This window comes from Mauremys reevesii, linkage group 12 (assembly GCF_016161935.1).
Source record: "Mauremys reevesii isolate NIE-2019 linkage group 12, ASM1616193v1, whole genome shotgun sequence".
Lineage (NCBI taxonomy): Eukaryota > Metazoa > Chordata > Testudines > Geoemydidae > Mauremys > Mauremys reevesii.
The window spans coordinates 51,654,831-51,793,329 of record NC_052634.1 but is presented as its reverse complement, the minus strand read 5'-3'; the positions used below and the strand labels follow the sequence as shown (position 1 = coordinate 51,793,329).

Here is a 138,499-nt window from a genome sequence, read left to right as displayed (position 1 = left end):
ATGTAATGAGATAACTAGCAATGCAATGGATAATACAGAGTCTGTCTGGGCAATGGTCACATTGGGGAAAAAACTACCAGAGCCTCACCGGGATAGTGATTGGGGTGTGCTATAGATCGCCGGGATCTAGCTTGGAGACAGATAGAGAGCTCTTTAATGTTTTTAAGGAGGTAAATACTAATAGGAACTGCTTGATCATGGGGGACTTTAACTTCCCGGATATAGATTGGGAAACAAATGCTAGTAATAATAATAGGGCTCAGCTTTTCCTAGACGTGATAGCTAATGAATTCCTTCATCAAGTGGTTGCTGAACCGACGAGGGGGGATGCCATTTTAGATTTGATTTTGGTGAGTAACGAGGACCTTGTTGAGGAAATTGTTGTAGGGGACAACCTTGGCTCAGTGATCATGAGCTAATTCGTTTCAAAATAAATGGGTGGATAATCAATAGTGCATCTGAGACTAGGGTTTACGATTTCAAAAGGGCTAACTTTACTAAATTAAGGCGACTAGTTAGGGAAGTGGACTGGACTAACATATTTAGGGATCTAAAGGCAGATGACGCCTGGGGTTACTTCAGGTTGAAGTTGCAAGAGTTGTCAGAGGCATGTATCCCGAGAAGGGGAAAAACGGCTCGTAGGTAGCAGTTTTAGACCGAGCTGGATGAGCAAGCGTCTTAGAGGGGTCATTAAGAAAAAACAGAAAGCGTACCAGGAGTGGAAAATGGGAGGGATCAGCAAAGAAACCTACCTTATTGAGGTCAGAGGGTGTAGGGAAGCAGTGAGAAAGGCAAAGCGACGGGTGGAGATGGACCTAGCGAAGGGATTAAAACCAATAGCAAACGGTTTTTTAGCCATATAAATAGGAAGAAAACCAAGAAAGAAGAAGTGGGACCGCTTAAAACTTTAAACGGAGTGGAGATTAGGGATAATCTTGGAATGGTACAATATCTAAACGAATATTTTGCCTCGGTCTTTAATGAGGCTAATGAAGGGCTAAGGAATAGTGATAGAGGGACCAATGGGAATGAAGATATGGGGGTAGACATTACGGTATCTGAGGTAGAAGCCAAACTTGAACAACTTAACGGAAGTAAATCGGGGGGCCCGGATAATCTTCATCCTAGAATATTAAGGGAATTGGCGAGTGATATTGCTAGCCCGTTAGCGATAATTTTTAATAAGTCTCTAAATTCGGGGGTTGTACCGTTTGACTGGAGATTAGCTAATGTAGTTCCTATATTCAAGAAGGGGAAAAAAAGTGACCCGGGTAACTACAGGCCTGTTAGTTTAACATCTGTAGTATGCAAAGTCATGGAAAAAATCTTAAAAGAGAGAGTGGTTCCGGAGCATGAGGCCGATGGCAACTGGGATAGATTACAGCATGGATTTATGAAAGGTAGATCATGCCAAACCAACCTGATCTCCTTCTTTGAGAAAGTAACAGATTTTTTAGACAAGGGAAATGTGGTGGATCTAATATATCTGGATTTCAGTAAGGCGTTTGATACGGTACCGCATGAAGAATTACTGGTTAAATTGGAAAAGATGGGGATTGAAATGAAAATCCAGAGGTGGATAAGGAGCTGGTTAAAGGGGAGACTTCAGAGGGTAGTATTGAAGGGGGAACTGTCAGGTTGGAGGGGGGTTACCAGTGGAGTTCCTCAAGGTTCGGTTTTGGGTCCGATTTTATTTAATCTATTTATTGCTGACCTGGGAACCAAGAGTAGGAGTGGGCTGATAAAGTTTGCGGATGACACCAAGTTGGGAGGTATTGCCAATTCGGAAAAGGATCGGGATATACTCCAGGGAGATTTGGATGACCTTGTAAACTGGAGTATTAGTAACAGGATGAAATTCAATAGTGAGAAGTGTAAGGTTATGCATTTAGGGATGACTAACAAGAATTTTAGTTATAAGCTGGGGACGCACCAGTTGGAAGTAACGGAGGAGGAGAAGGACCTAGGAGTCCTGGTTGATCGTAGGATGACTATGAGTAGGCAATGTGATGTGGCCGTTAAAAAGCTAATGCGGTCTTGGGATGCATTAGGCGAGGTATTTCTAGTAGGGATAAGGAGGTGCTAGTCCCGTTATATAAGGCGTTGGTGAGACCTCATTTGGAGTATTGTGTGCAGTTTTGGTCTCCCATGTTTAAGAAGGATGAATTCAAACTGGAACGGGTACAAAGAAGGGCCACTAGAATGATCCGAGGAATGGAAGGCCTGTCGTATGAAAGGAGACTTGAGGAGCTCAGTTTGTTTTCCTTAACCAAAAGAAGGATAAGAGGAGATATGATTGCACTCTTTAAATATATCAGAGGGATAAATACCAGGGAAGGAGAGGAATTATTTCAGCTCAGTGCTAATGTGGACACGAGGACAAACGGATATAAATTGTCAGTCAGGAAATTCAGGCTTGAAATTAGACGAAGGTTTCTAACCATCAGGGAGTGCAATACTGGAACAGCCTACCGAGGGAAACAGTGGGGCGAAGGACCTCCATGACTTTAAGATTAAGCTAGATAAGTTTATGGAGGAGATGGTATGATAGGATAACGGGCTTAGTCAATAGGTCAATTAAGTGCCACACTGGTAAATAGTACAATGGGTCAATGATATGATATAACCTTTTCCAGAGGGTATGGCTGGAGAGTCTGGCCCGCATGCTCGGGTTCAGCTGACCGCCATATTTGGGGTCGGGAAGGAATTTTCCTCCAGGGAAGATTGGCAGTGGCCCTGGAGGTTTTTCGCCTTCCTCCGAAGCATGGGGCAGGGGTCACTTGCTAAAGGAGTGGGTGGATCGGCTTATGTGGCCTGCATCTAGCAGGAGGTCAGACTAGATGATCATAATGGTCCCTTCTGATCTTGAATTTTATGATTCTATGATTCTATGATGCTGAAAATGTTCCCTTCTCCTCCAGAACTGCCTTGGAATCACCTTCCCTTTGTAGATTAATCTGCCCCTGAGTCTCTACGAGGGAAATATAGTTTCTATGAAAAAAACCACAATTTTTTAATTAAAGGGACTGAGACAGAATAGCCACATGATGGTGACACATCAGGACTGCAAAGCAACAGATTTGTTGCCGGCTCAAAGGGCCCGAGGCGGAGCAACAGCAGGGTTCGTTGCCCGGTGTGCGTCACACTAATTAACACACCAGGGTGGAGAAGCAAACCACGTTTATTTGAGCTCAAAAAAAGGTGCCAGGGAGAAAAAGCATTCTCAAATCCTGCACACCCGCGCGCAGGCGGGGTCCCAGCATTTATACCCCCCTTGTTTGTGTAAGCCTTTTGTTAGGTTTTCCCCCTCACCCCTCCCTTCCCAACAGCAGTTACTTTAAACATTACATCTCAGCGTGTTAGAAAAGTTCCCATTTGCATATTTATCTATGGCCTTCACAGCACAGACGCATGCAGATTTTCCTCCCCCCTCCCCCTCCTCCCCGCCGCTTTTTGCTGTTTCAAACTGTCCTGCAGCTGCAAGCTGAGACAGCTGACAGTTACACATTTTGCTTGCTGTTTTGTTAGCATCTTAGGCTTTGGCTACACTTGCACTTCAAAGCGCTGCCCTGGCAGCACTGCCGGCAGCGCTTTGAAGCGCTAAGTGTAGTCAAAGCACCAGCGCTGGGAGCGCTGTCCGTACTCCACCTCCCTGTGGGGAATAACGGACAGAGCTGGGAGCCGCGCTCCCAGCGCTGGGGCTTTGACCACACTGGCGCTTTGCAGCGCCGCGATTTGCAGCGCTGGAGAGGGTGTGTTTTCACACCCTGCTGCAGCGCTGCACATTTGTAAGTGTAGCCAAGCCTTTAGGCTGGTTAAAGTTCACAGCATGGAAGAACTTGGGTTCACTCAGGCCCAAATTCACAACTTTGGTTTACTTAGGCCTAGTGACACCAACAGGTTCCTGGTTTGCACATTGATGGTGACAGGGGATTGAACTCGACTCCCCTCTTTCTACAGACACATTTGTTTTATTCTCTGAGGTCAAACATAAGTTTAAATGTTGTACTTAGTCCTCTGCCTTGTAGCTTCAACAGCCGCAGATGCAAGATGAGTTACTGCAGAGCAAAGAAAGGTTGGGTCGGTCACTAGGTCTCTGTTTCTATTGCTCGTTTGCTCTCTCCCCTTCCCTGATAAGGAGCAACAGTAAGAGAGGAAGAGGTTAAAACATGTGCTAGGTGGTGGCTGGGTTTGGATGACAAATTTAAAACCATCTCAGCGCCCTCTAGTGTGACACTGACACCATCAGATTCTCACCTTTCACTCACACTTCATTAATAACAGTTTCCCTGAACTACTTTGCTGTGATTATTTCAATGGCTCCTACACCGATACCTGCTGCCCCTTCTGGCTGGTTAATTGCACTATTTGGAACCTGCTCCTAAAATTACACCCTTCCTGGGAGCAAGATTCAGAACTGCCCAAGGAAACCCCATTGGGTTTCAAGTGCAGCCCAGGCAGGGTGGCAAGGGGACAGCCCAGGGGTCTCAGAGCTTCTTCTTCCTCCTCACAGAGAGAAGGTTAAGGGGGGCCACTAGTTATGACTCCTGGGTTTTAGTCCTGGCTGTGGGAGGAAAGGGGTGTTTAGTGGATTAGAGTTGGGGGCTTAGGAATCAAAGAGGAAACATCTCCCTTTTCAGCTTCAATGCACATTGAACAAGAACATGGCTTCTCATCTCTTCGGTTTCAGAGGAGCAGCTGTGTTAGTCTGTATCCTCAAAAAGAACAGGAGTACGTGTGACACCTTAGAGACTAACAAATTTCTTAGGTTCTGTTGCCATCATGTGGCCATTTCATTTCACTTCTTATTGTTAAAAGGTTTGGGTACTTCAATGAGGCTAATCATCTAGTGGAACAAGCTCCGCAAGGGACGTGGTTAATTCCCCATCACTGCCCTGTGTAAATGAAGACCGCAGCTCTTGCTGCAAGACACCTGGTGTGTGGGTGTCCCTGTTCCCCCTTCAGAACCTCTGGGACATGGTGCTTTCCTCCTCCCACTTCAAGATCCCCAGCGTGTGGGTGCTCCCATCCAGGATCTCTGGTGGGTGTCTCTGTCTCCCACCCCATGAACTAGCTCCCGTGTGTGGTTTCCCCTGCCTACCCCCATCCGGGATCTGTGGGTGTCGCTGTTCCCCTTTTTAAGATTCGTGTTGCTTGGGTGCGTCCCTCCCCCCAAGTCAGAATCCCCAGTGTGTGGGTGCTCCCATCTCCCCCTCCAAGCTCTGCGGGGGGTGTCTGTATAAAACCGTGTCTCACTGTCTTGCCCAGGTTATGCTGCGGGGGCTATTCACAGGTGCGATCCCACTACTGATCAGCACAGGAGTTTTGACCTGCTCCGTTTCCGACCAGGGCCAGTTCACCCCTCCTGAGGCAACCTGGGGACCCCAAGCTTCCCCGGGATCACCATATTGATGCCGAACTTAGTGCAGACACCCGATCGGCACAGCCCCTTGCAGCCCAGAACTCCTGAGCTCAAGCGATCTGCCGGCCTCAGCCTCCCCAGGAGCTGGGATCACAGGCACCAGCCACGGGGCCTGGCTGGTAACAGGGTCTCCCGCTTCCAACTTCAGGCTCAGCCTGGGAGCTCTGTGCAGGCTGAGCCTGAGCGGGTGGAAGTGGAGCCTGAAACTGAGCTGATGCGCTGAGGGTTATTTGCACTGTGCGCTTCACATGGAGGTGAAAACACGGGGCACAGATCTTTGAGCACAACCCTCGTCCTGAGGAATGGCAGGGGGGGGCTGCATAAAGAGAGACCGGCTCTCCCTGGTGGTGCTACAGCGTCTCTTCACAGGGGCAGTCCCACTGCCCAATGGGTACCAGAGTTTTGAAAGCCTCCTTTTCTGGGCTGGCTCCCCTCTCCCTAGGGGGAACTGGTGGCCCCAAACTTCCCAGAAACCATCATAGCGAGGCCAACCTGAGCACAGACACCTGCTCAGCACCCCGGGGTGCAGCCCTGAACTCCGGCAATCAGCTACGCTCAGCTGCCCTCCCAACAAGTGTTACACGCAGGAGCCTTTGTGCCCCGCGTGTTCAGGTCCCACCCAGCGCCAGCTTTAAACTCCGCTGCTCAGTTCTAAGCTTTGGCCACACGGGGGCAGCCCGGAGCTCAGCCAACGCCTCCCGTTGCTGGTTGCGTTTCCCACTCCTCATGGCAGGTTCACACCCCGCAGGCAGATCTCTGAATTGGAGCCGAACCGTTCCCCAAATCCAGCGCTTTAGCAGCAGCTTTGCTAGGAAAGCGCTGACGTCCCCAAGTAACGTAAGAGCCAGAGCGCTGTGTGCGGGATCTTCTATTGGGCCCCTCACCGTGGTGTCTGACAGGCGCAAGGAGAAACCAGGGAAATGTTTTCATGGCGTTTAAGGGCAGAAGGGGCCATTAGCTCAGCTAGTCTGACCCCCGAATAACACAGAATTACACCATGACACGTATTGATCCCACAGACCTTAGATAGATCAAAGCGTTTCAGCCCTCAGGAAGGAGGCTAAACTGGGTGCCAGAGGCAGCGAACAAGGGGCCCCCAAGGCAATGGCAGGGAGCTGACGAGGTGAAATATGCCCAGATGAGCCCAGCAGGCGACCCACCCCCATGCTACAGAGGTGGGAGTCCCTGTTCCTCCTGCCCTTAAGAATCTCTGGTGGTAAGTGGGTCCCCCCAGTTCCCCAGATAAGAATCCTCCATGGGATTTCCCTGGCTTCACCTCCAAATAAGAACATTGTGTGGAAGGAGTGGGAGGAAGGTGTCTGGCAGATATGTAAAGGGGGACTGTGTCTCCCTGTCTGGCCCAGGCTCCTGGGAGGAAGTGATCTCAGTGTCTCTGGCTGTCTCCATTCCTCACACCCATAAGAATCCCTGGTGTGTGGGTGCACCCTAGACCATTAAGGATCTCTGGTGGGTGGGTGTCTCTCTCCCCCTAGTCAGGATCTCTGGGGCGTGGCTGTATAAAAAGAGACTTTGACACACCCAGGCTGGGCTGCCATCATGGAACAGACCAGGTCCTTCTGTGGAGGGTTTGCGTTCCTCCAAGGACGTGATCTCAGTGTGTGTGGGTGTCCCTGTCCCTTTAACCCTTAATAATCCCTGGTGCGTGGGTGTGCTGGGCCCCATTACAATCCCCTCTGTCTTACCCCCCATGAGGGATCCGGTGGATGAGGGTGTTCTCCACGCTACTGGGGGCGTCTGGTGCCCCTGTCCCCCCTGGTTAATAGTGGAGTGTGTGTGGGGGGTATAACTGGCTCTCCCTGTCCTGCCCAGGCGGTGCTACAGCAGCTGTTCACAGGGGCAGCAACCCCACTGTCACCCTGCAGCTTTACCCTGCTCCAGGGGTGACCTGCTTCACCCTCCTTTGGGAGCCCGGGGACCCCGAACTGCCCAGAATCACCTGATTGATGCCGAGCTTAGCACAGACACCGGCTCAGCCTGGCAGGGAGCTGCCCTGAGCCCTGACAATCAGCTTCCCTCCGCCTCCTGCTGCACAGCGAGGATCCCACGTGAGAGGCTTTGTGCCCAGTTTGTTCAGGAGCGTCCCAGGCTCCAGCTGTAAACTCTGCTGGTCAGTTCTAACCTTTGGCCACACGGGGGCGGCACTAACGGTCCCATCTAAACGCTGTTTGCGTTCGACCCTTCGGATCGCAGATTGTAACCCGCGGGCTGATCTCTGAGTGCAGCCAGATCCCTCCCCAAACTAAACATTGAAGCAGCAGCTCCCGTTGGAAAGATCAGGATTTTTGCCTTTAAAAACAAGGGAAATGTCTGCAGCGAGAGACTGAAGAAGCTCAATTGATTTCATTGACTGGAGGTTAAGAGGCGATTTAATCACTGGTTTAAATACATTTTACAAATTCCCAGAGGGGGGCATATGTGATTTAAAGGGTTCTTTAATTCACCAGACAAAATTTGCACAAGACCCCATTGGCTTGCAGTCGATGTCAGAAAATCCCAACTGGAAATGACCATTTTTTAACCGTGAGGCTAATTATCTAGTGGAACAAGCTCCGCAAGGAAGGTGGTAAATTCCCCATCACTTGCAGTTTGTAAATCAAGACTGCAGCTCTTGCTGGAAGACACCTGGTGTGTGGGTGTCCCTGTTCTGCATTTCGGGATCCCTGGTACATGGTGCCTCCCTCCCACCAGTTCAGGATCCCCACAATGGGTGCTCCCATCCCCCCATACAGTCTCTGTGGGGGAGGGGGGGTGTATAAAAAGAGACCGTGTCTCACTGTCTTGCCCAGGCTTCGCTGCAGGGGCTACTCACAGGCGCGACCCCACTACTGATCAGCAAGGGAGTTTTGACCTGCTCCGTTTCCGACCTGGGCCGGTGCACCCCTCCTTAGGCAACCTGGGGACCCCAAGCTTCCCCGGGATCACCATATTGATGCTGAGCTTAGTGCGGACACCCGATCGGCACAGCCCCCTGACCAGGCCAGAGAGAGCAGCAGGTTTCCCCTATTGTTTCCCGCGCTTGTTTTCTTGACTAGTTTCTCCTCTGCACCAACTGCTATTTTGCTTTGTGAGCCTGGCTAGCTCAGTTGGCAGCAAATCAGACATTTAATCTGAGGGTCCAGGGTTCAAGTCCCTGGTCAGGTGATAAACTACTCACCAAGATGTTAAGGTGTCTTGCTGGAGTCCTCTTTGATGTTACTTTTTCTTTGCAGGATTTTCCCTTTCCTCAGAAGGGCCTTTTTGTGTTGGGTTTGAAGGGGCAACTTCCTGACAGCCCCTCTGTCCTTGCAGCCTGGAGGAATAAAGGCCTCTGGGCATAGAGCATGTTCCTCCCCTGCACACACAAACACACAGAATATCCCTAAGGAATTAAAATCACCTGTTGCCTTCCCCTGTCCTGCTGGATCCCCAAACGAGGATGCTCTTCAGCCTAAACCCATGTCCCCTCTTTTCCCAGTGCCCCTCAATCCCAACCCTCAGTCCCTCCTATGCTCACTGCTCCTCACTCCCAACCAGAGCCTGCTCCTCTTCACCCTTCTCCTCTGTCCCAACCCACAGCCCCCTCCTATTCCCGGTGCCCCTCAATCCCAACCCACAGCCCCTTCTCCTCACGCTGCTCCTCAATCCCAACCCATAGCTCCCTCCTTCCCTCCAGCAGCAGGTGCTTCAGATCCCCTCAGGAAGATTTTCTTGCAAGGTTTCTTATATGAGTCTGCATGTGGATTTTACAGTATGTTGGAAATATGTTGGGTTGCTTGCCGAAATAATCATTTTTGTCTGGTGTTGGATTCCCAGTCTCCATGTTATAGGGGCAGGAGAAATAAAGGGTTGTTATCCTTGTTGTGTGAATTGAGGGCAGCACAACTGTGCTTGGCAGACCCCGATAGAGGGACTCACCTTCAATTCAATAGCACTTGCTAGGCAGGGGACATAGTGAGTACGGGGCCTTCTTATTTCCCCCTTTTCCACCCAGGATGGCAGGTGAACTCTACAGAGGCACCTCTGGGCTTGCACTGACTAAGGACAACAGCTGTGAGTGAGGTGCAGAGAGGGGATGGCTCATGTTAAAGGACTTTTGGTTGCTGGACTAACGAACCGTAGGGAGAAGGACACTGCCCAGCTTATTTGGGGGGTGGGTCTTTCCCTCGTGGTTTATGTTTATGTGTTGGGGCTGCTGACATGACTTCTGCTAACCCTGGACTTACATTGCAGTGTAGACATATCCTGAGAGGGCATCTATACTGTGACAAAATCTCGCTGGCCTGGCTGACCTGGATGGTCTGATTTGGGCTCCTGGGGCTCAGGTTGTGGAGCTAAAAACTGCAGCGTAGACATCTGGGCTCAGACTGGAGCCCAGGCTTGGAGACCCTCACCCCTCGTGGGGTCTCGGAGGCTGGGCTGAAGCCCAAGTGTCTACGCTGTTATTTTATAACCCTGCAGCACAAGCCTCACAAGCCTGAATCAACTGACCCAGGGTTTGAGAATAGTGACTTGGGTGTGTTAATGGCAGTGTAGACATAATGCTAGGCTGTGTCCACACTGCAATGAAACACCCACGGCTGTCCCGTGCCAGTGCAGGCTCCCAGGCTAGGGCCGTGGGGTGGTAAATTTGCAGCGTAGACATCTCGGCTCAGGCTCAATACCGGGCTCTGGGAGCCCTCAAGGTTGGGAGGGAGTTTAGCAAGCAAACAAGGTAAAATGGCAGGGGAGTATTACCCTGGACTCAATGGCATTTCTCCATTGGTCTGTCTGCTTTGGGGCAGGGACAGTAACACATCCTGCTGCATTTGCTATTTCAAAGGGCAGTTTAGGATTTTCATTCTCACACACAGTGCACAAAGCAGGACTCAACCCTCTGTGTAAACTAAACAAGCTGCCCACAGGTTCTGGCAGCCACAACGAGCCATTCAGCATGAGAGCCCAGACATGACCCTGTCCCAAAGGAAGCAGGATCATCTGTGACAGGCTGGAACACTGACCTATCAGCTCTTAACTCCCAAACTTTTAGTAAGTCTGTTATCAGTGCCTGTGAGTATATTTTAAACAACTGTACTGGGCTGGACCAAAGAGCTCTGTGTTTTGTTCTCCCACACTAGCCAATACCATGTTGCCCAAGAGTTAGTCAACAAGGCACCACTGGGAGTTGAACCCAGAATTTTCTGTTTATAAGACAGGTGCTTTAACCAGCTAAGCCATGGTGCCTGCCTGTATCAACAATACACTGTCTGCCCACACCTGACTCCCTGCCATCTCCACTGGGGCCTGAAAAGCTTTGCTTCTGTTTGGATTCTGCAAAGCAGAGGAGCAGGTGAGGTTTTCCTTGCAAGGGGTGTGTGTGTGTGTGTGTGTGTGTGTGTGTGTGTGTGTGTGTGTGTGTGTGTGTGTGTGTGTGTGTGTGTGTGTGTGTGTGTGTGTGTGTGTGTGTGAGAGAGAGAGAGAATCTTTGGCCAGGTCTGCACTACAAGGTTACTTCAGCATCATTATATTGCTCAGATGTGTGAAAAACACACAACGCTCCCTCGGTCAGCAGCTTTTGGCTGGTGCACACACTGCAATGCCACGTCTGGCCACAAAATTGCCCTGTTTTGGTGACAAAATAAAACCACCTCGACGAGAGGCCTAGTGCTTTTTGCAGCAAACTTAAAGTGACAAATGTCAGTGTAAATGCTGCTGGTCATTATATCAACATAACTGGTCTCCACCAGTATCCCACAATGCCTGCCGTGAACTCACCTGCCCTGCATTCCTGCTACAGAGGCTGGGCCCCTCCCCTTTCATAGCTCCAGAAAGTTCTGACAGCTGAGCCGCTATCTACACCGGGATTAGCTTGATAGAACTGCATTGCCAGCCTAAGTCATGTAATTACACCAACCTAATTTTGTAGTGTAGACCTGTCCAAAGAATCACACACACACCTTGGGAGCAAAACTTCATCTGCTCCTCTGCTTTATAGAATACAAACACGAACAACACTTCTCAGGGCCCAGTGGGGATTGGCAGAGAGTCAGGTGTGGGCCATCTTTATCCCAGGAGAGATGGACTCTAAGGGTACGTCTCCATTGCAATGGAAGCCCAGGTGTGGCATGCTGTGCTCAGAGCAGCACCTGGAAGCCCCATATTCACCACTCTCATATAATGATGACATGGTTTGTACAAAGTCTGCCTTGTGACGTATCATTTCAAAAGTCTTGATCTGTTGAACATTAACATCGGGTTGGATTGTGTGTGCTCGCATTGGTTGGGAAGTTATGAACTTTTTCTCTGTGTGTGTTACTGAAATATGTTATGAGGTTGAGAAATGCCCTCCACCAGCCATTCAGGTGTGACAAGGGAGGAGCCAGACTCGCTGCTGGCCCACTGAAGGGATCCACACTCCCAAGGACTAGCCCAGGAACCGTGTACAATGCAGACTTCTCCAAGATAGCACAGCGACAGTGGACACTGCTTGACTCACATGGTAACAAAGGAGCTTCCTAGCAAATTGGAAGAAGCTATGAAAGAGGGGAAGAGACATCATGACCTGGCCTCTCTCTCCCACAACTCAGCAGCTGGAAACACACCTGGAGGACAAAGACTGAACTGAACTGACTCAGAAATCAGAAGAGAATAATAACAATAATACTTGCAAACCAAAGTCCCCAAACAGACTAGTATTGGTTTTTCAGCAGAAAATTTTCAGTTTGGGGAATTTTGTTTTCTCAGTCAGACTGTGCCAAGGGAAGCAGGGAGAAAATGTGTGAGTTGCCTCCTTCAGAACAGCTTGGCCTAGACACTAGCTCTGGTTCACTGCTCTGGCCTTGCTCGGGTTGAGGGTATTTTAATAATTTGGGCAGGTCCCAGGGTGTTTGGGGGAGAAGATGAGGATGTTCCCTTTTGAGATAAAAACTAGGAAATACAGGACTAGAGAATTTCTTTTTTTAAGAAATCTGGGATTTAGACATTTTATTTAAAGCAAGGGAGTTCTGAGTTTCTGAGAAGGTTTTTGTTTGCAAGAAGAAACATTGTTTGATCTGTCATTGTACCAAAGGGGGAGATGGTTTACTACAAAGGAGGGGTGAAAACTAAATGCATCTGATGAGGATGGGATTCGAACCCATGCGTGCAGAGAACAATAGATTAGCAGTCCATCACCATAACCACTCGGCCACCTCATCTGAGTTGTTAGAAAAGGGACAGGAGGAGAAATCTAAGGCCAGCAGAGCTAGGGACAATAAGGAGTTTTTAAATACTAAGCGGAAGCAGGGGCTGAATGAGATCCTCCCTCACATCTAGTGAGGAGCTGGGGGAAAGACTTCAGGAACAGACCGTGTTTGCACAGACACACCTACTCTGCCTAGCTATGCAGCATGATGGAGCCACTTTCCCAAAATGACCAGTTTTGGCTGCTGGTGGGTTACAAATCACTTTAGCATTGAGTGGAATGAAAAGTTATTATCCTTCCTGTATGAGTGAGGGGCAGCAGAACATACCTAGTCCGTCCTGATGGAGGGCTGGGTGGGGGAGGACTAGCTTTTATGGGACTGCATAGAAGCCAGTGAGCACATCATCCTAAACCAGGGTCCCCAAACATTTCACTCTGTGCCCTCTTATCCATGGCTGTGGACACTGGAAACCACAATCGGAAACCGAGGCTGGGAGTGGGGCTGTTGCTTGCTGGGGAGAGGGGTGCAGACAGGGGTAAGGGGTCGAGGCTGAGCTGGGAGCCAGAGCCCCAGGCTGAGGTGGGGTTGGAGAAGAGCTGGGGCAGAGTGGGGCTCAGTGCTGCTCCCTCCATGGGGGCTGGCTCAGACCCTGAGGTGCCCCTATGAATGTTCCTCTGTGTCCCCCTAGGAGTCATGCCCCACATTTTGGGAACCACTGAACCCTTCTCACTAAGCAGGGGCTAGTGATGCCAAAGCCCAGGGAAAGGGAGAACAAGTGCGGGGCCCCTAGCACTGGAGCCATGTGAGGGGCTGCAGGAGCGGGGCAATGGCTGGTGGCCCAGGGAGTTAAGGGCAAAGGGGGCACAGCAGGGGCAGGAGTTAGGGGTGAAGGAGGTGCAAGGGTTGGGAGTGCAGGAGCTAGCGGTAAAGGGGGAGTGGGGATCATCCAGGGGCAATGGGGAAGTGCCAAAGTACAAGCTTTGCCCAGGGCACCATTTTCCCTAATGCTGGTCTGAGCAAACAATTGGAACTGACCCTTCAGTGAGACCAGAATCATAGTGTAGAAAAGCCCTTTTGTTAAGTGGCTGTGGCTGAGGGCTTAGGGAGATGGGTTAAAAAACAACAAGCATCTCTCTGTGGAGGTTTGATTCTTGCCTGCTGGGCAAGGCTGGTGTGTGGTGTCTCCATGGCTGCACTTTCAGTGTCTGATCACCCACGGTGTCACAGGCAGCCAAGTCTAGACATATTCAGAGGCTCTATGCCAGGGTTTCTCAAACTTCCTTTCACTGCAAGCCCCTTCAGCTAAAAAAAAAAAAAACTTACTATATGGCCCTGGAAAGAGGGACCAAGCCCCTCCACACCAGGCAGGGGCAGGGGGGAGCCAAAGCCTGAGCCCTGCCCCAGTTAAGGGAGGGCAAAACCAAAGCTTGAGGGATTCAGCCCTGGGTGGTGGGGCTCAGACTTTTGGCTTCAGCCTCAGGCACCAACAAGTCTAATGCCAGCCCTGGCAACCCCCTTAAAACAGGGTTATGACCCACTTTGGGGTCCTGACCCACAGCTTGAGAACCACTGCTCTATGCTGAGGGGAGAGAGTTTTCCTGTAGGTGTAGTTAATCCACTTCCCCAAGAGGTGGCAGCTATGTCAGTGGGAGAAGCTATATCGGTGGGTGCGCAAGCTGTGGTGTTTACCACATTTAAGAAGTTTAATCAAACCCCATTTTTAAAACCACCTGTGGTCTGGGAATGGCAACGGAGCTCAATGAAGCAGGGTCTGTCCTTCAAAGTCCTGGAGATCACAATGCTATACCCCTGTTGTCATGGGGGTATAGCTTAGTGGTAGAGTGCTTAACTGCAGCTCAAGTGGTCCTTCGTTCAAACTCCTGTGTTCTCTTATAACCTTCTTTCTTTTTTTTAAAAAAAGGAAAACATTTATTTTTCCATTCTCCATTCTGTTCAGGAACTCCACTATACGGGGGTGCTTGATATGAATGTAAACACTCAACATTTCGCTGTCCAAATGCATAAAAACCTAGCGAAGCTGTCCATCAGCTGAAATCCGTTCCAATCCTCTAAGTGTCTAGTTTATGTTTTCATCAATTAAACAAAGGTATCATACGAATGTACATTTGCAGATCCTTCTTCTCCAGGAGCTGTGCTGTGCAGAAGAACAAGAGCCACATCCAGCTGCAGTTCAGGAATCTGATGACCAAAGAGCCAATAAATGTTCTGAGTGCTGGAGAAAATTGCCTTCTAGTGAGCTATTGAACGAGATCAACCTGTTTAGCTTATCAAAAGAAGATTGAAAGGTGACTTCATTGAAGTGTTGAAGGGCCTTAATGGAGAGAAGAGATTGGGTATAAAAGGGCTCTTTAATCAAGCAGAGAAAGGCATAACAAGACCCAATCGCTGGAAGGTGAAAAGAGACAAATTCATATTACAAATAAGACACAAATATTCAACAGCGAGGATGATTCACCACAGGAACAAGCTACCAAGGAAAGTGGTGGATTTGCCATCTCCTGATGTCATTTAATGAAGACTAGATGGTTTTCTGGAATGTGTTTGCCCCAAAAGTAGCTCTTGTGTCATTCAGGAGGCCTGTGATATGCAGGGGGTCAGATTAGATGCTCTAATGGTCTCTTCTGGTCATAAAGTCGACCAATTTCTGAAAAAACGAGTGTAGCATTGGGAGCAGCGTCTGATGTTTTCCTGTCTAGCCGGCTTGCTGCCTAGAACGAACGCTCCTTGAGTGGGGTGATCCACAGGGAGTAGCTCAAACCTCCAAAGTGCCTGGCCAGGGGCAGGACATTAGCACAGCAAGGGAGGGGTGTGGCAGTGACATCACAAAGGCCTTTTGCAGGACCTCAGACTATTGGTCAAAGGTGGTGGGGAGGTGGTGACCTCACAGAGAGATGCTGACATCAGCCAGGCAGGAGAGGGGCAAGGGGCCAGGGAAACCTCAGAGACCCCTGTGGCTTTGCTTCAGCAAGTCTCCTTCTCCAGGTCTCTCTTGGAGGACTGAGAGAGTATTCGGGTTCAGGTACGTGAGCGCCAGGAGGAACCTCTTTCGAGTTTTCTCCTTCCCTTTTAGTGATTTTACTAGAAAACAGCCGTCCCTGTTTAGAAGGTAAGAGCCTCCTCGAGGTTTGAAACCTGTTCAGTCTGATCCATCTGGTGACAGTTGAATTCTAGGCATGGAAAACACGACCTTAAGGAGGCAGAATTTTATTCCGTACCTGGGATTTTGTCCCTTAAAATCACTGGGGACATTAGGGTTTGTTCTTTTTGTTTCACCTTTTCCTCCATCCATCCCTCCCTCCTTTCTCTTCGTCTCTTGCTTATTTTGTCCTTTCTCCTGTTCCCCTCCCAAAACCAGGAGCAGTGTCGGGGTGTGTTTGGGGCGGGGGCTGAGAGGGGGATGGGCGGCACTGGGGAGGGGGAGCTCGGGGGTGTTGGAGCAGGGGCAGAAGAGGGGATGGGCAGCATTGGGGAGCTCGGGGGTGTTTGGGGCGGGGGCAGAGGGGATGGGCGGCACTGGGGGAGGGGCCTGGGGCGTGTTTGGGGCTGGGGCAGAAGAGGGGATGGGCTGCACTGGGGAGGGGTCCTCAGGGGATGATGGGGCGGGGGCAGAAGAGGGGATGGGCGGCACCGGGGAGGGGAGCTCGGGGGTGTTTGGGGGAAGAAGAGGGGATGGGCGGCACTGGGGAGGGGAGCTCAGGGGTGTTTGGGGTGGGGGCAGAAGAGGGGCATGGGCGGCACTGGGGAGGGGAGCCTGGGGGTGTTTGGGGGAAGAAGAGGGGTGGGCGGCACTGGGGAGGGGGAGCTCTGGGGTGTTTGGGGGTGGGGGCAGAAGAGGGGATGGGCGGCACTGGGGAGGGGAGCTCGGGGTGTTAGGGGATGGGGGCAGAGACGGGGATGGCGGCACTGGGGAGGGGAGCTCAGGGGTGTTTGAGTGCGGGAGCAGAAGAGGGGATGGGCGGCATCGGGGAGCTAGGGGGTGTTGGGGGCAGGGGCAGAGAGGGGATGGGCGGTGCTGGGGAGGGGAGCCTGGGGGTGTTTGGGGCAGGGGCAGAGAGGGGGGGCGGCACTGGGGAGGGGAGCTCGGGGGTTGGGGCGGGGTCAGAGAGGGAGGGGCGGCACTGGGGAGGGGCGCTCGGGGATGGGCGGCACTGGGGAGGGGAGCTCGGGGGTGTTTGGGGCAGGGGCAGAGAGGGGATGGGCGGCGCTGGGGAGGGGACCACGGGGTGGGGTTGGGGCGGGGACAGAGAGGGGATGGGCGGCACTGGGGAGGGGGAGCCTGGGGTGTTTGGGGGTGGGGGCAGAAGAGGCGGACGGGCGGCACTGGGGAGGGGGAGTTCGGGGGTTGGGGCGGGGGCAGAGAGGGGATGGGCGGCACGGGGAGGGGGAGCTCGGGGTTTGGGGCGGGGGCAGATAGTGGGATGGGCGGCATTGGGGAGGGAGCTCGGGGGTGTTGGGGCGGGTTCAGAGAGTGTGATGGGCGGCACTGGGGAGGGGGAGCCTGGGGGTTGGGGGCGGGGCAGAGAGGGGATGGGCGGCACTGGGGAGGGGGAGCCTGGGGTTGGGGGTGGGGGCAGAGAGGGGATGGGTGGCATTGGGGAGGAGGAGCTCGGGGGTGTTGGGGCGGGGTCAGAGAGGGGATGGGCGGCATTGGGGAGGTGGAGCTCAGGGGTTGGGGGCGGGGCAGAGAGGGGATGGGCGGCATTGTGGGAGGGGAGCCTGGGGTTGGGGACGGGGCAGAGAGGGGATGGGCGGCACTGGGGAGGGGAGCCTGGGGTTGGGGCGGGGCAGAGAGGGGATGGGCGGCAGTGGGGAGGGGAGCTCGGGGTGGTTGGGGTGGGGCAGAGAGGGGAGGGGCGCCACTGGGGAGGGGAGCTCGGCGGGGTTGGGGCGGGGCAGAGAGGGGATGGGCGGCCCTGGGGAGGGGGAGCCTGGGGGTTGGGGGCGGGGAGGAGGGGATGGGCGGCAGTGGGGCGCTCCGGGGGTTGGGGCGGGGCAGAGAGGGGATGCGCGGCAGTGGGGGAGGGGAGCTCAGGGGTGTTGGGGCGGGGTCAGAGAGGAGGGGCGGCACTGGGGGTGGGGATCTCGGGGTTGGGGCGGGGCAGAGAGGGGATGGGCGGCAGTGGGGAGGGGAGCCTGGGGTGTTGGGGCGGGGCAGGGAGGGGATGGGCGGCACTGGGGAGGGGAGCCTGGGGTGGTTGGGGCAGGGCAGAGAGGGGATGGGCGGCAGTGGGGAGGGGAGCCTGGGGGTTGGGGCGGGGCAGAGGGGATGGGCGGCAGTGGGGAGGGGCGCTCGGGGCGGGTTGGGGGCGGGGAGGAGGGGATGGGCGGCACTGGGGAGGGAGCTCTGGGGTGTTGGGGGCGGGGTCAGAGAGGAGGGGGCGGCAGTGGGGAGGGGAGCCTGGGGGTGTTGGGGCGGGGTCAGGGAGGAGGGGGCGGCAGTGGGGGAGGGGGAGCTCGGGGGGGGGTTTGGGCTGCTCAGGAGCCGCCTCGCGAACGCTTCAAGGCCACGTGACGCCCTATCGGAAACTCCGCCTCTCCCGAGACAGCCAATAGGAAGAGGAGGCAGAGCCCTGACCAATGGGGGCGCGAGAAGAAACCTTCCCCCCCCCCCGGCCAGTTCCAGTGTGAGGTTGGGGGCTGCCGTGACCAGAGCCCCCAGCCGGGTGCAGCGTGGGGGGGGCTGCAGTGACCAGAGCCCCCAGCAGGGTACATCGGGGGGGGGGGGGCTGCAGTGACCAGACCCCCCAGCAGGGGGGCTGCGGGCCATGGGGTTCCCTGCAGTCTGGTGCCATTCACAGGGAGACCCGCAATAGCCTGACCCCCCCACCCCTGTCCTAGCTCCCGCCCTGCCCCAGCCCACTGCCTCTTGAGCAGCCCCCTGCGGTGTCACCACTACCCCCGGCTGTGTCCCCTCAGCTTCCCAGCCCCCAGCTCCTCCGGTGGCCCCCACACTTCCTCCCTGCAGCCTGCCCCATTCCCCTGAGTCCCAGCTTCACCCCGACATCTCTCCAACCCACCTCCCCCCCTTGCAGCCTCTGCCCCCCAGTGCCCCATCCCTGCTCCCTGGGGGGGGCTTGAGAGGCCCCCACCCCCCGGCCGCTCCACTCCCCACAATGGGCAGCTGCTGGCGCTGAGGAAGGGGGGGCTGGGCCAGGCCAGGTGCAGGGCCCAACCTGGGGAAAGAGAGACCAGCCGGCAAGGCTGACAGGCCCCTCCCTTGTCTGGGGACAGGGGCTCCACAATTTGGCCAGTGTCACCCTCCCCCATCCAGAGGAGACGTCCGCTCCCAGCAGGCCGTGCTCCATCTCCACCCCGCAGGGGGGAGCCCCCAGTCCAGCAGTGCCCCCCACCCCGCCCCCATCAGCAGCCAAGCCGGGAACCTGCCCCTTCTCCCCTGCGAGGGCTGCAGGACTCCCTGCCCCGCAGCACCAGCCTCCCGCCATGTCCCCGGGGTGGGGTGGGGGAAGGGGGGATTCCTTCTTCCCATTGCCCAGATCCCACCCCCACCCCGGGCTGCCCAGACGGGAGCCAGGGGCTGCAGCAGTTGGCTGCTTCCCCAGGGCTACCAAGGAGCCGCCAGGAGAAGGGACGAGATTCTCCACGGTGCTGCAGCCGTTCACACTGGGACCCGTCGCACACGGGGGAAACTGAGGCACCAGGGAGGGCGCGATGGGCTGCACCAGCTCAGATTGGGAGTCTGTGGGAGAGCCAGGAATAGAACCCAGGAGTCCTGGCTCCATGGGCAGCTTGGGACTCCTCCACTTGGGGAGGCTGGGCGGGCCCGGACTGTGGCCCTGCCCCAAGGCCTGCTGCCACTCAGCCTCCTCCTGCCAAAGCCCCGCCCACACGCCCCCTCCACCCCGCCCACACGCCCCTTCAGCCCCGCCCACACGCCCCCCTCAGGACCCCTTTGTTCCACTCCCTGACCCCTGCCCACCTCTCACGTCTCTTCCCCGACGCCCCGCCACTTGTGCCTCTTCGCCCCCACCCCAAGGCCCCCCCCGCCTGCCTCTCTGCCGTTTGCACCCCCGGCCTCTCCCCCCACGGCCCCATGTGGCCGGATGGAGCTTGGGAAAGGGCGGAGTGAGGATGGGGCCGTGGGGGGAGAGGACGCGCGGGAGCAGGGCCTCTGGGTGGAGCACAGGCCAGGTGCCTCCCCGGGCCCCTTATACCCACTGCCCCTGCCTGGCTCCCGGCCTCCCCGGCTCTAACCACTAGACCCCGCGGCACTGGGACAATTTGTATAGTGGGAGGTGCTGAGAGCCAGTGAACAAAACTGTAAACCCTGCACAGGATGGAAACCACTTCAAGCCGGGGAGGGGCACCACGACTCGCCCCCACTGCCTTCCCAGAGCCAGCGGTGGGACCCGGATACCCTGGCTCCCAACCCCCCACTCTAACCACTAGCCTGCACTGCCCTCCCACAGCTGGGGAGAAGAACCAGGAGTCCTGGATCCCAGCCCGGTCGTGGGTGGAGCAGGACGTACTGGCCATGGGCTCAGCTGGGCATCGCTTACCATCAGGCTGGATGGTATCCCAGTGCTGACCTCCAGCCCCACAGCTCTGCTGGTGCCCCTCACTCCCGACCCGCAGCCCCTTGGTTCCCCCCAGCACTGACGGTGCCCCTCACTCCCGACCCGCAGCCCCTGCTATCCTAGTCCTGACCTCCAGACCCACAGCTCTGCCGGTGCCCCTCACTCCCGACCCGCAGCCCTGCTATCCCAGTCCTGACCTGCAGACTCACAGCTCTGCCGGTGCCCCTCACTCCCGACCCGCAGCCCCTGCTATCCCAGTCCTGACCTCCAGACCCACAGCTCTGCCGGTGCCCCTCACTCCCGACCCGCAGCCCCTGCTATCCCAATCCTGATCTCCAGACCCACAGTTCTGCTGGTGCCCCTCACTCCCGACCCGCAGCCCCTGCTATCCCAATCCTGATCTCCACACCCACAGCTCTGCTGGTGCCCCTCACTCCCGACCCGCAGGCCCTTAGGCGTCCACCAGTTCTGACGGTGCCCCTCACTCCCGACATGCAGCCCCTCCTATCCCAATCCTGATCTCCACACCCACAGCTCTGCTGGTGCCCCTCACACCCGACCCGCAGCCCCCTGGATTCCTCGCTGAGCTGGAATCCAGTTACTGCGCTGCCGGTGCCCCTCACTCCCGACCCGCAGTGCCTTAGGCGTACACCAGCTCTGACGGTGCCCCTCACTCCCGACTCGCAGCCTCTGCTTTCCCAGTCCTGACCTCCAGACTCACAGCTCTGCTGGTGCCCCTCACTCCCGACCCGCAGCCCCTGCTATCCCAGTCCTGACCTCCAGACCCACAGCTCTGCCGGTGCCCCTCACTCCCGACCCGCAGCCCCTGCTATCCCAATCCTGATCTCCAGACCCACAGTTCTGCTGGTGCCCCTCACTCCCGACCCGCAGCCCCTGCTATCCCAATCCTGATCTCCACACCCACAGCTCTGCTGGTGCCCCTCACTCCCGACCCGCAGGCCCTTAGGCGTCCACCAGTTCTGACGGTGCCCCTCACTCCCGACATGCAGCCCCTCCTATCCCAATCCTGATCTCCACACCCACAGCTCTGCTGGTGCCCCTCACACCCGACCCGCAGCCCCCTGGATTCCTCGCTGAGCTGGAATCCAGTTACTGCGCTGCCGGTGCCCCTCACTCCCGACCCGCAGCGCCTTAGGCGTACACCAGCTCTGACGGTGCCCCTCACTCCCGACTCGCAGCCTCTGCTTTCCCAGTCCTGACCTCCAGACTCACAGCTCTGCTGGTGCCCCTCACTCCCGACCCGCAGCCCCTGCTATCCCAGTCCTGAGCTCCAGACTCACAGCTCTGCTGGTGCCCCTCACTCCTGACCCACAGACCCCTGGGTTCCCTTCAGCTCTACCGGTGCCCCTCACTCCCATCCCGCAGTCCCCTGGGTTCCCCCCAGCTCCAGTGGTGCCCCTCACTCCTGACCCGCAGCCCCTGCTATCCCAGTCCTGATCTCCACACCCACAGCTCTGCTGGTGCCCCTCACTCCCGACCCGCATCCCCCTGGATTCCCCGCTGAGCTACCCAGTTACTGCGCTGCCGGTGCCCCTCACTCCCGACCCGCAGCCCCTACTATCCCAGACCTGACCTCCAGACTCACAGCTCTGCTGGTGCCCCTCACTCCCGACCCGCAGCCCCTACTATCCCAGACCTGACCTCCAGCCTCACAGCTCTGCTGGTGACCCTCACTCCCGACCCGCAGCCCCCTAGTCTCCCTCCAGCTCTGCCGGTGCCCCTCATTCCCGACCCGCAGCCCCTGCTATCCCAGTCCTGACTCCAGACTCACAGTTCTGCTGCTGCCCCCTACTCCCGACCCGGAGCCCCTTAGGCGTCCACCAGCTCTGACGGTGCCCCTCACTCCCGACCCGCAGCCCCCTGGTCTCCCTCCTGCTCTGCTGCTGCCCCTCACTCCCGACCCGCAGCCCCTCCTATCCCAATCCTGATCTCCAGATCCACAGCTCTGCTGGTGCCCCTCACTCCCGACTTGCAGCGACTGGGCTTCCCGCAGAGCTCCCCAGTCACTGTGCTGCCGGTGCCCCTCACTCCTGACCCACAGACCCCTGGGCTTCCTTCAGCTCTACCGGTGCCCCTCACTCCCGACCCGCAGCCCCCTGGGTTCCCCCCAGCTCTAGTGGTGCCCCTCACTCCTGACCCGCAGCCCCTGCTATCCCAGTCCTGACCTCCAGACTCACAGTTCTGCTGCTGCCCCTCACTCCCGACCCGCAGCCCCTCCTATCCCAATCCTGATCTCCACACCAAGAGCTCTGCTGGTGCCCCTCACTCCCGACCTGCAGCCCCCTGGATTTCCCGCTGAGCTCCCCAGTTACTGCGCTGCCAGTGCCCTTCACTCCCGACCCGCAGCCCCTACTATCCCAGTCCTGACCTCCTGCCTCACAGCTCTGCTGGTGCGCCTCACTCCCGACCCGCAGCCCCCTCAATTCCTCGCTGAGCTCCCCAGTTACTGCGCTGCTGGTGCCCCTCACTCCCGACCCGCAGCCCCTTAGGCGTCAACCAGCTCTGACGGTGCCCCTCACTCCCGACCCGCAGCCCCTGCTATCCCAGTCCTGACCTCCAGACCCACAGTTCTGCTGGTGCCCCTCACTCCCGACCCGCAGCCCCTGCTATCCCAGTCCTGACCTCCAGACTCTCAGCTCTGCTGGTGCCCCTCACTCCCGACCCGCATGGGTCACCCCTGGAGCAGGTTAAAGCTGCAGGTTGACAGTGGGGTTGCTGCCCCTGTGAACAGCTGCTGTAGCACCGCCTGGGCAGGACAGGGAGACCCAGTTATACCCCTCCCCCGCCCCAGCCTGTATCGGGGGATGGGAGCGCTCACACCCTGGGGCCCCTGAGTTGGGACGGAGGGAGGCCCCCGTGCACCAGGGATGCTGTAAGGGCGAACAGGGGCACCCACCCACCCGAGATCTTCTAGGGGGGGAGAGTGACACCCACACACTCAGGATCTTGTAGGGGGGGACAAGGGCATCCACACTCCGGGATCCTCTGCAGAGTGACGGACACCCACACATCCAGGATTCTGTATGGGGGGGCAGAGGTACCCGGACACCTGGGCGGGGGAAGGGGGCACCGAAACATCCGGGATCTTACCTGGGAGGACAGCGGCGCCTGCAGCTCGACATGAGACGTGGGCGGGGGGAGCAGGAGCATTTCCCAGTTCCAGGCTGTCCCCGTCTGGCCAAGGCACAGAGCTCACAAGCAGAGTTTAAAGCTCGAGCTGCCAGACAGCAAAACAAGCCGGGCTCCCTGGCTGGTGCCTGTGATCCCAGCACCTCGGGAGGCTGAGGCAGGCGGATCGCTTGAGCTCAGGAGTTCTGGGCTGCAGGGGGCTGTGCCGATCAGGTGTCCGCACTAAGTTTGGCATCAATATGGTGATCCCGGGGAAGCTTGGGGTCCCCAGGTTGCCTAAGGAGGGGTGAACCAGCCCAGGTTGGAAACAGAGCAGGTCAAAACTCCTGTGCTGATCAGTAGTGGGATCACACCTGTGAATAGTCCCTGCAGCATAGCCTGGGCAAGACAGTGAGACACGGTCTCTTTGTATACAGACACCCCCCGCAGAGCCTGCGGGGGGGATGGGAGCACCCACACGCTGGGGATTCTGACTTGGGGTGAGGGACGCACCCAAGCAACACGGATCTTGAAAAGGGGAACAGAGACACCCACAGATCCTGGATGGGGGCAGGCAGGGGAGACCACACATGGGAGCTAGTTCATGGGGTGCGGGACAGAGACACCCACCGGAGATCCTGGATGGGAGCACCCACATGATGGGGATCTAGAACTGGGAGGCGGGAAGCACCATGTACCAGAGGTTCTGAAGGGGGAACAGGGACACTCACACACCAGGTGTCTTGCAGCAAGAGCTGCGGTCTTCATTTACACAGGGCAGTGATGGGGATTTAACCAATTCCTGCGCAGAACTTGTTCCACTAGATAATTAGCCTCACGGTTAAAAAATGGTAATTTCCAGTTGGCGTTTTGTGACATTGACTGCAAACCAAGGGGGTCGTGTTCAACCTTTGTCTGGTGAATTAAAGAACCCTTTCAAATCAGATATTCCCCCCTCTGGGAATTTTTAAAACTGTGTATTTAAAATCAGTGACTAAATCCCCTCTTAACCTCCAGTCAATGAAATCAATTGAGTTTCTTCAATCTCTCGCTGTAGACAGAAGAGACCAATGCACATTTTCCTTGTTTTTAAAGGCAAAAATCCTGATCTTTCCAAGGGGATCTTCTGCTTCAGCTGTCAGTTTGGGGAAGGATTTGGCTTCCTGGGCTATAATCTGCCCGCTGGGTTATAATCTGTGGTCTGAAGGGTCATATTTAGATGAGGCCGTTAGTGCTGCCCCCGTATGGCCGGAGATGGGAGCTCACAAGCAGAGTTGAAAGCTGGAGCTGGAACGGACCTGGCTGGACACGTGGGGCACAAAGGCTCTCACGTGGGATCCTCGCTGTGCAGCAGGAGGCGGAGGGAAGCTGGTTGTCAGGGGTCAGGGCCATGGGCGCCAACTTATATGGGCTCGTGGAGCTAAAGCCCCAGGAATATTCAAAATCAGGGGCTCTGCTCCACCAATATTTGGAGCTAGGTTTTGCCCCTTTAAATCCCAGCCGTGGCTGGGAATCAGAGGGCTCTGGGCTGCCCGCTGCTGCAGGGAGCCCAGAGCCTTTTAAATCCCAGCCGCGGCTGGGAATCAGAGGGCTCAGCGCGGCCTGGAACCGCGGGGAGCCCAGAGCCTTTTAAATTCCAGCCGCGGCCGGGAATCAGAGGGCTCTGGGCTGCCTGCAACCGCGAGGAGCCCAGAGCCCTTTAAATCTCAGCCGCGGCTGGGAATCAGAGGGCTCTGGGCTGCCCGCTGCTGCAGGGAGCCCAGAGCCTTTTAAATCCCAGCCGCGGCTGGGAATCAGAGGGCTCTGGGCTGCCCGCTGCGGTGGGGAACCCAGAGCCTTTTAAATCCCAGCCGCAGCCGGGAATCAGAGGGCTCTGGGCTGCCTGCAACCGCGGGGAGCCCAGAGCCCTTTAAATCTCAGCCGGGGCTGGGAATCAGAGGGCTCTGGGCTGCCCGCAGGGGCAGAGAGCCCAGAGCCCTTTGAATCCCAGCCGCGGCGGCTGGGATTTAAAGGGCTCAGGGCTCCCCGCGGCTGCCAGCAGCTCACAGCCCTTTGAATCCCAGCCCCTGGCCGCTGATTGCCCCCTCCCCAGACCCCTGCCCCAACTGCCCCCCAGGACCCCCACCCCCTATCTAAGCACCACTGGTCCTTGTCCCCCGTTACCCACTCCTGAGACAACTGCCCCTAACTGCCCCTTGGGACCCCAGCCCCGATCTAAGCCTCCCTTCTCCTTGTGCCCCACGGCCCCTCCTGAGACCCCACCCAACTTTCCCCAGGACCCCACCCCCTACCTGTCCCCTGATAAACCCCCTGAACTCCCATGCCTATCCAATTGCTGCCTGTCCCCTGACTGCCCCTCCAAACCTCTGCCCCATCCAACCCCCCCTGCTCCTTGTCCCTTGACTGGCCCCTGGAACCCCCTACCCCTTCTCCAACCTTGTAATCTTGTGGTACTGACGTGTTGTAGCTTCATTTTATATCGGCTTACAGGGCGGGAGTGGGGGGGGCACCACCATTTTGGGCCCCACCAAAAATTATACAAACCTGCCGCCTATGGTCAGGGCTGCACCCTGCCATGCTGAGCCGGTGTCTGTGCTAAGCTCGGCATCAATCAGGTGACTCTGGGAAGTTCGGGGTCTCCAGGCTCCCACAGGAGGGTGAAGCAGGTCACCCCTGGAGCAGGTTAAAGCTGCAGGGTGACAGTGGGGTTGCTGCCCCTGTGAACAGCTGCTGTAGCACCGCCTGGGCAGGACAGGGAGAGCCAGTTATACCCCCCCCTCCCCCAGCCTGTATCGGGGGCTGGGAGCTCTCACACCCTGGGGACCTACCCACCAGAGATCTTCTGGGGGGGGGGAGAGTGGCACCCACACACCCAGGATCTTGTAGGGGGGGACAAGGGCATCCACACTCCGGGATCCTCTGCAGAGGGACGGACACCCACACATCCAGGATTCTGTATGGGGGCAGAGGTACCCGGACACCTGGGCTCCTGGATGGGGGATGGGGGGCACCGAAACATCCGGGATCTTACCTGGGAGGACAGCGGCGCCTGCAGCTCGACATGAGATTGGGGCGGGGGAACCAGGAGCATTTCCCAGTTCCAGGCTGTCCCCGTCTGGCCAAGGCACAGAGCTCACAAGCAGAGTTTAAAGCTCCAGCTGCCAGGCAGCAAAATAAGAGGTACTTGTTAGAGGGTTTATCCCATCACCCTCCCATTCCCTGGTCCTTCTCACGTGACCAGAGAGCAGCAATGCACGACGCTCAAAGGTGCAAACAATTCAATGTTTATTGGGGTAAACTTCCAGCAGGCAATGATTCCAATTTCCTTCCTCAGGATCCCCCTTCCCAGCTCTGACACCACAAAGACTTGCGTGTGTCCCTGTTCCCATTCCCTGTTCCTATTCCCCGCCTTAGCAAAACAGAATTCCAGTTCCCCATCCCCATCCCCATCCCCATCCCCATTCCCCCCCTTACTTCCTGATTGACTGCAGACTATTTAGTAAAACTGGAGTTCTGCTTAGCTATACCCTAACCAATCATTTTACTGAAATGTACCTAACCAATCCTAACATACTGTAACATGATTATCTAACCAATTATACCCCACCACCTTAATTGGTTTACACCCAACAATTTAATTATACAGCAGACAGAAACAGTCACAGCACCAGACAGAGATTATACAGACAAGCAATAGGAAAGAGGGGACTACAGTGACAGAACAACAAAGAAATGGGGATTTCACACCCCAGCTGTTGGTAAGTGAGTTGTTCCCAGACAGGATGCTGTCATGGTAGAGGTTGTGGGTGCTGGTTGCTTAACTGTCTGGCCCCCAGGGCAGGATTTTGAGGTTCACCATTACTGTCTCAGAATGCCAGCACCCATCTTTTGTTCACTTAAAATGTGAGCAGGGAGATTACAATACCACAGAACTCATGGAGCTCCAGGAAATGTGTAACTTCAGATCTGGGTGAGTGTGTCTAAAATTCAGCTGTGCTGTAGAAGGTCTCTAGGAGTTGAAAGAGATGTGCCATCTCAACCTCCCTAAAGAGTTCATCAACTATTAATGAAAAGTAGGGTTGATAAGTCACATTCTTTGTAGTAGCAGGATGGTGGACTGGTCTAAAGTGCTAGTTATAAGACTCTTTTTGCCCAATCCCTTGGGTGTTCTGGTCTCTGCATAGAGACGTAGTTTCAAATCCCACTCCTGACATGACCATCTGGAAAAAATAACCTCACTTCAATCTCCTGTGCAACAATAGAACCCCATTTGCTTAACTTTGCTATTCCAGTAGTTGTGAGAGAAGCTCCAAACCAGGGGGAAACAGGACCTGTTCTCTCGACCCATCAATTTTTTGTCTTCCTTCATTCCAAGCCATTTTCTCAGATACATCCGTATTTCCCACACTTTCATGAAACTTTAGGGTCATCATTTAATTGCCACACAACTGTACTTATGAAGAGAAGTGAAACACAACATTTTTTGGATGTTCTTGCAGAAGAGTTTTGCTTTCTGACCTGGAATTGAACGGGGCTACCCGAGGGGGACAATGCTGCTCCCTTTTCTTGGCTCATCCAAAAAACATAAGTTCGTGGTGCCCTTTGTTTCCCTGTTCTTCAAACACCTGTCAGGGTGGCCTAGGGAGACGTGGTCCTGACTCTCGGGGTCCCTCCCTGCCCTACCTTTCTATAGGATTCCATTGTGTGGGTTTGTGCTGTGTCGTTGTCCCGCACTGAGCTGTTTTGCACAGTGTCACTTTGCACTCTGACACATTGCTTCATGTTGTATGGTTTTTGCACTGGCTTGTGTTGCGTTGGTTTGAGCTGAGCTCTTTTGCAGTGCGTCATTTTGCCCTATGGGGCGTTCATTTGTGTGGTGCTGAATTGTCGGGCTTTGCACTCCTACGTGTTGTCACTTTGTGCTGTGGAATGTCAGTTCCCGTTGAATTGTTAGATGTTAGATTGGGGTGTTTCCACTTTTGTTGTTGTTTATATTACATTGCGATGGCATCGAATTACAGAGCTGTACGGCTGCAAGGGCCCTGGAGAGGTCATGAAATCCAGCCCTCTCTGCTGAGGCAGGGCCTAGCAGAGACGATGTGTCAGGGCCATGTGGGGTCAAGTGCCCACAGCAGCCGGCCCAGGCAGGGAGCAGAAGGAGGGAACCAGAGCCAGAGCAGGTTGTCTATGGGACCAAGTATATGGAGAGTATCCTTGACAGAGGTTTGTTCAACCTGTTCTTAAAAACCTCCGAGGACAGAGACACCACAGACACCCTTGGGAGCCTATTCCAGAGCTTAACTACACTCAGAGTTAGAAAGCTGTTCCCAACATCTAACGTGAATCTCCCTGGCTGTAGATTAAGCCCATTACTTCTTGTCCTACTGTCAGTGGACATGGAGAACAATTGATCATTGTCCTATTTATAAAGACCAAACTTTTCTCTTTGCAGACATCCGTTAAATGGTTATTATCCCCTCTTCTTGCCTGGGGAAGAATGGAACAGGAGAAAATCCTCTCTTAACAGAGGATGCAAATGTCAGTTTGGTCTCTCTTTATGTTTTACTGAAGCTCAGAGAGAGGAAGAAACATGACCTGCCGAAGAGCATGGAGAGTTTGTTTCATTTTGGTCTGTGACTATTAGCAGAAGAGTGACACCTAAGGGCTGTCGCTACCACCCACCATGGGGCTTGAGTTTATGATGGTGGGATTAAGAGCATCATGCTCTACCAACTGAGCTAGCTAGATTTAAAGTCAGTCAACCGCCCAATCGCAGTGTAGGAGGAGCCTGAGGGTGTTTATTTGTGAGCTGAGGTTCACTGTCTGACATTTGCCTTCTTTCCTGGTTTGTTATATCTCCAGCGAGCAAACCGGAGCTGTCACAAGGCTGGTTAGATGCTGCGTTCTAGACCAGAGAGCTGGGGTTGATTTAGCATGCTGTCGCCATCAGCTGGTCAGAGTAACCAGGGTGGGAGGGTGGAATTTAGGAATCTCCCACCAAGGGGAGGTGCTGTTGGACTCATCTAGTGGGGGAGAGTCTGAGTCTGAGTTCCCCACACGCCACACACACATTTTCACAGGGAATCAGGTCCCCTGGGGAAAAACTCAAAAGAAGCCCAGGCCCAGGAGTGTCAGAGAACGGAATCACTGTTTGCCTTAAGAGGTGGGTGAGGGAAACCTGCAGGTCCTTAGATCCCTCCAGCGCCTGATAGAACCATTTGTGGGGAAGGGCTGGGGAATCTGAGGAAGACAAGGAAAGGGAAAAAGGGCTTGCAGCTGTTGTGCAATCCCCATGCTCTCAGGAGAAGGGTCTGGGGGGCTCAGCACTCAGAATTCACAAGATGGCAAAGCTCAGAGCCCTGTTACATGGAGTCAGAATGTGATCAGCTCACACCCAGGGGAGCAACACCCCTCCCTTGGTCTCTATGCCAGAGCTCCTATCAGCTCAGTGTGCTTCCCGCGAGAGTCGGCTGCTGAGAGGGTTGTGATGGGGTAAATGAAGGCAGAGGAGGATTGTTCCTCATGGGGGCTTTTTGTGTGGCTCTGTGATCCTGCTGGAGGAAGCATGATTTGAGTTTGTTTCAGTGACTTGGGTTGGGCTCAGGTTGTGACCCTGAGCACAGGGTTTCCTGCACTCTGCTCCTAGCCCCTCAGGGAGTGGACAATGGAGCAGTTTCAGAAAGTGGATAGAAAGTAGCCTAAGAAAGTGTAGCATAAGTGAGAAGAAAACCATTGCCATCACCTCCCTGGTGGTCTAGTGGTTAGGATTTAGCACTTTCACTGCCACAGCCTCGGTTCAATTCCCAGTCAGGGAAAAGTGACTTTAAACCAAAAAAGCTTCAGTTATTCTTCCTGTGCAATGTAAAGAAATCCATGTTACTTTCCTGGTTCCCCATCTTCCCAGTGTCTCCATTGCAGGACCTGCTCCAGGCACCAGAGCAGCAAGCCGGTGCCTGGGGTGGCAAATGGAAAGGGGAGGCACAAAGGCAGGTCTGGCCCTCTTGGAGGGAAGGACTTGCTGCTGAATTGCCCCCAAAAGCGGTAGTGGTAGAGCTGCTGCTGAAGTGCCGCAAATTGTGGCTTTTTTATTTTATTTTATTTTATTTTCACTTGGGGTGGCAAAAACGCTGGATCTGGCCCTGCTCCATGGAAGACAATTTGTTAAATCCCAGATGAGTGCAGTTCTATCAGTTCTCAGCCTGAGTCCTTAGGTCTTAATCCTGAGGCTATTGTCCCACCATGGGGCCATTTCCCGCCTCTCTTTCCTAGGGAAGCACAATTTTCTTTGCACAGACACAGGAACAGCAAGATCTTTCTCTGTCCCTTGTGCAAAGCAGGGGGCCAAATTCCATGGAAACAATGGACAAGCAGGGGGCCCTGGGCACATCCAGCCCTGGCCGTGAGATGTTCCCTCCCCTCTTTCTTTATGCCCCTGTTGTTATTTCATGGATTGTCTGGGATGGGGGAAAAGCAGAGTTCACTCCAGGTGGAGGGTAAAAAGGACCCTCAAAGTCTCAGGACCCAACCCCTGCTACCAGGATCACCGAGGTGCTGGGAATCTGCATGGGAAAGGGACTGTGTGAATTGTCAAGGTGGGGAATTAACAATCTTCAACAAGAGCCACCTCATTAATCACTGACACAGGCTAATCCTGCTGCAGATAGAAGGGAAACTGGGAGTGATTCTTTGCTGTGCAACCATGGAAACAGTGACCCAATTGCACCGCAGTGCATGTGCTGGGGAAAGCTGGACTTCACAGGCAGGTGGAAATAGTGGATCCCAGAAATACCTGGAGTCCCCCACACCATTTCTGCCACCAGGGTGAGATGTTGAGCTACTCACAGCGCCCCCCACCATCACCTAGCAGATCCTAGAAACACCTGGAGCTTCCCACAGCACTTCAGCCACCAGAGTCACAGCGCCCCTCCCCTCCCATTACATTCCAGGAGGGGGTGGCAGCACCCCGCACCCAATGCAGGGGAGAGGGCTGAGTGCATCTCTGCATCCTGAGTCCAGGGCACCCACTCTCTCTGCCCCACAGAGAGAGTATCTGGCCCTGCTGAAAAGTGACCCTAAGAACCAGCAGGCTCCAGGACCGCAGGTTTGGCCCTCAGAGCAGGGAATGTGTCCCCCATGCTGCTGTTAGGCCACTGCATGCTCTGAAAATAGGACAGCTCTGAGTGAAAGTTGCAGTCCACCTTGGGATATAGCTCTGTGGTAGAGCGTGTGCTTTGTATGTATGAGGCCTGGGGTTCAATCCCCAGCATCTCCAGGTTCTTCTTTTCACCCTGCTGCTTTGCTCCTGCCCAGCTGCGATGTGGCCCAGCAGTCTCCCTGCAGGAGTTTTAATCCTGCTGAGGGAGGGGCAAGTGCCAATTGAATGCAAGGTCTGGAGGGGTTTCTGCTCCTAAGTCTTCTTGGTACATTTAAGATTCCCACCTGCTGTGCTGCTTGGGACAAGGGTAGATGAGAAGGGCGAATCCTCCAGCACTGGAGGGAAAGGTCCCATCTGCACAGACTGAGAGGCAAGGAAACAGAGGGGCAGTCAGTGCTCAGAGAGGAGAGAGGTCAGTGATTTACACCCACCAGGGAACACTGTCTTTTTGAGTATCACAGGGGTAGCTGTGTTAGTCTGGATCTGTAAAAAGCGACAAAGAGTCCTGTGGCACCTTATACACTAACAGACGTACAGGAGCCTAAGCTTTTGTGGGTGAATCCCCACTTCGTCAGATGAATGGAGTGGGAATTCTGTGCCTGGCTAGCCAACTACAAAAGCAATTTCTCCTCCCTTGGTGTTTGCACCTCAGCTGCTAGAAGAGGGCCTCATGCTCCCTGATTGAACTAACCTCCTTATCTCTAGACTGATTTTTGCCTGCATATTTATACCTGTCCCTGGAAATTCCCACTACATTCATCTGACGAAGTGGGGATTCACCCACGAAAGCTCATGCTCCAATATGTCTGTTACTCTGTAAGGTGACACAGGACTCTCTCTCTTTTTGAGGCGAGTGCAGCTGGCTTGGGACGGTGCTGACGATGGATAGAAAAAAGCCTGGAGTCAATGACAGACGAGACCACAGAAGGGGAAGGGGAATGGCAGCCCCACAGAAGGTCCTGGGTGCTCAAATGCCCCAGTTATTGCACCCTGGCCTGTCACAGAGAGAGAAAAGACACCGAGGGACCCAGCCCCCCTACAGTGATCCCATGGACAAGGACCTGGTTGGGAATGGGGTGAAGGTTCCCTGTGGGTAAAGGGGAGCTGAAATCCCTCGGTGTCCTGAAATTTAAGCAAGGGAAGCTTCAAACCCTGCACGGGTGGGGGCTGAGGTGCATCAGCAGAAGGTTGGGCTGGACGGGGCGGCAGGTTTGTATAATTTTTGGTCATTCCCAGAATGGGACCAAGTCCTGCCCCACCCCACAGCTGTGTAAGGCTCTGGGGGGGGGAGTTTGGGTGTGGGAGGGAGAGGGATTGGGCTCTGGGAGAGAGTTTGGGTGCAGGCTCTGAGCTCAGTCAGGGGGTTGTGCTGCAGCAGGGTGTGTGGGGGGCAGGGTCTTGGAGAGAGTTTGGGTGCAGGTGTGGGGTCTGGGTTGGGGGTGCAGGAGAGGGTGAGGGGTGCAGCATTTACCTCGGGCATCTCCCGAAAGCAATCCGCACCCCCTTCTGGCAGCAGCCCCTAACCAGGAGGGCCGGGGGCATCTCTGAGCATGGCTGCCCACAGACTCCACCCCTGCAGCTCCCATTGCCACAGTTCTCCAAGTTGGCTCTCAGGGCGGGGGCAGCATGTGAAGATCCCCCCACCCCCACCCCAGGGGCCGCAGGGATGTGCCAGCCGCTTCCGGGAGTGGGGTGCCACATGGAGTGAGGGTGGGCAGGAAACCACCTTAGCCCCCTTGTGCTGGGGGTGGTGGTGGCAGGGGTCGTCGGGCTCTTTTAACTTGACCGGGGCAGCAGGCGGGACCAGGGGGACACTCCCAAGGGCCTAACGTTGCTTTGCACAACAATAAATCTTGGAACAGGACAGAAATGAAATGGCAGCAGAACCTAAGGAATTAAAAGCCTCCGGATTCTTGTGTGTGCACTGACTCCGAACGGAAACTGTCATTTGACTCGCTTTGTGTCTGCGGCTGGTTTAAAATATCAAAGCAAAATTATTTCAGTGATTGTGACCCTGGGTTTGAGGAGGCTTTGGTCTTCTTAAAATGTAACTAGCATGTTACACTTGTGTTTTTAAAGGTGGCTTCCCCATGCAATCCCAAGTTGTTCTTTCCACAGCTGACTGATGGTGGGCAGCAGGGGATCTCCCCAATCTGGGGGAATCTCTCTGGGTCCAACTGTTAATTCTCCATCCATTCTCCCCCTAATCACAGACACCCTTCCCCTCCCCATTATCAGTGTTTTGGAGCGACCCCTCCCTCCCTTTATGGGATACAGACTCTGTGACAGATACTGGCTGGGGCTCCTCTCTGCACAGCCCCAGTGGGGAAGGAAAGAGACGGGGTGGGGCAGGGCAGGGAGGCGAGGGGAGAAGATGGGCAGGAGTCAAATGGGACTAAACCAGAATCGAGGAGATTTTCTTCCTGTTAAAATGTCCTGGAGTCTCATCAATGAAAAGCCGCATCTTGAGTTAGGTTTGATGCATCAGCCTTTCAATTACCAGGCAAAGGTGTGAACCACAGAGACTGATAACTGCCTGCTTCCCAGCTTTCTTTGAAAAGCACCTGCAGTGGTGCAACTGGTTGGTATAAAGGGGGGCTACTGCTGGGGTTATGCGTTCAAGCCTTGTCTGAAGTACTGGTTTTTGTTACCCATGTAGCTTCCCCAACTTGCTTTGCCCAATGCACAGGGAAAGTGCCCTGCTAGGGAAAGGAGATTGAGTTCTAACATGTGGCAGTGGGTGCACAGCTTGGAAACATCCACCCTGTGCTGCCATTAGCTCCAGTACATTATTCACTGGCAGGGAGAATTGATTTATTTGCTCCTGTGAAAGCCACCAGGACAGGTCTGTGAGCACCAGATCTCCCTGCTTTTTCCAGCACACCCCTGGCTCCTTCCCTGCCCCAGTCACTGCTGTAGGAGGATCCTATATGTACTGAGCCTAAACATTTCACTGGGCCTTCTTAGCACAGTTGGCAGCATGTCAATCTCATAATTTGAAGGTCTCGGAGCTCAAGCCTCAGAGAAAGAAATGGTTCTGTTTCCTGCTTTGAATTTTCTAAAGGAATTCAGAGAAAATAAAGTAGAGGAGAGTGGTTTTTAGACACCCTCCCACCCATCTAACACACAGAGGCTTTTCCAAGGCATTAACTTTTCCTTCTCTGTGCAGTTTGTATTCTCCATAGAGCAAAATAAACCAAAAACATGCAAGTCTAAGCCTAATACAGTACAAAACTCAGTACAGATAAAATCTCACCCTCAGAGATCTTCCAATAAGCTTCTTTTGCAGACTAGACTTATTTCTTGTCTGGGCCCAATCTTTTCACCTCGTATAGTCCTTGTTCCAGCTCAAGTGGTAGCTAGGGGATGTCTCATGACTGCAGCCACCTTTCTTCTGTTTCACCCCCGTATACAGCTTTGGTACAAGGCAGGAATCTTTTGTCTCTCTCTCCTGGGGAAAAGCCCCAGGTTTAAGATGGATTCCTGTACCAGGTGACATGGTCACATGTCCTGTGAGACCCCAAGCCTTCATTCTTCCTGGCCTGACTCACAGATGGTGCAGGACAGAGCCATCTCCAGTCAATTGTCCTGGTTAATGGGAGCCATCAAGAGTCCAAACCACTATTAATGGCCCACACTTTGCATCATTACAACAGGACCTCAGAGTTATACCGGTAGTTCATATTTCTAGTTTCAGATACAAGAATGATTGAATCATACAAATAGGATGAACACACACAATAGATAATAAGCTTTGTAATGATACAGTACGAGACCTTTTGCATGAAGCATGTTCCAGTTACATTATATTCACAGGTTTCAGAGTAGCAGCTGTGTTGGTCTGTATCCACAAAAAGAACAGGAGTACTTGTGGCACCTTAGAGAATAACAAATTTATTTCAGCATAAGCTTTCATGGGCTACAGCTCACTTCTTCGGATGCATTCCTAGCCTCGGTTTGTCAGAGGGTGGAGATGGATGGCAGGAGAGAGATCACTTGATCATTACCTGTTAGGTTCAATCCCTTTGGGGCACCTGGCATTGGCAACTGTTGGCAGATAGGATGCGGGGTTGGATGGACCTTTAGTCTGACCCAGTATGGCCATTCTTATGTTTTTATGAAGGAAGGGGCAGAGCCCTGTGACAGAGTTTCTGTAGTGTAGTGGTTATCACGTTTGCCTCACATACAAAAGGTCCCTGGTTCAAAACCAGGCAGAAATATGCTGGCTTAATTTTCCCAGCTCCTGCTGTTGTAGGGGCAGCAGTGATTTCTATGCTCAAAAGGACTGTTATACTTCCCCTGCTCCTGCTTCTGTCTCCTCTCCCTCTCTGAATGCCTGTGAAGTGGCTTTTCCCCTCCCGCTCCCCCCTGGAATGCTCGTGGGATGAATGTTCTGGTTGAAGAGCAGAAGAGCTCCCAGGTAGACAAGGTGTCTGGGACGCTAATTAGGCAGCACTCACACACCCAGAGCATGGACACTGCCCAAGGTGGAGTGTGACCAACCAGATGCAGCCAAGTCATCTCTAGTCACAGGCCATGAGGTGCAGGTCCTTAAAAGGGGGAGAGGCCCTGTGCTCAGGAGAGCACTCACAAGCTTGTACCTCCAGTGAATGCCCTTCGCCCGGACCGCCTGGCCAGTGGTTCACAGCGTTGGATTTCACTGTGCCTCAGGGAGACTTACCTTCATCGCACCGTCCATAGCTGCGCTGTGGGACACTTACCTTGCAGAATCTTGACATCTCCAGTGCCGTGCCAGTCCTGGGAGCGTGAGTATGCAAGTGCGAGTGTGACTCCCCCACACCCCCTGCTTATTTTGAGCTTAGCTGTCAGTATTATAAATGTGCTACTTTCTGCCAAACTCTGGTGGGTCATTAGTCCTCCCTACGCTGACTAGCTGGCCCAATTTTGGGTAACACCTGCGATAAACTCAACCCCTGCAGGGCAGAGGGTGGTGAAATGAGCTGGGAAAAAGCCTTAGCATCAGCAGGGGAAAGCTCGAGGATCTGGGCCAGGCACCTTTTGAAGCCTTGTGGCTTGGTCTCCTCTGCCCTTGGAGATTGGCCTATGGAAGCCGGCTCTTCCTGCTGCCTCCTTTGTGTGACTTGCCAAAGGAGGGAATGAGGCAGGAATGGGGCAAAAGAGGAAAGTCGAGCTGAGGAAGGCAGGGCAGAAGCTAATCGCCTTAGTGCGGCTAAGTGGGGTTAGTAGAGCACCACCTTATGCTTGCCCAATGAGGCTAGACCAGCATTGAGGAGCTTTTCTGTCTGTTAAAATGTACTGGATTCTCATCACTAAAAAAAACCCTCATAACTAAAAAAAACCACCTCCATCTTCACTTGGGTTTGAACCATCAGCCTTTCAATTAGCCACCAAAGTTGTTAATCACAGGGTATGTCTACACTACGGGATTATTCTGATTTTACAGAAACTGGTTGTGGCCTCCCTCCCCCATAATTCAGCAGCTGGAAACACACCTGGAAGACAAAGACTGAACTGAACTGAACTGATTCAGAAACCAGAAGAGAATAATAACAATAATACTTTCAAACCAAAGTCCCCAAACAGACTAGTATTGGTTTGTCAGCAGAAAATTTTCAGTTTGGGGAATTTTGTTTTCTCAGTCAGACCTTGCCAAGGGAAGCAGGGAGAAAATGTTGGAGTTGCCTCCTTCAGAACAGCTTGGCCTAGACACTAGCTCTGGTTCACTGCTCTAGCCTTGCTCAGGATGGGAGCACTTTAATTATTTGGGAAAGTCCCATAGTGTTTAGGGGAGAAGATGAGGATGTTCCCTTTTGAGATAAAAACTAAGAAATACAGGACTAGAGAATTTTTTTTTTTTTTTTTAGAAATCTGGGATTTAGACATTTAATTTAAAACAAGGGAGGGGGTCTGTGTTTGCCCCAAAAGTAGCTATTGTGTCATACAGGAGGCCTGTGATATGCAGGGGGTCAGATTAGATGCTCTAGTGGTCTCTTCTGGCCATAAAGTTGACTAATTTCTGAAAACCTGAGTGTAGCATTGAGAGCAGCATCTGATGTTTTCCTGTCTAGCTGGCTTGTTTCCTAGAACGAACGCTCCTTGAGTGGGGTGATCCACAGGGAGTAGCTCAAACCTCCACAGTGCCTGGGCAGGGGCAGGACATTGGCACAGCAAGGGAGGGGTGTGGCAGTGACATCACAAAGGACTTTTTGCAGGACCTCAGACTATTGGTCAAAGGTGGTGGGGAGGTGGTGACCTCACAGAGAGATGCTGACATCAGGCAGTCATGAGAGGGGCGAGGGGCCAGGGAAACCTCAGAGACCCCTGTGGCTTTGCTTCAGCAAGTCTCCTCCTCCAGGTCTCTCTTTGAGGACTGAGAGTATTCGGGTTCAGGTACGTGAGCGCCAGGAGGAAGCTCTTTCGAGTTTTCTCCTTCCCTTTTAGCGATTTTACTAGAAAACAGCCGTCCCTGTTTAGAAGGTAAGAGCCTCCTCGAGATTTGAAACCTGTTCAGTCTGATCCATCTGGTGACAGTTGAATTCTAGGCATGGAAAACACGAGCTTAAGGAGGCAGAATTTTATTCCGAACCTGGGATTTTGTCCCTTAGAATCACTGGGGACATTAGGGTTTGTCCTTTTTGTTTCACCTTTTCCTCCCTCCCTCCCTCCCTCCTTTCTCTTTGTCTCTTGCTTCTTTTGTCCTTTCTCCTGTTCCCCTCCCAACACCAGGAGGTAGGTAGGGTGTGTGTGTGTTGCGGGGGAGTGCTCTGCAGCTCCCACTGTGGGAGGTCAACCCAAATATGTGGGGCTGAAATAGTGCTCGGGCAGTGATCCCCATCAGTGACCTGGGCCATCCTTTGGGCTCTCTGGTGAGAACCCTCAGCCCCCCGTCCTCAGTCTCTACCCTGATTGGCTGAGCAGGGGGTAATTGACAGGAAGGACAGTCAGGTCCTTGTTGTTCTCTCTTAAGACTAAGTAAATAAGTCATAACCACTCATATGTTTGACAAATTTTGCTGCTTCCCTGCATTAATGGTCTCTGAGCAGTTCATGATTCTCTCTAACATTGCAGTTCTCCTCAAATACTTGCTGAATAATTACTGTGCACTGTTGTTGGTCTGGAGCTCATCTGAGAGCACGTTATTCAGGTCATTCAGTGTCTGAAATTCAAGATCCGATGGTTAGTTTGAAAATCAGGGCTCTTGGGTCCTATTCCCAACTCTGCCACTGACTGGCTGTGTGACCTAAGACAAGTCAATTCTCCTTTCTCAGCCTTAGCTTCTCCCTCTTTCAAGTAGGGATAATAATGATCCGCTCCTACCTACCTCATGGTGGGTGGAGGATGGGATCCATTGGAGAGTGTCACTAGGATTAGTGCATAATATGAGGTGTCCTATCACGTTTACTCAGAGCAGATTATGACATAATAGAATAGCTGAAATAGTCTATTTTATTTGTATTTTTTATTTTGCAATTGTGAAGAGCAGCAACTACTTAGCTCAGACTGAAGCATCTTATCTAATGTTTGTGATCTAAGTGTCTCCCCTTTGTGTGCGAAGAGACAATTTAACACACTGTGACAAACAGGAGATGCTTTTGTTTTGCAACAAAATATTTTTGTAAATATTTCATCTCACTTGTTTTGATTTTGAGAAACAAACTGGTTTAGTCTGAAGGGGATTTTCTGACAGAAATGGTTTCAATGAAATTTCCCCACCATCTCGATTCCTGGGCTCTATCCCTGCCTCTGGGGGTTTGTTGTCAGAACAGGATTCAGGACTGGTGGCGTCTCTTTCTGGCTTTGGCACCGCCTTGCTGTGTAGGCCCTTGGGTAGGTCACTTCCCTTCTCTGTACCTCAGACTTCTCCCCATCTGTCCAATGGGAACAGGGACAATTCTCGAACTCTGGGCAGTCGCGAGCCTGAGTGAGATAAGGGGCATTAAAACCCTCTGTGAAGGAGAAAGGGGAGTTTCACGGTGTTTAGCACCAAGGAATTCTAAAGTTTGCTAAAATGTCTAGTCTGTGGAAACAAGAAATGGTCGGGACCAAACTTTTTAACCACTGCCTTTTTTAAAGCCCATTCAAGGATGTGAGTCCCTGTCTCTTAGGTACCTGGGGGTCTTTGCCAGCAGGAGAGAAGAGGTTCCTGCCTCTGTTTTTGTGGCCTTAACAAACCAGGTGTTGTGCCCCAGTTCTCGTCTGAGATCCCTGAAAAAGAACATCTTCCCATCCATGAACAAGACAGGACCTATCTTTAAAAGGGGAACAAAGAGACCCCTGGGAGTTACAGACTAGCCAGCCTCACTTCCACAGCTGGAGAGATACTGGAATACATTCTTAAACAATCAGTTTGTCAGCAGCACCTACAGGACACTTTGGTTCTTAGGACGAGTGAGCATGGATGTGTCAGGAACAAATCATTCCAAACCAAACCTCTTTCCTTCTTCGGCAGGGTTCCGGGCCTAGTGGAGGTGGGTAAACAGTAGATGGGATCGATCTCGGTGTTACTGAGGCTTTTGACACAGTCCCGTAGGACATTCTCACAAGCAAACGAGGGAAATGCGGTCTAGACGCAATCAGTGTCATGTGGGGGCAGAGCTGGTTGAAAGCCCAGACTCCAAGAGCCTGTCTCCATGTCTGGCTGTCCAATGGAGAGGGTGCACCTAGTGGGTCCGGCAGGGAACAGTCTGGGGTCCGGTACTAGTCAATATTTTCATGAATGATTTGGAAACTGGAGTGGAGAGCATGCTGCTAAAATGTGCAACTGACACCAAGCACTTTGGAGCACAGGACTGGAATTCAAAACGCCCTTAACAAATTGGAGAATTGGTCTTCTTGAGCCAAACTCCATGGCTGGGCCCCTCTCTCTAGACTGGGCTGAAGTGAAACCCCAGAGCCAAACCCTCCTCCTCCTGGGCCGTGCGCTCCGCCCTGGAATGGTCAGATGCTGCTTAGCTCTGTCAGAGCAGCTTTGGCTGGGGGATTCTCCCAGCACTTTCCACTAGCGGGAAAGTATTAAATCCCCAGCAATGGAACTCAGGAGTCCTGACTCCCAGTCCCCTGGCCCAGTCACTCCAGCGGAGCTCACTCCCTCTCAAAGGCAGGGGGAGCGGCCATGAGGGCTGCTTGTAATTGCCAGCTGTGGGAGGGAGTGTGCAGCAGTGGTTAGCGAAGGGGCCTGGAAAGAAGGACTGCTGGGTCCCATCCATCCTTCTGACACTTGGTGTGACCCTGAGCCAGTAGCTTCCCCTCCCAAGGCCTGTTTCTCATCAGTGGGGTTGGAGTCGCAGTCCCGACAGCCCAGGGGGGTTGGGAGGCTCCAGGAAGGTGTGTAAAGTGCTGGGATTTCAGGATCCTGGAGGCGCTGTCACCCCTGCCCTAGGGCGGTGTTCTACACCCCCTGCTGCTGGCCAAGTTTCTCCTTTCCCTGGCAATGAGACAGACTCTTGTTTTCCCAGCCAGCCGATCGCCCAGTGCCATCACCCTGGCTGCTGGCTGGGCAGGGTAACTCCTCAGGTCACCACCCCCCTCTCCAGCCTGCCTTGGGCTTGGAGAGTGAGGAGAAGGGCGAGGGACGACACTGAACATCCTCCATCCATCGCTCCGTCACCAGAGCAAGTGAGTGGCATTAGGGCTCCTCGGTGGCGCCCCCTGTCTGTCTGGGGAGAGGCAGAAAGAGGGGGAGAGAATCTCTCCCAAAGGAGATTGGATTTGTAAACAGCCCCCACAAGCTCCTCACTCTCAGACCGGGGAGGGGCTTCTCCAGAGCCGTCTCCAGTGTGTTTGGCAAGGTCCCAGCAATGGGGCTCCCAGCCCTTCCCTTGTGGGAGACTGTTCCCCAGGCTGAGAGTCTCTGAGCTGGGCCAGACCCGGGGAGCTGCTGAGCATGGAAATCAATGGGAACCGAGGGGGGCCTGGCCTTGCTATGCCGAGGGACTTAGAAGTGGGGAATGGTTTCCCAGGAGAAGTCAGGACACCTGGGTTCTGTTCCTTCTCTAGCCTGGGCGGGGTTGTGGCGGGGAGGTGTGAGTGTGTCCTGGGCTGGCAGGAGGGAGCTGCTTGTCCAAAGTGACCGATGGTCTTTGTGACTGACCCCAGTGCTCGAAAAGGATGAGACTCCCCGGTTCTTGCAGCCCCAGGGATGAGGAGGGGGAACGTTGAGGGGGAGCAGATCATGCAATGAACTCCTGCCAGTGTGTGTAGCTTGCACTCCCTGCACCCCTGTGGGGGGAGGAGGAGCTGCTCTGGCTGGGGCAGGGATGGGGAGAGACCAAACAGGCTGGTTAGTGAGAGGCTGCCCTGACCCCAGACTCCCAGGCTCCTTAGGATGTTCAGGAAGAAGGCTCTGCCAGTGGCCCCAGAGCCTGAGGGAAGCAGCTGCCATCTTCCCCAGGAGCGGAGCGGCCCCTCAGTCCCCACTGGCGGGGAAGGAGCTCCCGGCCGGACCAGGAGGTGGAAGTTCCCAGCCTTCTGGAAGAGGAAACCTGCTCCCGGCGCAGGCGCTGAGGTGGGAGAGGCACCGGCCAGGCCAAAATGGAGCTGGGCCAGGATGCGGCTGGGCAGGCAGGACCCAGCCCAGGAGCAGAACCGGGCAGGGTGGCTCCAGGGCTTGTTGTGTGGGCAGCAGCGGCCCCAGGAGCCCAGCCCCCATTTCCAGCAGGAGGCATCGCCCTGCCCGGTCAGTGGGACCTTCCAGCCTTCCCAGGGCAGGAGGTGGAGGATCCCTCTCCCAGCCCCAGCAGCTCGGCCTGCTCCCCTTGGGACAGCAGCAGCGCCTGCGACTCGGACAGCAGCGAGGCCGACGGACGCTTCTGCTTTGTTCCAGGTGAGGAGCCAGGCTGGGCTCAGGGAGGGGTGAGGAGGGGGCTGTGAACACCCCAGGCCCAGGCCCTCGAGCAGTGCTATGGGGGCAGGTCCCCAGCTCAGGTGTCTGGCCTGAGCCACTGAACCCCACTGTCACTAGATGCTGCCACTGTAATCCTTGGTGCTCCATTGGGTTGGGGGTGGGAGGCACCTCCCAGGGAGTCCAGGACAGTGGGCGGGGGGGTCTCTTTGCTATGGACTCCTGAAGGAGTTGGGGGCTGACGACACTGAGGCTACTTGGAATCAAATACATTTGAGATATGAGTACATAGCCCATGTTCATAACTTCAGCTACAAAAATGGTGCCCACATACAGCCAGCGTCATTATCACCAGCAAATCATAACCTTGTCCTAGACACCTCACACGCCAACCTTTGCACAATGTTTGCTGCACATATATAACAGTGGTGGCAACAATGATCTCTACGGTCCCAGTTCATATTAATAACGTCACAGCAGGCTATAGAGAAGTGGGAGGGAGGCGTCTTCCAGCCGGCGTGTCTCGTCCGTTTCTCCCTTGCCGCTTGGGCCGAGGTGGGAAGGGAGCGAAACGTGCCCGGCTGAAGGTTTTGTGCTCGGCCTTGAGGATTAAGCCCGACCCCCTGGCATGGCTAGGTCAGGGTTGTCCTGGGCTCTGTGGGGGCAGGGCTCAGCTGGGGAGAAGGGGCAGACGAGGGGATTTTGTCTCTGATAGATAAGGGCTTTGTCAGCAGGAAGCTGTAGGTCACATGCTGGGGGTGACAATGGGGTTTGAGCTGGGGCAGCAGCAGCAGGGAAGCAACGTGTGTGTGTGTGGGGGGGGGGATTCACTTGGTAAAAATGAACCTGCCAAGCTGCTCCCTCTGCTGGAGCAAAAGCCTCTCATTTATCTCCTCAACTCCCCTCCATGAAAATCTCCACCCTCCCACAGTGCTGAGAGACCCCCTCACTCCCATGGAGATTTGTAATTGTTCTAACTCTTCCTTGGCCTTGTCCAAATAGTTTTTCCAGAAAAATGATCAAGGACATTTCAAAAGAGAAAAACAAAACAAACCAGAGAAAGCCCCACCGCACCCAGTTTGGGGCTGAATTTTTCTACTGTAATTTTGAGACAATAAAACTCACCCCTCTATTGGCCAGAAACCAAAGCTAGACCTCCTCCGCCGTAGCTGTGACTTCTGCTACCGAACCACCAATGCGCTGACTCCTCTTGTGAGACATTTCTCTGCACTGCTGCTAATCCAGTTACTGACTCCAGGAAACATTTTCCTTAGCCTGGCTCCATGTGTCACTGGTTTCTATAGCAAAAGCCAGTCCCTGGCCCTGTGGTCCAGACATCCTCATTCACATCAAGCTTCAAGTTGAGAATCATTTCCCCTTCCCGCTCTGTGGGAGGGGAGACTTTTAAAAGCGCTCTCTGTGCGACTGCACATGGCTAAGCAAAGAGAATAAACCCCCAATCCCCCCTGTGCTTTGGGAGCCAGGTTTGCGGTGGGAATTCTGTACTTCAGATGACTTCACGCCTGGGCATTGTGATTCTTTACCAGTTTCTCTGGCATTGGGGTAGCTTTGTGCTCACAGCTGTGATGGCCGAGTGGTTAAGGCGTTGGAGTTGAAATCCAATAGGGTTCCCCTGCTCAGGTTCAAATCCTGCTCACAGCGAGGCTGGAGTTTTAGCCAGTCCCTCACCCGGGCAATACCTCTGTCCAACCCCCTGAGACACTCTCAATTCTCTCCCCACCCCGGAATAAATCCTGTTCTGCTCCTTTCATAGAGATCCCTGGGACACCCCCTCACACTGTGTCCCTTGCAGGTGCTGCTGATGTCCTTTCTGCTGTCCCTGGTGTGGAAAGACAGAGGCAGAGGCGGTTTTGAATCTCTTCAAATTGTTGTGAGTGCTGCAGTTGCTCACCCTAAGCTTATGCCGTTAGATCTTAGATCTCTTTCACGGTGTATTTTGGTCCTGAGAGCTAAAAGGTGTGTTGTTAGGGAGTGAGGTAGCAGACGTTAGTTGCAGAGGTGGTGCATGTGCCACAGAAGTCGTGTTGATCCCCCCCGCCCCTGCTCCTGTCCAAGAGTCCAGTATTTGCATAAACCCACCCACTCACCTGTGACTAACAATCTCGCTCTGCTAACTCTTCCAGCAAAACAGACCAAAGAAAGTGTATGCGAGCGCTGTACCACAGCCCCGGTGCTCTTTTCGGTTCCTTCCCACAGAACTTTCCTTCCATAGCAATCCAGTTCCTTGCTTTTGCTTGGCTAACCACTGTAGGCATGTGCTATACCGTACCCTGAGCTGATTCCCGGCTTTTGTGCTCAATACAGCCTTGCCCCCTCCATGTCTCTGTGGCGCAATGGGTCAGCGCGTTCGGCTGTTAACCGAAAGGATGGTGGTTCGAGCCCACCCAGGGACGGCGCTAAGCCCCTGCTACTGCCTTGCTTTCCCGAGGCCTGTATGGGGAGCCTCAAAGGTCCCATTTTGCTACCTCTTGGCCTCAGAGCTTTCAGCTGGTGGTCCAAAGAGCAGGCTGGATGCCATTCAGAAACCCATCTGCCAGCAGCCGTGCCGGAGGCTCAGGCTTAATCCTCAAAGCCGAGCACAAAAACTTTCAGCCGGGAACATTTCGCTCCCTTCCCGCCTCCGCCCAAGCGGCAAGGGAGAAGCGGAGGAGACAGGCCGGCTCAAAGACACCTCCCTCCCACTTCCCTGTACGCTGTGCAAAGCTCTTGGCCTGCCTCATGCCTCATCAGGAAAGCACGGCCATGCGGCCCAAGCCTGAGTCACGTCCGCGGCCTGGCCCACCCCGCCCCGGCTGACGGCGCGCAGAGCCACGCGAGTCAATGGCAGGTCGAGTCGGGAGCCTCGGCTCTTTCCCCTGACAGCCACACACACAGCGCTGCCTAGCGCCCCCAGAGCCTCCCTCGTGTTCTCCCGCAGCAGCCGCCTGCCGGTGTGGGTGGGAAAAGGGGACCAGGAAGCACTGCAGCCTCATTCCGGGACAGGAGGCCCTCGCCACGCCCAGGCCTGCCTCTTGCCTTCAGCCCAGGCAGCCAGAGGTGCCAGGGAGCTCCTGGCAGGCCGCCGCTTCGCCTCAGCCACCTCTTGCCTCATGGCCTAGGCTCTTGGGGCTCTGCTGGTCACCGGCTCGCTTGAAGGCCCAGAGGGAAAAGAAACAAGCGCACGCGTAGCAGAGGATGGTTTCGATCCATCGACCTCTGGGTTATGGGCCCAGCACGCTCCCGCTGCGCCACTCTGCTGCTTCTTCACACTCTCCCCCTGTCACCTAGCTGCCACTATCCGGATTAGTGCCTTACATGCCCTCGCTCTGGCAGGCAGATGCGCTGGCTGCTAGGCAGCTGCCCTGGTCACAGGATTTTACAGCTAGCTTCTACAGGGTAAAAAGGATCTATTTGGGGTTTGGACCCCATTGGGAGCTGGGTAGCTGAGTGCCAGAGACGGGAGCACTTCTTAAACTGTTTTCAGTTACGCTTGTGGGGGACGAGGGTCAGCCTTGGATCCGTGTCTGCAGCAGGCAAGCACCTCTGGCTCAATCGCCCCCCGCCGTATTAGCAGACTAAAACGCGGAGCGAACGCACACGCCTTGCAAAGGAAGAGGAGCCGGGATCTCGAACAAAAGTCAGCATTTTATTAAGATGAGGTTCAAAGAAAAAAAAAGTGTACGGTACAGAGTTTTGGCGTAGAAGTTTCTGGTGCTCAGGGAACAACGTACAGCTTACCCAAGGGGTGCAAAGTTCGGTTTAAAATGGGGTGGCGTAAGGAATACATAATCTGCAATAGCCCTGAGGGGGGGTAAAAGGTTAACGTACAGACACTGAGTTAGGAGGGCATGTTGTCCATATGAGGGCTACGTTCGGGTGTGGAGTATAACGAGCGGTTACGACGATGAGGATGGATTGACCCGCGTTAGGTGAGTTTTAACGTTCGGTGTTTTGGAATCTTTGCCACAATCTAGTTGAAGCAGGGTCAGTATGAAGTCTACCCTGCCATCTGTTGGTGATCTGTCGTCAAGGCCTTTTGGGGCTGATGTCATTTGCATGGTTACACCCACCCCGGATTGCATGATGGGAGTGCTTGTCCAAACGGTCATTTCAGCTGCTGCGGGATCCCCAGTGTCTTTGTTATTGGGGCAGGAGTAATCCAGTGTATTTTCCTGTTGGTTTTGGATCAAGGACAGAGTAACTGTACCTGGCCTTTGAGGCCTGAGAGCGTCACCCTCGCCTGAAAAGTATTCACCATTAAGGGGTATGGGTTCCTAACGGCAGCGCGTGGAGGGAGGTAGAAATGGATGTTTGTTGGTCTCTCGCAGGTGCTGCTGATGTCCTTTCTGCTGTCCCTGGTGTGGAAAGACAGAGGCAGAGGCGGTTTTGAATCTCTTCAAATTGTTGTGAGTGCTGCAGTTGCTCACCCTAAGCTTATGCCGTTAGATCTTAGATCTCTTTCACGGTGTATTTTGGTCCTGAGAGCTAAAAGGTGTGTTGTTAGGGAGTGAGGTAGCAGACGTTAGTTGCAGAGGTGGTGCATGTGCCACAGAAGTCGTGTTGATCCCCCCCCGCCCCTGCTCCTGTCCAAGTGTCCAGTATTTGCATAAACCCACCCACTCACCTGTGACTAACAATCTCGCTCTGCTAACTCTTCCAGCAAAACAGACCAAAGAAAGTGTATGCGAGCGCTGTACCACAGCCCCGGTGCTCTTTTCGGTTCCTTCCCACAGAACTTTCCTTCCATAGCAATCCAGTTCCTTGCTTTTGCTTGGCTAACCACTGTAGGCATGTGCTATACCGTACCCTGAGCTGATTCCCGGCTTTTGGGCTCAATACAGCCTTGCCCCCTTCATGTCTCTGTGGCGCAATGGGTCAGCGCGTTCGGCTGTTAACCGAAAGGATGGTGGTTCGAGCCCACCCAGGGACGGCGCTAAGCCCCTGCTGCTGCCTTGCTTTCCCGAGGCCTGTATGGGGAGCCTCAAAGGTCCCATTTTGCTACCTCTTGGCCTCAGAGCTTTCAGCTGGTGGTCCAAAGAGCAGGCTGGATGCCATTCAGAAACCCATCTGCCAGCAGCCGTGCCGGAGGCTCAGGCTTAATCCTCAAAGCCGAGCACAAAAACTTTCAGCCGGGAACATTTCGCTCCCTTCCCGCCTCCGCCCAAGCGGCAAGGGAGAAGCGGAGGAGACAGGCCGGCTCAAAGACACCTCCCTCCCACTTCCCTGTACGCTGTGCAAAGCTCTTGGCCTGCCTCATGCCTCATCAGGAAAGCACGGCCATGCGGCCCAAGCCTGAGTCACGTCCGCGGCCTGGCCCACCCCGCCCGGCTGACGGCGCGCGCAGAGCCACGCGAGTCAATGGCAGGTCGAGTCGGGAGCCTCGGCTCTTTCCCCTGACAGCCACACACACAGCGCTGCCTAGCGCCCCCAGAGCCTCCCTCGTGTTCTCCCGCAGCAGCCGCCTGCCGGTGTGGGTGGGAAAAGGGGACCAGGACGCACTGCAGCCTCATTCCGGGACAGGCGGCCCTCGCCATGCCCAGGCCTGCCTCTTGCCTTCAGCCCAGGCAGCCAGAGGTGCCAGGGAGCTCCTGGCAGGCCGCCGCTTGCCTCAGCCACCTCTTGCCTCATGGCCTAGGCTCTTGGGGCTCTGCTGGTCACCGGCTCGCTTGAAGGCCCAGAGGAAAAGAAACAAGCGCACGCGTAGCAGAGGATGGTTTCGATCCATCGACCTCTGGGTTATGGGCCCAGCACGCTCGCTGCGCCACTCTGCTGCTTCTTCACACTCTCCCCCTGTCACCTAGCTGCCACTATCCGGATTAGTGCCTTACATGCCCTCGCTCTGGCAGGCAGATGCGCTGGCTGCTAGGCAGCTGCCCTGGTCACAGGATTTTACAGCTAGCTTCTACAGGGTAAAAAGGATCTATTTGGGGTTTGGACCCCATTGGGAGCTGGGTAGCTGAGTGCCAGAGACGGGAGCACTTCTTAAACTGTTTTCAGTTACGCTTGTGGGGGACGAGGGTCAGCCTTGGATCCGTGTCTGCAGCAGGCAAGCACCTCTGGCTCAATCGCCCCCCGCCGTATTAGCAGACTAAAACGCGGAGCGAACGCACACGCCTTGCAAAGGAAGAGGAGCCGGGATCTCGAACAAAAGTCAGCATTTTATTAAGATGAGGTTCAAAGAAAAAAAAAGTGTACGGTACAGAGTTTTGGCGTAGAAGTTTCTGGTGCTCAGGGAACAACGTACAGCTTACCCAAGGGGTGCAAAGTTCGGTTTAAAATGGGGTGGCGTAAGGAATACATAATCTGCAATAGCCCTGAGGGGGGGTAAAAGGTTAACGTACAGACACTGAGTTAGGAGGGCATGTTGTCCATATGAGGGCTACGTTCGGGTGTGGAGTATAACGAGCGGTTACGACGATGAGGATGGATTGACCCGCGTTAGGTGAGTTTTAACGTTCGGTGTTTTGGAATCTTTGCCACAATCTAGTTGAAGCAGGGTCAGTATGAAGTCTACCCTGCCATCTGTTGGTGATCTGTCGTCAAGGCCTTTTGGGGCTGATGTCATTTGCATGGTTACACCCACCCCGGATTGCATGATGGGAGTGCTTGTCCAAACGGTCATTTCAGCTGCTGCGGGATCCCCAGTGTCTTTGTTATTGGGGCAGGAGTAATCCAGTGTATTTTCCTGTTGGTTTTGGATCAAGGACAGAGTAACTGTACCTGGCCTTTGAGGCCTGAGAGCGTCACCCTCGCCTGAAAAGTACTCACCATTAAGGGGTATGGGTTCCTAACAGCAGCGCGTGGAGGGAGGTAGAAATGGATGTTTGTTGGTCTCTTGCAGGTGCTGCTGATGTCCTTTCTGCTGTCCCTGGTGTGGAAAGACAGAGGCAGAGGCGGTTTTGAATCTCTTCAAATTGTTGTGAGTGCTGCAGTTGCTCACCCTAAGCTTATGCCGTTAGATCTTAGATCTCTTTCACGGTGTATTTTGGTCCTGAGAGCTAAAAGGTGTGTTGTTATGGAGTGAGGTAGCAGACGTTAGTTGCAGAGGTGGTGCATGTGCCACAGAAGTCGTGTTGATCCCCCCCGCCCCTGCTCCTGTCCAAGAGTCCAGTATTTGCATAAACCCACCCACTCACCTGTGACTAACAATCTCGCTCTGCTAACTCTTCCAGCAAAACAGACCAAAGAAAGTGTATGCGAGCGCTGTACCACAGCCCCGGTGCTCTTTTCGGTTCCTTCCCACAGAACTTTCCTTCCATAGCAATCCAGTTCCTTGCTTTTGCTTGGCTAACCACTGTAGGCATGTGCTATACCGTACCCTGAGCTGATTCCCGGCTTTTGTGCTCAATACAGCCTTGCCCCCTCCATGTCTCTGTGGCGCAATGGGTCAGCGCGTTCGGCTGTTAACCGAAAGGATGGTGGTTCGAGCCCACCCAGGGACGGCGCTAAGCCCCTGCTACTGCCTTGCTTTCCCGAGGCCTGTATGGGGAGCCTCAAAGGTCCCATTTTGCTACCTCTTGGCCTCAGAGCTTTCAGCTGGTGGTCCAAAGAGCAGGCTGGATGCCATTCAGAAACCCATCTGCCAGCAGCCGTGCCGAGGCTCAGGCTTAATCCTCAAAGCCGAGCACAAAAACTTTCAGCCGGGAACATTTCGCTCCTTCCCGCCTCCGCCCAAGCGGCAAGGGAGAAGCGGAGGAGACAGGCCGGCTCAAAGACACCTCCTCCCACTTCCCTGTACGCTGTGCAAAGCTCTTGGCCTGCCTCATGCCTCATCAGGAAAGCACGGCCATGCGGCCCAAGCCTGAGTCACGTCCGCGGCCTGGCCCACCCCGCCCCGGCTGACGGCGCGCAGAGCCACGCGAGTCAATGGCAGGTCGAGTCGGGAGCCTCGGCTCTTTCCCCTGACAGCCACACACACAGCGCTGCCTAGCGCCCCAGAGCCTCCTCGTGTTCTCCCGCAGCAGCCGCCTGCCGGTGTGGGTGGGAAAAGGGGACCAGGAAGCACTGCAGCCTCATTCCGGGACAGGAGGCCCTCGCCACGCCCAGGCCTGCCTCTTGCCTTCAGCCCAGGCAGCCAGAGGTGCCAGGGAGCTCCTGGCAGGCCGCCGCTTTGCCTCAGCCACCTCTTGCCTCATGGCCTAGGCTCTTGGGGCTCTGCTGGTCACCGGCTCGCTTGAAGGCCCAGAGGAAAAGAAACAAGCGCACAGAGCGGAGGATGGTTTCGATCCATCGACCTCTGGGTTATGGGCCCAGCACGCTCCCGCTGCGCCACTCTGCTGCTTCTTCACACTCTCCCCCTGTCACCTAGCTGCCACTATCCGGATTAGTGCCTTACATGCCCTCGCTCTGGCAGGCAGATGCGCTGGCTGCTAGGCAGCTGCCCTGGTCACAGGATTTTACAGCTAGCTTCTACAGGGTAAAAAGGATCTATTTGGGGTTTGGACCCCATTGGGAGCTGGGTAGCTGAGTGCCAGAGACGGGAGCACTTCTTAAACTGTTTTCAGTTACGCTTGTGGGGGACGAGGGTCAGCCTTGGATCCGTGTCTGCAGCAGGCAAGCACCTCTGGCTCAATCGCCCCCCGCCGTATTAGCAGACTAAAACGCGGAGCGAACGCACACGCCTTGCAAAGGAAGAGGAGCCGGGATCTCGAACAAAAGTCAGCATTTTATTAAGATGAGGTTCAAAGAAAAAAAAGTGTACGGTACAGAGTTTTGGCGTAGAAGTTTCTGGTGCTCAGGGAACAACGTACAGCTTACCCAAGGGTGCAAAGTTCGGTTTAAAATGGGGTGGCGTAAGGAATACATAATCTGCAATAGCCCTGAGGGGGGGTAAAAGGTTAACGTACAGACACTGAGTTAGGAGGGCATGTTGTCCATATGAGGGCTACGTTCGGGTGTGGAGTATAACGAGCGGTTACGACGATGAGGATGGATTGACCCGCGTTAGGTGAGTTTTAACGTTCGGTGTTTTGGAATCTTTGCCACAATCTAGTTGAAGCAGGGTCAGTATGAAGTCTACCCTGCCATCTGTTGGTGATCTGTCGTCAAGGCCTTTTGGGGCTGATGTCATTTGCATGGTTACACCCACCCCGGATTGCATGATGGGAGTGCTTGTCCAAACGGTCATTTCAGCTGCCGGGATCCCCAGTGTCTTTGTTATTGGGGCAGGAGTAATCCAGTGTATTTTCCTGTTGGTTTTGGATCAAGGACAGAGTAACTGTACCTGGCCTTTGAGGCCTGAGAGCGTCACCTCGCCTGAAAAGTACTCACCATTAAGGGGTATGGGTTCCTAACGGCAGCGCGTAGAGGGAGGTAGAAATGGATGTTTGTTGGTCTCTTGCAGGTGCTGCTGATGTCCTTTCTGCTGTCCCTGGTGTGGAAAGACAGAGGCAGAGGCGGTTTTGAATCTCTTCAAATTGTTGTGAGTGCTGCAGTTGCTCACCCTAAGCTTATGCCGTTAGATCTTAGATCTCTTTCACGGTGTATTTTGGTCCTGAGAGCTAAAAGGTGTGTTGTTAGGAGTGAGGTAGCAGACGTTAGTTGCAGAGGTGGTGCATGTGCCACAGAAGTCGTGTTGATCCCCCCCGCCCCTGCTCCTGTCCAAGAGTCCAGTATTTGCATAAACCCACCCACTCACCTGTGACTAACAATCTCGCTCTGCTAACTCTTCCAGCAAAACAGACCAAAGAAAGTGTATGCGAGCGCTGTACCACAGCCCCGGTGCTCTTTCGGTTCCTTCCCACAGAACTTTCCTTCCATAGCAATCCAGTTCCTTGCTTTTGCTTGGCTAACCACTGTAGGCATGTGCTATACCGTACCCTGAGCTGATTCCCGGCTTTGTGCTCAATACAGCCTTGCCCCTCCATGTCTCTGTGGTGCAATGGGTCAGCGCGTTCGGCTGTTAACCGAAAGGATGGTGGTTCGAGCCCACCCAGGACGGCGCTAAGCCCCTGCTACTGCCTTGCTTTCCCGAGGCCTGTATGGGGAGCCTCAAAGGTCCCATTTTGCTACCTCTTGGCCTCAGAGCTTTCAGCTGGTGGTCCAAAGAGCAGGCTGGATGCCATTCAGAAACCCATCTGCCAGCAGCCGTGCCGGAGGCTCAGGCTTAATCCTCAAAGCCGAGCACAAAAACTTTCAGCCGGGAACATTTCGCTCCCTTCCCGCCTCCGCCCAAGCGGCAAGGGAGAAGCGGAGGAGACAGGCCGGCTCAAAGACACCTCCCTCCCACTTCCCTGTACGCTGTGCAAAGCTCTTGGCCTGCCTCATGCCTCATCAGGAAAGCACGCCATGCGGCCCAAGCCTGAGTCACGTCCGCGGCCTGGCCCACCCCGCCCGGCTGACGGGCGCCGCAGAGCCACGCGAGTCAATGGCAGGTCGAGTCGGGAGCCTCGGCTCTTTCCCCTGACAGCCACACACACAGCGCTGCCTAGCGCCCCAGAGCCTCCTCGTGTTCTCCCGCAGCAACCGCCTGCCGGTGTGGGTGGGAAAAGGGGACCAGGAAGCACTGCAGCCTCAGTCCGGGACAGGAGGCCCTCGCCACGCCCAGGCCTGCCTCTTGCCTTCAGCCCAGGCAGCCAGAGGTGCCAGGAGCTCCTGGCAGGCCGCCGCTTTGCCTCAGCCACCTCTTGCCTCATGGCCTAGGCTCTTGGGGCTCTGCTGGTCACCGGCTCGCTTGAAGGCCCAGAGGAAAAGAAACAAGCGCACGCGTAGCAGAGGATGGTTTCGATCCATCGACCTCTGGGTTATGGGCCCAGCACGCCTCGCTGCGCCACTCTGCTGCTTCTTCACACTCTCCCCTGTCACCTAGCTGCCACTATCCGGATTAGTGCCTTACATGCCCTCGCTCTGGCAGGCAGATGCGCTGGCTGCCAGGCAGCTGCCCTGGTCACAGGATTTTACAGCTAGCTTCTACAGGGTAAAAGGATCTATTTGGGGTTTGGACCCCATTGGGAGCTGGGTAGCTGAGTGCCAGAGACGGAGCACTTCTTAAACTGTTTTCAGTTATGCTTGTGGGGACGAGGGTCAGCCTTGGATCCGTGTCTGCAGCAGGCAAGCACCTCTGGCTCAATCGCCCCCCGCCGTATTAGCAGACTAAAACGCGGAGCGAACGCACACGCCTTGCAAAGGAAGAGGAGCGGGATCTCGAACAAAAGTCAGCATTTTATTAAGATGAGGTTCAAAGAAAAAAATGTGTACGGTACAGAGTTTTGGCGTAGAAGTTTCTGGTGCTCAGGGAACAACGTACAGCTTACCCAAGGGGTGCAAAGTTCGGTTTAAAATGGGGTGGCGTAAGGAATACATAATCTGCAATAGCCCTGAAGGGGGGGTAAAAGGTTAACGTACAGACACTGAGTTAGGAGGGCATGTTGTCCATATGAGGGCTACGTTCGGGTGTGGAGTATAACGAGCGGTTACGACGATGAGGATGGATTGACCCGCGTTAGGTGAGTTTTAACGTTCGGTGTTTTGGAATCTTTGCCACAATCTAGTTGAAGCAGGGTCAGTATGAAGTCTACCCTGCCATCTGTTGGTGATCTGTCGTCAAGGCCTTTTGGGGCTGATGTCATTTGCATGGTTACACCCACCCCGGATTGCATGATGGGAGTGCTTGTCCAAACGGTCATTTCAGCTGCTGCGGGATCCCCAGTGTCTTTGTTATTGGGGCAGGAGTAATCCAGTGTATTTTCCTGTTGGTTTTGGATCAAGGACAGAGTAACTGTACCTGGCCTTTGAGGCCTGAGAGCGTCACCCTCGCCTGAAAAGTACTCACCATTAAGGGGTATGGGTTCCTAACGGCAGCGGGTGGAGGGAGGTAGAAATGGATGTTTGTTGGTCTCTTGCAGGTGCTGCTGATGTCCTTTCTGCTGTCCCTGGTGTGGAAAGACAGAGGCAGAGGCGGTTTTGAATCTCTTCAAATTGTTGTGAGTGCTGCAGTTGCTCACCCTAAGCTTATGCCGTTAGATCTTAGATCTCTTTCACGGTGTATTTTGGTCCTGAGAGCTAAAAGGTGTGTTGTTAGGGAGTGAGGTAGCAGACGTTAGTTGCAGAGGTGGTGCATGTGCCACAGAAGTCGTGTTGATCCCCCCCCGCCCCTGCTCCTGTCCAAGTGTCCAGTATTTGCATAAACCCACCCACTCACCTGTGACTAACAATCTCGCTCTGCTAACTCTTCCAGCAAAACAGACCAAAGAAAGTGTATGCGAGCGCTGTACCACAGCCCCGGTGCTCTTTTCGGTTCCTTCCCACAGAACTTTCCTTCCATAGCAATCCAGTTCCTTGCTTTTGCTTGGCTAACCACTGTAGGCATGTGCTATACCATACCCTGAGCTGATTCCCGGCTTTTGTGCTCAATACAGCCTTGCCCCCTCCATGTCTCTGTGGCGCAATGGGTCAGCACATTCGGCTGTTAACCGAAAGGGTGGTGGTTCGAGCCCACCCAGGGACGGCGCTAAGCCCCTGCTACTGCCTTGCTTTCCCGAGGCCTGTATGGGGAGCCTCAAAGGTCCCATTTTGCTACCTCTTGGCCTCAGAGCTTTCAGCTGGTGGTCCAAAGAGCAGGCTGGATGCCATTCAGAAACCCATCTGCCAGCAGCCGTGCCGGAGGCTCAGGCTTAATCCTCAAAGCCGAGCACAAAAACTTTCAGCCGGGAACATTTCGCTCCCTTCCCGCCTCCGCCCAAGCGGCAAGGGAGAAGCGGAGGAGACAGGCCGGCTCAAAGACACCTCCCTCCCACTTCCCTGTACGCTGTGCAAAGCTCTTGGCCTGCCTCATGCCTCATCAGGAAAGCACGGCCATGCGGCCCAAGCCTGAGTCACGTCCGCGGCCTGGCCCACCCCGCCCCGGCTGACGGCGCGCAGAGCCACGCGAGTCAATGGCAGGTCGAGTCGGGAGCCTCGGCTCTTTCCCCTGACAGCCACACACACAGCGCTGCCTAGCGCCCCCAGAGCCTCCCTCGTGTTCTCCCGCAGCAGCCGCCTGCCGGTGTGGGTGGGAAAAGGGGACCAGGAAGCACTGCAGCCTCATTCCGGGACAGGAGGCCCTCGCCACGCCCAGGCCTGCCTCTTGCCTTCAGCCCAGGCAGCCAGAGGTGCCAGGGAGCTCCCTGGCAGGCCGCCGCTTTGCCTCAGCCACCTCTTGCCTCATGGCCTAGGCTCTTGGGGCTCTGCTGGTCACCGGCTCGCTTGAAGGCCCAGAGGGAAAAGAAACAAGCTTACGCGTAGCAGAGGATGGTTTCGATCCATCGACCTCTGGGTTATGGGCCCAGCACGCTCCCGCTGCGCCACTCTGCTGCTTCTTCACACTCTCCCTGTCACCTAGCTGCCACTATCCGGATTAGTGCCTTACATGCCCTCGCTCTGGCAGGCAGATGCGCTGGCTGCCAGGCAGCTGCCCTGGTCACAGGATTTTACAGCTAGCTTCTACAGGGTAAAAAGGATCTATTTGGGGTTTGGACCCCATTGGGAGCTGGGTAGCTGAGTGCCAGAGACGGGAGCACTTCTTAAACTGTTTTCAGTTACGCTTGTGGGGGACGAGGGTCAGCCTTGGATCCGTGTCTGCAGCAGGCAAGCACCTCTGGCTCAATCGCCCGCCGTATTAGCAGACTAAAACGCGGAGCGAACGCACACGCCTTGCAAAGGAAGAGGAGCCGATCTCGAACAAAAGTCAGCATTTTATTAAGATGAGGTTCAAAGAAAAAAAGTGTACGGTACAGAGTTTTGGCGTAGAAGTTTCTGGTGCTCAGGGAACAACGTACAGCTTACCCAAGGGGTGCAAAGTTCGGTTTAAAATGGGGTGGCGTAAGGAATACATAATCTGCAATAGCCCTGAGGGGGGGTAAAGGTTAACGTACAGACACTGAGTTAGGAGGGCATGTTGTCCATATGAGGGCTACGTTCGGGTGTGGAGTATAACGAGCGGTTACGACGATGAGGATGGATTGACCCGCGTTAGGTGAGTTTTAACGTTCGGTGTTTTGGAATCTTTGCCACAATCTAGTTGAAGCAGGGTCAGTATGAAGTCTACCCTGCCATCTGTTGGTGATCTGTCGTCAAGGCCTTTTGGGGCTGATGTCATTTGCATGGTTACACCCACCCCGGATTGCATGATGGGAGTGCTTGTCCAAACGGTCATTTCAGCTGCTGCGGGATCCCCAGTGTCTTTGTTATTGGGGCAGGAGTAATCCAGTGTATTTTCCTGTTGGTTTTGGATCAAGGACAGAGTAACTGTACCTGGCCTTTGAGGCCTGAGAGCGTCACCCTCGCCTGAAAAGTACTCACCATTAAGGGGTATGGGTTCCTAACGGCAGTGCGTGGAGGGAGGTAGAAATGGATGTTTGTTGGTCTCTCGCAGGTGCTGCTGATGTCCTTTCTGCTGTCCCTGGTGTGGAAAGACAGAGGCAGAGGCGGTTTTGAATCTCTTCAAATTGTTGTGAGTGCTGCAGTTGCTCACCCTAAGCTTATGCCGTTAGATCTTAGATCTCTTTCACGGTGTATTTTGGTCCTGAGAGCTAAAAGGTGTGTTGTTAGGGAGTGAGGTAGCAGACGTTAGTTGCAGAGGTGGTGCATGTGCCACAGAAGTCGTGTTGATCCCCCCCGCCCCTGCTCCTGTCCAAGAGTCCAGTATTTGCATAAACCCACCCACTCACCTGTGACTAACAATCTCGCTCTGCTAACTCTTCCAGCAAAACAGACCAAAGAAAGTGTATGCGAGCGCTGTACCACAGCCCCGGTGCTCTTTTCGGTTCCTTCCCACAGAACTTTCCTTCCATAGCAATCCAGTTCCTTGCTTTTGCTTGGCTAACCACTGTAGGCATGTGCTATACCGTACCCTGAGCTGATTCCCGGCTTTTGTGCTCAATACAGCCTTGCCCCTCCATGTCTCTGTGGCGCAATGGGTCAGCGCTCGGCTGTTAACCGAAAGGATGGTGGTTCGAGCCCACCCAGGACGGCGCTAAGCCCCTGCTACTGCCTTGCTTTCCCGAGGCCTGTATGGGGAGCCTCAAAGGTCCCATTTTGCTACCTCTTGGCCTCAGAGCTTTCAGCTGGTGGTCCAAAGAGCAGGCTGGATGCCATTCAGAAACCCATCTGCCAGCAGCCGTGCCGGAGGCTCAGGCTTAATCCTCAAAGCCGAGCACAAAAACTTTCAGCCGGGAACATTTCGCTCCCTTCCCGCCTCCGCCCAAGCGGCAAGGGAGAAGCGGAGGAGACAGGCCGGCTCAAAGACACCTCCCTCCCACTTCCCTGTACGCTGTGCAAAGCTCTTGGCCTGCCTCATGCCTCATCAGGAAAGCACGGCCATGCGGCCCAAGCCTGAGTCACGTCCGCGCCTGGCCCACCCCGCCCGGCTGACGGCGCGCAGAGCCACGCGAGTCAATGGCAGGTCGAGTCGGGAGCCTCGGCTCTTTCCCTGACAGCCACACACACAGCGCTGCCTAGCGCCCCCAGAGCCTCCCTCGTGTTCTCCCGCAGCAGCCGCCTGCCGGTGTGGGTGGGAAAAGGGGACCAGGAAGCACTGCAGCCTCATTCCGGGACAGGAGGCCCTCGCCACGCCCAGGCCTGCCTCTTGCCTTCAGCCCAGGCAGCCAGAGGTGCCAGGGAGCTCCTGGCAGGCCGCCGCTTGCCTCAGCCACCTCTTGCCTCATGGCCTAGGCTCTTGGGGCTCTGCTGGTCACCGGCTCGCTTGAAGGCCCAGAGGGAAAAGAAACAAGCGCACGCGTAGCAGAGGATGGTTTCGATCCATCGACCTCTGGGTTATGGGCCCAGCACGCCCCGCTGCGCCACTCTGCTGCTTCTTCACACTCTCCCCTGTCACCTAGCTGCCACTATCCGGATTAGTGCCTTACATGCCCTCGCTCTGGCAGGCAGATGCGCTGGCTGCCAGGCAGCTGCCCTGGTCACAGGATTTTACAGCTAGCTTCTACAGGGTAAAAGGATCTATTTGGGGTTTGGACCCCATTGGGAGCTGGGTAGCTGAGTGCCAGAGACGGGAGCACTTCTTAAACTGTTTTCAGTTACGCTTGTGGGGACGAGGGTCAGCCTTGATCCGTGTCTGCAGCAGGCAAGCACCTCTGGCTCAATCGCCCGCCGTATTAGCAGACTAAAACGCTGGAGCGAACGCACACGCCTTGCAAAGGAAGAGGAGCCGATCTCGAACAAAAGTCAGCATTTTATTAAGATGAGGTTCAAAGAAAAAAAGTGTACGGTACAGAGTTTTGGCGTAGAAGTTTCTGGTGCTCAGGGAACAACGTACAGCTTACCCAAGGGGTGCAAAGTTCGGTTTAAAATGGGGTGGCGTAAGGAATACATAATCTGCAATAGCCCTGAGGGGGGGTAAAAGGTTAACGTACAGACACTGAGTTAGGAGGGCATGTTGTCCATATGAGGGCTACGTTCGGGTGTGGAGTATAACGAGCGGTTACGACGATGAGGATGGATTGACCCGCGTTAGGTGAGTTTTAACGTTCGTGTTTTGGAATCTTTGCCACAATCTAGTTGAAGCAGGGTCAGTATGAAGTCTACCCTGCCATCTGTTGGTGATCTGTCGTCAAGGCCTTTGGGGCTGATGTCATTTGCATGGTTACACCCACCCCGGATTGCATGATGGGAGTGCTTGTCCAAACGGTCATTTCAGCTGCTGCGGGATCCCCAGTGTCTTTGTTATTGGGGCAGGAGTAATCCAGTGTATTTTCCTGTTGGTTTTGGATCAAGGACAGAGTAACTGTACCTGGCCTTTGAGGCCTGAGAGCGTCACCTCGCCTGAAAAGTACTCACCATTAAGGGGTATGGGTTCCTAACGGCAGCGCGTGGAGGGAGGTAGAAATGGATGTTTGTTGGTCTCTCGCAGGTGCTGCTGATGTCCTTTCTGCTGTCCCTGGTGTGGAAAGACAGAGGCAGAGGCGGTTTTGAATCTCTTCAAATTGTTGTGAGTGCTGCAGTTGCTCACCCTAAGCTTATGCCGTTAGATCTTAGATCTCTTTCACGGTGTATTTTGGTCCTGAGAGCTAAAAGGTGTGTTGTTAGGAGTGAGGTAGCAGACGTTAGTTGCAGAGGTGGTGCATGTGCCACAGAAGTCGTGTTGATCCCCCCCGCCCCTGCTCCTGTCCAAGAGTCCAGTATTTGCATAAACCCACCCACTCACCTGTGACTAACAATCTCGCTCTGCTAACTCTTCCAGCAAAACAGACCAAAGAAAGTGTATGCGAGCGCTGTACCACAGCCCCGGTGCTCTTTCGGTTCCTTCCCACAGAACTTTCCTTCCAGAGCAATCCAGTTCCTTGCTTGTGCTTGGCTAACCACTGTAGGCATGTGCTATACCGTACCCTGAGCTGATTCCTGGCTTTTGTGCTCAATACAGCCTTGCCCCCTCCATGTCTCTGTGGCGCAATGGGTCAGCGCTGCTCGGCTGTTAACCGAAAGGATGGTGGTTCGAGCCCACCCAGGACGGCGCTAAGCCCCTGCTACTGCCTTGCTTTCCCGAGGCCTGTATGGGGAGCCTCAAAGGTCCCATTTTGCTACCTCTTGGCCTCAGAGCTTTCAGCTGGTGGTCCAAAGAGCAGGCTGGATGCCATTCAGAAACCCATCTGCCAGCAGCCGTGCCGGAGGCTCAGGCTTAATCCTCAAAGCCGAGCACAAAACTTTCAGCCGGGAACCTTTCGCTCCCTTCCCGCCTCCGCCCAAGCGGCAAGGGAGAAGCGGAGGAGACAGGCCGGCTCAAAGACACCTCCCTCCCACTTCCCTGTACGCTGTGCAAAGCTCTTGGCCTGCCTCATGCCTCAGCAGGAAAGCACGGCCATGCGCCCAAGCCTGAGTCACGCCCGCGGCCTGGCCCACCCCGCCCGGCTGACGGCGCGCAGAGCCACGCGAGTCAATGGCAGGTCGAGTCGGGAGCCTCGGCTCTTTCCCTGACAGCCACACACACAGCGCTGCCTAGCGCCCCCAGAGCCTCCCTCGTGTTCTCCCGCAGCAGCCGCCTGCCGGTGTGGGTGGGAAAAGGGGACCAGGAAGCACTGCAGCCTCATTCCGGGACAGGAGGCCCTCGCCACGCCCAGGCCTGCCTCTTGCCTTCAGCCCAGGCAGCCAGAGGTGCCAGGAGCTCCTGGCAGGCCGCCGCTTGCCTCAGCCACCTCGTGCCGCATGGCCTAGGCTCTTGGGGCTCTGCTGGTCTCCGGCTCGCGTGAAGGCCCAGAGGGAAAAGAAACAAGCGCACGCGTAGCAGAGGAGGGTTTCGATCCATCGACCTCTGGGTTATGGGCCCAGCACGCCCCGCTGCGCCACTCTGCTGCTTCTTCACACTCTCCCCTGTCACCTAGCTGCCACTATCCGGATTAGTGCCTTACATGCCCTCGCTCTGGCAGGCAGATGCGCTGGCTGCCAGGCAGCTGCCCTGGTCACAGGATTTTACAGCTAGCTTCTACAGGGTAAAAGGATCTATTTGGGGTTTGGACCCCATTGGGAGCTGGGTAGCTGAGTGCCAGAGACGGGAGCACTTCTTAAACTGTTTTCAGTTACGCTTGTGGGGACGAGGGTCAGCCTTGGATCCGTGTCTGCAGCAGGCAAGCACCTCTGGCTCAATCGCCCCGCCGTATTAGCAGACTAAAACGCGGAGCGAACGCACACGCCTTGCAAAGGAAGAGGAGCCGATCTCGAACAAAAGTCAGCATTTTATTAAGATGAGGTTCAAAGAAAAAAAGTGTACGGTACAGAGTTTTGGCGAAGTTTCTGGTGCTCAGGAACAACGTACAGCTTACCCAAGGGGTGCAAAGTTCGGTTTAAAATGGGGTGGCGTAAGGAATACATAATCTGCAATAGCCCTGAGGGGGGGTAAAAGGTTAACGTACAGACACTGAGTTAGGAGGGCATGTTGTCCATATGAGGGCTACGTTCGGGTGTGGAGTATAACGAGCGGTTACGACGATGAGGATGGATTGACCCGCGTTAGGTGAGTTTTAACGTTCGGTGTTTTGGAATCTTTGCCACAATCTAGTTGAAGCAGGGTCAGTATGAAGTCTACCCTGCCATCTGTTGGTGATCTGTCGTCAAGGCCTTTTGGGGCTGATGTCATTTGCATGGTTACACCCACCCCGGATTGCATGATGGGAGTGCTTGTCCAAACGGTCATTTCAGCTGCTGCGGATCCCCAGTGTCTTTGTTATTGGGGCAGGAGTAATCCAGTGTATTTTCCTGTTGGTTTTGGATCAAGGACAGAGTAACTGTACCTGGCCTTTGAGGCCTGAGAGCGTCACCCTCGCCTGAAAAGTACTCACCATTAAGGGGTATGGGTTCCTAACGGCAGCGCGTGGAGGGAGGTAGAAATGGATGTTTGTTGGTCTCTTGCAGGTGCTGCTGATGTCCTTTCTGCTGTCCCTGGTGTGGAAAGACAGAGGCAGAGGCGGTTTTGAATCTCTTCAAATTGTTGTGAGTGCTGCAGTTGCTCACCCTAAGCTTATGCCGTTAGATCTTAGATCTCTTTCACGGTGTATTTTGGTCCTGAGAGCTAAAAGGTGTGTTGTTAGGAGTGAGGTAGCAGACGTTAGTTGCAGAGGTGGTGCATGTGCCACAGAAGTCGTGTTGATCCCCCCCGCCCCTGCTCCTGTCCAAGAGTCCAGTATTTGCATAAACCCACCCACTCACCTGTGACTAACAATCTCGCTCTGCTAACTCTTCCAGCAAAACAGACCAAAGAAAGTGTATGCGAGCGCTGTACCACAGCCCCGGTGCTCTTTTCGGTTCCTTCCCACAGAACTTTCCTTCCATAGCAATCCAGTTCCTTGCTTTTGCTTGGCTAACCACTGTAGGCATGTGCTATACCGTACCCTGAGCTGATTCCCGGATTTTGTGCTCAATACAGCCTTGCCCCTCCATGTCTCTGTGGCGCAATGGGTCAGCGCTCGGCTGTTAACCGAAAGGATGGTGGTTCGAGCCCACCCAGGACGGCGCTAAGCCCCTGCTACTGCCTTGCTTTCCTGAGGCCTGTATGGGGAGCCTCAAAGGTCCCATTTTGCTACCTCTTGGCCTCAGAGCTTTCAGCTGGTGGTCCAAAGAGCAGGCTGGATGCCATTCAGAAACCCATCTGCCAGCAGCCGTGCCGGAGGCTCAGGCTTAATCCTCAAAGCCGAGCACAAAACTTTCAGCCGGGAACATTTCGCTCCTTCCCGCCTCCGCCCAAGCGGCAAGGGAGAAGCGGAGGAGACAGGCCGGCTCAAAGACACCTCCTCCCACTTCCTGTACGCTGTGCAAAGCTCTTGGCCTGCCTCATGCCTCATCAGGAAAGCACGCCATGCGGCCCAAGCCTGAGTCACGTCCGCTGCCTGGCCCACCCCGCCCGGCTGACGGGCGCGCAGAGCCACGCGAGTCAATGGCAGGTCGAGTCGGGAGCCTCGGCTCTTTCCCTGACAGCCACACACACAGCGCTGCCTAGCGCCCCAGAGCCTCCTCGTGTTCTCCCCGCAGCAGCCGCCTGCCGGTGTGGGTGGGAAAAGGGGACCAGGAAGCACTGCAGCCTCATTCCGGGACAGGAGGCCCTCGCCACGCCCAGGCCTGCCTCTTGCCTTCAGCCCAGGCAGCCAGAGGTGCCAGGAGCTCCCTGGCAGGCCGCCGCTTTGCCTCAGCCACCTCTTGCCTCATGGCCTAGGCTCTTGGGGCTCTGCTGGTCACCGGCTCGCTTGAAGGCCCAGAGGAAAAGAAACAAGCGCACGCGTAGCAGAGGATGGTTTCGATCCATCGACCTCTGGGTTATGGGCCCAGCACGCTCCCGCTGCGCCACTCTGCTGCTTCTTCACACTCTCCCTGTCACCTAGCTGCCACTATCCGGATTAGTGCCTTACATGCCCTCGCTCTGGCAGGCAGATGCGCTGGCTGCCAGGCAGCTGCCCTGGTCACAGGATTTTACAGCTAGCTTCTACAGGGTAAAAGGATCTATTTGGGGTTTGGACCCCATTGGGAGCTGGGTAGCTGAGTGCCAGAGACGGGAGCACTTCTTAAACTGTTTTCAGTTACGCTTGTGGGGACGAGGGTCAGCCTTGGATCCGTGTCTGCAGCAGGCAAGCACCTCTGGCTCAATCGCCCCGCCGTATTAGCAGACTAAAACGCGGAGCGAACGCACACGCCTTGCAAAGGAAGAGGAGCCGATCTCGAACAAAAGTCAGCATTTTATTAAGATGAGGTTCAAAGAAAAAAAAAAGTGTACGGTACAGAGTTTTGGCGTAGAAGTTTCTGGTGCTCAGGGAACAACGTACAGCTTACCCAAGGGGTGCAAAGTTCGGTTTAAAATGGGGTGGCGTAAGGAATACATAATCTGCAATAGCCCTGAGGGGGGGTAAAAGGTTAACGTACAGACACTGAGTTAGGAGGGCATGTTGTCCATATGAGGGCTACGTTCGGGTGTGGAGTATAACGAGCGGTTACGACGATGAGGATGGATTGACCCGCGTTAGGTGAGTTTTAACGTTCGGTGTTTTGGAATCTTTGCCACAATCTAGTTGAAGCAGGGTCAGTATGAAGTCTACCCTGCCATCTGTTGGTGATCTGTCGTCAAGGCCTTTTGGGGCTGATGTCATTTGCATGGTTACACCCACCCCGGATTGCATGATGGGAGTGCTTGTCCAAACGGTCATTTCAGCTGCTGCGGATCCCCAGTGTCTTTGTTATTGGGGCAGGAGTAATCCAGTGTATTTTCCTGTTGGTTTTGGATCAAGGACAGAGTAACTGTACCTGGCCTTTGAGGCCTGAGAGCGTCACCCTCGCCTGAAAAGTACTCACCATTAAGGGGTATGGGTTCCTAACGGCAGCGGGTGGAGGGAGGTAGAAATGGATGTTTGTTGGTCTCTGCAGGTGCTGCTGATGTCCTTTCTGCTGTCCCTGGTGTGGAAAGACAGAGGCAGAGGCGGTTTTGAATCTCTTCAAATTGTTGTGAGTGCTGCAGTTGCTCACCCTAAGCTTATGCCGTTAGATCTTAGATCTCTTTCACGGTGTATTTTGGTCCTGAGAGCTAAGAGGTGTGTTGTTAGGAGTGAGGTAGCAGACGTTAGTTGCAGAGGTGGTGCATGTGCCACAGAAGTCGTGTTGATCCCCGCCCCTGCTCCTGTCCAAGAGTCCAGTATTTGCATAAACCCACCCACTCACCTGTGACTAACAATCTCGCTCTGCTAACTCTTCCAGCAAAACAGACCAAAGAAAGTGTATGCGAGCGCTGTACCACAGCCCCGGTGCTCTTTTCGGTTCCTTCCCACAGAACTTTCCTTCCATAGCAATCCAGTTCCTTGCTTTTGCTTGGCTAACCACTGTAGGCATGTGCTATACCGTACCCTGAGCTGATTCCCGGCTTTTGTGCTCAATACAGCCTTGCCCTCCATGTCTCTGTGGCGCAATGGGTCAGCTGCTCGGCTGTTAACCGAAAGGATGGTGGTTCGAGCCCACCCAGGGACGGCGCTAAGCCCCTGCTACTGCCTTGCTTTCCTGAGGCCTGTATGGGGAGCCTCAAAGGTCCCATTTTGCTACCTCTTGGCCTCAGAGCTTTCAGCTGGTGGTCCAAAGAGCAGGCTGGATGCCATTCAGAAACCCATCTGCCAGCAGCCGTGCCGGAGGCTCAGGCTTAATCCTCAAAGCCGAGCACAAAAACTTTCAGCCGAACATTTCGCCCTTCCCGCCTCCGCCTGCGGCAAGGGAGAAGCGGAGGAGACAGGCCGGCTCAAAGACACCTCCTCCCACTTCCCTGTACGCTGTGCAAAGCTCTGGCCTGCCTCATGCCTCATCAGGAAAGCACGGCCATGCGGCCCAAGCCTGAGTCACGCCCGCTGCCTGGCCCACCCCGCCCGGCTGACGGGCGCGCAGAGCCACGCGAGTCAATGGCAGGTCGAGTCGGGAGCCTCGGCTCTTTCCTGACAGCCACACACACAGCGCTGCCTAGCGCCCCAGAGCCTCCTCGTGTTCTCCCGCAGCAGCCGCCTGCCGGTGTGGGTGGGAAAAGGGGACCAGGAAGCACTGCAGCCTCATTCCGGGACAGGAGGCCCTCGCCACGCCCAGGCCTGCCTCTTGCCTTCAGCCCAGGCAGCCAGAGGTGCCAGGAGCTCCTGGCAGGCCGCCGCTTGCCTCAGCCACCTCTTGCCTCATGGCCTAGGCTCTGGGGCTCTGCTGGTCACCGGCTCGCTTGAAGGCCCAGAGGGAAAAGAAACAAGCGCACGCGTAGCAGAGGATGGTTTCGATCCATCGACCTCTGGGTTATGGGCCCAGCACGCCCCGCTGCGCCACTCTGCTGCTTCTTCACACTCTCCCCTGTCACCTAGCTGCCACTATCCGGATTAGTGCCTTACATGCCCTCGCTCTGGCAGGCAGATGCGCTGGCTGCCAGGCAGCTGCCCTGGTCACAGGATTTTACAGCTAGCTTCTACAGGGTAAAAGGATCTATTTGGGGTTTGGACCCCATTGGGAGCTGGGTAGCTGAGTGCCAGAGACGGGAGCACTTCTTAAACTGTTTTCAGTTACGCTTGTGGGGACGAGGGTCAGCCTTGGATCCGTGTCTGCAGCAGGCAAGCACCTCTGGCTCAATCGCCCCGCCGTATTAGCAGACTAAAACGCGGAGCGAACGCACACGCCTTGCAAAGGAAGAGGAGCCGGATCTCGAACAAAAGTCAGCATTTTATTAAGATGAGGTTCAAAGAAAAAAAAAGTGTACGGTACAGAGTTTTGGCGTAGAAGTTTCTGGTGCTCAGGGAACAACGTACAGCTTACCCAAGGGGTGCAAAGTTCGGTTTAAAATGGGGTGGCGTAAGGAATACATAATCTGCAATAGCCCTGAGGGGGGGTAAAAGGTTAACGTACAGACACTGAGTTAGGAGGGCATGTTGTCCATATGAGGGCTACGTTCGGGTGTGGAGTATAACGAGCGGTTACGACGATGAGGATGGATTGACCCGCGTTAGGTGAGTTTTAACGCTCGTGTTTTGGAATCTTTGCCACAATCTAGTTGAAGCAGGGTCAGTATGAAGTCTACCCTGCCATCTGTTGGTGATCTGTCGTCAAGGCCTTTTGGGGCTGATGTCATTTGCATGGTTACACCCACCCCGGATTGCATGATGGGAGTGCTTGTCCAAACGGTCATTTCAGCTGCTGCGGATCCCCAGTGTCTTTGTTATTGGGGCAGGAGTAATCCAGTGTATTTTCCTGTTGGTTTTGGATCAAGGACAGAGTAACTGTACCTGGCCTTTGAGGCCTGAGAGCGTCACCCTCGCCTGAAAAGTACTCACCATTAAGGGGTAGGGGTTCCTAACGGCAGCGCGTGGAGGGAGGTAGAAATGGATGTTTGTTGGTCTCTTGCAGGTGCTGCTGATGTCCTTTCTGCTGTCCCTGGTGTGGAAAGACAGAGGCAGAGGCGGTTTTGAATCTCTTCAAATTGTTGTGAGTGCTGCAGTTGCTCACCCTAAGCTTATGCCGTTAGATCTTAGATCTCTTTCACGGTGTATTTTGGTCCTGAGAGCTAAAAGGTGTGTTGTTAGGGAGTGAGGTAGCAGACGTTAGTTGCAGAGGTGGTGCATGTGCCACAGAAGTCGTGTTGATCCCCCCCGCCCCTGCTCCTGTCCAAGAGTCCAGTATTTGCATAAACCCACCCACTCACCTGTGACTAACAATCTCGCTCTGCTAACTCTTCCAGCAAAACAGACCAAAGAAAGTGTATGCGAGCGCTGTACCACAGCCCCGGTGCTCTTTTCGGTTCCTTCCCACAGAACTTTCCTTCCATAGCAATCCAGTTCCTTGCTTTTGCTTGGCTAACCACTGTAGGCATGTGCTATACCGTACCCTGAGCTGATTCCCGGCTTTGTGCTCAATACAGCCTTGCCCTCCATGTCTCTGTGGCGCAATGGGTCAGCGCTCGGCTGTTAACCGAAAGGATGGTGGTTCGAGCCCACCCAGGACGGCGCTAAGCCCCTGCTACTGCCTTGCTTTCCCGAGGCCTGTATGGGGAGCCTCAAAGGTCCCATTTTGCTACCTCTTGGCCTCAGAGCTTTCAGCTGGTGGTCCAAAGAGCAGGCTGGATGCCATTCAGAAACCCATCTGCCAGCAGCCGTGCCGGAGGCTCAGGCTTAATCCTCAAAGCCGAGCACAAAAACTTTCAGCCGGGAACATTTCGCCTCTTCCCGCCTCCGCCCAAGCGGCAAGGGAGAAGCGGAGGAGACAGGCCGGCTCAAAGACACCTCCTCCCACTTCCCTGTACGCTGTGCAAAGCTCTTGGCCTGCCTCATGCCTCATCAGGAAAGCACGGCCATGCGGCCCAAGCCTGAGTCACGCCCGCTGCCTGGCCCACCCCGCCCGGCTGACGGGCGCCGCAGAGCCACGCGAGTCAATGGCAGGTCGAGTCGGGAGCCTCGGCTCTTTCCCCTGACAGCCACACACACAGCGCTGCCTAGCGCCCCCAGAGCCTCCCTCGTGTTCTCCCGCAGCAGCCGCCTGCCGGTGTGGGTGGGAAAAGGGGACCAGGAAGCACTGCAGCCTCATTCCGGGACAGGAGGCCCTCGCCACGCCCAGGCCTGCCTCTTGCCTTCAGCCCAGGCAGCCAGAGGTGCCAGGGAGCTCCTGGCAGGCCGCCGCTTGCCTCAGCCACCTCTTGCCTCATGGCCTAGGCTCTTGGGGCTCTGCTGGTCACCGGCTCGCTTGAAGGCCCAGAGGAAAAGAAACAAGCGCACGCGTAGCAGAGGATGGTTTCGATCCATCGACCTCTGGGTTATGGGCCCAGCACGCCCCGCTGCGCCACTCTGCTGCTTCTTCACACTCTCCCTGTCACCTAGCTGCCACTATCCGGATTAGTGCCTTACATGCCCTCGCTCTGGCAGGCAGATGCGCTGGCCAGGCAGCTGCCCTGGTCACAGGATTTTACAGCTAGCTTCTACAGGGTAAAAGGATCTATTTGGGGTTTGGACCCCATTGGGAGCTGGGTAGCTGAGTGCCAGAGACGGGAGCACTTCTTAAACTGTTTTCAGTTACGCTTGTGGGGACGAGGGTCAGCCTTGGATCCGTGTCTGCAGCAGGCAAGCACCTCTGGCTCAATCGCCCCGCCGTATTAGCAGACTAAAACGCTGGAGCGAACGCACACGCCTTGCAAAGGAAGAGGAGCCGATCTCGAACAAAAGTCAGCATTTTATTAAGATGAGGTTCAAAGAAAAAAAGTGTACGGTACAGAGTTTTGGCGTAGAAGTTTCTGGTGCTCAGGGAACAACGTACAGCTTACCCAAGGGGTGCAAAGTTCGGTTTAAAATGGGGTGGCGTAAGGAATACATAATCTGCAATAGCCCTGAGGGGGGGTAAAAGGTTAACGTACAGACACTGAGTTAGGAGGGCATGTTGTCCATATGAGGGCTACGTTCGGGTGTGGAGTATAACGAGCGGTTACGACGATGAGGATGGATTGACCCGCGTAGGTGAGTTTTAACGTTCGTGTTTTGGAATCTTTGCCACAATCTAGTTGAAGCAGGGTCAGTATGAAGTCTACCCTGCCATCTGTTGGTGATCTGTCGTCAAGGCCTTTTGGGGCTGATGTCATTTGCATGGTTACACCCACCCCGGATTGCATGATGGGAGTGCTTGTCCAAACGGTCATTTCAGCTGCTGCGGATCCCCAGTGTCTTTGTTATTGGGGCAGGAGTAATCCAGTGTATTTTCCTGTTGGTTTTGGATCAAGGACAGAGTAACTGTACCTGGCCTTTGAGGCCTGAGAGCGTCACCCTCGCCTGAAAAGTACTCACCATTAAGGGGTAGGGGTTCCTAACGGCAGCGCGTGGAGGGAGGTAGAAATGGATGTTTGTTGGTCTCTCGCAGGTGCTGCTGATGTCCTTTCTGCTGTCCCTGGTGTGGAAAGACAGAGGCAGAGGCGGTTTTGAATCTCTTCAAATTGTTGTGAGTGCTGCAGTTGCTCACCCTAAGCTTATGCCGTTAGATCTTAGATCTCTTTCACGGTGTATTTTGGTCCTGAGAGCTAAAAGGTGTGTTGTTAGGGAGTGAGGTAGCAGACGTTAGTTGCAGAGGTGGTGCATGTGCCACAGAAGTCGTGTTGATCCCCCCGCCCCTGCTCCTGTCCAAGAGTCCAGTATTTGCATAAACCCACCCACTCACCTGTGACTAACAATCTCGCTCTGCTAACTCTTCCAGCAAAACAGACCAAAGAAAGTGTATGCGAGCTGTACCACAGCCCCGGTGCTCTTTCGGTTCCTTCCCACAGAACTTTCCTTCCATAGCAATCCAGTTCCTTGCTTTTGCTTGGCTAACCACTGTAGGCATGTGCTATACCGTACCCTGAGCTGATTCCCGGCTTTTGTGCTCAATACAGCCTTGCCCTCTCCATGTCTCTGTGGCGCAATGGGTCAGCGCTCGGCTGTTAACCGAAAGGATGGTGGTTCGAGCCCACCCAGGACGGCGCTAAGCCCCTGCTACTGCCTTGCTTTCCCGAGGCCTGTATGGGGAGCCTCAAAGGTCCCATTTTGCTACCTCTTGGCCTCAGAGCTTTCAGCTGGTGGTCCAAAGAGCAGGCTGGATGCCATTCAGAAACCCATCTGCCAGCAGCCGTGCCGGAGGCTCAGGCTTAATCCTCAAAGCCGAGCACAAAAACTTTCAGCCGGGAACATTTCGCTCCCTTCCCGCCTCCGCCCAAGCGGCAAGGGAGAAGCGGAGGAGACAGGCCGGCTCAAAGACACCTCCCTCCCACTTCCCTGTACGCTGTGCAAAGCTCTTGGCCTGCCTCATGCCTCATCAGGAAAGCACGGCCATGCGGCCCAAGCCTGAGTCACGTCCGCGGCCTGGCCCACCCCGCCCCGGCTGACGGCGCGCGCAGAGCCACGCGAGTCAATGGCAGGTCGAGTCGGGAGCCTCGGCTCTTTCCCTGACAGCCACACACACAGCGCTGCCTAGCGCCCCAGAGCCTCCTCGTGTTCTCCCGCAGCAGCCGCCTGCCGGTGTGGGTGGGAAAAGGGGACCAGGAAGCACTGCAGCCTCATTCCGGGACAGGAGGCCCTCGCCACGCCCAGGCCTGCCTCTTGCCTTCAGCCCAGGCAGCCAGAGGTGCCAGGGAGCTCCTGGCAGGCCGCCGCTTTGCCTCAGCCACCTCTTGCCTCATGGCCTAGGCTCTTGGGGCTCTGCTGGTCACCGGCTCGCTTGAAGGCCCAGAGGGAAAAGAAACAAGCGCACGCGTAGCAGAGGATGGTTTCGATCCATCGACCTCTGGGTTATGGGCCCAGCACGCTCCCGCTGCGCCACTCTGCTGCTTCTTCACACTCTCCCCCTGTCACCTAGCTGCCACTATCCGGATTAGTGCCTTACATGCCCTCGCTCTGGCAGGCAGATGCGCTGGCTGCTAGGCAGCTGCCCTGGTCACAGGATTTTACAGCTAGCTTCTCCAGGGTAGTAGGATCGAGTTGGGGTTTGGACCCCTTTGGGAGCTGGGTAGCTGAGTGCCAGAGACGGGAGCACTTCTAAACTGTTTTCAGTTACGCTTGTGGGGACGAGGGTCAGCCTTGGATCCGTGTCTGCAGGCAAGCACCTCTGGCTCAATCGCCCCGCCGTATTAGCAGACTAAAACGCTGGAGCGAACGCACACGCCTTGCAAAGGAAGAGGAGCCGATCTCGAACAAAAGTCAGCATTTTATTAAGATGAGGTTCAAAGAAAAAAAAAGTGTACGGTACAGAGTTTTGGCGTAGAAGTTTCTGGTGCTCAGGGAACAACGTACAGCTTACCCAAGGGGTGCAAAGTTCGGTTTAAAATGGGGTGGCGTAAGGAATACATAATCTGCAATAGCCCTGAGGGGGGGTAAAAGGTTAACGTACAGACACTGAGTTAGGAGGGCATGTTGTCCATATGAGGGCTACGTTCGGGTGTGGAGTATAACGAGCGGTTACGACGATGAGGATGGATTGACCCGCGTTAGGTGAGTTTTAACGCTCGTGTTTTGGAATCTTTGCCACAATCTAGTTGAAGCAGGGTCAGTATGAAGTCTACCCTGCCATCTGTTGGTGATCTGTCGTCAAGGCCTTTTGGGGCTGATGTCATTTGCATGGTTACACCCACCCCGGATTGCATGATGGGAGTGCTTGTCCAAACGGTCATTTCAGCTGCTGCGGGATCCCCAGTGTCTTTGTTATTGGGGCAGGAGTAATCCAGTGTATTTTCCTGTTGGTTTTGGATCAAGGACAGAGTAACTGTACCTGGCCTTTGAGGCCTGAGAGCGTCACCCTCGCCTGAAAAGTACTCACCATTAAGGGGTATGGGTTCCTAACGGCAGCGCGTGGAGGGAGGTAGAAATGGATGTTTGTTGGTCTCTCGCAGGTGCTGCTGATGTCCTTTCTGCTGTCCCTGGTGTGGAAAGACAGAGGCAGAGGCGGTTTTGAATCTCTTCAAATTGTTGTGAGTGCTGCAGTTGCTCACCCTAAGCTTATGCCGTTAGATCTTAGATCTCTTTCACGGTGTATTTTGGTCCTGAGAGCTAAAAGGTGTGTTGTTAGGGAGTGAGGTAGCAGACGTTAGTTGCAGAGGTGGTGCATGTGCCACAGAAGTCGTGTTGATCCCCCCCGCCCCTGCTCCTGTCCAAGAGTCCAGTATTTGCATAAACCCACCCACTCACCTGTGACTAACAATCTCGCTCTGCTAACTCTTCCAGCAAAACAGACCAAAGAAAGTGTATGCGAGCGCTGTACCACAGCCCTGGTGCTCTTTTCGGTTCCTTCCCAGAGAACTTTCCTTCCATAGCAATCCAGTTCCTTGCTTTTGCTTGGCTAACCACTGTAGGCATGTGCTATACCGTACCCTGAGCTGATTCCCGGCTTTTGTGCTCAATACAGCCTTGCCCTCCATGTCTCTGTGGCGCAATGGGTCAGCGCGTTCGGCTGTTAACCGAAAGGATGGTGGTTCGAGCCCACCCAGGACGGCGCTAAGCCCCTGCTACTGCCTTGCTTTCCCGAGGCCTGTATGGGGAGCCTCAAAGGTCCCATTTTGCTACCTCTTGGCCTCAGAGCTTTCAGCTGGTGGTCCAAAGAGCAGGCTGGATGCCATTCAGAAACCCATCTGCCAGCAGCCGTGCCGGAGGCTCAGGCTTAATCCTCAAAGCCGAGCACAAAAACCTTCAGCCGGGAACATTTCGCTCCCTTCCCGCCTCCGCCCAAGCGGCAAGGGAGAAGCGGAGGAGACAGGCCGGCTCAAAGACACCTCCCTCCCACTTCCCTGTACGCTGTGCAAAGCTCTTGGCCTGCCTCATGCCTCATCAGGAAAGCACGGCCATGCGGCCCAAGCCTGAGTCACGTCCGCGGCCTGGCCCACCCCGCCCCGGCTGACGGCGCGCAGAGCCACGCGAGTCAATGGCAGGTCGAGTCGGGAGCCTCGGCTCTTTCCCCTGACAGCCACACACACAGCGCTGCCTAGCGCCCCCAGAGCCTCCCTCGTGTTCTCCCGCAGCAGCCGCCTGCCGGTGTGGGTGGGAAAAGGGGACCAGGAAGCACTGCAGCCTCATTCCGGGACAGGAGGCCCTCGCCACGCCCAGGCCTGCCTCTTGCCTTCAGCCCAGGGAGCTCCCTGGCAGGCCGCCGCTTTGCCTCAGCCACCTCTTGCCTCATGGCCTAGGCTCTTGGGGCTCTGCTGGTCACCGGCTCGCTTGAAGGCCCAGAGGGAAAAGAAACAAGCGCACGCGTAGCAGAGGATGGTTTCGATCCATCGACCTCTGGGTTATGGGCCCAGCACGCTCCCGCTGCGCCACTCTGCTGCTTCTTCACACTCTCCCCCTGTCACCTAGCTGCCACTATCCGGATTAGTGCCTTACATGCCCTCGCTCTGGCAGGCAGATGCGCTGGCTGCCAGGCAGCTGCCCTGGTCACAGGATTTTACAGCTAGCTTCTACAGGGTAAAAGGATCTATTTGGGGTTTGGACCCCATTGGGAGCTGGGTAGCTGAGTGCCAGAGACGGGAGCACTTCTTAAACTGTTTTCAGTTACGCTTGTGGGGACGAGGGTCAGCCTTGATCCGTGTCTGCAGCAGGCAAGCACCTCTGGCTCAATCGCCCCGCCGTATTAGCAGACTAAAACGCTGGAGCGAACGCACACGCCTTGCAAAGGAAGAGGAGCCGGATCTCGAACAAAAGTCAGCATTTTATTAAGATGAGGTTCAAAGAAAAAAAGTGTACGGTACAGAGTTTTGGCGAGAAGTTTCTGGTGCTCAGGGAACAACGTACAGCTTACCCAAGGGGTGCAAAGTTCGGTTTAAAATGGGGTGGCGTAAGGAATACATAATCTGCAATAGCCCTGAGGGGGGGTAAAAGGTTAACGTACAGACACTGAGTTAGGAGGGCATGTTGTCCATATGAGGGCTACGTTCGGGTGTGGAGTATAACGAGCGGTTACGACGATGAGGATGGATTGACCCGCGTTAGGTGAGTTTTAACGGTCGGTGTTTTGGAATCTTTGCCACAATCTAGTTGAAGCAGGGTCAGTATGAAGTCTACCCTGCCATCTGTTGGTGATCTGTCGTCAAGGCCTTTGGGGCTGATGTCATTTGCATGGTTACACCCACCCCGGATTGCATGATGGGAGTGCTTGTCCAAACGGTCATTTCAGCTGCTGCGGATCCCCAGTGTCTTTGTTATTGGGGCAGGAGTAATCCAGTGTATTTTCCTGTTGGTTTTGGATCAAGGACAGAGTAACTGTACCTGGCCTTTGAGGCCTGAGAGCGTCACCCTCGCCTGAAAAGTACTCACCATTAAGGGGTAGGGGTTCCTAACGGCAGCGCGTGGAGGGAGGTAGAAATGGATGTTTGTTGGTCTCGCAGGTGCTGCTGATGTCCTTTCTGCTGTCCCTGGTGTGGAAAGACAGAGGCAGAGGCGGTTTTGAATCTCTTCAAATTGTTGTGAGTGCTGCAGTTGCTCACCCTAAGCTTATGCCGTTAGATCTTAGATCTCTTTCACGGTGTATTTTGGTCCTGAGAGCTAAAAGGTGTGTTGTTAGGAGTGAGGTAGCAGACGTTAGTTGCAGAGGTGGTGCATGTGCCACAGAAGTCGTGTTGATCCCCTGCCCCTGCTCCTGTCCAAGAGTCCAGTATTTGCATAAACCCACCCACTCACCTGTGACTAACAATCTCGCTCTGCTAACTCTTCCAGCAAAACAGACCAAAGAAAGTGTATGCGAGCGCTGTACCACAGCCCCGGTGCTCTGTTCGGTTCCTTCCCACAGAACGTTCCTTCCATAGCAATCCAGTTCCTTGCTTTTGCTTGGCTAACCACTGGAGGCATGTGCTATACCGTACCCTGAGCTGATTCCCGGCTTTTGTGCTCAATACAGCCTTGCCCTCCATGTCTCTGTGGCGCAATGGGTCAGCGCTGCTCGGCTGTTAACCGAAAGGATGGTGGTTCGAGCCCACCCAGGGACGGCGCTAAGCCCCTGCTACTGCCTTGCTTTCCCGAGGCCTGTATGGGGAGCCTCAAAGGTCCCATTTTGCTACCTCTTGGCCTCAGAGCTTTCAGCTGGTGGTCCAAAGAGCAGGCTGGATGCCATTCAGAAACCCATCTGCCAGCAGCCGTGCCGGAGGCTCAGGCTTAATCCTCAAAGCCGAGCACAAAACTTTCAGCCGGGAACATTTCGCCCCTTCCCGCCTCCGCCTGCGGCAAGGGAGAAGCGGAGGAGACAGGCCGGCTCAAAGACACCTCCCTCCCACTTCCCTGTACGCTGTGCAAAGCTCTTGGCCTGCCTCATGCCTCATCAGGAAAGCACGGCCATGCGGCCCAAGCCTGAGTCACGTCCGCGGCCTGGCCCACCCCGCCCCGGCTGACGGCGCGCAGAGCCACGCGAGTCAATGGCAGGTCGAGTCGGGAGCCTCGGCTCTTCCCTGACAGCCACACACACAGCGCTGCCTAGCGCCCCCAGAGCCTCCCTCGTGTTCTCCCGCAGCAGCCGCCTGCCGGTGTGGGTGGGAAAAGGGGACCAGGAAGCACTGCAGCCTCATTCCGGGACAGGAGGCCCTCGCCACGCCCAGGCCTGCCTCTTGCCTTCAGCCCAGGCAGCCAGAGGTGCCAGGGAGCTCCCTGGCAGGCCGCCGCTGTGCCTCAGCCACCTCGCGCCTCATCGCCTAGGCTCTTGGGGCTCTGCTGGTCACCGGCTCGCTTGAAGGCCCAGAGGCAAAAACACACAAGCGCCCGCGTAGCAGAGGATGGTTTGGATCCACCGACCTCTGGGTTATGGGCCCAGCACGCCCCGCTGCGCCACTCTGCTGCTTCTTCACACTCCCCTGTCACCTAGCTGCCACTATCCGGATTAGTGCCTTACATGCCCTCGCTCTGGCAGGCAGATGCGCTGGCTGCCAGGCAGCTGCCCTGGTCACAGGATTTTACAGCTAGCTTCTACAGGGTAAAAGGATCTATTTGGGGTTTGGACCCCATTGGGAGCTGGGTAGCTGAGTGCCAGAGACGGAGCACTTCTTAAACTGTTTTCAGTTACGCTTGTGGGGACGAGGGTCAGCCTTGGATCCGTGTCTGCAGCAGGCAAGCACCTCTGGCTCAATCGCCCCGCCGTATTAGCAGACTAAAACGCGGAGCGAACGCACACGCCTTGCAAAGGAAGAGGAGCCGGATCTCGAACAAAAGTCAGCATTTTATTAAGATGAGGTTCAAAGAAAAAAAGTGTACGGTACAGAGTTTTGGCGTAGAAGTTTCTGGTGCTCAGGGAACAACGTACAGCTTACCCAAGGGGTGCAAAGTTCGGTTTAAAATGGGGTGGCGTAAGGAATACATAATCTGCAATAGCCCTGAGGGGGGGTAAAAGGTTAACGTACAGACACTGAGTTAGGAGGGCATGTTGTCCATATGAGGGCTACGCTCGGGTGTGGAGTATAACGAGCGGTTACGACGATGAGGATGGATTGACCCGTTAGGTGAGTTTTAACGCTCGTGTTTTGGAATCTTTGCCACAATCTAGTTGAAGCAGGGTCAGTATGAAGTCTACCCTGCCATCTGTTGGTGATCTGTCGTCAAGGCCTTTTGGGGCTGATGTCATTTGCATGGTTACACCCACCCCGGATTGCATGATGGGAGTGCTTGTCCAAACGGTCATTTCAGCTGCTGCGGATCCCCAGTGTCTTTGTTATTGGGGCAGGAGTAATCCAGTGTATTTTCCTGTTGGTTTTGGATCAAGGACAGAGTAACTGTACCTGGCCTTTGAGGCCTGAGAGCGTCACCCTCGCCTGAAAAGTACTCACCATTAAGGGGTAGGGGTTCCTAACGGCAGCGTGGAGGGAGGTAGAAATGGATGTTTGTTGGTCTCTGCAGGTGCTGCTGATGTCCTTTCTGCTGTCCCTGGTGTGGAAAGACAGAGGCAGAGGCGGTTTTGAATCTCTTCAAATTGTTGTGAGTGCTGCAGTTGCTCACCCTAAGCTTATGCCGTTAGATCTTAGATCTCTTTCACGGTGTATTTTGGTCCTGAGAGCTAAAAGGTGTGTTGTTAGGGAGTGAGGTAGCAGACGTTAGTTGCAGAGGTGGTGCATGTGCCACAGAAGTCGTGTTGATCCCCTGCCCCTGCTCCGGTCCAAGAGTCCAGTATTTGCATAAACCCACCCACTCACCTGTGACTAACAATCTCGCTCTGCTAACTCTTCCAGCAAAACAGACCAAAGAAAGTGTATGCGAGCGCTGTACCACAGCCCCGGTGCTCTTTCGGTTCCTTCCCACAGAACTTTCCTTCCATAGCAATCCAGTTCCTTGCTTTTGCTTGGCTAACCACTGTAGGCATGTGCTATACCGTACCCTGAGCTGATTCCCGGCTTTTGTGCTCAATACAGCCTTGCCCTCCATGTCTCTGTGGCGCAATGGGTCAGCTGCTCGGCTGTTAACCGAAAGGATGGTGGTTCGAGCCCACCCAGGACGGCGCTAAGCCCCTGCTACTGCCTTGCTTTCCTGAGGCCTGTATGGGGAGCCTCAAAGGTCCCATTTTGCTACCTCTTGGCCTCAGAGCTTTCAGCTGGTGGTCCAAAGAGCAGGCTGGATGCCATTCAGAAACCCATCTGCCAGCAGCCGTGCCGGAGGCTCAGGCTTAATCCTCAAAGCCGAGCACAAAAACTTTCAGCCGGGAACATTTCGCCCTTCCCGCCTCCGCCCAAGCGGCAAGGGAGAAGCGGAGGAGACAGGCCGGCTCAAAGACACCTTCCTCCCACTTCCCTGTACGCTGTGCAAAGCTCTTGGCCTGCCTCATGCCTCATCAGGAAAGCACGGCCATGCGGCCCAAGCCTGAGTCACGTCCGCAGCCTGGCCCACCCCGCCCCGGCTGACGGCGCGCAGAGCCACGCGAGTCAATGGCAGGTCGAGTCGGGAGCCTCGGCTCTTTCCCCTGACAGCCACACACACAGCGCTGCCTAGCGCCCCCAGAGCCTCCCTCGTGTTCTCCCGCAGCAGCCGCCTGCCGGTGTGGGTGGGAAAAGGGGACCAGGAAGCACTGCAGCCTCATTCCGGGACAGGAGGCCCTCGCCACGCCCAGGCCTGCCTCTTGCCTTCAGCCCAGGCAGCCAGAGGTGCCAGGAGCTCCTGGCAGGCCGCCGCTTTGCCTCAGCCACCTCTTGCCTCATGGCCTAGGCTCTGGGGCTCTGCTGGTCACCGGCTCGCTTGAAGGCCCAGAGGAAAAGAAACAAGCGCACGCGTAGCAGAGGATGGTTTCGATCCATCGACCTCTGGGTTATGGGCCCAGCACGCCCCGCTGCGCCACTCTGCTGCTTCTTCACACTCTCCCCTGTCACCTAGCTGCCACTATCCGGATTAGTGCCTTACATGCCCTCGCTCTGGCAGGCAGATGCGCTGGCTGCCAGGCAGCTGCCCTGGTCACAGGATTTTACAGCTAGCTTCTACAGGGTAAAAGGATCTATTTGGGGTTTGGACCCCATTGGGAGCTGGGTAGCTGAGTGCCAGAGACGGAGCACTTCTTAAACTGTTTTCAGTTACGCTTGTGGGGACGAGGGTCAGCCTTGGATCCGTGTCTGCAGCAGGCAAGCACCTCTGGCTCAATCGCCCCGCCGTATTAGCAGACTAAAACGCGGAGCGAACGCACACGCCTTGCAAAGGAAGAGGAGCCGATCTCGAACAAAAGTCAGCATTTTATTAAGATGAGGTTCAAAGAAAAAAAGTGTACGGTACAGAGTTTTGGCGAGAAGTTTCTGGTGCTCAGGGAACAACGTACAGCTTACCCAAGGTGCAAAGTTCGTTTAAAATGGGGTGGCGTAAGGAATACATAATCTGCAATAGCCCTGAGGGGGGGTAAAAGGTTAACGTACAGACACTGAGTTAGGAGGGCATGTTGTCCATATGAGGGCTACGTTCGGGTGTGGAGTATAACGAGCGGTTACGACGATGAGGATGGATTGACCCGCGTTAGGTGAGTTTTAACGCTCGTGTTTTGGAATCTTTGCCACAATCTAGTTGAAGCAGGGTCAGTATGAAGTCTACCCTGCCATCTGTTGGTGATCTGTCGTCAAGGCCTTTTGGGGCTGATGTCATTTGCATGGTTACACCCACCCCGGATTGCATGATGGGAGTGCTTGTCCAAACGGTCATTTCAGCTGCTGCGGATCCCCAGTGTCTTTGTTATTGGGGCAGGAGTAATCCAGTGTATTTTCCTGTTGGTTTTGGATCAAGGACAGAGTAACTGTACCTGGCCTTTGAGGCCTGAGAGCGTCACCCTCGCCTGAAAAGTACTCACCATTAAGGGGTAGGGGTTCCTAACGGCAGCGTGGAGGAGGTAGAAATGGATGTTTGTTGGTCTCTCGCAGGTGCTGCTGATGTCCTTTCTGCTGTCCCTGGTGTGGAAAGACAGAGGCAGAGGCGGTTTTGAATCTCTTCAAATTGTTGTGAGTGCTGCAGTTGCTCACCCTAAGCTTATGCCGTTAGATCTTAGATCTCTTTCACGGTGTATTTTGGTCCTGAGAGCTAAAAGGTGTGTTGTTAGGAGTGAGGTAGCAGACGTTAGTTGCAGAGGTGGTGCATGTGCCACAGAAGTCGTGTTGATCCCCTGCCCCTGCTCCTGTCCAAGAGTCCAGTATTTGCATAAACCCACCCACTCACCTGTGACTAACAATCTCGCTCTGCTAACTCTTCCAGCAAAACAGACCAAAGAAAGTGTATGCGAGCGCTGTACCACAGCCCCGGTGCTCTTTTCGGTTCCTTCCCACAGAACTTTCCTTCCATAGCAATCCAGTTCCTTGCTTTTGCTTGGCTAACCACTGTAGGCATGTGCTATACCGTACCCTGAGCTGATTCCCGGCTTTTGTGCTCAATACAGCCTTGCCCCCTCCTTGGCTCTGTGGCGCAATGGGTCAGCGTTCGGCTGTTAACCGAAAGGATGGTGGTTCGAGCCCACCCAGGGACGGCGCTAAGCCCCTGCTACTGCCTTGCTTTCCCGAGGCCTGTATGGGGAGCCTCAAAGGTCCCATTTTGCTACCTCTTGGCCTCAGAGCTTTCAGCTGGTGGTCCAAAGAGCAGGCTGGATGCCATTCAGAAACCCATCTGCCAGCAGCCGTGCCGGAGGCTCAGGCTTAATCCTCAAAGCCGAGCACAAAAACTTTCAGCCGGGAACATTTCGCTCCCTTCCCGCCTCCGCCCAAGCGGCAAGGGAGAAGCGGAGGAGACAGGCCGGCTCAAAGACACCTCCCTCCCACTTCCCTGTACGCTGTGCAAAGCTCTTGGCCTGCCTCATGCCTCATCAGGAAAGCACGGCCATGCGGCCCAAGCCTGAGTCACGTCCGCGGCCTGGCCCACCCCGCCCCGGCTGACGGCGCGCAGAGCCACGCGAGTCAATGGCAGGTCGAGTCGGGAGCCTCGGCTCTTTCCCCTGACAGCCACACACACAGCGCTGCCTAGCGCCCCCAGAGCCTCCCTCGTGTTCTCCCGCAGCAGCCGCCTGCCGGTGTGGGTGGGAAAAGGGGACCAGGAAGCACTGCAGCCTCATTCCGGGACAGGAGGCCCTCGCCACGCCCAGGCCTGCCTCTTGCCTTCAGCCCAGGCAGCCAGAGGTGCCAGGGAGCTCCCTGGCAGGCCGCCGCTTTGCCTCAGCCACCTCTTGCCTCATGGCCTAGGCTCTTGGGGCTCTGCTGGTCACCGGCTCGCTTGAAGGCCCAGAGGGAAAAGAAACAAGCGCACGCGTAGCAGAGGATGGTTTCGATCCATCGACCTCTGGGTTATGGGCCCAGCACGCTCCCGCTGCGCCACTCTGCTGCTTCTTCACACTCTCCCCCTGTCACCTAGCTGCCACTATCCGGATTAGTGCCTTACATGCCCTCGCTCTGGCAGGCAGATGCGCTGGCTGCCAGGCAGCTGCCCTGGTCACAGGATTTACAGCTAGCTTCTACAGGGTAAAAGGATCTATTTGGGGTTTGGACCCCATTGGGAGCTGGGTAGCTGAGTGCCAGAGACGGGAGCACTTCTTAAACTGTTTTCAGTTACGCTTGTGGGGACGAGGGTCAGCCTTGGATCCGTGTCTGCAGCAGGCAAGCACCTCTGGCTCAATCGCCCCGCCGTATTAGCAGACTAAAACGCTGGAGCGAACGCACACGCCTTGCAAAGGAAGAGGAGCCGATCTCGAACAAAAGTCAGCATTTTATTAAGATGAGGTTCAAAGAAAAAAAGTGTACGGTACAGAGTTTTGGCGTAGAAGTTTCTGGTGCTCAGGGAACAACGTACAGCTTACCCAAGGGGTGCAAAGTTCGGTTTAAAATGGGGTGGCGAAGGAATACATAATCTGCAATAGCCCTGAGGGGGTAAAAGGTTAACGTACAGACACTGAGTTAGGAGGGCATGTTGTCCATATGAGGGCTACGTTCGGGTGTGGAGTATAACGAGCGGTTACGACGATGAGGATGGATTGACCCGCTGTTAGGTGAGTTTTAACGCTCGTGTTTTGGAATCTTTGCCACAATCTAGTTGAAGCAGGGTCAGTATGAAGTCTACCCTGCCATCTGTTGGTGATCTGTCGTCAAGGCCTTTGGGGCTGATGTCATTTGCATGGTTACACCCACCCCGGATTGCATGATGGGAGTGCTTGTCCAAACGGTCATTTCAGCTGCTGCGGATCCCCAGTGTCTTTGTTATTGGGGCAGGAGTAATCCAGTGTATTTTCCTGTTGGTTTTGGATCAAGGACAGAGTAACTGTACCTGGCCTTTGAGGCCTGAGAGCGTCACCTCGCCTGAAAAGTACTCACCATTAAGGGGTAGGGGTTCCTAACGGCAGCGTGGAGGGAGGTAGAAATGGATGTTTGTTGGTCTCTCGCAGGTGCTGCTGATGTCCTTTCTGCTGTCCCTGGTGTGGAAAGACAGAGGCAGAGGCGGTTTTGAATCTCTTCAAATTGTTGTGAGTGCTGCAGTTGCTCACCCTAAGCTTATGCCGTTAGATCTTAGATCTCTTTCACGGTGTATTTTGGTCCTGAGAGCTAAAAGGTGTGTTGTTAGGGAGTGAGGTAGCAGACGTTAGTTGCAGAGGTGGTGCATGTGCCACAGAAGTCGTGTTGATCGCCCCTGCTCCTGTCCAAGAGTCCAGTATTTGCATAAACCCACCCACTCACCTGTGACTAACAATCTCGCTCTGCTAACTCTTCCAGCAAAACAGACCAAAGAAAGTGTATGCGAGCGCTGTACCACAGCCCCGGTGCTCTTTCGGTTCCTTCCCAGAGAACTTTCCTTCCATAGCAATCCAGTTCCTTGCTTTTGCTTGGCTAACCACTGTAGGCATGTGCTATACCGTACCCTGAGCTGATTCCCGGCTTTTGTGCTCAATACAGCCTTGCCGTCTCTGTGGCGCAATGGGTCAGCGCTCGGCTGTTAACCGAAAGGATGGTGGTTCGAGCCCACCCAGGGACGGCGCTAAGCCCCTGCTACTGCCTTGCTTTCCCGAGGCCTGTATGGGGAGCCTCAAAGGTCCCATTTTGCTACCTCTTGGCCTCAGAGCTTTCAGCTGGTGGTCCAAAGAGCAGGCTGGATGCCATTCAGAAACCCATCTGCCAGCAGCCGTGCCGGAGGCTCAGGCTTAATCCTCAAAGCCGAGCACAAAAACTTTCAGCCGGGAACATTTCGCTCCCTTCCCGCCTCCGCCCAAGCGGCAAGGGAGAAGCGGAGGAGACAGGCCGGCTCAAAGACACCTCCCTCCCACTTCCCTGTACGCTGTGCAAAGCTCTTGGCCTGCCTCATGCCTCATCAGGAAAGCACGGCCATGCGGCCCAAGCCTGAGTCACGTCCGCGGCCTGGCCCGCCCCGCCCCGCCCCGCCCGACGGCCGCGCAGAGCCACGCGAGTCAATGGCAGGTCGAGTCGGGAGCCTCGGCTCTTTCCCCTGACAGCCACACACACAGCGCTGCCTAGCGCCCCAGAGCCTCCTCGTGTTCTCCCGCAGCAGCCGCCTGCCGGTGTGGGTGGGAAAAGGGGACCAGGAAGCACTGCAGCCTCATTCCGGGACAGGAGGCCCTCGCCACGCCCAGGCCTGCCTCTTGCCTTCAGCCCAGGCAGCCAGAGGTGCCAGGGAGCTCCCTGGCAGGCCGCCGCTTTGCCTCAGCCACCTCTTGCCTCATGGCCTAGGCTCTTGGGGCTCTGCTGGTCACCGGCTCGCTTGAAGGCCCAGAGGGAAAAGAAACAAGCGCACGCGTAGCAGAGGATGGTTTCGATCCATCGACCTCTGGGTTATGGGCCCAGCACGCTCCCGCTGCGCCACTCTGCTGCTTCTTCACACTCTCCCTGTCACCTAGCTGCCACTATCCGGATTAGTGCCTTACATGCCCTCGCTCTGGCAGGCAGATGCGCTGGCTGCTAGGCAGCTGCCCTGGTCACAGGATTTTACAGCTAGCTTCTACAGGGTAAAAAGGATCTATTTGGGGTTTGGACCCCATTGGGAGCTGGGTAGCTGAGTGCCAGAGACGGGAGCACTTCTTAAACTGTTTTCAGTTACGCTTGTGGGGGACGAGGGTCAGCCTTGATCCGTGTCTGCAGCAGGCAAGCACCTCTGGCTCAATCGCCCCGCCGTATTAGCAGACTAAAACGCGGAGCGAACGCACACGCCTTGCAAAGGAAGAGGAGCCGATCTCGAACAAAAGTCAGCATTTTATTAAGATGAGGTTCAAAGAAAAAAAGTGTACGGTACAGAGTTTTGGCGTAGAAGTTTCTGGTGCTCAGGGAACAACGTACAGCTTACCCAAGGGGTGCAAAGTTCGGTTTAAAATGGGGTGGCGTAAGGAATACATAATCTGCAATAGCCCTGAGGGGGGGTAAAAGGTTAACGTACAGACACTGAGTTAGGAGGGCATGTTGTCCATATGAGGGCTACGTTCGGGTGTGGAGTATAACGAGCGGTTACGACGATGAGGATGGATTGACCCGCGTTAGGTGAGTTTTAACGCTCGTGTTTTGGAATCTTTGCCACAATCTAGTTGAAGCAGGGTCAGTATGAAGTCTACCCTGCCATCTGTTGGTGATCTGTCGTCAAGGCCTTTGGGGCTGATGTCATTTGCATGGTTACACCCACCCCGGATTGCATGATGGGAGTGCTTGTCCAAACGGTCATTTCAGCTGCCGCGGATCCCCAGTGTCTTTGTTATTGGGGCAGGAGTAATCCAGTGTATTTTCCTGTTGGTTTTGGATCAAGGACAGAGTAACTGTACCTGGCCTTTGAGGCCTGAGAGCGTCACCCTCGCCTGAAAAGTACTCACCATTAAGGGGTAGGGGTTCCTAACGGCAGCGCGTGGAGGGAGGTAGAAATGGATGTTTGTTGGTCTCTCGCAGGTGCTGCTGATGTCCTTTCTGCTGTCCCTGGTGTGGAAAGACAGAGGCAGAGGCGGTTTTGAATCTCTTCAAATTGTTGTGAGTGCTGCAGTTGCTCACCCTAAGCTTATGCCGTTAGATCTTAGATCTCTTTCACGGTGTATTTTGGTCCTGAGAGCTAAAAGGTGTGTTGTTAGGGAGTGAGGTAGCAGACGTTAGTTGCAGAGGTGGTGCATGTGCCACAGAAGTCGTGTTGATCCCCCCGGCCCCTGCTCCTGTCCAAGAGTCCAGTATTTGCATAAACCCACCCACTCACCTGTGACTAACAATCTCGCTCTGCTAACTCTTCCAGCAAAACAGACCAAAGAAAGTGTATGCGAGCGCTGTACCACAGCCCCGGTGCTCTTTTCGGTTCCTTCCCACAGAACTTTCCTTCCATAGCAAGCCAGGTCCTTGCTATTGATTGGCTAACCACTGTAGGCATGTGCTATACCGTACCCTGAGCTGATTCCCGGCTTTTGTGCTCAATACAGCCTTGCCCCTCCATGTCTCTGTGGCGCAATGGGTCAGCTGCTCGGCTGTTAACCGAAAGGATGGTGGTTCGAGCCCACCCAGGGACGGCGCTAAGCCCCTGCTACTGCCTTGCTTTCCCGAGGCCTGTATGGGGAGCCTCAAAGGTCCCATTTTGCTACCTCTTGGCCTCAGAGCTTTCAGCTGGTGGTCCAAAGAGCAGGCTGGATGCCATTCAGAAACCCATCTGCCAGCAGCCGTGCCGGAGGCTCAGGCTTAATCCTCAAAGCCGAGCACAAAAACTTTCAGCCGGGAACATTTCGCCTCCTTCCCGCCTCCGCCCAAGCGGCAAGGGAGAAGCGGAGGAGACAGGCCGGCTCAAAGACACCTCCTCCCACTTCCCTGTACGCTGTGCAAAGCTCTTGGCCTGCCTCATGCCTCATCAGGAAAGCACGCCATGCGGCCCAAGCCTGAGTCACGTCCGCGGCCTGGCCCACCCCGCCCCGGCTGACGGGCGCCGCAGAGCCACGCGAGTCAATGGCAGGTCGAGTCGGGAGCCTCGGCTCTTTCCCTGACAGCCACACACACAGCGCTGCCTAGCGCCCCAGAGCCTCCTCGTGTTCTCCCGCAGCAGCCGCCTGCCGGTGTGGGTGGGAAAAGGGGACCAGGAAGCACTGCAGCCTCATTCCGGGACAGGAGGCCCTCGCCACGCCCAGGCCTGCCTCTTGCCTTCAGCCCAGGCAGCCAGAGGTGCCAGGGAGCTCCCTGGCAGGCCGCCGCTTTGCCTCAGCCACCTCTTGCCTCATGGCCTAGGCTCTTGGGGCTCTGCTGGTCACCGGCTCGCTTGAAGGCCCAGAGGGAAAAGAAACAAGCGCACGCATAGCAGAGGATGGTTTCGATCCATCGACCTCTGGGTTATGGGCCCAGCACGCCCCGCTGCGCCACTCTGCTGCTTCTTCACACTCTCCCCTGTCACCTAGCTGCCACTATCCGGATTAGTGCCTTACATGCCCTCGCTCTGGCAGGCAGATGCGCTGGCTGCCAGGCAGCTGCCCTGGTCACAGGATTTTACAGCTAGCTTCTACAGGGTAAAAGGATCTATTTGGGGTTTGGACCCCATTGGGAGCTGGGTAGCTGAGTGCCAGAGACGGGAGCACTTCTTAAACTGTTTTCAGTTACGCTTGTGGGGACGAGGGTCAGCCTTGGATCCGTGTCTGCAGCAGGCAAGCACCTCTGGCTCAATCGCCCCGCCGTATTAGCAGACTAAAACGCGGAGCGAACGCACACGCCTTGCAAAGGAAGAGGAGCCGATCTCGAACAAAAGTCAGCATTTTATTAAGATGAGGTTCAAAGAAAAAAAGTGTACGGTACAGAGTTTTGGCGAAGTTTCTGGTGCTCAGGGAACAACGTACAGCTTACCCAAGGGGTGCAAAGTTCGGTTTAAAATGGGGTGGCGTAAGGAATACATAATCTGCAATAGCCCTGAGGGGGGGTAAAAGGTTAACGTACAGACACTGAGTTAGGAGGGCATGTTGTCCATATGAGGGCTACGTTCGGGTGTGGAGTATAACGAGCGGTTACGACGATGAGGATGGATTGACCCGCGTTAGGTGAGTTTTAACGCTCGTGTTTTGGAATCTTTGCCACAATCTAGTTGAAGCAGGGTCAGTATGAAGTCTACCCTGCCATCTGTTGGTGATCTGTCGTCAAGGCCTTTTGGGGCTGATGTCATTTGCATGGTTACACCCACCCCGGATTGCATGATGGGAGTGCTTGTCCAAACGGTCATTTCAGCTGCTGCGGATCCCCAGTGTCTTTGTTATTGGGGCAGGAGTAATCCAGTGTATTTTCCTGTTGGTTTTGGATCAAGGACAGAGTAACTGTACCTGGCCTTTGAGGCCTGAGAGCGTCACCCTCGCCTGAAAAGTACTCACCATTAAGGGGTAGGGGTTCCTAACGGCAGCGCGTGGAGGGAGGTAGAAATGGATGTTTGTTGGTCTCGCAGGTGCTGCTGATGTCCTTTCTGCTGTCCCTGGTGTGGAAAGACAGAGGCAGAGGCGGTTTTGAATCTCTTCAAATTGTTGTGAGTGCTGCAGTTGCTCACCCTAAGCTTATGCCGTTAGATCTTAGATCTCTTTCACGGTGTATTTTGGTCCTGAGAGCTAAAAGGTGTGTTGTTAGGAGTGAGGTAGCAGACGTTAGTTGCAGAGGTGGTGCATGTGCCACAGAAGTCGTGTTGATCCCCCGCCCCTGCTCCTGTCCAAGAGTCCAGTATTTGCATAAACCCACCCACTCACCTGTGACTAACAATCTCGCTCTGCTAACTCTTCCAGCAAAACAGACCAAAGAAAGTGTATGCGAGCGCTGTACCACAGCCCCGGTGCTCTTTTCGGTTCCTTCCCACAGAACTTTCCTTCCATAGCAATCCAGTTCCTTGCTTTTGCTTGGCTAACCACTGTAGGCATGTGCTATACCGTACCCTGAGCTGATTCCCGGCTTTTGTGCTCAATACAGCCTTGCCCCCTCCATGTCTCTGTGGCGCAATGGGTCAGCGCTCGGCTGTTAACCGAAAGGATGGTGGTTCGAGCCCACCCAGGACGGCGCTAAGCCCCTGCTACTGCCTTGCTTTCCCGAGGCCTGTATGGGGAGCCTCAAAGGTCCCATTTTGCTACCTCTGGCCTCAGAGCTTTCAGCTGGTGGTCCAAAGAGCAGGCTGGATGCCATTCAGAAACCCATCTGCCAGCAGCGTGCCGGAGGCTCAGGCTTAATCCTCAAAGCCGAGCACAAAAACTTTCAGCCGGGAACATTTCGCCCCTTCCCGCCTCCGCCCAAGCGGCAAGGGAGAAGCGGAGGAGACAGGCCGGCTCAAAGACACCTCCTCCCACTTCCCTGTACGCTGTGCAAAGCTCTTGGCCTGCCTCATGCCTCATCAGGAAAGCACGCCATGCGGCCCAAGCCTGAGTCACGTCCGCGCCTGGCCCACCCCGCCCCGGCTGACGGCCGCGCAGAGCCACGCGAGTCAATGGCAGGTCGAGTCGGGAGCCTCGGCTCTTTCCCCTGACAGCCACACACACAGCGCTGCCTAGCGCCCCCAGAGCCTCCCTCGTGTTCTCCCGCAGCAGCCGCCTGCCGGTGTGGGTGGGAAAAGGGGACCAGGAAGCACTGCAGCCTCATTCCGGGACAGGAGGCCCTCGCCACGCCCAGGCCTGCCTCTTGCCTTCAGCCCAGGCAGCCAGAGGTGCCAGGGAGCTCCTGGCAGGCCGCCGCTTTGCCTCAGCCACCTCTTGCCTCATGGCCTAGGCTCTTGGGGCTCTGCTGGTCACCGGCTCGCTTGAAGGCCCAGAGGGAAAAGAAACAAGCGCACGCGTAGCAGAGGATGGTTTCGATCCATCGACCTCTGGGTTATGGGCCCAGCACGCCCCGCTGCGCCACTCTGCTGCTTCTTCACACTCCCCTGTCACCTAGCTGCCACTATCCGGATTAGTGCCTTACATGCCCTCGCTCTGGCAGGCAGATGCGCTGGCTGCCAGGCAGCTGCCCTGGTCACAGGATTTTACAGCTAGCTTCTACAGGGTAAAAGGATCTATTTGGGGTTTGGACCCCATTGGGAGCTGGGTAGCTGAGTGCCAGAGACGGGAGCACTTCTTAAACTGTTTTCAGTTACGCTTGTGGGGACGAGGGTCAGCCTTGGATCCGTGTCTGCAGCAGGCAAGCACCTCTGGCTCAATCGCCCGCCGTATTAGCAGACTAAAACGCGGAGCGAACGCACACGCCTTGCAAAGGAAGAGGAGCCGATCTCGAACAAAAGTCAGCATTTTATTAAGATGAGGTTCAAAGAAAAAAAGTGTACGGGACAGAGTTTTGGCGTAGAAGTTTCTGGTGCTCAGGGAACAACGTACAGCTTACCCAAGGGGTGCAAAGTTCGGTTTAAAATGGGGTGGCGTAAGGAATACATAATCTGCAATAGCCCTGAGGGGGGGTAAAAGGTTAACGTACAGACACTGAGTTAGGAGGGCATGTTGTCCATATGAGGGCTACGTTCGGGTGTGGAGTATAACGAGCGGTTACGACGATGAGGATGGATTGACCCGTTAGGTGAGTTTTAACGCTCGTGTTTTGGAATCTTTGCCACAATCTAGTTGAAGCAGGGTCAGTATGAAGTCTACCCTGCCATCTGTTGGTGATCTGTCGTCAAGGCCTTTGGGGCTGATGTCATTTGCATGGTTACACCCACCCCGGATTGCATGATGGGAGTGCTTGTCCAAACGGTCATTTCAGCTGCTGCGGATCCCCAGTGTCTTTGTTATTGGGGCAGGAGTAATCCAGTGTATTTTCCTGTTGGTTTTGGATCAAGGACAGAGTAACTGTACCTGGCCTTTGAGGCCTGAGAGCGTCACCCTCGCCTGAAAAGTACTCACCATTAAGGGGTATGGGTTCCTAACGGCAGCGCGTGGAGGGAGGTAGAAATGGATGTTTGTTGGTCTCTCGCAGGTGCTGCTGATGTCCTTTCTGCTGTCCCTGGTGTGGAAAGACAGAGGCAGAGGCGGTTTTGAATCTCTTCAAATTGTTGTGAGTGCTGCAGTTGCTCACCCTAAGCTTATGCCGTTAGATCTTAGATCTCTTTCACGGTGTATTTTGGTCCTGAGAGCTAAAAGGTGTGTTGTTAGGGAGTGAGGTAGCAGACGTTAGTTGCAGAGGTGGTGCATGTGCCACAGAAGTCGTGTTGATCCCCCCTGCCCCTGCTCCTGTCCAAGAGTCCAGTATTTGCATAAACCCACCCACTCACCTGTGACTAACAATCTCGCTCTGCTAACTCTTCCAGCAAAACAGACCAAAGAAAGTGTATGCGAGCGCTGTACCACAGCCCCGGTGCTCTTTTCGGTTCCTTCCCACAGAACTTTCCTTCCATAGCAATCCAGTTCCTTGCTTTTGCTTGGCTAACCACTGTAGGCATGTGCTATACCGTACCCTGAGCTGATTCCCGGCTTTTGTGCTCAATACAGCCTTGCCCCCTCCATGTCTCTGTGGCGCAATGGGTCAGCTGCTCGGCTGTTAACCGAAAGGATGGTGGTTCGAGCCCACCCAGGGACGGCGCTAAGCCCCTGCTACTGCCTTGCTTTCCCGAGGCCTGTATGGGGAGCCTCAAAGGTCCCATTTTGCTACCTCTTGGCCTCAGAGCTTTCAGCTGGTGGTCCAAAGAGCAGGCTGGATGCCATTCAGAAACCCATCTGCCAGCAGCCGTGCCGGAGGCTCAGGCTTAATCCTCAAAGCCGAGCACAAAAACTTTCAGCCGGGAACATTTCGCCCCTTCCCGCCTCCGCCCAAGCGGCAAGGGAGAAGCGGAGGAGACAGGCCGGCTCAAAGACACCTCCCTCCCACTTCCCTGTACGCTGTGCAAAGCTCTTGGCCTGCCTCATGCCTCATCAGGAAAGCACGGCCATGCGGCCCAAGCCTGAGTCACGTCCGCGGCCTGGCCCACCCCGCCCCGGCTGACGGCGCGCAGAGCCACGCGAGTCAATGGCAGGTCGAGTCGGGAGCCTCGGCTCTTTCCCCTGACAGCCACACACACAGCGCTGCCTAGCGCCCCCAGAGCCTCCTCGTGTTCTCCCGCAGCAGCCGCCTGCCGGTGTGGGTGGGAAAAGGGGACCAGGAAGCACTGCAGCCTCATTCCGGGACAGGAGGCCCTCGCCACGCCCAGGCCTGCCTCTTGCCTTCAGCCCAGGCAGCCAGAGGTGCCAGGGAGCTCCCTGGCAGGCCGCCGCTTGCCTCAGCCACCTCTTGCCTCATGGCCTAGGCTCTGGGGCTCTGCTGGTCACCGGCTCGCTTGAAGGCCCAGAGGAAAAGAAACAAGCGCACGCATAGCAGAGGATGGTTTCGATCCATCGACCTCTGGGTTATGGGCCCAGCACGCTCCCGCTGCGCCACTCTGCTGCTTCTTCACACTCTCCCCCTGTCACCTAGCTGCCACTATCCGGATTAGTGCCTTACATGCCCTCGCTCTGGCAGGCAGATGCGCTGGCTGCTAGGCAGCTGCCCTGGTCACAGGATTTTACAGCTAGCTTCTACAGGGTAAAAGGATCTATTTGGGGTTTGGACCCCATTGGGAGCTGGGTAGCTGAGTGCCAGAGACGGGAGCACTTCTAAACTGTTTTCAGTTACGCTTGTGGGGACGAGGGTCAGCCTTGGATCCGTGTCTGCAGCAGGCAAGCACCTCTGGCTCAATCGCCCCGCCGTATTAGCAGACTAAAACGCGGAGCGAACGCACACGCCTTGCAAAGGAAGAGGAGCTGGATCTCGAACAAAAGTCAGCATTTTATTAAGATGAGGTTCAAAGAAAAAAGTGTACGGTACAGAGTTTTGGCGAAGTTTCTGGTGCTCAGGGAACAACGTACAGCTTACCCAAGGGGTGCAAAGTTCGGTTTAAAATGGGGTGGCGAAGGAATACATAATCTGCAATAGCCCTGAGGGGGTAAAAGGTTAACGTACAGACACTGAGTTAGGAGGGCATGTTGTCCATATGAGGGCTACGTCGGGTGTGGAGTATAACGAGCGGTTACGACGATGAGGATGGATTGACCCGCGTTAGGTGAGTTTTAACGCTCGTGTTTTGGAATCTTTGCCACAATCTAGTTGAAGCAGGGTCAGTAAGAAGTCTACCCTGCCATCTGTTGGTGATCTGTCGTCAAGGCCTTTTGGGGCTGATGTCATTTGCATGGTTACACCCACCCCGGATTGCATGATGGGAGTGCTTGTCCAAACGGTCATTTCAGCTGCTGCGGGATCCCCAGTGTCTTTGTTATTGGGGCAGGAGTAATCCAGTGTATTTTCCTGTTGGTTTTGGATCAAGGACAGAGTAACTGTACCTGGCCTTTGAGGCCTGAGAGCGTCACCTCGCCTGAAAAGTACTCACCATTAAGGGGTATGGGTTCCTAACGGCAGCGTGGAGGGAGGTAGAAATGGATGTTTGTTGGTCTCTCGCAGGTGCTGCTGATGTCCTTTCTGCTGTCCCTGGTGTGGAAAGACAGAGGCAGAGGCGGTTTTGAATCTCTTCAAATTGTTGTGAGTGCTGCAGTTGCTCACCCTAAGCTTATGCCGTTAGATCTTAGATCTCTTTCACGGTGTATTTTGGTCCTGAGAGCTAAAAGGTGTGTTGTTAGGGAGTGAGGTAGCAGACGTTAGTTGCAGAGGTGGTGCATGTGCCACAGAAGTCGTGTTGATCCCCCCTGCCCCTGCTCCTGTCCAAGAGTCCAGTATTTGCATAAACCCACCCACTCACCTGTGACTAACAATCTCGCTCTGCTAACTCTTCCAGCAAAACAGACCAAAGAAAGTGTATGCGAGCGCTGTACCACAGCCCCGGTGCTCTTTTCGGTTCCTTCCCACAGAACTTTCCTTCCATAGCAATCCAGTTCCTTGCTTTTGCTTGGCTAACCACTGTAGGCATGTGCTATACCGTACCCTGAGCTGATTCCCGGCTTTTGTGCTCAATACAGCCTTGCCGTCTCTGTGGCGCAATGGGTCAGCGCTGCTCGGCTGTTAACCGAAAGGATGGTGGTTCGAGCCCACCCAGGGACGGCGCTAAGCCCCTGCTACTGCCTTGCTTTCCGAGGCCTGTATGGGGAGCCTCAAAGGTCCCATTTTGCTACCTCTTGGCCTCAGAGCTTTCAGCTGGTGGTCCAAAGAGCAGGCTGGATGCCATTCAGAAACCCATCTGCCAGCAGCCGTGCCGGAGGCTCAGGCTTAATCCTCAAAGCCGAGCACAAAACTTTCAGCCGGGAACATTTCGCTCCCTTCCCGCCTCCGCCCAAGCGGCAAGGGAGAAGCGGAGGAGACAGGCCGGCTCAAAGTCACCTCCCTCCCACTTCCCTGTACGCTGTGCAAAGCTCTTGGCCTGCCTCATGCCTCATCAGGAAAGCACGGCCATGCGCCCAAGCCTGAGTCACGTCCGCTGCCTGGCCCACCCCGCCCGGCTGACGGGCGCGCAGAGCCACGCGAGTCAATGGCAGGTCGAGTCGGGAGCCTCGGCTCTTTCCCTGACAGCCACACACACAGCGCTGCCTAGCGCCCCAGAGCCTCCTCGTGTTCTCCCGCAGCAGCCGCCTGCCGGTGTGGGTGGGAAAAGGGGACCAGGAAGCACTGCAGCCTCATTCCGGGACAGGAGGCCTCGCCACGCCCAGGCCTGCCTCTTGCCTTCAGCCCAGGCAGCCAGAGGTGCCAGGAGCTCCCTGGCAGGCCGCCGCTTTGCCTCAGCCACCTCTTGCCTCATGGCCTAGGCTCTGGGGCTCTGCTGGTCACCGGCTCGCTTGAAGGCCCAGAGGAAAAGAAACAAGCGCACGCGTAGCAGAGGATGGTTTCGATCCATCGACCTCTGGGTTATGGGCCCAGCACGCCCCGCTGCGCCACTCTGCTGCTTCTTCACACTCTCCCCTGTCACCTAGCTGCCACTATCCGGATTAGTGCCTTACATGCCCTCGCTCTGGCAGGCAGATGCGCTGGCTGCCAGGCAGCTGCCCTGGTCACAGGATTTTACAGCTAGCTTCTACAGGGTAAAAGGATCTATTTGGGGTTTGGACCCCATTGGGAGCTGGGTAGCTGAGTGCCAGAGACGGGAGCACTTCTTAAACTGTTTTCAGTTACGCTTGTGGGGACGAGGGTCAGCCTTGGATCCGTGTCTGCAGCAGGCAAGCACCTCTGGCTCAATCGCCCCGCCGTATTAGCAGACTAAAACGCTGGAGCGAACGCACACGCCTTGCAAAGGAAGAGGAGCCGATCTCGAACAAAAGTCAGCATTTTATTAAGATGAGGTTCAAAGAAAAAAAGTGTACGGTACAGAGTTTTGGCGTAGAAGTTTCTGGTGCTCAGGGAACAACGTACAGCTTACCCAAGGGGTGCAAAGTTCGGTTTAAAATGGGGTGGCGTAAGGAATACATAATCTGCAATAGCCCTGAGGGGGGGTAAAAGGTTAACGTACAGACACTGAGTTAGGAGGGCATGTTGTCCATATGAGGGCTACGTTCGGGTGTGGAGTATAACGAGCGGTTACGACGATGAGGATGGATTGACCCGCGTTAGGTGAGTTTTAACGATCGGTGTTTTGGAATCTTTGCCACAATCTAGTTGAAGCAGGGTCAGTATGAAGTCTACCCTGCCATCTGTTGGTGATCTGTCGTCAAGGCCTTTTGGGGCTGATGTCATTTGCATGGTTACACCCACCCCGGATTGCATGATGGGAGTGCTTGTCCAAACGGTCATTTCAGCTGCTGCGGGATCCCCAGTGTCTTTGTTATTGGGGCAGGAGTAATCCAGTGTATTTTCCTGTTGGTTTTGGATCAAGGACAGAGTAACTGTACCTGGCCTTTGAGGCCTGAGAGCGTCACCCTCGCCTGAAAAGTACTCACCATTAAGGGGTATGGGTTCCTAACGGCAGCGTGGAGGGAGGTAGAAATGGATGTTTGTTGGTCTCTCGCAGGTGCTGCTGATGTCCTTTCTGCTGTCCCTGGTGTGGAAAGACAGAGGCAGAGGCGGTTTTGAATCTCTTCAAATTGTTGTGAGTGCTGCAGTTGCTCACCCTAAGCTTATGCCGTTAGATCTTAGATCTCTTTCACGGTGTATTTTGGTCCTGAGAGCTAAAAGGTGTGTTGTTAGGGAGTGAGGTAGCAGACGTTAGTTGCAGAGGTGGTGCATGTGCCACAGAAGTCGTGTTGATCCCCTGCCCCTGCTCCTGTCCAAGAGTCCAGTATTTGCATAAACCCACCCACTCACCTGTGACTAACAATCTCGCTCTGCTAACTCTTCCAGCAAAACAGACCAAAGAAAGTGTATGCGAGCGCTGTAGCACAGCCCCGGTGCACTTATCGGTTCCTTCCCACAGAACTTTCCTTCCAAAGCAATCCAGTTCCTAGCTTTTGCTTGGCTAACCACTGTAGGCATGTGCTATACCGTCACATGAGCTGATTCCCGGCTTTTGTGCTCAATACAGCCTTGCCCCTCCATGTCTCTGTGGCGCAATGGGTCAGCGCTGCTCGGCTGTTAACCGAAAGGATGGTGGTTCGAGCCCACCCAGGGACGGCGCTAAGCCCCTGCTACTGCCTTGCTTTCCCGAGGCCTGTATGGGGAGCCTCAAAGGTCCCATTTTGCTACCTCTTGGCCTCAGAGCTTTCAGCTGGTGGTCCAAAGAGCAGGCTGGATGCCATTCAGAAACCCATCTGCCAGCAGCCGTGCCGGAGGCTCAGGCTTAATCCTCAAAGCCGAGCACAAAACTTTCAGCCGGGAACATTTCGCCCCTTCCCGCCTCCGCCCAAGCGGCAAGGGAGAAGCGGAGGAGACAGGCCGGCTCAAAGACACCTCCTCCCACTTCCTGTACGCTGTGCAAAGCTCTTGGCCTGCCTCATGCCTCATCAGGAAAGCACGGCCATGCGGCCCAAGCCTGAGTCACGCCCGCGCCTGGCCCACCCCGCCCGGCTGACGGCGCCGCAGAGCCACGCGAGTCAATGGCAGGTCGAGTCGGGAGCCTCGGCTCTTTCCCCTGACAGCCACACACACAGCGCTGCCTAGCGCCCCAGAGCCTCCTCGTGTTCTCCCGCAGCAGCCGCCTGCCGGTGTGGGTGGGAAAAGGGGACCAGGAAGCACTGCAGCCTCATTCCGGGACAGGAGGCCCTCGCCACGCCCAGGCCTGCCTCTTGCCTTCAGCCCAGGCAGCCAGAGGGGCCAGGGAGCTCCTGGCAGGCCGCCGCTTGCCTCAGCCACCTCTTGCCTCATGGCCTAGGCTCTTGGGGCTCTGCTGGTCACCGGCTCGCTTGAAGGCCCAGAGGAAAAGAAACAAGCGCACGCGTAGCAGAGGATGGTTTCGATCCATCGACCTCTGGGTTATGGGCCCAGCACGCTCCCGCTGCGCCACTCTGCTGCTTCTTCACACTCTCCCTGTCACCTAGCTGCCACTATCCGGATTAGTGCCTTACATGCCCTCGCTCTGGCAGGCAGATGCGCTGGCTGCCAGGCAGCTGCCCTGGTCACAGGATTTTACAGCTAGCTTCTACAGGGTAAAAGGATCTATTTGGGGTTTGGACCCCATTGGGAGCTGGGTAGCTGAGTGCCAGAGACGGGAGCACTTCTAAACTGTTTTCAGTTACGCTTGTGGGGACGAGGGTCAGCCTTGGATCCGTGTCTGCAGCAGGCAAGCACCTCTGGCTCAATCGCCCCGCCGTATTAGCAGACTAAAACGCTGGAGCGAACGCACACGCCTTGCAAAGGAAGAGGAGCCGATCTCGAACAAAAGTCAGCATTTTATTAAGATGAGGTTCAAAGAAAAAAAGTGTACGGTACAGAGTTTTGGCGTAGAAGTTTCTGGTGCTCAGGGAACAACGTACAGCTTACCCAAGGTGCAAAGTTCGGTTTAAAATGGGGTGGCGTAAGGAATACATAATCTGCAATAGCCCTGAGGGGGGGTAAAAGGTTAACGTACAGACACTGAGTTAGGAGGGCATGTTGTCCATATGAGGGCTACGTTCGGGTGTGGAGTATAACGAGCGGTTACGACGATGAGGATGGATTGACCGCGTTAGGTGAGTTTTAACGTTCGTGTTTTGGAATCTTTGCCACAATCTAGTTGAAGCAGGGTCAGTATGAAGTCTACCCTGCCATCTGTTGGTGATCTGTCGTCAAGGCCTTTTGGGGCTGATGTCATTTGCATGGTTACACCCACCCCGGATTGCATGATGGGAGTGCTTGTCCAAACGGTCATTTCAGCTGCTGCGGGATCCCCAGTGTCTTTGTTATTGGGGCAGGAGTAATCCAGTGTATTTTCCTGTTGGTTTTGGATCAAGGACAGAGTAACTGTACCTGGCCTTTGAGGCCTGAGAGCGTCACCCTCGCCTGAAAAGTACTCACCATTAAGGGGTATGGGTTCCTAACGGCAGCGTGGAGGGAGGTAGAAATGGATGTTTGTTGGTCTCTCGCAGGTGCTGCTGATGTCCTTTCTGCTGTCCCTGGTGTGGAAAGACAGAGGCAGAGGCGGTTTTGAATCTCTTCAAATTGTTGTGAGTGCTGCAGTTGCTCACCCTAAGCTTATGCCGTTAGATCTTAGATCTCTTTCACGGTGTATTTTGGTCCTGAGAGCTAAAAGGTGTGTTGTTAGGGAGTGAGGTAGCAGACGTTAGTTGCAGAGGTGGTGCATGTGCCACAGAAGTCGTGTTGATCCCCCCCGCCCCTGCTCCTGTCCAAGAGTCCAGTATTTGCATAAACCCACCCACTCACCTGTGACTAACAATCTCGCTCTGCTAACTCTTCCAGCAAAACAGACCAAAGAAAGTGTATGCGAGCGCTGTACCACAGCCCCGGTGCTCTTTCGGTTCCTTCCCACAGAACTTTCCTTCCATAGCAATCCAGTTCCTTGCTTTTGCTTGGCTAACCACTGTAGGCATGTGCTATACCGTACCCTGAGCTGATTCCCGGCTTTTGTGCTCAATACAGCCTTGCCCTCTCCATGTCTCTGTGGCGCAATGGGTCAGCGCGTTCGGCTGTTAACCGAAAGGATGGTGGTTCGAGCCCACCCAGGGACGGCGCTAAGCCCCTGCTACTGCCTTGCTTTCCCGAGGCCTGTATGGGGAGCCTCAAAGGTCCCATTTTGCTACCTCTTGGCCTCAGAGCTTTCAGCTGGTGGTCCAAAGAGCAGGCTGGATGCCATTCAGAAACCCATCTGCCAGCAGCCGTGCCGGAGGCTCAGGCTTAATCCTCAAAGCCGAGCACAAAAACTTTCAGCCGGGAACATTTCGCTCCTTCCCGCCTCCGCCCAAGCGGCAAGGGAGAAGCGGAGGAGACAGGCCGGCTCAAAGACACCTCCTCCCACTTCCCTGTACGCTGTGCAAAGCTCTTGGCCTGCCTCATGCCTCATCAGGAAAGCACGGCCATGCGGCCCAAGCCTGAGTCACGTCAGCCGCCTGGCCCACCCCGCCCCGGCTGACGGCGCGCAGAGCCACGCGAGTCAATGGCAGGGTCGAGTCGGGAGCCTCGGCTCTTTCCCCTGACAGCCACACACACAGCGCTGCCTAGCGCCCCCAGAGCCTCCCTCGTGTTCTCCCGCAGCAGCCGCCTGCCGGTGTGGGTGGGAAAAGGGGACCAGGAAGCACTGCAGCCTCATTCCGGGACAGGAGGCCCTCGCCACGCCCAGGCCTGCCTCTTGCCTTCAGCCCAGGCAGCCAGAGGTGCCAGGGAGCTCCCTGGCAGGCCGCCGCTTTGCCTCAGCCACCTCTTGCCTCATGGCCTAGGCTCTTGGGGCTCTGCTGGTCACCGGCTCGCTTGAAGGCCCAGAGGGAAAAGAAACAAGCGCACGCGTAGCAGAGGATGGTTTCGATCCATCGACCTCTGGGTTATGGGCCCAGCACGCTCCCGCTGCGCCACTCTGCTGCTTCTTCACACTCTCCCCCTGTCACCTAGCTGCCACTATCCGGATTAGTGCCTTACATGCCCTCGCTCTGGCAGGCAGATGCGCTGGCTGCTAGGCAGCTGCCCTGGTCACAGGATTTTACAGCTAGCTTCTACAGGGTAAAAAGGATCTATTTGGGGTTTGGACCCCATTGGGAGCTGGGTAGCTGAGTGCCAGAGACGGGAGCACTTCTTAAACTGTTTTCAGTTACGCTTGTGGGGGACGAGGGTCAGCCTTGGATCCGTGTCTGCAGCAGGCAAGCACCTCTGGCTCAATCGCCCCCCGCCGTATTAGCAGACTAAAACGCGGAGCGAACGCACACGCCTTGCAAAGGAAGAGGAGCCGGGATCTCGAACAAAAGTCAGCATTTTATTAAGATGAGGTTCAAAGAAAAAAAAAGTGTACGGTACAGAGTTTTGGCGTAGAAGTTTCTGGTGCTCAGGAACAACGTACAGCTTACCCAAGGGTGCAAAGTTCGGTTTAAAATGGGGTGGCGTAAGGAATACATAATCTGCAATAGCCCTGAGGGGGGGTAAAAGGTTAACGTACAGACACTGAGTTAGGAGGGCATGTTGTCCATATGAGGGCTACGTTCGGGTGTGGAGTATAACGAGCGTTACGACGATGAGGATGGATTGACCCGCGTTAGGTGAGTTTTAACGTTCGGTGTTTTGGAATCTTTGCCACAATCTAGTTGAAGCAGGGTCAGTATGAAGTCTACCCTGCCATCTGTTGGTGATCTGTCGTCAAGGCCTTTTGGGGCTGATGTCATTTGCATGGTTACACCCACCCCGGATTGCATGATGGGAGTGCTTGTCCAAACGGTCATTTCAGCTGCTGCGGGATCCCCAGTGTCTTTGTTATTGGGGCAGGAGTAATCCAGTGTATTTTCCTGTTGGTTTTGGATCAAGGACAGAGTAACTGTACCTGGCCTTTGAGGCCTGAGCGTCACCCTCGCCTGAAAAGTATTCACCATTAAGGGGTATGGGTTCCTAACGGCAGCGCGTGGAGGGAGGTAGAAATGGATGTTTGTTGGTCTCTCGCAGGTGCTGCTGATGTCCTTTCTGCTGTCCCTGGTGTGGAAAGACAGAGGCAGAGGCGGTTTTGAATCTCTTCAAATTGTTGTGAGTGCTGCAGTTGCTCACCCTAAGCTTATGCCGTTAGATCTTAGATCTCTTTCACGGTGTATTTTGGTCCTGAGAGCTAAAAGGTGTGTTGTTAGGGAGTGAGGTAGCAGACGTTAGTTGCAGAGGTGGTGCATGTGCCACAGAAGTCGTGTTGATCCCCCCCGCCCCTGCTCCTGTCCAAGAGTCCAGTATTTGCATAAACCCACCCACTCACCTGTGACTAACAATCTCGCTCTGCTAACTCTTCCAACAAAACTTTTCTGCCAGGTTCTAATTCCGAACTGTATTCCTATGAACTTAACGTTTTAAATAGCATCACATTCCATCTCTTTCAGTATAACTCAATTTTTCACTTATCTAAGATTTTAAGTGTATGCCTTAACACATTATTTGTAATGGAATAATAATTAATTCTATATTTCTACTAAAGAGAGAAGAAAACCATATAATGTGTATTTAGAGAATTCAGCAGAATCTCATGATGTTAAACACATATATTTTCAATCTCTTTTAAATTGCTATTCTTTGGAACCCATGTCCCTTGTCTAACGATTTTTATGTAGGTTCGGGTGAGTCCCGAAATCATGAACTGCTAAGTACCGTTCTACTGTTTTTTATTCATATGACCAGGATTACTACACTTTATTACTCCTGCCCTATTAAGAAAGTGTTTGGGGATCCGACAGCAGCCAAAATCACCATTTGGACAAGCACCCCCATCATGCAATGCGGCGTGGGTGTGACCATGCACATCAGCAACCAAAGGCCTTTACAACACATCACGAACAGATGGCAGGGTAGAGTTCATTCTGACCTTGCTTACATCCTCCCCACAGCCAAGAGTTGGTGCTCCTGATAAATCACACTCCCTATTATACCAGCTCATTGGTATTGAATGCTGAAGTTATGGCTAGCAAAAGTAGCCACCCATCTCTGCTCTGTAGCATCCAGCTTAGCCCTTCTTAACACATAAGTCAGTGGATTGTTCTCTGTGCATACCTGAAACTGAGCACCAGACAAGTAGTCTCGAAATTTCTCAATGATGGCCCATTTCAAGGCCAAGAACTGCAGCTGGTGGATGGGATAGTGAGTTTCGCTATCAGACAGTCCTCAGCTGGCAAAGGCTACAGATTTACATTTACCTTCCACTTCCTGGTAGGAGAGTGCTCCCAGACCCTCCAAACTGGCATCAGCATGCAGGATACTGTTTGTTTGGTCAGCAAGGACTAGGACTGGCACATGAATCAGGCAAATAATGATTTCCCGTAAAGCCCTGTCACATCTCTCATCCCGCCATGTCCCCAATGGAGAGGAGAGGAGCCCCTCCCCTGTCCCAGGCCAGGCGTACCAGATCTGTGGGGGCAGATGTCCATGGCCCAGCCCAGGTGAGCTGGAGCTGCTGGGGAGAGAAGTTCCTTCCTCAGCCCAAGCCCACCAGAGTTGATGTTGCAGTGGGGGAGAGGTATTTCTCACCTGGTTTTTAGATGCTCTGATGAGAGGGAGCAGAAGAAAGATTTTTCTTCTCCTTACATTTCAAATTCTCCACCCCCACCCCTAACCATTTTCTGCTCTAGCCTGATCTCTCTCTTATGTGTCTAGGGCCATCCTTACCCATAGCCAGCTGCCTAGGGCACCACTAGGTCTGGGGGCACTGCTCTGCTGGGAGCCTGGACAGACGGGAAGCAGTGGAGCTTGTAAGAGCAGGGCTGCTGGGTCCTAGAGAGAGCCGAATGCAGCACAGTCTGAGGGAGGGGATTGGCTGCTGGGGTCTCTGGGAAGGGGAGGGGTTGGGGAGGGAGCTCACCTGTGAGTGTGACTCTTTCCCCCGGCTGAGGTGAGGTGAGGCCGCGGCTCTGGAACCAGTATCCTCTGTTGTCCCCCATAACATCCATTCTTCTCCCACCCTGCCCCATGGAGCACCCCCTCCTTTCTCCCTCCTCCCCAGGAGGATCCCTCTCTCTCTCCTCCCTCCCCTCCATCAGGGATGGGTTGGGTGAGGTGCTGGGGGGTAGGTGGGGGGAGGAGGCTGGCTCCCTGCCTGCTGAGGAATGAAAGTGAAAGTAACTCACTTCCTGGGCAGTGAGCCAGGATTGGAATGTCACAGGGGGCTGGGCTGGGGTTAGCCAGATGTGTGAAAACTCAGGACAGGGGGTTGGGATAGGGTGAGCAGATATCCCTATTTTATAGGGCCAGTCCCAATTTTGGGGTCTTTTTCTTATATAGGCTCCTTTTACCCCCCACCCCCACCCCCTGTCCTGAGTTTTCGCACTTGCTGTCTGGTCACTCTAGCTGGGGGTAATTGGTGCCTATATAAGACAAAGCCCCAAATATCGGGACTGGCCCTATAAAATCAGGACATCTGGATCTGGTCACCCTAGCTGGGGAGCGTGTCTCCCCCGGGCTGGCAGCTGCCACCGATCCATCTCATCCGGGGGGAGCTGCACAGGGCAGGATGAGCTGCTGTGGCTCCATGGGTGACCTGTCCCTGAGATCAGATGCTGTGCTAACTTCACCATGGTCCGTAAGGCTGGTGGTGGTGCCCATTGGTGTGTGATTGGACCTGAGGGTTTGCTGCTGCTCTTGCCACTCTGCACCCCAAGAGGTGGATTTTGGGGTCTACTGCAGCTGTTGGACCAGCAGTATGAAAGCAGTACTGTGTTGCCATTTAGATTGTCATTTAACAACTTTGTTTGCCAAAAATTCTTGCTAACAATCCTGAATCCAATTTCAATATTTAAAAAAAAAAAAAGTCAATCTCTTAGCCAAAAACAGAAAATTAAGTTGTTGACAATTATTAGTGACAGGTTTGGTTTGAGGCAGGGAGTAGGCCAGTTTTCATCAGAGAAACAAAAAATGTTGACTGACTTTCCTATAGCCTGTTACTCCTGATAAGAGCCCTCCAACAACTGTAATATGCTCATCTCCTTACTAGTGTATAGAGCAGGGGTCGGCAACCTACGGCACACATGCCAAAGGTGGCAGGTGAGCTGATTTTTGATGGTACGCAGCGGCAGGCTGAGCGGCTCAGCCCATCACTGCTCTGGGGTTCCAGCTGCTGCCCTATTGCCAGCTGGGATACCGGCCGCCGGCCCCACTCAGCACCCGCTGCTGGCCTGGGGACCCCCAAGGAACCCCAGGCTGGCAGCGGGCTGAGCAGGCCGGCAGAACCACTCAACCTGCTGTCAGCCTGGGGATCCATTCACTCAGCCGGCAGCGGGCTGGGTGGGCTGGAGGCGGGCTGAGCAGGGCCGGTGGGGGGTTGAGTGGCTCAGTCTGCTGCCAGTCTGGGGTGCCGGCAGCACTCAGCCTGCTGCTACTCCGGGGTTCCGGCTGCCGGCACCTTGCCAGTCAGGAGCCCAGCCGCCGGCCCCACTCTGCCTCCTGCCAGCCTGGGTGAGCAGAATCCCAGGCTGGTAGCGGGCTGAGGGGGGTTGGCGGCCGGGATCCTGGCTGGCAGGAGTTGGTGGTCAGAACCCCAGACCAGCAGCAGGCTGAGCAGGGCCTGGGATCCTTGTCTAGGGTTCCAGCCACCAGTCCCGCTCAGCCCGCTGCCGGTCTGGGGTTTCATTTACTCAGCTGGCAGTGGCCTGAGCAGGACCGGTGGCCAGGACCTCAGATAATAGTTTATTTATATAATATACACATAGAGAGAGACCTTCTACAAACATTAAAATGTGTTACTGGCACGAGAAACCTTAAATTACAGTGAACTTGGCACACCACTTCTGAAAGGTTGCCGACCCCTGGTATAGACTGACCATATGTTGTACTAAGATTCTCCTGCTTTTTTTTCCCTGTGAGTCAGTATAGCTTTTGCCAGCCCAGAAGTTGGGCAGCCAATGTTTTACGTTTTCACAATATTTTCTCCAACTTTCATAAAGTAAATACATAGTTAATATGAGTTAAAAAGGCTACGGACACTTCCTTGTGAAGAATCTGTACAGCAGCTCATGCTAGAGCTGTGAAAATGTCAGTTTTTGATGGAACTTTAGAGGCAGTGATTTATCATGTATTTTATCATGTGACTGTGCTGCTATTGCTAATGTCTTTCCAAACAAAAATAAGGCACAATAGGACTTCTGTAACATTTCTGTGCGACCTTAATCTAGATGAGATGATTCTGTGCTGACTTCATTTTGGTCACTTTGTGCTTTACCTAGCAGTAAAACTAGGGTTATATTTTCCCACTGTTTGGAAACCCAGCTTATTAAACTGATTTTGCAGCCAAAAAAGCCAGAAAGATTGCTTTTAATTAAAAAAAAAAATTTGTTTCAATACCTCTTCATATAAATTTCCAATACAATTTTGACAAATTAAAAAAATTATATTATTTGCATCATTCTGTCAAATCAGAATTTTTTCTATAGTGCTACTTCTTTAGTGCTAGTGCATCAGCATTACAGATTGCTTCATTAAGTTAAACTGGTTTTAATACCGTGAATGTGGCAAGTTTTCCAATAGTGTAAGCTTATATTTCTGTTGCTAAGAGCAGATCAGGCACAGGGGCACCAGTTTAATAATCTCACCTAGGGCACCATAAATCCTAAGGACGGCCCTGCATGCCTCAATTCTCTTTTTCCTGGCCTTGTTCCAGAGCCCTCACAGCCCAATTCTCTACCCTAACGTTGAGCCCTCTACTGCCCCCTGAACCGCTCATTCCACCCCCACCCCAAAGCCTGCACCCCCTAGCCAGTGCTCTCATCCCCCTGCACTCCAACTCTCTGTCCCATGTAGCCTGATTTAGGGTGTACTAATAATATTAATTTGGAAAATATGATGAAAATGTAATTTATTAGCTTACATTTTATTTAATTTAATTGAGTTATAAAGTTACAGTTGCATTACTGCTATTCAAAAGATACATATGGCATTATATGCAACAAAGTTTTGGTTAATATACTCACACCCTTCCTTGATAACCTGGTGGTAAGAGACACAGGACCAGCCTTGCAGTTCAGGTTTTCAATTCTTGAGTGAAAGATGCATTGTTTAGAAAAAGCTAATGTTACTTAGGGTTTACTTGACTAAGTTAAACTTAAAATCAAATCCTAATAAACAAAGAATAAAAACTTAGGGAAACCGAGCTTAGCCGAGTTACTTTGAAACTTAAAGTTTAAGAACAAGTACAGCCTACTGATAGTAGATAGAGAGAGAGTGGAGGAAGTAAGTCAGAATGACAGAGCGATGTGCTCTAGCGAGGTGGGTTACCTCTTTTATAGGGCACAAGCGCCGGAAATCCTTCCTCCTATGCCCAAATTTCACTCCTTAGCCACAAAACACTAGGGTACGCTTACTTCATAGGCTAGTATGTTTGTGCATGTTGATGACATGTACATATGCACATAGGTTCCCCTGTGGTGTACCTGTTAATTCTGTGGGTACAACACTGAAAAACCCCTTATGCCATTCTCCATTGTCGATTGGTCTAGGTAAAGGTCTTAGACAGGCATGGGTACTTCTCTATTTGAGTAACAAGATAAAGGTCAATTTTCCTTTCTGAGTAAAAGGTCACACTATAGAGATGCTCACTTTGCCTTAGCTTAACATACAGGATATGGCCTGTAGGTCCTGATAAGTCATGTGCCCCAGCCCCCTAATCATTTTGATTGCCCTGTGCTGGACTCTCTCCAGTTTGTGCACGTCCCTTCTCATGTGGGTCCCAACCCCAAAAGTACTCACATTTCACCCCAATGGCCCCAAAATGTACATAGGGTGCTGCCATGGTCAAGTCGCCCTTGAGCCTGCTGGCAGAGAACAAGGTGAAAATTAGCCAGGACGTTGCTCAGTCAATTCCCTCTGCTCCCAGCAGGTGGTATCGGAAACCTCCAAGATCGCTCACTTCCCTTTCTCTCATCAGCTTCAGGCCCCAGGGTTACAAATGCACAAACCAGTTGGGATTCTCCCCTGGGCTCAGGGTGTGGGGCTGCTCTGAGGGGATGGACTTGCACATTTGGGATATTAGTGCAAAGATACAATTTCAATTTCTCATAGAGAAAACTGAGGGCATTGGGAAAAGTTTTCAACTAGCAATAATACGCCTCGGATTAACCTCATTGGCTATGATACTGCCACTTCTCATTTAGTGAAAGGAAAGCTGCAGTGACAGCCTGGTTACTGAGATGCAAAACACTTTCCTCCTGGGAGAAACAAGAAGTTAGAATTAGAAATTTACATCGTTTGTTCCAATGTTGGCACAGGTTTAATTTTGCTTCTGTGTAGGTTTGTATCAGGCTGTGACGGTTTTGGTTTATTGGGTTGTTTTGTTTTTTTTAATTGGAATGGAGCTTTTAATTGACATTTTCTGTATTCGAATGGCTGACCTGCAACACCAGTTTTGACATAGTTCTGCATATTTTATACAGATTTGGCCAGTATTCAAGGATATGATTCCTTTATGGGAGGTTTTAGTGGTCAGGCTTATTTATTTTATGTTAGTTTCTCATCCTGCTGTAGCACACCTTTTTGATAAAATGTTGAAATTATTAATTTATGGCATTTGTTAGTTTTTATTTTTAAAAACAAAGTTTTTCTTAATGTTTGGGTTTTAAATTAAGCATTGTTTTTTGTTTCAATTTTTCATTTAGTTTTTGTTGTTGATGGGATCTTTAAGAACTTTGGATTTAAATAATATTTTTATCTCAAGGTTCCAAAGACTCAGACAAGGTTTTCATCTCGAGGCCAAAAGACCAAAAACATCAAGACACTTGATCATGTCCTTGGATAGACCAAGAGACTGCTCACACTTGATCTGAGCTCATAGTATTAAAATTTGGACAGATTTATATTATTAAAGTAAACCCTGTTTACTATTTTATTTTTAATAAAGGTTGTATTGCTCCCATAAAGGATGGAGCCTGCCCCCCAATTTTTTTTTGTCTAGCCCACCTCAGTCCCCCACCAAACGAGAAGAGTCTGATGCCACCTGCTGGTCACTGGGTGTCACTGCTGCTCCATGGGAAACACACTCTGTGCATTACCGTGACTGGTCCGTGGGTGTCACTGCTCCTAGAAGGCAGACACACGCTGTGCATTACGCCACCTGGCCACTGGGTGTCACTGCTGTATCAAGGGAAACACCTTCAGTGCATTACCCTGAATGACCACGAGGTGTCACTGCTGCGCCAACGGAGACACCTTCTGTGCATTACTCTGACTGCCCACTGGGTGTCACTGCTGCACCAAGGGAGACATAAGAGCGGCCAGACTGGTTCAGACGCAAAGTCCATCTCGCCCAGTATCCTCCTGTCTCCTGCCAGGGGCCCCAGAGGGAATGAACAGAGCAGGGAATCATCCAGTGATCCACCCCCTGCCGCCCATTCCCAGCTTCTGGCAAACAGAGGCTACAGGCACCATCCCTGCCCACCCTGGCTAATAGCCACTGATGGACCTGTCCTCTATTAATTTAGCCAGTTCTTTTTTTTTTTTGAACCCTGTTATAGTCTTGGCCTTCACAACATCCTGTGGCAAGGAGTTCCACAGGTTAACTATGCAACTGCCCTGAGTTTACCCTCCTCACATACCCCGGGTTGTATCTGGAAAAGAGGATGAGGCTGAGGAGAGCCATGATGTGTCTGTCACTGGCTGGTGCCTCAGTTTCCTCTAGGCAGCAGTGCTGCAGGCTCCTTTGGTCAGTTTCCATGCAGCTGTGTCGGGAAGGGGAGTAGAGGCTCATGCTCCCAGCCCCACGCCCCTCCCCAGCAGCTGGGAATCCAGGCCAAATGTAACCCTGGTAGCTGGGCCGGGTTAGCCTGGGCCGGGTAGGGCTGGGGAGGAATTGTTGGGGAGACAGATGCACCCGCTGTGAGGAGATCCTCCCATTCCCTGCCAACCCCCCTCACTCCTTGCAGCACGGTGCCCCCTAGCACTTCTTACTCTGTTGTGGGGGTGTCTGCTGCCTGCTTCTCCCTTAGCATCATCTCTCCCCTGAGGCACTGGTGTTGCCCGTCCTGTGCAAACAGGCAGGCCCTAGTGTGCCCCATGGTGCTGCCCTGCAATTGCGGGGGCAGCTGTTGGGTGGAATATGGGGGTGGACAAGGCTGGGGACCAGGACTCCTGGGTTCTCCCCCCAAATCTGGGAGAGGAGGGGGGTTAGTGGGTAGAGTGGGGGAGAGGCAGGGCTGGGATCCAGGGCTCCTGCTTTTTCTGGTTTTCTCCACCTCCTGCAGCTGCCTTGGTCCTTTCAGTGCATTTCCTGTTCCAGATTCATTTGCTGACTTGTGCAACTCACCCCAGAGGTGGCTGCATCTCAGTGTTGGGTGAGGCACCCTTGGCTGCATCACCTCCTAACCGCATCTCTCTCCCTGCAGGTGACCCTGCAGCACTCGCGAACATCCGCAAGATCGTGGGCGCTTTGAGCATTGGGCAGGCAGGGCTAGGCGCCCCTGAGAATGGGACCCAGCCCCCTTACTTTTACAGGGATTAAAGAGGGGCAAAGGGGGCAAATCAGAGGAGGGTGGCCAGGGTCCGAGCAGGGGTGGAAATTGACTGGTCGGGGTCAAGCAGCTGGAGGCAGAGTTAGGAGAGGGGCTGAAGTGCAAAGTCAGGAGGGGGAAGGAGCCGGGTTAAGCCCAGGGGAGGCGCTGCCAGAGGGTTAAACCCCGGCACAGGCAGGGGCAGAGGGTAACAGTTACCCGGGGCTGAGACTCCAGTGTTTGCAAAAACAGGGTGCGGGAGCAGAGGGGCTTTTCTATTTCCCCTCCCACAGGCAGCACCTCTCAGCATGGGCTTCCCAGGGCTGGGCTCTTAAAGGCACAGGCATCCCACTGCCTAGACACTGCAGCTCCTCTCTGATGTGACCTACTGAGGTGCTGCAGTAGGAGACTCAATTCAGTGAAACCGGCATTTCCTATACGCCCCCCAGCCAGGGGGCTGTGCACCCCTCCCCCGAATTTCCCCAACACCCCCCAGTGGTCAGGTAGTTACATGCAGCGCTGCCAATGTTGTCACTGGCTGCAAATCTGAATGGAAATTGAAACGTTAACACACAGTTTAAAAGCAGATCCAACGTATGAAAAATACTTGTACCTGAGAAAGTAAAATAGGTTTGAGAAGTCTGGACAAAGTCGGGTTTCCTCACCCAGCTGTTGTGTTTGCTGACAATGTTGGTGCATTGGCTTCGGCAATGTTGGCCAACCTCAGAATTTCAAATGATGATTTGGAGGCAAGGTGTGGATGAGCTCTACCCTGAGAGCTAGTGATGAGCCAGGGTTGGGGGAGGCTTTGGGACCAGACTGTATTTACATGAACTCACCTACTCTGCCGAGGTGTCCAGCAGACAGACCTGGGCCACCTCTGCTCTAGGTGCCCAGAGGAGGAGGGAAGGTGTGTGGGGCTCCAGCCTGGGGTTCTTCCTCCCTCCTGCCAAGCCCTGACTATCAATCCCAGCCCTGACCCTCCTTTCTTCAAGCACCATGTGGGCCAGAGGAAAAGTGTGGCAGGAAGCACAAGGGCCAAACTTGTGGGCATGAGGTGAAGCAGCGAGAATCCCAACCATCAGGGTAGCAAGTTCCACAGCCCCAACCCATTGTGGCCATCCCAGCCAGAGACCTGGCTCTAGGAGGTGTGAGTCACCCAGCAGGAGGGGAAAGACTGGCTCTTGCACAACTGGAGACAGGGAAGTTGAGCACTGGGAGCTCAGGGCTTTACCACCAGCCAACACAAGAACCCACTGAGATTTAAACTCAGATTGCAGGATTCAGAGTCCTGAGTGTTGCCCGTTACACCATGGGACCAGCTTGTGCTGCTGTCTCTGCACATGGGTGACCCTCATGGGGCTGGCTTGTGTAAGGGCTCTTGGCCCTTTACTAAAACTTAGTGGGGAGGAGGGCATTGGTTGGCTAGTTCCCAGTCCCCTAGACTCTCTCCAATTTGTTTCTGTAGTGGCGGCGGGGGGGAACTGGACGCAAGGCTCCAGATGTGGCCTCACCAGTGCCGACTAGAGGGGAATAATCACTTCCCTCGATCTGCTGGCAACGCTCCCACTAATCCAGCCCAATATGACCAGTTACCCATATTGAATGCAGACACAGCAATATCTGATACATTGGTTCCTGTCCATTCAGGAGGTTATTTCCCACCTATTCATAAATAATGAAGCTGCTCTAAGCGGAGGGGAGAGAGCTGTCGCATCCGTGCAGTTAACCTATCTCCCCGAGAGGTGGTAGCTATGTCAGTGGGGGAAGCTATGTTGGTGTGTGTGCAAACTGTGGTGTCTACATGTGTATATAAAGTTTAATCAAGCCCCATTTTTAAAACCCCTGTGGTCTGGGAATAGAAAAGGAGCTCTCTGAGGCAGAGCCCGTCCTTCAAAATCCTTAATATCACTGACTTGCCAATGCAAATGTCATGGGGTAATAGCTCAGTGGTAGAGTGTTTGACTGCAGATTACATGGCCCCTGGTTCAACTCCAAGTGCTCTTTTACAAACCTGTTCTTTCAGTAAAAATAATTCTATTTCCAGTATGCTCAGGAGCTCCACTAAATAGGGATCCCCAAAATGAATAAGGACATTCAATGTCTTCCTGTGTAAATGCATAAAAACCTCACAAACATGTCCCCCAGCTGAAATCAGTTCCAATACTCTAAGGGTCTAGTTTATGTTTTCATCAATGAAACACAGGCACATGAAGACACATTTGCAGGTCCTTGGCCTCCATGGGCTACAATGTGCAGAAGAACAAGAACCACATCCACTTGGGAGGCATGGACTAGTCTGTATTACATTTGGTAAGTAAGTTGCCATTGGGACTGAAAACTCTACTGGGGGTGGACATGAGCCTGTTACAAAACTAAAATAACCAAGATTTACAAACTCCCTGTTACACATTCAATCCTCTCTTTGTGCACACGGCATCAACTGGGGCTCTAGTAAATGGCAACCTTCCTTTAACACAGATCGTTGTTCCTTGTAACTTTCAGATACATTCGAATGGCAGCTGCTTAGAGGTCATGTGCTGCTAGTTCATGAGCAGCAGCAGAGTCTCTGTACGTTTCCCAACCGTAGAGCTGGGTGTGTCTGCATCCAAGTAACTGCAGAGTCAGTGTAGTCCCAGACAGTTAATTGCACAGTCTCACTTTCTGGTCTCATTGATCATTTGGGTAGAAACAGCAACGGTTTGGTGGGTTTTGTTTTTTTTTCCCTTCGTTTTCTCCTAAGGAATGTGTGATCTTGAGCATGTTAATTTAAGTTCCCTGTGAGTCAGGAAAATGCCATTGGTCCTACCTTCTGCTGATGCACCTCAGCCCAGACCCGTGCAGGGTTTGAAGCTTCCATTGCTTAAATTCCAGGACACTGAGGGATTTCAGCTCCCCTTTGCCCACAGGGAACCTTCACCCCACTCCCAGCCAGGTTCTTGTCCATGGGATCACTGTAGGGGGGGCTGGGTCCTGCTGGGTCTTTTCTCTCTCTGTGACAGGCCAGGGTGCAATAACTGGGGCATCTGAGCACCCAGGAGCTTCTGTGGGGCTGCCATTCCCCTTCCCCTTCTGTGGTCTCATCTGTCATTGACTCCAGCCTTTTTTCTATCCATCGTCAGCACCATCCCAAGCCAGCTGCACTCGCCTCAAAAAGACAGAGAGTCCTGTGGCACCTTATAGACTAACAGGCGTATTGGAGCATAGGCTTTCGTGGGCAAATCCCCACTTCGTCAGATGAATGGAGTGGAAATTTGCAGGGGCAGGTATAAATATGCAGGCAAGAATCAGCCTAGAGATAAGGAGGTTAGTTCAGTCAGGGAGGATGAGGCCCTCTTCTAGTAGCTGAGGTGCGAACACCAAGGGACGAGAAACTGCTTTTGTAGTTGGCTAGCCAGGCACAGAATTCCCACTCCATTCATCTGACGAAGTGGGGATTCACCCACGAAAGCTTATGCTCCTGTACGTCTGTTAGTCTATAAGGTGCCACAGGACTCTGTCGCTTTTTACAGCTCCAGACTAACACAGCTACCCCTGTGATACTCAAAAAGACAGTGTCCCTGGTGGGTGTAAATCACTGACCTTTCTCCTCTCTGAGCACTGACTGCCCCTCAGTTTCCTTGCCTCTCAGTCTGTGCAGATGGGACCTTTCCCTCCAGTGCTGGAGGATTCGCTCTTCTCATCTACCCTTGTCCCAAGCAGCACAGCGGGTGGGAAACTTACATGTACCAAGGTGACTTAGGAACAGAAACCCCCCCAGACCTTCCATGCAATTGACACTTGCCCCTCACTAAGCAGGATTAAAACTCCTGCAGGTAGATTGCAGGGCCACATCCCCTCTGCGCATGAGCAAAGCAGCAGGGTGAAAAAATGAACCTGGAGATGCTGGGGATTGAACCCAGAACCTCATACATGCAAAGCATGTGCTTTACCACTGAGCTACAGCCCCAGAGGGGTTGAGCTTATTATGGGTCACTGTTTCCATGGCTGAACAGCAAAGACTCACTCCCAGTTTCCCTTCTATCTGCGGCAGGATTAGCCTGTGTCAGTGGTTAATGAGGTGGATCTAGTTGTAGATTGTTATTCATTCCTCACCTTGACAATTCACACAGTCCCTTTCCTACTCAAATCCCCAGCACCTCGGTGATCCTGGTAGCAGGTCCTGAGATTTTCAGAGTCCTTTTTCCCCTCCACCTGGAGTGAACTCAGCTTTTCCCCCATCCCAGACAATCCATGAAATAACAACAGGGGCATAAAGAAAGAGGGGAGGGAACATCTCACAGCCAGGGCTGGATGTGCCCAGGGCCCCCTGCTTGTCCATTGTTTCCATGGAATTTGGCCCCCTGCTTTGCACAAGGGACAGAGAACGATCTTGCTGTTCCTGTGTCTGTGCAAGGAAAATTGTGCTTCCCTAGGAAAGAGAGGAGGGAAATGGCCCCATGATGTGACAATAGCCTCAGGATTAAGACCTAAGGGCTCAGGCTGAGAACTGATAGAACTGCACTCATCTGGGATTTAACAAATTGTCTTCCCTGGAGCAGGGCCAGTTCCAGTGTTTTTGCCACCCCAAGCGGAAAGAAAAAATAAATAAAAAAGCTGCAATCAATGGCAGCTCTACCGCTGCCACTTTTGGTGGCAAGTTCCTTCCCTCTGAGAGGGCCAAATTGCCCCTGAAGCCTCCTCTTTCCATTGGCCACCCCAGGCACCTGCTTGCTGTGCTGGTGTCTGGAGCCAGCCCTGCCATAGAGACACTGGGAAGATGGGGAAACAGGAAAATACAACGGATTTCTTTACATTACAAGGGAAGAATAACTGAAGGTTTTTTGGTTTAAAGCCACTTTCCCTGACTGGGAATTGAACCCAGGCCTTAGTAGTGAAAGTGCTAAATCCTAACCACTAGACCACCAGGGAGGTGAGGATGTTGCTTTTCTTCTCACTTATGTGACACTTTCTTAGCCTACTTACTATCCATTTTCTGAAACTGCTCCATTGTCCACTCCCTGAGGGGCTAAGAGCAGAAAGTGCAGGAACCCCTGTGCTCAGGGTCACAACCTCAACCCAACCCAAGTCACTGAAACAAACTCAAATGATGCTTCCTCCAGCAGGATCACAGAGACACACAAAAAAAACCCCATGAGGAACAATCCTCCTCTGCCTTCATTTACCCCATCACAACCCTCTCAGCAGCCCGCTCTTGCGGGAAGGACTGAGCTGATAGGAGCTCTGGCATAGAGACCAAGGGAGGGGTGTTGCTCCCCCTGGGTGTGAGCTGATCACAGTCTGACTCTGTGTAACGGGGCTCTGAGCTTTGCTATCTTGTGAGTTCTGAGTGCTGAGCCCCCCAGACCCTTCTGCTGGGAGCATGGGGATTGCACAACAGCTGCAAGCCCTTTTCCCGTCTCCTTGTCCTCCTCGGCTTCCCCAGACCTTCCCCACAAATGGGGACCTGCAGGTTTCCCTCACCCACCTCTTAAGGCAAACAGTGATTCCTTTCTCTGACACTCCTGGGCCTGGGTTTCTTTTGAGTTTTTCCCCAGGGAACTTGATTTCCTGTGAAAATGTGTGTGTGGCATGTGGGGAACTCAGACTCAGACTCTCCCCCACTAGATGAGTCCAACAGCACCTCCCCTTGGTGGGAGAATCCTAAATTCCACCCTCCCCCCCTGGTTACTCTGACCAGCTGATGGCGGCAGCATGCTAAATCAACCCCAGCTCTCTGGTCTAGAAAGCAGCATCTAACCAGCCTTGTGACAGGTCCGGTTTGCTTGCTGGAGACATAACAAGCCAGGAAAGAAGGCAAATGTCAGAAAGGGAACCTCAGCTCACAAATAAACACCCTCAGGCTCCTTCTACACTGTGACTGGGCAGTTGACTGACTTTAAATCTAGCTAGCTCAGTTGGTAGAGCATGATGGTCTTTCAGGGTGTGAAAAACCCCAAAACCAGTATAATTAAGCTGACCTAAGCCATGGTTAGATAGCGCTAAATGAAAGGAAAGATTGTTCTGTCAATGTAGGTATTAGAGGGATGTAAAACCCCTCCAATCACTGTAGCAGCTGTCTACTCCACAGTGCTAGAGCAGTGTCACAGCAGCATTTTAAGTATAGCCAGCCTCACAGTGAGACCAAATCCAGCTCTGCTCTGTGGACACTCAGGCACTACCAACATACTAATGCCTCCATAGTTGGCAGGATTCAAACCTGCATGGGGAGACCCCAATGGCTTTCTAGCCTATCAGCTTAACCACTCAGCCACAAGTACTTAATGTACAGTTACTTCACTACACCATGATTCTGTTCTCACAGAATTGTCACTTCAAATTGCTCAGACCAGCTCCCCCAGCACACTCCTGGCTGCATTAGTGTAAGTGTGTCCATGGCTGAATAGCGAGAATTCCTGCCCATTTCCCTTCCAGCTGGAGCAGGATGAGAGTGTGTTTGTGGTTAGTGACATTGCTATAGGTTGTTGTCCATTCCCCACACTGACAATTCAGACAGTCCCTTTCCTATTCGAATCTCCACCATATTATTCCAACAGCCGGGGTCAGGATTTCTCTGGGCACTGAAATGTTTCAGGAGGTTGGTGCATGAACTCAGCCTTGCATTCCATCCCTGATATTTCATGGACTAACAACAGCAGCAGAAAGAAAGAGCTGAGCCAATATCTCACTGTCAGAGGTGAAGGTGGCCACGTCCCCTCTGTCTGACCATCGCCATTGCAGGAGAGAAGGTTTCAATGGAATCGAAAGCCCTGGCTCAGACAAGAGAGACAGGGAGGTTTTGCTGTTCATGGATCTGTGCAAAGGAAATTGTGTCTCTGTGTGAAATTGAGGAGGGAAATGAAACGTCCATATGGTGGCCCAATGCCCTAACAAATGTGGGTGAAGGAGTCGGGATGGAAAATGATTTTACAGGAGTTCGTATCAATTTATTGCCCTGATTAAAATGTATGGCTAAAAGGAAGCCACTGTTGTTAGTACTTGAACCTGTGTAGGGACATCCCAGTGGGTGTCAAGTCCATTGCCTTCACCAGGGATAGTCGATTATTTTATCAAGATCTAAATTTCTTGGTCAAGATATAGTCAATGTCTAGACTCCAGAGAAAATAATACACTGATGATAATAAGAAGAATTTAGAAATAATTTGCATAACTATGATGATTGTCTCGTGTTTCACTCTTTATATCTGGAACCACTGCCTTGCCCTTTAGTCTTGTAGTTTACCAAGGGTAAAACTAAACATCTCTTCAGATACAAGGGAGTGTTTGTGTTCATTCCTGTTAGCTACACAGGGGTTTCATGTAGCTGCTTTCAATCCTCTGGCTCTGCCCTGATAAGTAACATTTCAGGGTGTCACTGAACTGAAAGAGGGAGATCATTTTTTGACAGGTTACGCCGCCTCTTAAAGGTGTTTGTCTGGCTGGCAGCCCTGGTTCCCAGGACTCTCCTGAGGGAAGAAAGTTTCTGTGCAAAATACTAAAACTTTTAACAGAGAGGAGGGAAAGGCGATGGCCACATGATGGGGCCAGTATGTACGACAACATGGTTCTTTTATGTGGGATGACTCTGAACACTGACTGATCTCCACTCCCTTGTGTTTGAAGAGATGTTTAGTTGTGCACTTAGGAACCTATAAGGCTGAAGCAATTTTATGGATGGTGACACTACAATTAAAGGGTTATTTAATGTTGTAGAAATTGTTAAAAACACTGAGCTTAAATTGGAACTGCCTGTTCTTAAAGGCTGGTTTCCCCACGTCAGTTCCATAAGCTCTGCTACAAACACCCTGGGTTCTCTCCTGCCTCGGTGGGAACTGCAGGGAATCGTCCCCTGCTGCCCTTGGCTCCAGGCTGGTTTTTCTGGGGAGGGGACGTGGAATTGATTTGTTCCCTGTTGAGAAGGGAGCCGGGCCAGTTCTCAGGGAACGAGAACTCCCAGCATCTTCCCAGCCCAGCCCAGGCTGCTGCCCTGTCCCAGCCTCTGTTCCCCTGGGGGCCCTGCGTGTTTGACTCTACAGCAGGCCGGGAGCAGCAGCTGAGGCAGAGGACAGCCTGGGCCGGGCAGATAAGAAGGAGTTTAGCAAGCAAAAAAGGTAAAATGGCACGGGAGTATTACCTTGGACTCGACGGCATTTCTCCATTGGTCTGTCTGCTTTGGGGCAGGGACAATAACACGTCCTGCTGCATTCGTTATTTCAAAGGGGGCTTTAGGATTTTCATTCTCACACATGGTGCACAAAGCAGGACTCAACCTTTGCTGCAAACTAAACAAGCTGCTCACAGATTCTGGCAGCCACAATGAGCATTTGGGTGAGAGCTCAGACCTGCCTCTGTCCCAGAGAGGGGAGGGGGGTCATCTGTGTGGGGACTGGACCACTGACCTACCTGCTCCTAACGCCCGAACTTTCAGTAACTCTGTTATCAGTGCCTGTGAGTGTAATTTAAACCATAAGAAAATCCACACTGGGCCAGACCAAAGGCCCGTCTAGCTCTGAATCTTGTCTTCTGACAGTAGCCAATAGCAGGTGCCCCAACAACCAGTCAACAAGACACCACTGGGAGTTGAACCCAAAATCTCTTGTTTAGGAAACAGAAGCTTTAGCCAGCTAAGCCATGGCGCCTGTGGGGGGCTAAAATACACTGTCTGCCCACACCTGACTCCCTGCCATCGCCACCAGGGCCTGACAAGCTTTGCTTGTGTTTGGATTCCACAAAGCAGAGGAGCAGGTGAGGTTTCCCATAAAAGTTGTATGTGAGTGAATCTTTGGCCAGGTCTGCACTACAAAGTTCTTTCAGCAGAATTATATTGCTCAGGTGTGTGAAAAACACACAATGCTCTCTCGGTCGGCAGCTTGTGGCTGGTGCACACACTGCAATGCCACGTCTGGCGACAAAACTGCCCTGTTTTGCTGACAAAATAAAACAACTTCGATGAGAGGTCTAGAGCTTTTTGCAGCAAACTTAAAGTGACAGAGTAAACGCTGCTGTTCATTATATCACCATAACTGGCCTCCTCCAGTATCCCACAATGCCCGCCGTGAACTCGCCTGCCCTGTATTCCTGCTACATAGCCATGGGCCCCTCCCCTTTCATCGCTCTGGGAAGTTCTGACAGCTGAGCCTGCTGCTCTGCTCTGGCAGCCAGGAGCAAATCACTGCCGTGGATGCTGCTCTCTCCCACACTGCGAACACAGAGCAGGCGGCGGGAGCTTCCTTACAGTGGAGGGGGGCCACTGGCATCCGAACTGTGACACACCCAGGACATCCCTTCCCTCGAGGAGGCTTTTACCTTCTAAACAGGGACGGCTGTTTTCTAGTAAAATCACTAAAAGGGAAGGAGAAAACTCGAAAGAGTTTCCTCCTGGCGCTCACGTCCGTGAACCCGAATACTCTCTCAGTCCTCAAAGAGAGACCTGGAGAAGGAGACTTGCTGAAGCAAAGCCACAGGGGTCTCTGAGGTTTCCCTGGCCCCTCGCCCCTGTCCTGCCTGGCTGATGTCAGCATCTCTCTGTGAGGTCACCACCTCCACACCACCTTTGACCAATAGTCTGAGGTCCTGCAAAAGGCCTTTGTGATGTCACTGCCACACCCCTCCCTTGCTGTGCTAATGTCCTGCCCCTGCCCAGGCACTTTGGAGGTTTGAGCTACTCCCTGTGGATCACCCCACTCAAGGAGCGTTCGTTCTAGGAAGCAAGCCGGCTAGACAGGGAAACATCAGACGCTGCTCCCAATGCTACACTCAGTTTTTCAGAAATTAGTCGACTTTATGGCCAGAAGAGACCATTAGAGCATCTAATCTGACCCCCTGCATATCACAGGCCTCCTGTATGACACAATAGCTACTTTTGGGGCAAACACATTCCAGAAAGGCATCTAGTCTTCATTAAATGACATCAAGAGATGGTGAATCCACCACTTTCCTTGGTAGTTTGTTCCTGTGGTGAAACATCCTCGCTGTTGAATTTTTGTGCCTTATTTGTGTCTGTTACAGCTGCCTCCCTGCTGCATTCCTTTTTTTTTTTCCTCTCTGTGTGGCCGCCCCCCCCCCCCCCCCGGCCATGGGGCTAGCAAGAGTCATAGCCTGGCCCTGCTCAGTGGAATGGCCTTTGCAGACTAACCGGAGCCATTGCTCTGCTCAGGTGGGGGTGGTCCCCTGCCTCCTTTGTTCAGACCTGGGCTCGGTGTAGGGGGCACTGCCCAAGAATGCAAGACCTTATATGGCCACATAGCTGAGCATGTAAGTCATGCCTGTGACTTAGGACTAGCCCAGACACGTCTGTGCTCACCTGAAGACCTTTCCCTGCTTTCTCTCCTCCCCTCTAACAAGGGGGACCAATCAAAGTTACTGGCGGGAAACTGCCTAAGTCTGCCTATATAACCAGACATTTTCTAAGCAGACCTCGGAGAAGGTCCTTGCTTTGCCACCTGGTCTGATCAGCTAGGGGTCTTTGGGAGGCCCTCTCCCCGCTCTCGTTTGTTTTTGAGCGTACCCCCGTTTTTAAACTCCCCTCCCACGAACAATGAATTTTGCCTGGAGATCTCCTGATTATTGTGAACGAATTGAGTCCTCTCTGTGTCCTCTGATGCTGCTGTTGTGCCTGCCTCTGCTGTTGTCCTGGGGATTGGTAAGAACTCTCTCTTGCAGACCCTCCCTGTTCTAGCTGCTGGCTTTTCTTTCCCCAACAGACAGACCCAAGTTAACTCCTTGGTCTGCATCTGTAATCTGTTTCTGGTTCTGCAGCTCCTTTGCTGCTAGAAATAAACCTGTGCCTCCCTGGATTCTATCCTGGGCAGCTCACTTGCAGTTGCTCCACTGCTGCAGCCACACCCTTGGAGAACCACCCCTAGTATAAGGTGCACTCATTAGGTTAAGTTAGGTTTAGCTTTATACTCTGTAAGTTAGGCTTAGAGAATTGTTGCATTGTGTTTTGTTACTTGCTAATTTGTGTAGTCTTGGTTAAGTTAGATCATAGATAAGATTTTGCTGTGTTTTGCATAATTGTGGTTAAGTCTGTCTTTCCACTGCACCACCCCCCCCAGCTTCTTTGTGTCCCTCTGACTCCTTACAGTCTCTCTGTTCTCTGTGTCTCTCTAAGTTTAGATCTCCCTCTGCTCCACCACGTGCTCCTCTTCCCCCATCCCAATCTAGCATAAAACCCCATTGGTTACTTTTTCCTCACTGATACACCTCACATTCTATATTTACACCACTGTGACACATTTTTACCTAAAATTGTTTGTTATTTAACATATTTTTCCATAACTGTTAGTTGGTTATATGCTGCTGTGACACACCTTTTTACACAGAAATTGTTAGCTACCTGTTACATTTATACCTCAGTGTTAATTGTTTACCAACTGTATTGTACCCCACTATTGAAACCCCCTATACTGTTCACCAAAAGAAACCCCTCCCCAATTGTCTACCTTAACAAACCCCACACCCCTCACTATTAAATTTTCCCTATTTTTGCATTTTCTTAATAAAGTTTATTTTGCACCCCACCCGTGTGGTAATTGCTCCCCAAGATCCCATATACCTGCTGGCAGGGACAGGGCAGTTTAGGATTTTCATTCTCACACACGGTGCACAAAGCAGGACTCAACCTTTGGCGAAAACTAAACAAGCTGCTCACAGATTCTGTCAGCCCCAATGAGCCATTTGGTGTGAGAGCTCAGACCTGCCCCTGTCCCAGAGAGAGGGGGTCATCTGTGTGGGGACTGGACCACTGACCTACCCGCTCGTAACTCCCAAACGTTCAGTAACTCTATTATCAGTGCCAGTGAGTGTTATTTAAACCATAAGAAAAACCACACTGGGCCAGACCAAAGGCCCATCTAGCTCTGAATCTTGTCTTCTGACAGTAGCCAATAGCAGGTGCCCCAACAACCAGTCAACAAGACCCCACTGGGAATTGAACCCAGGATCTTCTGTTTACAAAATAAATGCTTTAGCCAGCTAAGCCATGGTACCTGTGGGTAGCTAAAATATACTGTCTGCCCACACCTGACTCCCTGCCATCGCCACTGGGGCCTAACAAGCTTTGCTTGTGTTTGGATTCTGCAAAGCAGAGGAGCAGGTGACGTTTTCCTTACAAGTTGTGTGTGAGTGAATCTTTGGCCAGGTCTGCACTACAAAGTTGTTTCAGCAGAATGATATTGCTCTGGTGTGTGAGAAACACACAATGCTACCTCGGTCGGCAGCTTGTGGCTGGTGCACACACTGCAATGCCACGTCTGGCGACAAAACTGCCCTGTTTTTCTGACAAAATAAAACGACTTTGATGAGAGGCCTAGAGCTTTTTGCAGCAAACTTAAAGTGACAGAGTGTCACTGTAGATGCTGCTGTTCATTATATCACCATAACTGGCCTCTGCCAGTATCCCACAATGCCCACCGTGAACTCGCCTGCCCTGCATTCCTGCTACAGAGTCTGGGCCCCTCCCCTTTCATCGCTCTGGGAAGTTCTGACAGCTGAGCCTGCTGCTCTGCTCCGGCAGCCAGGAGCAAATCACTGCCGTGGATGCTGCTCTCTCCCGCCCTGCGAACACAGAGCAGGTGGTGGGAGTTTCCTTACAGTGTAGGGGGGCCACTGGAATCTGAACTGTGACACGCCCAGAACATCCCTTCCCTTGAGGAGGCTCTTACCTTCTAAACAGGGACATCTGTTTTCTAGTAAAATCACTGAAAGGGAAGGAGAAAACTCGAAAGAGGCTCCTCCTGGCGCTCACGTACGTGAACCCGAATACTCTCTCTGTCCTCAAAGAGAGACCTCGAGAAGGAGACTTGCTGAAGCAAAGCCACAGGGGTCTCTGAGGTTTCCCTGGCCCCTCGCCCCTGTCCTGCCTGGCTGATGTCAGCATCTCTCTGTGAGGTCACCACCTCCCCACCACCTTTGACCAATTGTCTGAGGTCCTGCAAAAGGCCTTTGTGATGTCACTGCCACACCCCTCCCTTGCTGTGCTAATGTCCTGCCCCTGCCCAGGCACTTTGGAGGTTTGAGCTACTCCCTGTGGATCACCCCACTCAAGGAGCGTTCGTTCTAGGCAGCAAGCTGGCTAGACAGGAAAACATCAGACGCTGTTTGGATGGGTCTCAGGGGAGGGGCAGGGTGGGTGGGTGGGTGGGGGGGAACTGAACGCAATGCTCCAGATGTGGCCTCACCAGTGCTGAATAGAGGGGAATAATCACTTCCCTCCATCTGCTGGCAACGCTCCTACTAATCCAGCCCAATATGACCAGTTACCCATATTGAATGCAGACACAGCAATATCTGATACATTGGTTCCTGTCCATTCAGGAGGTTATTTCCGACCTATTCATAAATAATGAAGCTGCTCTAAGCGGAGGGGAGAGAGCTGTCCCATCCGTGCAGTTAATCCATCTCCCCGAGAGGTGGTAGCTATGTCACTGGGGGAAGCTATGCTGGTGGGTGTGCAAGCTGTGGTGTCTCCATGTGTATATAAAGTTTAATCAAACCCCATTTTTAAAACCCCTGTGGTCTGGGAATAGAAAAGGAGCTCTCTGAGGCAGAGCCTGTCCTTCAAAATCCTTAAGATCACTGACTTGCTTCTGCAAATGTCATGGGGGTATAGCTCAGTGGTAGAGTGTTTGACTACAGATCAAGTGGTCCTTAGTTCAAATCCAAGTGCTCCCTTCCAAACCTGTTCCCTCAATAAAAATAATTCTATTTTCAGGAGCTCCACTAAATAGGGATCCCTGAAATGAATGGACACACTCAATGTTTTCCTGTGCAAATGCATAAAAACCTAGCAAACAAGTCCCCCAGCTGAAATCAGTTCCAATCCTCTAAGTGTCTAGGTTTGTTTTCATCAATTAAACAAAGGCCCATGAAGACACATTTGCAGGTCCTTGGCCTCCATGGGTTACAATGTGCAGAAGAACAAGAACCACATCCACTTGGGAGGCATGGACTAGTCTGTATTACATTTGGTAAGTAAGTTGCCATTGGGACTGAAAACTCTACTGGGGGTGGACAGGAGCCTGTTACAAAAATAAAATAACCAAGATTTACTAAACTCCCTGTTACACATTCAATCCTCTGTTTGTGCACACGGCATCAATTGGGGTGCTAATAAATGGCAGCCTTCCTTTCACACAGATCATTGTTCCTTGTGACTTTCAGATGCATTCGAATGGCAGCTGTTCAGAGGTCATGTGCTGCTAGTTCATGAGCAGCAGCAGAGTCTCTGTACGTTTACCAACCGTAGAGCTGGGTGTGTCTGCATCCAAGTAACTGCAGAGTCAGTGTAGTCCCAGACAGTTAATTGCACAGTCTCACTTTCTGGTCTCATTGATCATTTGGTTAGAAACAGCAACGGTTTGGTGGGTTTTGGTTTTTTTCCCCTTCATTTTCTCCTAAGGAATGTGTGATCTTGAGCATGTTAGTTTAAGTTCCCTGTGGGTCAGGAAAATTCCATCTCCTTGAAATAGCTGGGGAAGTGACCTGTTTGTATCACCTAGAATAAAGGAGCTTTTAAAGAAGAAACTGCTTTACAAATATGCTGGGATAAAAACAGTAAATTCCACGGCCAGACACCAGGCCAGGATCAGTGGATGGGGCCAGGATCAATTAATTACAGAAGAAACAAATTCTTGAGAAGTAGCTCTAATTTGTCCCCAAACCTTTCCTTGTTCTCATATGCTATCAGGGATTCTCTTATAGAGGGCAGAGTTAAGGTTATCTGGGCATATACTCTCACTCTGTATTCCCTGTTTTTCCAGAGTTTGAGTTTTACTGAACTCGATGTTCTGGAAGGTAAGAGATAGTCACAGTCAAAGTTAACTCTCTGTTAACAAAGGTTTTGTTAGTGACAAATAATGAGACAAATCCCTCACTGCGCTAATTCCACTGACTTCAGTGTACTCTTTCTCTATTTCTAGTTCCAAAAAAGTAAGCAAATTAAAACAACCTTGAGAACTAAAATGCTGTGAGAAAGTGGAAATTTTAGTAGCTCAAATAATTCAGTTTCTTCTGTGTCTTGTGCGTCTGTAAATGGCACAACACGTTAATTTATAAGCACATCTTTCTTAACTTCTTTAAATATTCTGTAGTACATTGACTATATTGAGTGGGTTGTTCAATGCAGTGAGGTTTTCATGCATTGCCTAATACATATTTTTCATATTATGTAAATGAACACAACTCATTGAACACAAAATTGTGTTTTTCATGCTGTGAACTGTGTCGGTAGCTCAAATTAATAGGTTTATTTTCTTTCTCTCTCTGTGAGGCACAACAAAATAATTTAGTGATGCTGAAAACGTTCCCTTCTCCTCCAGAACTGCCTTGGAATCACCTTCCCTTTGTAGATTAATCTGCCCCTGAGTCTCTACAAGGAAAATATAGTTTCTATGAAAAAAAACACAATTTTTTAATTAAAGGGACTGAGACAGAATAGGTTACTCAGACATAGGTTAGGGGTTGTTATAGAAGTGGGTGGGTGAGATTCTGTGGCCTGCGTTGTGCAGGAGGTTAGACTAGATGATCATAATGGTCCCTTCTGACCTTAAAGTCTATGAGAATAGCCACATGATGGCGACACATCAGGAATGCAAAGCAACAGGTTCCTGGTTTGCACACTGATGGTGACAAGGGATTGAACTCGACTCCCCTCTTTTCACAGACAGATTTGTTTTATTCTCTGAGGTCAAACGTAAGTTTAAATGTTGTACTTAGTCCTCTGCCTTGTAGCTTCAACAGCCGCAGATGCAAGATGAGTTACTGCAGCCTAGACCTTGTGTCCGTGTTTAGGTGGTTTTCGCCTAAACGTTCAAGCAGCTCACAGCAATGTCCCGAGCTCCCCAAGTCCCACTGACAGCTGAGCTCTTCCTGCCCACTGAGCCCAGCCCAGACAGTGGGTGGGGGGTGAGTTTGTACCCAAATAACTGACAGTGCCAAGCAAGGAGCAAAGAAATGTTTGCTTCGGTCACTAGGTCTCTGTTTCTATTGCTCGTTTGCTCTCTCCCCTTCCCTGATAAGGAGCAACGGTAAGAGAAGAAGAGGTTAAAACATGTGCTAGGTGGTGGCTGGGTTTGGATGACAAATTTAAAACCATCTCAGCGCCCTCTAGTGTGACACTGACACCATCAGATTCTCACCTTTCACTCACACTTCATTAATAACAGTTTCCCTGAACTACTTTGCTGTGATGATTTCAATGGCTCCTACACCGATACCTGCTGCCCCTTCTGGCTGGTTAATTGCACTATTTGGAACCTGCTCCTAAAATTACACCTTTCCTGGGAGCAAGATTCAGTACTGCCCAAGGAAACCCCATTGGGTTCCAAGTGCAGCCCAGGCAGGGTGGCAAGAGGACAGCCCAGGGGTCTCAGAGCTTCTTCTTCCTCACAGAGAGAAGGTTAAGGGGGGCCACTAGTTATGACTCCTGGGTTTTAGTCCTGGCTGTGGGAGGAAAGGGGTGTTTAGTGGATTAGAGTTGGGGGCTTAGGAATCAAAGAGGAAACATCTCCTTTTTCAGCTTCAGTGCACATTGAACAAGAACATGGCTTCTCATCTCTTCGGTTTCAGAGGAGCAGCCATGTTAGTCTGTATCCTCAAAAAGAACAGGAGTACGAGTGGCACCGTAGAGACTAACAAATTTCTTAGGTTCTGTTGCCATCATGTGGCCATTTCATTTCACTTCTTATTGTTAAAAGGTCTGGGTACTTTGCACAGAAACATCATTTCCTTGGCAGAGACGGAGAAGTGGAAGCTGCATTGATTGAATCCTCTGAAAATTAGATAAGGATTAAAATATTCCCCAGACAGCTCAGTCCCAACCGTCCTCCCTCACTGCTGCCAGTGAAGCTCAGTTCTGTCCCACGGCCCCAAGAACTGCTGGGTGCAAGTCCTGGGCCTGATGTGAAGTAAATGTAGGGGTGACTCTGCCTGCCTAGACTGTTCTGTAGACAAATTCAGACACAGACCATGTCTGGTGAAGGAGAGACAGATGGATTGTTTTTCTCATTTTAAATTTACTTGATCATTTTGATGGCAAAAATATTTGTACGAGACCATGAAAAAAGGAAGAAACTATGAAAATACCCATGGGAGAAAGGGGGTTTCTGAGAGCCGGGGTAGATATGGAGATTTTTATGAAAGGGGAGAGGCCAAAGTAGGGCCTTTAGCTGGAGCAAAGGGGGAGGGTTTTTTGTGCAGTTTCATTTTAACTAGCCTCACATCCTGTAGTCCCTACTTCCCCACCCCATCAACAAGTGACCTAGCGCCTTCCCACTGGCAAAGCCACCTGTGACTCCTAAGACAGCCCCACTGGTCTGGCCCTCCTCCCCACTGCAAAAACTGCAGACCTTTCAGCACTCCCTCTCCTAGCTGGACCCCCTGGCAGCCAGAGCTCTCCGCAGAACTGCCGTGGTTGCTCCCCTGGGGCTCTGGTCAAGGATGGCTACCAGCTTTTCCTGAGAATGCAGTTGAGAAATGACTCACCCTTCTCTAGATTCTCACCTGTGGGCTCTGAGAAGCAGGATGGGGCCTGTATGATAAAGTCCATGTAACATTCCCCTCACATCCCAGCCCTGGTATGTCGCCAGTAGCTGCTGTCCCTGGGTAGCAGCCAAGGATGTTTCCCACCATTCAGGAGACCCCAGCCTGGGACTAAAGTCAGCTTCAGGCTTCTCCTCTCTCCCTTCTTGGAATCAGGTTCATGTTTTTGCCAAGAGTTAAAGCAGCCCGAACCCCCAGAGTCTGGATCAATGTCACAAGTTCCCAGTGTCTCCATGGAAGACAATTTGTTAAATCCCAGATGAGTGGGGTTAAATCAGTTCTCAGCCTGAGTCCTTTGCTCTTAATCCTGAGGATATTGTCCCACCATGGGGCCATTTCCCACCTCTCTTTCCTAGGGAAGCACAATTTTCTTTGCACAGACACAGGAGCAGCAAGATCTTTCTCTGTCCCTTGTGCAAAGCTGGGGGCCAAATTCCATGGAAACAATGGACAAGCCAGGGGCCCTGGGCACATCCAGCCCTGGCCGTGAGATGTTCCCTCCCCTCTTTCTTTATGCCCCTGTTGTTATTTCATGGATTGTCTGGGATGGGGGAAAAGCTGAGTTCACTCCAGGTGGAGGGGGAAAGAACCCTGAAAATCTCAGGCCCCAACTCCTGCTACCAGGATCACCGAGGTGCTGGGGATTTGAGTAGGAAAGGGACTGTGTGAATTGTCAAGGTGGGAATGAATAACAATCTACAACTAGATCCACCTCATTAATCACTGACACAGGCTAATCCTGCTGCAGATAGAAGGGAAACTGGGAGTGATTCTTTGCTGTTCAGCCATGGAAACAGTGACCCCATTGCACCGCAGTGAATGTGCTGGGGAAAGCTGGACTTCACAGGCAGGTGGAAAGAGCAGATCCTAGAAACACCTGGAGCTCCCCACACCACTGCTGCCACCAGGGTCAGGTGTTGAGCGACTCACAGTGCCCCCCCCTCCCCTTCCATTACCTTCCAGCAGGGGGTGGCAGCACCCCCCACCCAATGCAGGGGAGAGGGCTGAGTGTATCTCTGCACCCTGAGCCCAGGGCACCCACTCTCTCTGCCCCACACATCGAATCTGGCCCTGCTGAAAAGTGACCCTAAGAACCAGCAGCCTCCAGGACCGCAGGTTTGGCCCTCAGAGCAGGGAATGTGTCCCCCAGGCTGCTCTTAGACCACTGGATGCTCTGGAAATAGGACAGCTTTGAGTGCAGTCTGTAGCACATTTAAGGATGTAGCTCAGTGGTAGAGCACATGCTTTGCATGTATGTGGCCTTGGGTTCAATCCCCACCATTTCCAGCTTCATTTTTTCACCCTGCTGCTTTGCTCATGCCCGGAGGGGATGTGGCCCAGCAGTCTCCCTGCAGGAGTTTCAATCCTGCTCAGTGAGGGGCAAGTGCCAATTGCATGGAAGGTCTGGGGGGGTTTCTGTTCCTAAATCACCTCGGTACATGTAAGATTCCCACCCGCTGTGCTGCTTGGGACAAGGGTAGATGAGAAGGGCGAATCCTCCAGCACTGGAGGGAAAGGTCCCATCTGCACAGACTGAGAGGCAAGGAAACAGAGGGGCAGTCAGTGCTCAGAGAGGAGAGAGGTCAGTGATTTACACCCACTAGGGGACACTGTCTTTCTGAGGCAAGTGCAACTTGCTTGGGATGGTGCTGACGAGTCTGTTCTATGTTGCCTGGTGCTGGGCAAAATCCCCAGCCACGCCGCACAGCGCACCCCGACAGGGGACAGGGGGCCAAGCAGACGATCCAGCACGAGCGGGGAGAGGATGTGTGGCTGGGGGGAGGAAAGGCCTTGGGCTGCACTGGGGGAGTGCAGAGCAGGGGTGACACCCCAGAAACCTGCAGCAAAGGGATGGACAGGTGGGGGGGGTGGATAGAAGAGGCAGCGGGACTAAAATCTAAAAGGGGAGTGTGGGGACTAGTGGTCAGAACGGGGGAGGGGGGTTGGTGGGAAATCCTGGGTTCTATCTCCAGCCCTGGGAGCGGAGTGGGGTCCAGTGGTTAGAGTGTGTGTCGGGGGGAGAGCCAGGACTCCTGGTTTCTCTCCCTGACTTGCATCCGAAGAAGTGGGTATTCACCCACGAAAGCTCATGCTGCAAAACGTCTGTTTGTCTATAAGGTGCCACAGGATTCTTTGTTGCTTTCCCTGGCTCTGACTCTCTTGTGCAATCCCTCGGCAGTTACCCAACTCACCAGCGTGTGGGAGCGAGGGGCTGGGGCCGGGTTGTGACACGGCCCAGAGTCCTGTGCTGCCCCTTTGTTACCCAACCCAGGGCAGGGTGGGGGATGGCCTGGGAGACCCGCTAAGGAAGGTGCTTCTGGTGGGTTTGTGTGTGGGTCACGCTGCCCCCAGCTGGATAGACCCCTCTAGGTCAGAACCAGTCTCAGCCCAGGTCAGACCCTGGGAGCCAGCCCCCTCTGTCGCCACGGCTACGTCTATTGGTCTCCTGGGAAGGTCCATTCTCATTGGTAGCCGTCCAGTGGCAGTGAGTTCCACAGGCCTCGGCACAGGCTGTGTGGGGCAGGAGGTCCTTGTGTTGGGAGCAGTGGGAGTGAACTGTGTGCGGTTGTGTCTCTGAGCACAATTGTGAATATTCTGGTGTGTGTGTAATTGTAAGTGTGGCTGGGGGTGTGATTGTTTCTCTCTTTGGGGGTTGGGCTAGCATGCCCCTCTGGGTGTGTTGTGAGTGAGTGTTCTTGGGATTGTGTGAGTCCCTTTGTGCATCAATGTGTGTGTGTGTCACTTGCTGCAGGATACAAAATCCTGCAAAGCCACCACACACACACACACATACACACACACACGAGAGCAGGGCTCAGCCCCGCCAGCAGGGGGCAGGAGGGACACACACGTCTCTCCTGGGCCAGCTTGGACAATTTCCCATCACGACCCGGCACAGTGCTGGTGCCCCCACATGGGGGTGGGCAGTAACTGGGCAAGGGGGCCAGATGTGCTGGATTCAGAAGGAAGCACTTTGAGAAAATCAGTCACGGCCCTTAGCAGAGCTGAGACACAGACCCAGTGACCCCTGCACCCCCCTGGGAGGGGAGTGGGGTCTAGTGGTCAGAGCAGGGAGGCAGCTGGGCACCAGGACCCCTGGGTTCTATTCCTGGCTCTGGGGTTGGAGAGGGTCTAGAGCAGGGGGACTGGGGGCCAGGACTGCTGGGTTCCATAGGAGAGACTGTTTTTTCTTGTGCTCCCCTCCCTAGAGATCCCAGCCCAGCCCCCTAGTGGAGAGTGAGTGGGAGCGGGGGAAGTTGCTCTCCCACTTCAGAAACATGATTCAACCTCCCCTCCACCATGGGCTGTGACATCATGGACCTCCCCCTCCCCCAGGCAGACAGTAGAAGCCCCGCCCCCACCAGAAAAGAGGGGGGGTCTAGTTGCACCCACAACAATCCCACTCATGGTTGCAAAGAAACCCCACCCCCACAAACCACTGCTAGGACAGGCTCTGCTGCTTTATTTTCACCATGAGCTGTTCCCCGCCAGGCACCACACCCCATTCACACGCCTTTGGTCACTCGTAGCTCAGTGGCAATCACTGCCCCGAAGTGACTCCGGCGCAGGCACCCACAGCACGAACTCCCCACACCGGATTCTGTCCACACGCAGAGAATTCTCTCCGCCGGGCTCCTTCGGTTCCTCTCGCTGCTCTCCGTCCTGCCGCCAGACACGGCTCATCTGCATAGCCCCGCCCATGGACACGTGACACCCTCTGTCGTTTTGGTCTCCAGTGAATGAGTTGCCCGCGGGGAATGAGAACGTCACCGCACGTCACAGCCGCCGGGAGGGGATTGTCTGTGAGCCCCGCGCTGGGGGCGGGGCTTCAGGGAGAGACCCAGCCCCATAGACAGCCTGGGGCAGGGAGCTATTGGGGGAAGGGATGAGGGGATGGGGGGAGAAGGGGGGAGGGAGAGACCCACCCCCATAGACCCATATGGGCAGGGGATCTTGGGGTCAGGAGGGGAGAAGGGGGATTGGCAGAGACCCAGCCTGGGGTGCAGGGGAAATGTGGTGGGGTGGAGGGAGACATGTCGGCTGGGGGTGGGGTGTGTGAAATGTTGGCCCAGGGAAACTGAGTCACTCCCAGGACATCGTGTGCAGGAGGGAGCACAGGGGCAGGGAGAGAGCCCCAGCCCCAGCCCCACAGAGCCCCAGAGGGATATTGGGGGCAGGGAGGGGATGGAGGGGAGAGACCCATCTCCATAGCCCCCCCGAGGCTGGAAATGAGGGGAGACGGGGGGCGGGAGGGATCCACCCCCATAGACCTGTAGGGGCAGGGAGATATTGGGGGCCGGAGGGGAGAAGGGGGGTTGGCAGAGACCCAGCCCGGGGTGCAGGGGAAATGCGGTGGGGTGGAGGGAGACATGTCGGCTGGGGGTGGGGTGTGTGAAATGTTGGCCCAGGGAAACTGAGTCACTCCCAGGACATCGTGTGCAGGAGGGAGCACAGGGGCAGGGAGAGAGCCCCAGCCCCAGCCCCACAGAGCCCCAGAGGGATATTGGGGGCAGGGGAGGGGATGGAGGGGGGAGAGACCCATCTCCATAGACCCCCAGAGGCAGGAAATGAGGGGAGAAGGGGGGAGGGAGGGATCCACCCCCATAGACCTGTAGGGGCAGGGAGATATTGGGGGCAGGAGGGGAGAAGGGGGGTTGGCAGAGACCCAGCCCGGGGTGCAGGGGAAATGGGGTGGGGTGGAGGGAACTGGGGAGGAGAAGAGACACAGGGCAGGACACATGTTGGGACAGGGAAACTGACTCACTCCGAATACATGCAGAGCAGGGCAGGGCGGAGGCAGATCATGCTGGTCCCAGGGTAATTTCGGGGGGTTCTGATTCCCCACTCAGCCGGGGGGCTCCCCTCTGGGCTGAGGAGCCCTGGGGTGGGGCGGGTGCAGGGGCTGGGTGTGTGTGTCAGGCTGGGGGAGCTGCCTGGGCAGAGGGGCTGGAACTGGGGGGGCTCCAGGCACCAGCACACCCAGCGCCTGGTTGGGGGGGCAAGCTGCAGGGGGGGGGGCTCGGCTGGTCCCCGCGAGGGCAGCAGGCACCCCAGCCCCTCCCCCACTCTACCCCCCCAGCCCCACTCCCCTCCTAGGGATGGGGGAGAACCCAGGAGTCCTGCCCACCCCCCCTATTTCCATATGGCTCCCAGCCCTGCTCCCGAGTGGGGAGAGAGGAGGCCACGGGAGACGCAGGCGAGGGGGGGGCGCTGTGGGCGCGGCGCTGCGGGGGGGCGCGGGGCAGGGCCGGGCTGAGACCCCGGGACACGCGAGTCGCCTCAGGAGCCGGAGGGGGGCGGGGCAGGGGCTCTCTGGGGGGGCGGGGCGGGGAGGAGGAGTTGCGTTGGGGGGGAGGTGTCAGGTTGACCCAGAGACCCGCCCTTACCTGGGCTGGAGAGGACGGAGGCGCCCCGGGGCAGGCTGGGAGTTGTAGTTCCTGGCTCATCTCAGAGCGGAAGTGACGGGCAGGTTGCTCAGGCAACGCGCCCCCTCCCGGTGCACTCTGGGAAGCGTAGTTCTCTCTCTCTCTCTCTCTCACAGGCGTCCTCTATTGCAGGAGGGGCCGTAACTCGTCCCTTCGCCGCGCCCCTCCCCGCTCCCTGATTGGCGGAGAGAGCGCGGGACAGAGACTCGGCGCGTGGCGGGAGGCCCCGGTTCCCTCGCCCCAAGGCTGCGCTGTCCCCCCCCCCAGCGCACGCTGCGGCCGTTGGGATTCGAATCCCGTGGCTCGGGGGCAGCCGGCGGGCGGGGCCGGTCCGAGGGGCGCTGGGGCGGGGCGGTGAGTGGCTCAGACCCCCAGTTCCAGACGCCCGCCCAGCCCCTGCCCCGGGAGCAGCCCCGGCCCGTGGGAGCCGGGCTGGGGGGGGAGGGGCGCAGGGCAGAGGCAGCGCGGAGCGAAAGGGCTTCACCCCCCCCCAGCTGGGCCTGGGGCAGCAGCGGGGGCTGAGCTGCCTGGGAGCAGCCCCACAAGCGGCAGCCTGGGGCCGCGGGGCCCCTCAGCCCCCCCCAACCAGCCCCTGCAGTGTCCCCCCCCTGCTGTGACCCTCCCGCCAGCCCCGCCCCCGGCGTCCCCTCCCCCACCCTGTCCGCTCTGCCCGGCCCGTCCCCTCGCCCCCCCGGCCCTCCTCCTCCCCCTCCCGTCCTCAGCACCCCGACCCCCTTCCTCCTCCTCCCCATCCCTGTCCTCAACACCCTGCCCCCGCCTCCTCCTCCCCCATCCCTGTCCTAAGCACCCTCCTCCCCTCCCCCAGCACCCCACCCTCCTCCTGCCCCACCCCGACATCCTCCTCCCCTCCCCCAGCACCCCACCCCCTTCCTCCTCCTCTCCCCATCCCTGTCCTCAGCACCCTCCCCTCCCCTCCCCCAGCACCCCACCCTCCTCCTGCCCCACCCCGACATCCTCCTCCCCTCCCCCAGCACCCCTGCCCTCCTTCTCCTCCCCATCCCTGTCCTCAGCACCCTGCCCCCGCCTCCACCCCAGTGCCCCGACCTCCTCCTCCCGCCCCACCCCCGACATCCTCCTCCCCTCCCCGTCCTCAGCACCCCATCCCCTTCCTCCTTCTCCCCATCCCTGTCCTCAGCACCCTGCCCCCTGTCTCCTCCCAGCGCCCGACCTCCTCCTCCTTCCCCACCCCGACATCCTCCTCCCCTCCCCGTCCTCAGCACCCCACCCCCGCCTCCTCCCCATCCCTGTCCTCAGCACCCTGCCCCCGCCTCCTCCCCCAGCCCCGACCTCCTCCTCCTGCCCCACCCCTGACATCCTCCTCCCCTTCCCATCCTCAGCACCCCGCCCCCACCTCCTCCCCATCCCTGTCCTCAGCATCCCACTCCCTCCCCTCCTCCCCAGCACCCCACCCTCCTTCTCCTCCCCATCCTCAGCACCCTGCCCCCTTCCTCCTCCTCCCCGCATCCCCATCCTCAGCACTCCTCCCTCCTCCCCCTCTGTAGGGCCCCGACAGCCCCTTCAAGCCCCCAACCTGCCCCCGTGTCTCCCCTTCTGTTGTGACCCTCTCGCTTGCCCCACCACCATCTGTGGGGATCCCTCAGCCCCCAGTGTCCCCTCCCCCATCCTGTACACTCTGCCTGGCCTTTCCCTTTGCCCCTGACCTCCTCCCGCCCGTCCGCAGCGCCCCGACGCCGACCTCCTCCTCTCACCCCACCCCGATGACCTTCTCCTCCTCCTCCCCCCTGTCCTCAGCACCCCAGCCCCCGGTCCGCCTGCCCCTCCCCGTCCTCAGCGCCCTGCCCCTAATTGATTCCAGCCCATTTCTCCATTGCTGGGCCCCACTTTCCCATCCCCCCACTGCCCCAGTCCATCCCCAAGGTGTGAGGTTCCTCATCTCCAATCTCTGCTACCCCCAAACCTGCCGGGTTCCCCTTTTCAGCCACAGTGGGGTCATCCAACCCACCCCCACCCATCCACTCTGGGCTCTCTAAATCCCACATTCGCACAATGCACCTTGATATCCCCACCCTCCTCTATCCCTAATCCCCCTAGTCCCTTCCCTTGGGTCCCCCTGGACACCCCAACCCCCAGTCCGGCCCCCACATACACCCCAGTCACTCATCACACGCTGAGCTAGTCCTTCAGGGGCCCCCACAGCCCCCCAAACTCCTCCATCCATGAGCCCCGTGGGCCTGTGGCCGGGAAGTGGGGGAAGCTCCCACTTTGGCTGGGCTGGGGGTGGGTGTTAATCTTTTCCTGGCTTGTGTGTGCTGAGCTCACAAAGGCTTTTTGCTCCCTCAGGGTGGGGGGTGGTTTTGGCTGAAGGTGACGTGGTTTGGTAGCCCTGTGGATGCTGCGTGGTGTCTGGAATGGGGCGTGTGTGTTCCCATCATGCCCCTTCCCCTCTGCCTGCAGAGCTGAGGACAGACAAGTCTGAGGAGCAGAGCAGGAGCTCTGGGAAGGAGAAGAGCAATACGAAGATGGAGTCTAAGACGAGGCCAGGTGACTTCTGTGGAGGGAGACGTGCTGGACAGCGCCAAGGATTGGGGAGACAACCAGGTGTGAGCCCAGGGCTCAGATTTCTAATTGTAGCTGTGATGGCAGAATGGGAGGAGGGCTGAAGCCGGAGCCCTGGGGTGCGGGAGTAGCGAGAAGAGGAGCCTCGCCACCATTGCTTTTTCTTTTCCTCTTGTGTTGTGTTTCATACCAAGGGAAAAGAAGTCGCAGGGACGGAGTCCAGCCCCGAGGTGAGATGGAAAGTGAGCGAGAGCAGTGACAGGGTGAATCCTGTTGATGCCAGGCAAGACCTGCCCAGCTGGGATGAGAGCATCTGTCTCTATCGGTGAGAGAAGTATCTGGTTTGGGAAGGGCTCTGGTCACAGCCCCCCTGGCTCCAGGCAGGGACGTCCCGTTACCTGGGTGTGGGTTTCCGGACTAGCTGTGGCTTCAAGGGAGATGATGTTGCCATTTGCGAGGGCTGATCATCTCTCTGGCCAGGAGTGGTGTGTGCCCCCTAGCAGAAAGTTGGATCCATGAGGGTGATTCCCTGTTCTGAGTTTCTTTCTTCCTCTGAGGTTTCTCTCTCTGTGTTGGTCAACTTACACTCAAACTCTCTCTCTCTCCTTTCATGGACACCTGTCATGTTCAGTTGCCTTCATCCTCTTCCTCTGCTCCCCCCTCCCCCAATCTCCCATGGGCTCAGCTGGGTCTATCTGCCCATGGGCAAGGTCTCTGCCATACTGGGAAGGATGTGTCCTGCCTGCCAGGATAAGGGGGTTGCTCCTCCCACCCCCTATCTTCAGGGAGACCTCATTGCTGTAACTGGATCACAGCATGAGTGGCCGGTCATGTCTTTGGGGTTGTGGGGTCTGAGACTGAGAGGGGTGGGCTCGCGGTCATGGCTTTGGGCACAGGAGAAGAGGGGCTGCGATTAGAGATGCCCAGAACTTCCCTTATCACCCGCTAGCTCCATTACTGCATCACCCAAAAGCCTCACTCAGGGTCCACTATGCCTCCTTGTGCTGGGCACTGCAGGGACAATCAGAGGGACAGCAGGATGCATGAGGAAATAGATGAGTGTGTGAGGCAGATGGGTGGTGGGGGGGTGGCATACATTGGGGATGGATGGGAGGTTGAGAGTTTGACGGACAGCGGGACAGATGGAGAGCTGCAGGGACAGATGGTGAGGTCACAGGCTGGACTTGTGATGGGTTCAGCTCATGGCCGCTGGCCCTGTCATCTCCTGCCCCCATCTGCCCGTCTGACTCTGTCCCTGTCTCTCACAGGCAGCACTCAGCAGAGTCTGGCCCTGTCGTTACACTGGTGCCTACATGCAGTGCGCACCTGTGTGTTATGTGCTCCTGGAGAGCTCAGGCAGGGACAAGCGTGCGGCTCACGGCTGCTGAACCAGCTACTCCAAAACTGCCACAGATCTCCCCCTCCTTGGGCAGCAAGACCCTGGCCGGGGGGTTCCCTGTCCCTCCTCGCTGCCTGCTCAGCACAGAGACCGAGGTCACCTGCCTCCGCCCAGCCTCCAGCTGGAGCTGCTCCAGCCCCGAATTGCTGGTATCCAGCCTGGCCGGAGTTGGTGCGATGTCCTAGCGGAGTCCGTTCTTTCTCCCCTGTAGATGACGATTTTCCCCACTGCAGTTAGTTGCTCTTTCTCTGCTTCCCCATAGCCCCTCCCCAGTGATAGTGACCCCTGCTGGCCAGGCACGGGAGTGTCCTGTAGGTGCCTTCTTGTAGGAGCAGTGACTCCTGGTGGCGAGGGGCAGCAATGCCTGGCATGTATCCCCCTAGCATTGCTGCAGCGCCCCCTGGTGGCCACTGAGGGCAGTTACCTATGTGACCCCACCACTGCCATTGCGCCTGTGAGCGCTGGTGGGTAGGTGAGGCAGGGCCCTGTATGTATATCAGCCATTGGGGCAGTGCCCTCTGCGTATCCCACTCTCATCTCGGTGACTCGTGTTGCCCAGGTGGGGCAGTCCCCTGTGTGTATTTACTCCCCCCAACCCCTGCATTGGGAAAGTGACCACTGGTAGCCGGAGGAGTCAGTGCCTGAGGTGTGTTCTTCACCTCCCCCAAGGTGTCAGGGTGCCTGGGTGGCCGTGTCAGGCACTGCCCTGGGTATCTTCCAACCCCTTTGTGGCAGTGAGCCCTGCTCCTGGTGTGTGTCACTCCCCCACTAGGGATGTGCACTGGTGGCCAAGTATGGCAGTGCCCTGTGTGTAGCCCCCTCCCTCCACCAACCCCCGGGTGACCAGATAGAAAGTGTGAAGAATCGGGACGGGGTGGAGGGTAATAGGCACCTACATAAGAAAAAGCCCCGAATATCGGGACTGTCCCTATTAAATCGGGACATCTGGTCACCCTATCCCCTCTACCCCTGTGCCAGGTATGGCAGGCACTGAGCCCTGGCATCCCCGTGGGGCAATACCCTCTGTATATCCCCCAATTGGGGCAGTGACCCCTGCTGGTCAGGTGGGGCAGTGCCCTGGGTGTGTGTCCCCCCTATTTAGGTAGTGACCCCTGGTGGCTAAGTGAGGCAGTGGCCTTGGATTTCCTCTTCTCTACCCAGCCCTCTCTCTCTGGGGTAGGGCCCCATTTGGGGCACTACCCGATGTGTATCTTTACTAATTGGAGCAGTGACCTCCCGTGGTGCCCTGGTGTGGCAGTGCCCTATTGGTATCTCCCTCCCCCTCTCCCCACACCATTGTGGTAGTGGCCACTTCAGGCAGTGGCCTGTTTATCATCCCCCCACACCACCACCACCACCACCACCATTGCAGCAGTGCCCCCTGGTGGCCATGTGCAGCAGTGCCCTGCATGTATCACCCCCAACCATTGCTGCATTGACCCCAGGTGCCCAGTTTGAGTAGTAGCCTGTGTGTACCTCACCTCTTGGGGCAGTAACGTGTGGGACCAGCTAAGACAGTGCACAGTCTGTGACGTCTGGTGGCCACGTAGGGCAGTGGCCTGTATGTACCATCTCCTCTGGAGCAGTGACCACTGGTGTCTTGGTGCTAAGATGCAGCCACCTCTGGGTTACATGGTGGGGCTGTTTACAGGACAATGGGGACAGGCCCCCCTGTTCCAGGAAGTAGGGGAATGTCTGGTGTTTGGGGCAGAGCATTCCTCCTATTGAACTGTGATGCTCTGAGCAGTAGCGGAGTCGACATGGGGCTGGCACAATCCATAGACCAGGTTGTTATATAAAATGCACATGGATTTTAACCCTTCACATACAGTAATGGCAAAGTTCTTGGTTCAGGCTTCTAGCAGTGATGGAATAAACTGCAGGTTCAAATCAAGTCTCTGGAGTCCATCCACAGCTGGGATAGGCCATTCAGTCCTTTATACAGAGCTTCAGTTTGTAGCAAAGTCCCTCCAGGGGTATGAAGCAGGATTGAAGACAAATGTAGATGAGGCTTCAGCCTTATATAGTCTCTTGCCATGTGGTCTTTGCTTTCTTTTTCCCAAGGACACTCTATCCAGCATGAGGCATAGAAAAACCTTAGAGTTCTGTCCATAGGCAGGTCCCTGCATACCTTGCTGAGTGACAAGGGATAGCTGCCTTCTCTCAATGGGTCGATTGTATAGATGATGGTCCTTAATGGGCCATCAAGCAGGTTAGGCAGAACTTACACCAACTTGTCTGGGTGGGGTGTTCCCTGGAAGCAGAGCACAAGTTTGAAATATGGACAGTATATTCATAACGTCAACTACAAGAATGATACACATCTAGAGATAGCATAATTATAATCACCCAATCAGAACCTCTCCATAGACCCCATACACGACAACCTTTCTATAATATTGGCTGCAAATATAGAACAGTGGTCGCAACGGTGAGCTATACAGTTACAGATTATGTCAATAACATCACAGGAGGTGACACGGCATCAGTGAGACTGATACTGGAATAGCCTCCAGTTTTGGTGTCCTCATTTGAAAAAGATGTTGTGAAATTGGAGCTGGGGCAACAAACAGCCACCAAACATTCTGAGGGCTGGAGAAAAATGCCTTCTAGGGAGCTATTGAACGAGCTCAACCTGTTTAGCTTATCAAAAGAAGATTGAAAGGTGACTTCATTGAAGTGTTGAAGGGCCTTAATGGAGCGAAAATATTGGGTATTAAAGGGCTCTTTAATCGAGCAGAGAAAGGCATAACAAGACCCAATGGCTGGAAGGTGAAAAGAGACAAATTCATATTACAACTAAGGCACAAATATTAACCATCGAGGATGATTCACCACAGGAACAAGCTACCAAGGAAAGTGGTGGATTCTCCATCTCCTGATGTCATTTAATGAAGACTAGATGCCTTTCTGGAATGTGTTTGCCCCAAAAGTATCTCTTGTGTCATACAGGAGGCCTGTGATATGCAGTGGGTCAGATTAGATACTCTAATGGTCCCTTCTGGCCATCAAGTCGACTAATTTCTGAAAAATTGAGGGTAGCATTGGGAGCAGCATCTGATGTTTTCCTGTATCGCCGGCTTGCTTCCTAGAACGAACGCTCCTTGAGTGGGGTGATCCACAGGGAGTAGCTCAAACCTCCAAAGTGCCTGGCCAGGGGCAGAACATTAGCACAGCAAGGGAGGGGTGTGGCAGTGACATCACAAAGGCCTTTTGCAAGACCTCAGTTTATTGGTCAAAGGTGGTGGGGAGGTGGTGACCTCACAGAGAGATGCTGACATCAGCCAGGCAGGACAGGGGCAAGAGGCCTGGGAAACCTCAGAGACCCCTGTGGCTTTGCTTCAGCAAGTCTCCTTCTCGAGGTCTCTTTTTGAGGACTGAGAGAGTATTCGGGTTCATGGACGTGAGCACCAGGAGGAGCCTTTTTCGACTTTTCTCCTTCCGTTTTCCTGATTTTACTAGAAAACAGCCATCCCTGTTTAGAAGGTAAGAGCCTCCTCAAGGTTTGAAACCTGTTCAGTCTGAGCCATCTGGTGACAGTTGAATTCTAGGCATGGAAAACACGAGCTTAAGGAGGCAGAATTTTATTCTGCACCTGGGATTTTGTCCCTTAGAATCACTGGGGACATTAGGGTTTGTCCTTTTGGTTTCACCTTTTCCTCCATCCATCCCTCCCTCCTTTCTCTTTGTCTCTTGCTTCTTTTGTCCTCTCTCCTGTTCCCCTCCCAAGACCAGGAGTTGTGTGTGTATGTGTTATGGGGGAGCAGTGTGGTTTTTCCCCGTGAAGCCAGCACCAGACCTGGCACCACCCCCAGCTCTGCCCCCTTCCTGCCACTGCAACCCCATCTCACCTCCTGACCCTGGCTGGGCGCTCCTGGCCCCTCATAGCAGGGGGCTGTGCAGGGGGGTCTCCTTGCAACCATGAGTGGGTGTCTGGTGGGTGCTGTCACCTCCGCCAGAGACCCCCCAAGAAACTCACTAGCTTCCTCCGCATGCGGGGAGGGGCTCCTACTTTCTGTCTTGAGGGGGGAGATTCCGTGATGTCAGAGCCTATGGTTAGAGGGGTTCGAATCACGAGTCTGGAGTGGCAGGGCAACCCCCTCCCCCAGTCAGATTCTGCTAGGGGGCTGGGCTGGGCTCTGTAGGGAGGAAGACACAGGAAAAAGCAGCCACCACAATGGAACC

The 138,499-nt window shown here is 54.2% G+C and overlaps 27 non-coding genes across 27 annotated transcripts; 12 read left to right on the top strand and 15 right to left on the bottom strand.

Moving 5' to 3' along the window:
* Positions 1-10,568: 10,568 nt before the first annotated feature.
* TRNAI-UAU lies at positions 10,569-10,642 on the bottom strand. The gene has a single exon. It is a non-coding gene; the product is annotated as a tRNA-Ile (tRNA).
* A 1,870-nt stretch (positions 10,643-12,512) lies between these two features.
* Positions 12,513-12,594, bottom strand: TRNAS-GCU. Its single transcript has one exon. It is a non-coding gene; the product is annotated as a tRNA-Ser (tRNA).
* A 22,975-nt stretch (positions 12,595-35,569) lies between these two features.
* TRNAV-CAC lies at positions 35,570-35,642 on the top strand. The gene has a single exon. It is a non-coding gene; the product is annotated as a tRNA-Val (tRNA).
* An 8,182-nt stretch (positions 35,643-43,824) lies between these two features.
* Positions 43,825-43,906, top strand: TRNAS-UGA. Its single transcript has one exon. It is a non-coding gene; the product is annotated as a tRNA-Ser (tRNA).
* A 678-nt stretch (positions 43,907-44,584) lies between these two features.
* Positions 44,585-44,658, top strand: TRNAN-GUU. Its single transcript has one exon. It is a non-coding gene; the product is annotated as a tRNA-Asn (tRNA).
* A 772-nt stretch (positions 44,659-45,430) lies between these two features.
* On the bottom strand, positions 45,431-45,502 carry TRNAM-CAU. Its single transcript has one exon. It is a non-coding gene; the product is annotated as a tRNA-Met (tRNA).
* A 1,598-nt stretch (positions 45,503-47,100) lies between these two features.
* On the top strand, positions 47,101-47,174 carry TRNAN-GUU. The gene has a single exon. It is a non-coding gene; the product is annotated as a tRNA-Asn (tRNA).
* Positions 47,175-49,612: 2,438 nt separating this feature from the next.
* TRNAN-GUU lies at positions 49,613-49,686 on the top strand. The gene has a single exon. It is a non-coding gene; the product is annotated as a tRNA-Asn (tRNA).
* Positions 49,687-54,615: 4,929 nt separating this feature from the next.
* Positions 54,616-54,689, top strand: TRNAN-GUU. Its single transcript has one exon. It is a non-coding gene; the product is annotated as a tRNA-Asn (tRNA).
* Positions 54,690-55,462: 773 nt separating this feature from the next.
* On the bottom strand, positions 55,463-55,534 carry TRNAM-CAU. Its single transcript has one exon. It is a non-coding gene; the product is annotated as a tRNA-Met (tRNA).
* A 7,405-nt stretch (positions 55,535-62,939) lies between these two features.
* Positions 62,940-63,011, bottom strand: TRNAM-CAU. The gene has a single exon. It is a non-coding gene; the product is annotated as a tRNA-Met (tRNA).
* Positions 63,012-70,411: 7,400 nt separating this feature from the next.
* Positions 70,412-70,483, bottom strand: TRNAM-CAU. Its single transcript has one exon. It is a non-coding gene; the product is annotated as a tRNA-Met (tRNA).
* Positions 70,484-72,068: 1,585 nt separating this feature from the next.
* TRNAN-GUU lies at positions 72,069-72,141 on the top strand. The gene has a single exon. It is a non-coding gene; the product is annotated as a tRNA-Asn (tRNA).
* A 756-nt stretch (positions 72,142-72,897) lies between these two features.
* Positions 72,898-72,969, bottom strand: TRNAM-CAU. The gene has a single exon. It is a non-coding gene; the product is annotated as a tRNA-Met (tRNA).
* Positions 72,970-74,549: 1,580 nt separating this feature from the next.
* Positions 74,550-74,624, top strand: TRNAN-GUU. Its single transcript has one exon. It is a non-coding gene; the product is annotated as a tRNA-Asn (tRNA).
* Positions 74,625-80,367: 5,743 nt separating this feature from the next.
* On the bottom strand, positions 80,368-80,439 carry TRNAM-CAU. The gene has a single exon. It is a non-coding gene; the product is annotated as a tRNA-Met (tRNA).
* A 2,415-nt stretch (positions 80,440-82,854) lies between these two features.
* TRNAM-CAU lies at positions 82,855-82,926 on the bottom strand. The gene has a single exon. It is a non-coding gene; the product is annotated as a tRNA-Met (tRNA).
* Positions 82,927-90,332: 7,406 nt separating this feature from the next.
* On the bottom strand, positions 90,333-90,404 carry TRNAM-CAU. The gene has a single exon. It is a non-coding gene; the product is annotated as a tRNA-Met (tRNA).
* Positions 90,405-91,973: 1,569 nt separating this feature from the next.
* Positions 91,974-92,048, top strand: TRNAN-GUU. Its single transcript has one exon. It is a non-coding gene; the product is annotated as a tRNA-Asn (tRNA).
* Positions 92,049-94,466: 2,418 nt separating this feature from the next.
* TRNAN-GUU lies at positions 94,467-94,541 on the top strand. The gene has a single exon. It is a non-coding gene; the product is annotated as a tRNA-Asn (tRNA).
* Positions 94,542-95,304: 763 nt separating this feature from the next.
* Positions 95,305-95,376, bottom strand: TRNAM-CAU. The gene has a single exon. It is a non-coding gene; the product is annotated as a tRNA-Met (tRNA).
* Positions 95,377-96,956: 1,580 nt separating this feature from the next.
* Positions 96,957-97,030, top strand: TRNAN-GUU. Its single transcript has one exon. It is a non-coding gene; the product is annotated as a tRNA-Asn (tRNA).
* Positions 97,031-97,802: 772 nt separating this feature from the next.
* TRNAM-CAU lies at positions 97,803-97,874 on the bottom strand. The gene has a single exon. It is a non-coding gene; the product is annotated as a tRNA-Met (tRNA).
* A 7,090-nt stretch (positions 97,875-104,964) lies between these two features.
* Positions 104,965-105,103, bottom strand: LOC120375952. Its single transcript, XR_005586884.1, has one exon. It is a non-coding gene; the product is annotated as a U4 spliceosomal RNA (small nuclear RNA).
* Positions 105,104-111,308: 6,205 nt separating this feature from the next.
* On the bottom strand, positions 111,309-111,380 carry TRNAA-UGC. The gene has a single exon. It is a non-coding gene; the product is annotated as a tRNA-Ala (tRNA).
* An 890-nt stretch (positions 111,381-112,270) lies between these two features.
* Positions 112,271-112,342, bottom strand: TRNAE-UUC. Its single transcript has one exon. It is a non-coding gene; the product is annotated as a tRNA-Glu (tRNA).
* Positions 112,343-121,012: 8,670 nt separating this feature from the next.
* On the top strand, positions 121,013-121,084 carry TRNAC-ACA. The gene has a single exon. It is a non-coding gene; the product is annotated as a tRNA-Cys (tRNA).
* Positions 121,085-138,499: the final 17,415 nt, after the last annotated feature.